This window comes from Magallana gigas, chromosome 8, assembly GCF_963853765.1.
Source record: "Magallana gigas chromosome 8, xbMagGiga1.1, whole genome shotgun sequence".
In the NCBI taxonomy this organism is placed as follows: domain Eukaryota; kingdom Metazoa; phylum Mollusca; class Bivalvia; order Ostreida; family Ostreidae; genus Magallana; species Magallana gigas.
The window spans coordinates 34,938,050-35,068,331 of NC_088860.1; the positions used below are offsets into that span (position 1 = coordinate 34,938,050).

The 130,282-nt window shown below is 33.2% G+C and overlaps 9 protein-coding genes across 16 annotated transcripts; 6 read left to right on the forward strand and 3 right to left on the reverse strand.

The window, feature by feature from the left end:
- Window positions 1-2,914: 2,914 nt before the first annotated feature.
- LOC105344743 (tumor necrosis factor ligand superfamily member 11) lies at window positions 2,915-8,581 on the reverse strand. 6 transcript variants are annotated; one of them, XM_066069410.1, is made up of 6 exons: window positions 8,463-8,581; window positions 6,550-6,782; window positions 4,715-5,224; window positions 4,505-4,537; window positions 4,247-4,354; window positions 2,915-4,044 (listed from the first exon to the last, which is right to left on the reverse strand). In XM_066069410.1, exons 3-6 carry the CDS (start codon window positions 5,199-5,201, stop codon window positions 3,635-3,637), a joined length of 1,038 nt encoding a protein of 345 aa, XP_065925482.1. In that variant the 5' UTR covers window positions 5,202-5,224; window positions 6,550-6,782; window positions 8,463-8,581; the 3' UTR covers window positions 2,915-3,634. The 6 variants fall into 6 exon arrangements, with proteins under 6 accessions (XP_065925482.1, XP_065925485.1, XP_011450915.3 ...); XM_066069413.1 differs by lacking the exon at window positions 6,550-6,782 and having other exon boundaries at window positions 8,463-8,573; XM_011452613.4 differs by lacking the exon at window positions 8,463-8,581 and having other exon boundaries at window positions 4,505-4,541; window positions 4,719-5,224; window positions 6,550-6,881.
- Window positions 8,582-10,256: 1,675 nt separating this feature from the next.
- On the forward strand, window positions 10,257-15,058 carry LOC105344742 (H/ACA ribonucleoprotein complex subunit 1). Its single transcript, XM_066068999.1, has 7 exons — window positions 10,257-10,403; window positions 11,656-12,062; window positions 12,279-12,440; window positions 12,712-12,950; window positions 13,192-13,246; window positions 13,730-13,792; window positions 14,331-15,058. The coding sequence occupies exons 1-7, from the start codon at window positions 10,370-10,372 to the stop codon at window positions 14,427-14,429; spliced, it is 1,059 nt and encodes a 352-aa protein (XP_065925071.1). The 5' UTR covers window positions 10,257-10,369; the 3' UTR covers window positions 14,430-15,058.
- Window positions 15,059-17,417: 2,359 nt separating this feature from the next.
- On the reverse strand, window positions 17,418-25,915 carry LOC105344745 (very long-chain specific acyl-CoA dehydrogenase, mitochondrial). Its single transcript, XM_066069822.1, has 19 exons — window positions 25,753-25,915; window positions 25,392-25,458; window positions 24,909-24,981; window positions 24,733-24,797; window positions 24,437-24,545; window positions 23,960-24,054; window positions 23,715-23,846; window positions 23,313-23,426; window positions 22,931-23,016; window positions 22,687-22,781; window positions 22,400-22,503; window positions 21,873-22,064; window positions 21,555-21,617; window positions 21,333-21,434; window positions 20,989-21,086; window positions 19,818-19,884; window positions 19,621-19,693; window positions 19,140-19,288; window positions 17,418-18,833 (listed from the first exon to the last, which is right to left on the reverse strand). Exons 1-19 carry the CDS (start codon window positions 25,812-25,814, stop codon window positions 18,693-18,695), a joined length of 1,887 nt encoding a protein of 628 aa, XP_065925894.1. The 5' UTR covers window positions 25,815-25,915; the 3' UTR covers window positions 17,418-18,692.
- A 107-nt stretch (window positions 25,916-26,022) lies between these two features.
- On the forward strand, window positions 26,023-30,006 carry LOC105344744 (mediator of RNA polymerase II transcription subunit 11). Its single transcript, XM_011452616.3, has 3 exons — window positions 26,023-26,249; window positions 26,957-27,097; window positions 27,965-30,006. The coding sequence occupies exons 1-3, from the start codon at window positions 26,156-26,158 to the stop codon at window positions 28,138-28,140; spliced, it is 411 nt and encodes a 136-aa protein (XP_011450918.3). The 5' UTR covers window positions 26,023-26,155; the 3' UTR covers window positions 28,141-30,006.
- A 1,644-nt stretch (window positions 30,007-31,650) lies between these two features.
- Window positions 31,651-49,992, reverse strand: LOC105342925 (long-chain-fatty-acid--CoA ligase 4). Its single transcript, XM_011450049.4, has 18 exons — window positions 49,898-49,992; window positions 46,324-46,451; window positions 44,855-44,992; window positions 44,415-44,630; window positions 40,150-40,327; window positions 39,669-39,775; window positions 38,971-39,112; window positions 37,281-37,361; window positions 36,544-36,613; window positions 36,162-36,220; window positions 35,840-35,904; window positions 35,566-35,637; window positions 35,163-35,302; window positions 34,207-34,379; window positions 33,836-33,910; window positions 33,231-33,419; window positions 32,560-32,832; window positions 31,651-32,105 (listed from the first exon to the last, which is right to left on the reverse strand). The coding sequence occupies exons 3-18, from the start codon at window positions 44,987-44,989 to the stop codon at window positions 31,951-31,953; spliced, it is 2,130 nt and encodes a 709-aa protein (XP_011448351.1). The 5' UTR covers window positions 44,990-44,992; window positions 46,324-46,451; window positions 49,898-49,992; the 3' UTR covers window positions 31,651-31,950.
- Window positions 49,993-56,179: 6,187 nt separating this feature from the next.
- On the forward strand, window positions 56,180-65,686 carry LOC105326134 (sulfotransferase 1E1). The gene is made up of 5 exons (XM_011440434.4): window positions 56,180-56,456; window positions 61,608-61,919; window positions 62,345-62,448; window positions 64,495-64,690; window positions 65,180-65,686. Exons 1-5 carry the CDS (start codon window positions 56,291-56,293, stop codon window positions 65,287-65,289), a joined length of 888 nt encoding a protein of 295 aa, XP_011438736.3. The 5' UTR covers window positions 56,180-56,290; the 3' UTR covers window positions 65,290-65,686.
- Window positions 65,687-76,504: 10,818 nt separating this feature from the next.
- On the forward strand, window positions 76,505-85,087 carry LOC136269496 (sulfotransferase 1E1-like). Its single transcript, XM_011426000.4, has 5 exons — window positions 76,505-76,743; window positions 80,793-81,104; window positions 81,648-81,751; window positions 83,762-83,957; window positions 84,449-85,087. The coding sequence occupies exons 1-5, from the start codon at window positions 76,542-76,544 to the stop codon at window positions 84,556-84,558; spliced, it is 924 nt and encodes a 307-aa protein (XP_011424302.3). The 5' UTR covers window positions 76,505-76,541; the 3' UTR covers window positions 84,559-85,087.
- A 20,083-nt stretch (window positions 85,088-105,170) lies between these two features.
- Window positions 105,171-114,549, forward strand: LOC136269639 (sulfotransferase 1E1-like). 3 transcript variants are annotated; one of them, XM_066069234.1, is made up of 7 exons: window positions 105,171-105,637; window positions 105,751-105,826; window positions 106,680-106,960; window positions 111,376-111,690; window positions 112,108-112,211; window positions 112,600-112,795; window positions 113,650-114,549. In XM_066069234.1, the coding sequence occupies exons 3-7, from the start codon at window positions 106,798-106,800 to the stop codon at window positions 113,664-113,666; spliced, it is 795 nt and encodes a 264-aa protein (XP_065925306.1). In that variant the 5' UTR covers window positions 105,171-105,637; window positions 105,751-105,826; window positions 106,680-106,797; the 3' UTR covers window positions 113,667-114,549. The 3 variants fall into 3 exon arrangements, with proteins under 3 accessions (XP_065925306.1, XP_065925304.1, XP_065925305.1); XM_066069232.1 differs by having other exon boundaries at window positions 105,180-105,637; window positions 113,273-114,549; XM_066069233.1 differs by lacking the exons at window positions 105,171-105,637; window positions 105,751-105,826 and adding an exon at window positions 106,455-106,572 and having other exon boundaries at window positions 113,273-114,549.
- Window positions 114,550-124,108: 9,559 nt separating this feature from the next.
- Window positions 124,109-128,204, forward strand: LOC136270985 (sulfotransferase 1C4-like). The gene is made up of 4 exons (XM_066070035.1): window positions 124,109-124,368; window positions 125,884-126,134; window positions 127,443-127,638; window positions 127,913-128,204. Exons 1-4 carry the CDS (start codon window positions 124,206-124,208, stop codon window positions 128,020-128,022), a joined length of 720 nt encoding a protein of 239 aa, XP_065926107.1. The 5' UTR covers window positions 124,109-124,205; the 3' UTR covers window positions 128,023-128,204.
- Window positions 128,205-130,282: the final 2,078 nt, after the last annotated feature.

Below are 130,282 nucleotides of genomic sequence, written 5' to 3' on the forward strand. Positions count from 1 at the left end.
ATCTTTGTTTTGAATACATCTTCTTTTTATTTTATTTTTTTAATTTTAATAAAGTTTCTGGTTGTGAATCTGACCATTAAACTCAAATCTAGAAACGTGTTTGTTTCGTAAACCATGGTGCAAAAACCGTTCATTTAATTGATAAGATTTATTTGTATATATCATAATAAAGTAAGATCTGCTGCGTCAATTCTATAAGTTTTTTTTTAAGTAATTATCTTGTAGACGTTTTTTTTAAAAGAGGCAATTTTCGTGTTCATGTTTAGTTAGTCACTTCATAAAATTTTATAACATGGTTTTTTCTGATATTAAAACTTTTAAGATTTAATCACCAGTTTAGTTTAAATAAGAATCTCTTCCTTGTTTCAAATGTCTTGTATTTTATTCCTTATTCCGCGAATTCTTGGAAGATTATTCTCTTCCCGTTTGCAATCTTTTAACTTTTTTTTAAACCCATGGTGTCACGTACCCTTTCCAATCCTCTGATTTTAATCATTATATCTGACACTGTATTCTTTGTAGAAAAAGGAAGGAAGGTGGAACTGTCTTAACAGGAATTTTTATCGAATATTTTTCGGGGTAGTTTTATCCAAATTTAACTGAAGAATACAGTACCTATTGCACTTTGTGTTTGTAAGATATCTTGATGAAAAATATCGGGCCTATCTTCATACCTAAAAAAAAGATACTGAAAAAGGAAAGCTTACTAATAGTATCTTTATTGAAAAAAAAAATGCTAAAACCTTTAAGAATAATAATGTATATATCGTAACGGTTGTAATCGTTTGACAAACGAATAACATTTCTATAATTATTTATAAGAATAAACACCTTTTCTTTATTTTAAATTTTAATTAAATTTATATATTAAATAATATATTTTGCCTTTTATTATTTTATTTCATTTTACCTATCATTATTTTTTTAAAATTTCTTTTTGTGCCCACATACAAATTGTTTCATAATATTTTCGTTCCAATGACTTGTACAACTTTAAAAAAAAACCCCACTTTTTAAAAAAAAAATTAAATGAATGCGTTTAGGTATATTTTAGAATTGTTTGTATATATATTATGATAAAAAATTTATCGCCAGTTATTCTAATCGAACAATTTAACATTGCATTTTAAACGTGGGTGTCAATACAAAAAAAAAATCAAACAATCATCATGTAATTGTCAATGATGTAAGCATTCAGGTCCCAAAATATTCCTCTGAATTCCGATGCCATCACTGACCAGTCATTAGAACTTGATCGGAGCCAAAATTTCCAAAAATAAGTTTTCAGCTGTCAACGTACAATTTTGGCAGTTGTGAAGAGATGTAAACAGATAAAATTTCATGTCATTGTTTTTATGTAACAATGGCTAATTTGATTATAAACTTTGACGACCGAAAAATCAAAGCATTGTCATTTATATTTAAGAATACAGTAATCTGGGATTCTAAAAAAAATTCTATTGTCAATATCTTAATTAATTTTGATATTTGTCATTTATTCTTCACGTACATTAGGTTCGGTCAAATGTACATATTTATCGTTACAAATTTACGACTTTTTTTTTTGGGGGGGGGGGGTGGAGTTGGGGGGGGGGGGGGGGATAAACACATGAAATCATAATAAAGTTGCAAGTTGACGCCGTTCGTGCAGAGTTAGTGTGCACTAAATGACAACAGGCAGGTATTGTTTTAGCATACACAGTTCAAGGCTAGTATTCTATTTATTGCAATTATCTTAAGAATAAAATGCAAGATCACTGTGTTTACAATTACCCGTACTACTGATCTAAATCTGTGTATGTCAGTCACGTGATATGGGGGGATTCTGTCGGGGTCTCCCTGTGTCATTGCATAGTTTATCCCCGCAGGGAAATTTAATACAGATTCTTTTCTGACTCAAAACTAAGTTAATGTGAAAGGTGTCTCGTGTATTGTGTCAGTTGTCATGCTCTCAGGCGTCAGAAACCAAACAAAGGGAGGACGTTTTATAATTATGTAATAATCTTGTTTCAACAGATAAAAACGGGGTTCCTTTTTTTCTTTTTTGAGTCAGATATAAATATACTGATATTTGAGATAGAGGTATACAAAAAAGGTGTTTTTGAGAAAACTATTTATTTTTCTGTTTCACTTTTAATGGAATTGAGCTAGCAATAGGAAGCGTAGCTATAGAACTTTTATTTGTAAAAATATATTTAAAATACATATAAAATTGAAATTCATCGTCTGTATTTGCGTGCCTGTTCCGTTTACTTATGTCGCCTGTTTTCACATTAATTGTTGACGGGGGAGGGCGGTTCTCATTAAAAGTTTAATTTTGAATTAGAATTAACTGAGCGGGTAAAGATTGCTTTGGCGTGTGTGACGTTAAATAGTGAAAATTAATGACTTTCACTTAAAATAATGACGCTCTCTAGAAGAAGGTATTTTTCATTTTTCATTTTATAGATTAAATTTAAACACTAGTGTTACATTTCCGGTGGAAACAAATTATAATAAGATATCTTTTCTTTGGGTAAATCGTGATTTCCTGTATTATTTCGAGATTTCCAAAAAATATATAATCAGGATCTAATTTGATCACAGTTCTCGAATAGTTATCAATATATAGAAACAATTCTTGAAAATCTTAGCAGCTGCCCTTTCATTCTTAAAATAAGGATACAGAATATACGAAGAAAATGTGCTTATATATCCTACATTAATTAAGCTCAATTTTCCTGGTCCGCTATATTTACAATTTGTAATGATGTACACCTACAAGTAAATATGTACATGTAGTTGAATTTTTAAACAAATCGAAAATAAAACAAGGAAGAGAAAATGACGTCATTTTAATTGATTACTGACGAAAAGAACATCCAATTCCTCGTAAACTGGATTCATGAAATTTATGATAAACTGAACAAAGTCGTAGGTTATCTTTATTTATTTTGAGCATTCACATGTTGATATGAATAGATGCAAATGCACAGAACTCATAACATGCTCTTCTATTATTACAGATAAATAAAAAATGAATGTCAACATAGACAAAAGTAAAAGTGCGCAATTTTTGTAAACAGTTTGTGTCACCGGAATTCGAATGATAATTATTATAAACATATCTATATATTTCATATATTTTATCACAACTATAGATAACTTAATATAATCACCGCATGTCATAACACCCCACGACTGACCTGGGAAGCATTCACAATACATGGCTAGGGGCGTCAGTGAATTTTGATAAAGCCATGCGATACACGCATGATAACAACAAAATATAGAAACACAAAAGGGTAAATACATGTCAATGTGTCAAATAAAAACAAAAACAGTTCACTGGTACTCATTCATATATCACTTTCTATGGACGGCCAAAGTGCATGTTTTGTATATAAACGTATACACATTACGATTGTTTGGGTGGGAGAGGGAGGGTGTAAAACAGAGACCCCACACAGTCTGTGTATTAATGCCGCTCAGCTTGCCCAATATTGTCCGTTGCAACAACATCGGCAAACACAAATTTCCCCATCAACTTCAATATCGTATAACTTTGGGGATCATCGCTTGGTTTTTCTAGGGAATACCATGTTTAGGGAAAGTGAAAGGTCTGCCAACATTATGGCAACAACAGAACATTCTATCATCCTAATTTGAACATACCGAAAAATGTCGCTTTGGGATCTTGAGAAACTTGACTGATATTTGAAACTTTAACGTAAATCTCGTCACCAACATTTAATCGAAATACGCCGCCTGTAAAGCTCGTGTAATCGTCGTACTCTTTATTACGCTCCCAGCATTGTGTCCTTACGCTCTTGAGAAGTAGTTCCTCTCCGCCGTTAGGGTAAATCACATTGTATCGGTAAACGTAGTGATATAGCGTTGTAGCACCGGGACTATTTCCGCCGAAGTACAGCGACAGGAAGTAGACCTGGCTGTATAGATAATAGAGCCCCGAGTTGTTGACACGGACCCGATCGTTCCTCAGCTGGACACCTCGTATGTGAGCTACTGGGTCCACAGTCAACCAATTGCGAACTGCCGCTTGACCTGATTTTTAAAAATAATACTTTTTTTCAAATTTCTAAATCTTCATTTTATTTAAAGAATTACATATTTTTTCGTTTATGAACTTTATACAGGAATTTAGGCTTTAATATGGTTGAAAAAGTTTTATGAATTTAAAAAAAAATCAATTTAATATATTGATAATGTAAAATTAATGTTTAATTCATGAGTTTGCATGTTATACCTGAAACTGGGGTCTGAGGTCCAATTAGAAGGTGCGCTGCAACCTCTCCGTGCGACTTCTGTGTCGAGTTGTTCTCTGCTTGAAGTCTTTCTTGTCCTTGAATCATAGCTAAGAACGAACAAACGAAACCTTTTAGGATTCATTTTTATACAAAAACTTACTATGCGAAATACATATACAAATAAGAGTTGTCTTCAGAAATGTCTATTATTATTCTTAAGTGCGAACCAAATTGATAATGTCGTGAAATACAATTACCTTTTGCGCAGGATACATTCTTTTTCTTTTCTACTATCTGTAAAAAATATTAATTGAATCCATTGATAAAAAATCAATAAGAAATATTGAAAGCATTTGTTTATCGCAATTTTTTTACAAGCAGTATTTCTTGTCTATTCAAAGAAAATGTTCCATGGCAAAGTCTTTTGAAAATATATAAAACCACAACGTTTTAATCGCAAAGAAAACCTACCAAACCCAAGATGGCGGACGTTTGGTTGGGGGAGTTTCCGCAGCAGACCTCCACTCCGTTGACCTTTTTCTTACTTAGCTTGGTCAGGTGTTCATTGTCCTCTGGAAACGGTCCAAACTTCAGATCGGCGCAGGGGACACAGAGTCTCCCCGAGACCCCGCCATGGCCCTCTATCTCGTCATCAAGTTTGTTCCTGAGGTCGGAGATCAGAAGGAACAGAGAAATGACGGCTGCGGACAGGGCGATGCAGACGACCAAAAGTAATAATGTCACTGTTCTGTATAACGTTGACGGGGAACTGTAACTTCCCGTGGAAAGATAACTCTTGTCGGAACTGGTGGAATCGGGGCTCCGGGGCCTTTTGAAGGAACTCTCGCTCCCGGAAGTGGCCAGCGTGAAGTGTATATCCGGGCATTCGCTTGGGCAGGGTGATGGAGGCACGAGGGCACTGACAGAGCTACAGCTGCATTGTTTGGTGTTCATCCTTCAATGTTTCTTATCACTGTCTAAAATTAATTAAACTTAATTAATATTAATAGGTTTTTAACATTTTTACCAATGTATAACTATTCTCACGGTATATATTCCTTGTGTTGAAGTATACCCGTATACTCTGACGCTATGATGAGTTCGCTCTGGAAAACCTTTACTTTAAAGTTTAAAAGTCTACAATAGATTTTTTTGTTAAGTTTTGATTTGATAAACTATATATGCACAGATCCAAACATACATAGCGTTACCAATCAAGGAATAAATTCTTATTTTTAAAAAGTGTGAGTCAGTGAGAAACCTTATATCCTCTTTAATCATTTACTTCTCATTCGCAAAGAATTATGGGAATGTAAGCGTTTATTGGTTGATCCGGGATATACCTGGGTGCCCTTTAGCACGACCCACCACATTATGTGCAGATCATATGTTGCTGACAACAAATACACGATCAAAAATTATTTTTATCAGTTCAGATAACCCCAACGCGAAATAGGAAATGCCACAAATCATTTCCTATGTCGTAAACCATGACCTGGTTTTACTGAGAGGCAACACGGCATCTTAGTTCAAATGTTAAATTTAAAATTACAGATGTAGAATTTATAATATTAATCAAATCTGAAATTATGAATAATCTTTTTTTTTATTTTAATTTTAGTATACTTAATTCACACAAAAAGAAATATAAATTCTTCATACTTTAATGAGTAGATCCTTAATTCATCTAGCTATATTCATTTTTGTATTTAGAACGTACATATAGGTAATGAAGATATGATAATTCATCATAAAGCGTGCAATGAGGTTAAGATCTTTTTTTCATATTGGAGGCAAAGTTGAAAAATCTCTTAACAAACATACATGTACAAAAGGGTACAAGGGGCATTTATTAAAAAAAAAAACTAGTGGGTGAATTGCTTATATCTGTCAGTTGTCTTGACATACTAAAATACGAAAACCATGCGCATTCACACAAAAGAAATTGCAAAGATCTACTGAAAAACATAAAAAAAATCAATAGTTCATGTCTTAAAGTATATCATCCTATTAGTAAATAAAATACACGCAATTAATTTGGTCGTCTAATTAGCTACTAGTAGTCCAAGTACTTCATTTTCACGCATAAAATGGAACAAAATTTAAATATAACATAATTCAGTGACAAAGCAGGTCATTTATCACTGAACAAAGGCTTTATAATATGCAGTACTTGAAGCAGCCCAAAGCTAAAGAAAGGCAACCGGTATTATAAGAAATGCTTTAAAACGACACATGCAAAAAATGAAGGATTCGATCATGAATATCGACAAAATTTAGCAGCACACAATCAAATACCTACCACCTGATTTGTTTGTAAACAAAATCTCCACTGTTAAAATCTGTATAGTTTTTATCTCTATATATCCCGAAACTGGCCCAGTAACCTCTAGCGATTGGTGGAGACCAAAAGACAGCGGGGCAGCGATGCTACGGGCCCATACCCCTGGTCTAATTATAGGGGGGACAGAAAAAATTAACAAATATCCATCAGATCACATCATCTTCTAGGTCACTGCACCGTTTGTTTAATCGCTAGAAAAGAGAAAAGAGGGACTGGTGTGTTAAAAATAAATCGCGAATTACTTCTAATGAAATAGACACAGTATGTACAACACCTCACGATGGTTTGAACAATGGAAACCGCGTGTAGCGACAGAGGGGCTAAGTAGTCATTGAATCATTTCATCGGAAGTTCTTATTGTGGTAAAGCTCAACTTATTTTTTTAAAGGATTTTTTTTGTAACAAGGTGCAAATTATACCTATATACTTTTTGATAAGGTATGAAAAGAGGCGTGTTTTGTTTATTGTGCAGTATGAAAGTGAAGTTTTTTTGTAAATTGGGGGTAGAGTTTGCTTTACAGACAGAAGTTAGATAGATAAGAGGGTCAATGATCGGAAAACAGGTGCTCCGAGTGAATTGAAGAAACAAAATCCCCTGTGTCAAGCTCACTTACAGGAAATGTCTAGAGCTTTTGGTGATTCATGAAATGCACATCCATTTTTTTTCCCTTTTTTTATTTCCTATGCAGATCAAATTTGATTTTAAAAAAATTAAGAATTCATTCTGGGGTGGGGGTAGGGAGGGGGGGGGGGTAAGGTGAGTGGGCAGGGGTGGATTTGAAAATTTCTTTCTAGTTTACAAACATATAGAGTGTTACAGCATTCATTGAAGTAACTTTTGCTAATTCGGTCAGATTTTTTTTCACACAGTGAGAAATCACGTGCTTAACGAATTTCATATTTTCTGTCAGTTCTGACAGACTTCATATTTTATGATAAATTCTCCGACAATGATAATAGACTTATCAGTCCCCGTAGTCTGTAGTATGTTTCTATATCATACATATAAACAACTGCTGGGAAAATATATTCGCGTTTTCAAAACTCACATCATAATCAGAGAGTTCTACCTACAGAAGATGACCTGACCTATGTGAACGCGTTTTTAATTTCCGCTAATAATTTATAATTTGTAATACATTTTTTTTTATTTTTGGTCTTGAAATTCTTATTGATGCTGCGTCAAAATATCGGTCGCGCATATTTATTTCCATCTTGAGTAGTAAATATAATTAAGTGGTTATTTACGTATTTGTATAGCCCATCAAAATTTTAAAATGTCCAAAGAGCAACACTTCTCTCTCTCTCTCTCTCTCTCTCTCTCTCTCTCTCTCTCTCTCTCTCTCTCTCTCTCTCATCAAAGCTAGACAAAATCATTGTTTTCGTTAAGAATAAACTGTCAATAACTTCAATTGAACACGACAAGTGGAAACACTGCAGTAAATAAATTGGTGATAAGGCTTTAGGAAATACACGATTCAATTCACCCTTGTCTTGGATTTTCGTTGTCAAGAAATACGTTTCTTTGTTCAAATGATAAACTCTCCCCACATATGAAAAAAGCATTACTTCTGAATTTTTTTTTCGGTTGCCAAAGTGACCTAGTTCAGAGTACGACGGAAAAAGACTTTTATTTAACATCATTATGTCATTTATAGAGATAAATACTCTCCTCGTTTCCATTCCAGATTATAATCGACGAGATGTCATTTCTTCAAACGGGCCTTCAGGGGAATTGCTCTCTCTCTCTCTCTCTCTCTCTCTCTCTCTCTCTCTCTCTCTCTCTCTCTCATATAAAACTTAAATGTATTTTTAATGCAAGCACGCCCACGTGTAATATAGACAAAAAGAGAAAACAAATACGAACTTACCGATGAGGAATTTTGATGTGCCATATCTGCATGTAATGCTTTGATCTTTTTGTGGGTATAAAGAAAAAGGTTCCATTCGCATATATCTGCAGATTATTTTTATTTATGCCATTGCCCCACTGTAAATATGTAAGTAGCTCAGAACTATATATCCTGTAGATTTTATTAATGTAAATCGGTTTTCAAGTATCAAAAGTGAAGTTGTCTTGAACAAAACAGGAAGTGTTGAATAAGGTAGCCCGGTCGAGGCTGGAGATCTGGGTGTGGTGGCCTTTTAGTACTTCCGCTTAGAGCAATGGTTGCATGCTGCCTTATTACAGAGCATCAGTTTTGATATGGATATATGCATCCAGACAATTTATTTGGTTAAAATCAATAATTAGCCTAGATTTTTTATTGATTTTGATTGGGAAAATATTGAGGCTAAAATTTCCATGATCAGCTAAAAACAAACTTCATTGTCTATAAAACTAATGAAATCTTTTCTACAACTTTGTCTTCAAAATTGAACCAAAAAAATGGCCACACTATTATTGTACAAGCATCCTTAAACATCCTTCCAATATCGAAAATATTCTGCTTCCAAAAAAAAACAAAAAAAAACAAAAAACAAAAAAAAAACCAAACAAACTTTGTTCAAAACAAAAAAAAAACAAAAAAAACAAACAAACTTTGTTCAAAACGTGATGGGATGGCGGGGGGGGGGGGGGGGGACGCCTTACCAAACCGGTTGCAATTCGTATGGTTTAACCATGCAAGTTGAATAAGAGCAGGAAATGTTATTCCTGCAATTGTAGTTTAGTCTTATTAATTTTGTTATTGATAATTTTGATAACTTTGATAACAATCCACTACAATAATTTACAATCTATACAAACATATTAAGTTTGAACCATGATCTACTGAACAATTAAGAATAAAACTTAATTACGACTAATCAACATGTTTTACGTTTCAAGAACTTTGATAAAATCTCAGAAAAAATTTGCACGTCTTTTTTTAATTTCGATTTGCTTGAATGATAACTTAATTGTCTTTGCTCTGTTTTTATTGGTCAAATCGTAATAAAATAACAATGCAGATGCATCTCGAAAACAAGCTCATTTTCTTTTTTCCCGAACACAAACTCATTTTGATTTAGCAATATTTGCTTAGAAAAATATTTGTTAATCTTACTGAAGTTATGTACATATCTATTCACGGTTTATTTTGATATAATAAAAAGTTTCATTTGCTGCAAATTTTAAACAAACTTTAATTTTTGCATTGAATTATGGAACATTAAACAGTTAAAGACTCTTTTCTTTTTTTCAAATAAATATACGACTACATGAATATAGATGTATGCAGTATTTTTTTTTACACTTTGTAGGCTGACGCGTATGGTGAGGAGCAATTCATAATTTTTTTTTATGAAAAATCTAATTTACTTCATGTTGTATTAGATGCAATAAAATGCTTTTGATATCATTGATTTGTATAAACTGCCACACTTGTTTGGACTGTTTATATTGTTTGGTGCGTCTTTTGAAAAGTAAGGAGAGCATTTGTATTGATCAAGAGATGCGACATATGGCTTATCTAACTCCGGCTGTTCATTGATTTATAATTTCATGCCACGTGAGAAATCTACAATAATTATATTTAAAAAACGAATAAGTAAATAAAAAGGGTATTTTATTTCTTCTAATAGCAACAAACTTAAAATAGGATACTAGTCAACGCAAACTTACAATTGTAAAAATTGTAATTTACACAATTCGCCAGCTTTATTTAATCGGGATCGACATTGGATACACAACAAAAGCGCCATCTTGCGAGAGGTTAAAAACAAACTGAACGCGGTCCTCTCGCAATTTCACTCGTCGGAATAAACCTCTCTGAAAACATTTGCTCCTTGAGTGAAAATGGAAGCAGTAGAAAAAATAGATATGTCACTTGGTAAGGTTTGCTGTGTGAAATTTTAAACGTTTAAAAACTCAAATATGAGACAAGACGTTGCAGGTTCGTCGAGAGGGGTCGTCTTAAAGTTTTAAAACAGTTTGTTTTTTTCACGCCAAATTACAAGTTATTAGAAAATAAAGATGTCACATATTTAATAATAAACAAGTGTATTGCCAGAAATTGCTGTAGATACTCGTGACTTTTTCAGATTTTCTTGCAAATTATGCAGCTGATATATCCTGACTACACCATATTATAGTTGTCATATTATAGTTATCATCCCTGTCAATGGCTGATATTTCGGTTGTAATTTGATATAGGCCTTTTTGTTTGTTTTTTGATATGCTTTATGGTATTCATTCACTGCTCGTTATTTTATATATCCATTTGGCAAAACTCGGAAATATTGTCTCTAAGTTATAAAAATGTTCCAATAGAGTTTTTATGGTTTTCAAGCATATACATGTAGACATTATAAAAAGTAAATTTTGAAATTTTTCAAAGGAGAGCGTTCTTATAGATATATTATTAATGGGAATGTTTTAAAGAATAACTTCATGAACCTGTCTGTTTCCTTGCTCTTTTGTCACTGGTCATCACTTGGCTTTTTCAGCAGTTCTCCTGTCGTATTTGTTTTGGGTTGCAGGTTGCACGCTTGACTTCTGCTGAAGACATTACATCAATCTAAGTTCTGCATCAAAAATTGTCTCTAGAATATTGTAAATTTAGTTTTTGAAATATTATCAGTCCATTTATTTTGAGAATTTGGTAAAACTATTCTCTACCTACAAACCTTTAAAGGCTAGCTGTTACTAGTGTATAACTTGTTTGTTGGGTTTTTTTTTCATGTTTCGTACAAATAAACAGGACTAGTCTTTAAAAATTCAACTGTCTGTCATAGTTTTAATTTACCAGAGTATTTTTTAAAAGTATGACTAATGTATGTTTTTTCTTATCTTTCTTTGATTGTATGTCATCACAATGATCACATCATCCTTTCTAAATGACTATGCTCCCATTATATGTGAAACCTTTCTATTAGTTTTGAAACTGGCCTTCTGAAGTGATGCATCACATAATAATAAACATTATTTCCTTCTAAAAAAAATTTTTTTCTACTGTAACTTGAGAAACCAATGCTCATGGAAAATTCACATAGCCCATTGTTTTCATAGAATATTTCATACTAATTAACATTTTGTGTCTAGATGTGCCCTTTTATCAGGAAATGTTTGGTTTTTCTTTACAGATGACATTATCAAGCTAAATAAGAAACAAGGCAGGGGAGGATCGAACAGGGGAGGGAGGGGTGGAAACCGAGGAGGAAGAGGTCAAGGACAAAGAGGTCAGGGAAGGAGGGGTCAAGGTCAAAGAGGAGGAAGAGGACAAGGGCAAGGAGGTAGAGGAGGATTTTCCAACAGAGGAGGAGCAAGAAGGGGAAATGTCAACAGAGGAGGCACAGGGAGAGGGAGAGGACAGGGGTCAGGAAGAGGAGGTGGGGGCATGAGGGGGTCCCGTGGAGGAAACTCAGTAGTTGATAGAGTCAAAGGAAAGGGTCCAAACAAGTACAAACAGCTGAGGACCAACCTCATGAGGAAGAAACAGTCCCGGGGAGGAATAGGAGTTAGTCCCCTAAACAGAGTCAATTCTAACCAGGTATATTGTGGGTTGTGATTGTATTCATGTCTTTTTATGGAAAGAACTGAATTGTTTTATTTTTTTTTAACCTTTACCAAATTCTACAAAACAATCTAAATTCAAACAAGATTGTGAAAATTACGAATAGGATTTATGTCGACAAAAACTGTTATATAATGTATTTGGTACTTAGAAATTATAGAATTAATTTGGGGAACATTTTTTGTTTTACAGAACAGAGGTGCTTCAAATCTTGGACAGAACAGAGGAGCTTCAAATTTGGGACAGATAAAATCCCAGGCATTAAGTGCTCTTAGACAGGCTAAGCTTACTCTAGCCAAAATCTCTGCTCGAGAAAAAAGAGATAACATTGTTAACCAGAGGAGAGGTATTCAGGTAAGATGAAGTAAAATATAGTTCAGTTTAAAAGTGAGGTTGTGTGACTATCTGAAAAAAAGGACGTAGCTCTCACCTGAAATTGTTAGATTTTTTTTTTTTGGTGAAATTAAATAACTTGTAAACTGGCAATGAGGATCAAAATTTTTTAGAAAAGATAAAACAAGTAAAAAATTGGTAGTTTCAAAATATCTATTGCAAAGATCTTGTAATTCTAATAGCTAATACCCTGTATTTGTTTCCGCTAAATTTATCTATATCGTACTTTCAGATGGATAGCCAGAATCCCAGAAGAGGACGAGGAGGAGGCAGAGGGGGGCGTGGCCGGGGAATGGGTAGAGGCGGGGGCCAGGGTGGAGGGGGTAACAGACAGCGCGGGGGTAATCTACAAGGTGGCAGACGGGGGTGGAGGCAGCCCAGACAGCAGTCCTCAGTGGACAACAGCGGCATCATCACAGTCAGTGTGGAGAACTCACGGCAGCAAACCAATAACTCACGGCAGCAAAATAGGTGAATTGAATTGAATGTACATTATATTTCATTGACATTTGGTGGGAGAATTACACTGGAGTTCTGTGGCTTTGATTGTTCTCTCCTAAGATAAAATCCAAAAGAAGTGTTCAAATGCAAATGTAAACAGGTAGTTAAAAATACTGGCTTGTTTTTTTTGTGTGTGTGTTATTGATACCTTCAGTAGCAGTACATGTACCATAATGCCTTTTCTTAGTTTTATTTTTCGTTTTCCTTTCAGGCCCAGAATTAACAGAAACAACCTTGGTGCACAAAATGTCAGAGAAGAAATGCTTGTAAGTTATTTGTAATTAAATATATTAGTGTTTGGATTCTGTGATATTAATTAAGGCAGTTGCAACATATTTCTTAGTAAAAATGACAGTTACCGGTACATGTTACACATACTTTGGAATCATTAGAATTCATGGTGGCTCAATTTTTGTGGTATTCATGAGGAAGCCCTCCCTCATGAATTTACATCCTCGTCAAAAACTAATTTTGAAAGGTTAATTTTCTTATTGAAACTGAAAACTGACGTATCCAGGAATTAACATCCCTTCATATAAGCAAAAAAACCACAATCCACGAAAATTGGTCCCCATGAATTTAAATGTCTCCACAGTACTATACATATATAGTGTTAAAGATAGAATAGGAATGGTGGCAAATGATTTCATCGGAAACTGGGTAGCGAAATTCATCCACAAATAACTTAATTATTTAATGACTTAATCTATTTTAAAAAATGCTTGATTATAGTTTTCTATTTTTGTCAGAACCTAAAACCTTCAGCAAGACAGAGGTACAGGATGAACAAAGAAATATTTTCCAGAAATACAGTAAGACAATATAATTCAAGTACGCTACAAAACAATGCAAAATACAGTGATTGAAATTATACTATTTCATAATTGAACCATGGGGTAATAATATACAATTATTGCTGTTTTTTTGAGGTCAATATGATGATTTAGGTACCTGAGAAATACAAGAGCCTTCAGCTTGGTGAATATTGTACTTCGAGGGTAGCTAAATCATCGTATTGATCGAAAAAAACTGCAAAAATTGTTTTATATGATTTAGCGACAAATTGATACAGACACATCAAATTAAGTGTTATCAAGCAAATATTTTAGTTTGAAACTGACTTGAACATATAGAGAAATGTGGTATTTTATTTGACAATCTAGTTTTCGTCTAGTGTAGAGAAAATCAAATGTTTTATTGACCTCCTAGGTCAGGTGCTGGTGAATAAAACGTTTGATTTTTTTCTAGATTGTTTGATATCAGCCAGTCAAAATGCTAGGAATTAATCAATCTCATTATAATGTCTTTTGGCATGGAATTTAAAGTTTCATACATGGTCTTGTTTTGTAGACTGATATTAGTCTCAGCGACCGCTTTGCCTCAGAATTCAGTGCAGAATCCAGTGCAGAATCCAGTGGAGTCGGAGATGGAAGAAGAATTTTCCTCTAGATAAGCAGTGTTCGTGTAGATAGCCAGTAGGCTGAATATCAAACAACATCTCATGTACCTTCTGTTTACAAGTGGGTCTGTCAGTAATGCAATATTGCAATAAGACAAGTGGTGATAACTCACCTTGTGACAAGGTGCTTTATAAACAACTCCTGTCATTTAGTTGAAGGTTGTTTTTTCTCATGCTTCACTTATAATACATGGATCTTTAATTTTAATTTTTTTTTTAAAAATATTTTTGAGTCATGACACACATTAATTCATTTTTAAAATAAACACCATTTATCCATTACAAGTCACTGCTATTTAATATGACACTATTGAACTTAAGTAAAATTGTGATAATATTATTATTATGCCTATGGTTATTTTAAAATATCAGTTTAAAAATGATGCAGCTAATGGGAATTTTTATTTGTGTGATTGTCTTAATTGCACACTTGTGCTGTGTGTGTTTAAGCTTTGTCAAAGTTCAAAAGGTGATTGTATCATTTTCACTTTGTGTTTATATGTGTGTCACTGTACATAGAAATATTATCTGTTTTTGTTTTATAATCGACAATTCATGAATTTTTATTTTAAAAATCTTGAAAGCTCAAGAATTCAATTCAGTTTTAGTGTCAGTAACTACAAATTATAAGGATTTAAGAGGATAAACTCTGTTTTATTAGTAGATTGACTAGAGCTTTAATCTTACACAAGTCCTTAGTTAATTTTATTTGTTTGGTTTCTGTTTTTATTAATAAAGCCATGTACAGATACATGTGAGTCGTAACACCTTGTATTTTTTTCTTTATTATATATTTGTTTTATTCTATGTTTTTATATTTTATTCTGTTAAAAAAAGTTACATGGATGCTTGAAAAAAAATGTGTGCCTTTACATATCTATGTCTCAAACATTGTGAGATATGTCACATTTTTTAGTTACTTAACTTGTTTATCAAAATATGGAAAAAACATCTTTGAATTAACACTGACTGGTTTTAATTTTCAAGTTAAAAGATTCCTACAGAAATGTTCATGTATTTGAGGAGAAAAAGGTCACAAGGAACAAAAACTTCAATAAACCAACTTTAATTCGTGTGAGAGAGAGAAAGGTTTGCGAGAGCCTCATTGGGAATATTACTTGGTGTTTTTAAAGTCAGCATTTAAACTACGATTAATTCAAATGTAGATTGAATGGTGAAAGTTGATTTCTTTATTATTTTGAACAGAATCCAATAGTTTTATGTTTAGTTGTGACATTTGAAATGATATATGTACATGTATGTAGTTTGGATGGCTTGTGGAAATATATTTGTAGAGTTCGGTATTAACTAAAGGGTGTTTTTATTTTGTGAAGAGAAAGTGATTTTTTTTTTTTAAATCTTTAAGAATCTGAGGGTATGTATGTGAAGTATGTTTTGTTGAATTGTTCATTAACAGGGGACAATTCAAGTAAGTGACCCCAGTTACTGATTTCATTTGTCCTCCCATAATACATTTTGTTTAAGTACATGTATATCAACTTAAAACATACTTTTTATATAAATTGTTTAAAAAATTAAATCGATTGAAGTTCGTTAATAAAATGAAATTATTTAAATGCAAATGAAATTGTTTTTTTTTATAATGAGCCACTGTGAACACATTCAAAATACTTTTCTATGTTTGGCCATGTATACACATGGGTATGAGTACCAGTATATAGTGTCAATTATGATAATCAGCTCTCATTCTGTCCGGCAGGCTTAAGACGGCTGGATGGTCAACAAAATAACCATCACATATACCGAAAACTTTAACATGATTTGTTTATCTATAAACTACTGTAAATTCCTTATATTATGCGAGTACTTATTTCCGGGATCCCACTGTTTTGTTTCAAATTGCGAGAGTATAAAATCGCGAACATGGAACTTCTCTCCTTATCATAATTTTCAACTCTCAGAAAATAATGGCGAAATTTTTAAATCCGCGAAGAATGCTTCTCGCGATTTTATGCGGATATTAATTCCTCGCGTTTAATTAGGAATCTACAGTAATGTTTCGTAAAGAAAAAATCCATATATTTTACCTTTTAAATTTATGTATGTTCCTATAATTGATATACATGTTTTACATAAAAACTAAATCCCCCAAACTTACAAATACTTAAAAATGGAAAGAAATAACAAATGTCCCATATTGTAATATGTGTTTGAACAAGTGGACTATTTGAAATTTGGATGCCATAATAAAAATAAGATTATGAGTGAAGCATACATGTAGGATAGCTGCATGCAATACTTAAAATTATATATACATCATTACGTGTTACTTGTGTTTTGCCCTAAAACATTAACAGAAACTTGTTGAGGAATAGTTTCAAGTTGATGAAGATAAAAGAATGTGTAGGTCATCTGAGGAACTTGAATATACCAGTCTAAAAAAAAAAGGTTTTGATTGGTAGATGTACCAATGGTTAAAGAGGATTCCATTTAGCATCTGCATGGAGTAAAGTCTTCATATGCAATCAAATATATTGCCACTGCCATGATTGCAAGAATACATATAAGTACATTATACTTACTCATATTTGTTATTTCAAGATTTCCCCAAAAAATTGAAAAAAAAATCAATGTTAACATATTTAACCCTCAAAAGTCCTAAATATCTTGCAAGAAACTCTTTCCAGTTTGAGATGGAGGTTTAACTGTTCAGTATAATACCGGTGCTATACATGTAGTTCGCTTTGAAACCTGGGTTTTTTTAATCCTTGCTATTACATATGATACTTGTACATTGTGGTACTACACCTCTCTTCTCCTTTTGCTTATATACATATACATACCGGTACATGTACCTTTAGATGGCCTCATATTCACTGCTGCTAACACAAAATATGCCATGGCCTTCTAAAAATTAAACTTAAAAACATTTGAATTTTCGATCCATGGTTTAATTAACTTGAAAAAATGATCCCTTTACTAGTGGTGAATAGTACACAAAACACAACAAAGCAATATTATGCTAGAAAAAAATTTATTCACAAGTCAGCTTGAATTTGTGTGTACACATCAACAGAACGGCTAGGAACATAACCTCCCAAATAACCTTGTGAGGAATTTCTTGTAATTAGCGACTTGCATTCAGAGATAGTGTACACATATTGAAAAACAAAATACAAAAAATGATTTGTTGGTGAATCATTGGAAAAGTTGTACCACAAAAAATAAGAACAGTTACACAGTTAGGTGCTCTATATTACAATTTGCATTGCTGGGCATTGCATATACTGAACAGAGTCTGTTGACAGAAGGACTTGCACACACAGGTCTTATACAGGAGATTCATTCATAAACTATTAAATAAAACCAAGATTAAACATTTTCCAATGTTTTTCCAACATACATGTATGATGAATTTATAAATACACCTAGAATGGCAAGCAATGTGTTTCAGCTACATAACGGTATAAGATAAATAACCCAAATTTTAATCAATTTTCTTTTAACTGGATCTTTTGATGATAGTGGGCTACAATGATGAAATATTAATTTGCCTACATTTATCTGGTATGTATTTATATTTTCAATTGACAACTGCTAACTATGTACATATCCACTGCACCGAAGTACCAGGAAAAAGTTTACCATCAAAATCATTTTTTTTTGTTGAAAAACATAATGAAATTAACATATATAGGTTCCTATGTACACTGAAACTAAGAAAGAACAAAATATCTCATTTGTCTCCAGCAAATGATATAATTCTTATCACAGATGAACTTTATGATCCATTTGTACATCATGTTCCAACAAGTCAAGGATTACAAAGCCTCAAACAAGCCATTTAGTCAATTAAACATGATTAAAAGAAACCGAAAATTATTATCTGAGGTAATATGTATCAATCACAACTTCTCTCATGAATTCAAGGATGATGTAAAATGGGTGCTGTACAGTGAACATTGTTACAGAACATTAGGAAGATTGGTTCTTAAGCTGACAATTACCCAGGTACATGTACTTGTAACCCCTCAAAAAAAACCCCCACTGGAATTGATCGAGTGTTCATGCTTTTAAGAGTAAAACATGTAGAACATAACTTTGTACAAAATTTTGGTATATGTATATTTTTCTTTCTTCTTGGTTTTACTATCACATACAAATAATTGTAAACAAATGAAAACAAAAATGATATATCATCACAGCAAGAACGTTTCTTTGTTTTTGTTGAAGTACAGTGTAATATAAACTTTTATGACTGATTTGTTCTAATTGTCCTCCAATGCCCTCCCTTAGAATCCAAGTGGATGCCTCTGAAGGAGACCTCCATTAGCAACAACGTCTTTGGAGATTTTCTCCAGCCCTGAGAAGTTTTCTTTTTCTCCCTTTGTAGCATGACACGCCAGGAGGTTGGCATCGATTCTGTCTTTGGCCTGTAGACATACAATGTAATAGAGAAAATAGCATAAAGACTGAATAAAAATTATTTTCAAAGTATTTTGTGTGGTGTTTCTTGGTATGTTCACAGATATATTACCTTTATTATTATGTACACGAAGAATACACATGTTCATCTAAGGTTACTGGATTAAAGACCAACAGTACATGATAGCATGATTGAGAAATTGAGGTATCAATAAATAGATGAAGCTTCATTGACTTGTATAAAAGTTCCCATACATGTATCTATCAGAATTAAAGATCAATATTTTTTAAATTATTCAAAAGCAGTATCATACCTCATTACAGAAGACTTTGGTAATGATAGCTTCATGGTCTGCTGAGCTATGACCTTCCTTGAGTGACCTTGAAGCCCTGGACAGAACTGACACCATGCCGTAGATATCAATGGCCGAATCGGCCACTCTCTTCAGGAGAAATTGTTCGTCTGAAATTAAAAAAAATAAATTGATAAACAAGGTTAATGAAGCTCTCATTTTACACAAAGTAAAAACATGTACATGTAAATTGATTTCAAATTAGAATTCAAATTTTAAGGATTCCCAAGTTTCTTTGTGACCATTATCAATTATACATTTACAAAATACATTAATTTATATGTTCATTTTAGAGTCAAAATTTGTTTTCTCTAATTTCAATCTCACTTTTATGCATCTAGGTATTCAAGACACCAATCTTTGAGATAACAAAGTTAAACTGTACACGTGCAATGCATATGTCAAATACTTTCGAATTTTCACATAATTGAATAAATCTTACTGGTGATTTTTTTGCCATGGGTCATCAGAAGTTGTTCCACTACTGAACCAAAGTCACCAATAGCAGCAAAAGTCTGAAATACATAAAATATAAAATATGTAATCATATAAATGTCATTACACCTAACCATGCATATCATCTATTATGCAAAACTCCATTTTGCAAGCAGTAAAATCTTAAAACCTAACTAAAGTTACCTGTTCTGCAGAGTTCATAAGCGAGGGGTGAATATGAGCTTTAGCACCATTGTCATCTGCTTTTGACCTAAAATATAATGATAATTGTCTTAAGGGTGTTGTTTACTCAGGGTTTGAGTTCTCGAATTCGGATTGTTATAAAGTTCAATGTCATGAGTAAAATTTGTTCTAAACACAAAAAGTATCTGTGAAATGAATTGTTACTGACATAACATTCAATATTTCTACTATATTATGGGATTATGCCAAAACAAAAATAGACTTTTAGCCAAACAGAGGAAATTCGGACTAAATTTTGCAGATTTTGTTTTCTGCTTAAACATTTTTGGAAGTACTCTAATATTAAAAGTTAAGATTTTATATTTTAGTCTATATAATTTTGCATATTTTGTGGTAGTTTTACCTCATTTATTCATTATGATAACCGTATGGCATGAATTAAAAAAATATTGAAATATGCTTAAAAACAAGAAAAGACACCATATCTTAAAATTTTGATCATTGACCTCATATAAATTATATGCCAACAGAATAAGGTCAATTCAAGTAGTTTAATACTATAAATGTTTTTGTATTATCATCATTCAATTTTTTGTAAAATTGGATCAAAAATGGGTAGGAATTTGAAAAGTGATAGAGGAAATTCGGACTGGAATATTTATAAAAATTGTGAAGGAAAACTTACTGCTTTGTATGTATTTAGTGTCACTGCCATTCATAAATTGTATTTCATTTTCAAAAGTGTTGAGCAATTTGTATTATTTTTACAATTTAGAAAATCTAAATCATAGTGTAAAATTTTGAGTGATTTTCCTTAAATTTTCCAAAAATATACAATGCCCATTAACTCCAAAAGTAGGTCATTGACCTACTTTTTTGAAAATGAAAAATAACACTACAATAAAAGGTCTATAACACACAATAGTTGGTTTTTCATTATCATCAGTGGAATTTTTTTTCATTCTGAGTAAACGTCATCCTTAAGATGAAGATTACTAACTTTAACACATACATGTGTATGGAACACGGTTAATATAAATTATATGTACATGTAGCAAGTGAACTTCAGGTAGTCCTAAACAATCCCATAATTTGAGGGTTAAAATTCTTCAATCACAAGAAAGGTACATGTAATTGCTGTATTTTAGCAAAAGAGAATTTTGATTCTTACTTCAATACTTTCTTGCTGCCATATTCCAGGAACATTCCAATGTTACCCAGGGGGTTTGACATGGCCTTCTTCAGCTCTTTGAGGTAGTTTCCTGCATACTACAAATAAATACATGCATTGTCATATCATATGCTCATGTACATTGTACTTGGTAAATTATTGATCTTAATCAGAAAATGTTAATCTTTTTTTTTTTTAAATTAAAAACATTTTTCCTCATAACATTTTTAACGGTCTATACTTACAAAATTTTACAATCATATCAATTATCTTAGATATATTTCCAATGGATAGGGCAAATCTAATGCACATTTTGAACATCATATATACAGACATTAATTTACCTGACTTCCAGTAAGGGCAATAAAGAGTCTCAGAATATCGTTTGTTCCTTCAAAAATTCTGAAAATTCTTAAATCTCTCATCACTCGCTCCAGACTAGTATCCTAAAAAAATAAATTAAGGCAATATAAAGGAAAATACTGGAATATTCTCAATCAATCCTGAATCTTGATCTTAAGGAAATTTACAAACATCCTCAATATATCTCAATGAACTGTACTTACCTTCATGTATCCCATGCCACCCAGAATTTGGATTGCCTCATCAGCACAAAACCAAGCAGCTTCCTAGTATAAAACAGAAGCCTATTACATACACTCTATAAACATTATAAAATAAAGAACTGCTTTGAAACATTTCTGAGTTTCACAATATTCATGTATACTGGTGTGATGAATCATTTTTTATCAGTTTTTCCTGCATGAATTCAACAATTTTCTATGATTAAATCACACAAAACACTTTATAAATGTTTCATTTTGTTTTTAATCATTCTTATTGCATGGCTTTAACAATTATGAGTGATTAAATCAAATGCTTACAGAGCCGTAGATTTTGCTGATGGCCGCCTCTATCTGGAACTCTGTGGAGCCCTGGTCCATGTTAGCAGACAGCATGTAGGCCATGGACTCGGTCACGTACTGCATCATGACCATGCGGCCAATCTTCTCCTGGATGGCGCCGTAGTTACTGATCAGGTCTCCAAACTGCTTCCTCTGTGAGGCGTGGTCAATCTAGGAGGATATGGTCATGACACATATAGAGTCAAGAATCATATACATGATATTATACATCATATAATGTTCATAAATGTATTATTAAAGGTAGATATAAACTTCATACTGTATAATGAAGGAAATGATGGAGGTAAAATCATGACTTAAAAAAGTTAGGAATTGCGCAGAGAGAGAGAGAGAGAGAGAGAGAGAGAGAGAGAGAGAGAGAGAGAGAGAGAGAGAGAGAGAGAGAGAGAACACCAGTTGAATACCCACACAACACCATTGCAGTCTATAAGATCAGTGCTCTTAAAATTATCATATTATCAAACATATGATTAATATGTACTTACAGCTTTTTTGATACAATATGACATGGTTCCTGATAAAGCAGCGGCCATGCCAAATCTTCCATTGTTCAGAATGTTCATAGCCACCTTAAATCCTCCTCCAACTCCTGAAAATAAAACATCACCATCAATGTAAGGGGCACAACTCTCACATATACATGTGCATTTATACATGTGCACACTTTCAAAATAGTTTAAATATACTATTACATTTAACTCTCAAACAAATGTTTATACATGTGTATGGCTTTCAAAATTCCAAAAAATTATAGATTTATTTAGCTCTTTACCTCCAAGAAGATTTTCAACAGGAACCTTGCAATCTTCAAAATATACTTCTGCTGTATTGGAGGCTTTAATCCCCATCTTTTTTTCTGGTGGACCACTATATTGAAAAAAACCATTTTAAACATATTTTTAACAATTGATTTTTTATTCTAAAAATTCTCATAAGACTAATTTAAATGAGGTTGGAAAATCAAAAAATCATATGCATATACTACAAAAGAGATTGAGAACATAGAAAATACTTACTTGGAAACACCGCCAAAAGATCTCTCAACAATAAAGGCAGATACTTTTTCCTTCATTTCACCAGTTTTCTCATCTTTGACTGGTGTCTAAAATACCACATTCTAATTTTCTTAATCTTAACTACTAAGTTCTTACATATGCACACAATACATGAATGTATACAAGACTCAAAAGGACAAAAGAGGTTACATCTGTGCTACTTTAAGTTTCATATTCTCACTTATCAATTACAGTTGAACAAGTTAACTTTGGCATGTTCAGCTAAGTGGATGCTCAAGAGTGCTTTCCAAAAATTTCAATCCCTTTAACACAAACATTGGCACCCACTCTGCTGAACAAGTCTAATTTCATATCACCAAGGGTAATAACTCTGTTTACAAACCTTGGCGAACACGGTGAAGATTTCTGCCAGTCCTCCATTACTGATCCAGATCTTGCTACCATTGAGGATATAATGCTTGCCATCAGGGGACAGAACTGCTTTGGTTTTGATAGACTATCAAAAAAATGAAACATTTGTTTTTACATGTACATGTATAATCAAATAAGCTATCTCTGGGACGTCGTATCCCCACTGAAAGAAAATAGAGGAAGGTGGAAGACCGGAAATGTCAGTTTATAAATAGTTTTCTTTAGCAACATCTAGTCTTTTTATTGTGTTCTATTAAAAAGATGTATATAAATTTGAAATGTATCTAATTTTTGTGGAAGGGGAGACAATAAACATAAGACAGAAATGGCTCAAAATGAAAGACTTATTTTAAAATGAGAAATGATCGCTTACGCTGGCATCTGATCCACTGCTGGGCTCGGTCAGACAGAATGCCGCAATGTTTTTACCACAAGCCAAGTCAGGCAGGTATTTGTCCTTCTGCTCTTTTGTTCCAAACAGCAGGATTCCTTTGAACCCAATGGACTGTTACAAATCAAGTAAGGAAAGGTTATTTGTAGCAAGTTGTATGTAGTACATACATTGTAAATATATCTATTAATAACTGTTGCTTTGGTGTATGAACAAATGATTATTACCTGGTGGGCTCCTAAGGTAATGCCGACCCCAAGGTCATGTGATCCCACTATTTCTACCAAACGTGCATACTGAGTGTTGGTTAATCCAAGACCACCTTCAAAGAGCAGAATCATTTGTACCAAATAAAATCTATACTGACTAACACAGAATGCAACAAAAAAGAGAAAAGACATACCAGTAAACAGAAAGTTTTATTAATTAAGAATAAAAGAGCTACCAGGTATTTCCACACAACAAGAGTTCAGATCTGTCTATTGACCAAAACATCTCATCTGATATCAGTGAGGTTTTAGTGCTCAAGGGCTTACAATTCTTAAGTCCAAAAACCTACGACTACATATCAAATGTTATATCACCATTATATGATGTAAGACTACTTGGTATTGTGAGAAACTTAAAAAGTAATTTTATTTTTCAGATCACTTCAAAGTTATTAACATGGGCTTTTTGTCAAAATTTTAAGATAGATGGTTTACCATTATCCACCGGAACCTGGAGACCAAAGGCCCCTAACTCCTTCAGTCCCTCCATGACATGGTCCTCTACTTTCTCCAGGCTGTCATTCTTCAGGGGGTCATTTATTTCCTGATAAAAGAGATAAAACATTTTTAAAGGATGCTGATTTCAGAATCATTGTTTAAAGGACACTTGAATGTAAAATATGGCATGAATTATAATGTAATAATCCAGGAGAAAAATTACAGCACATGCATTTATTACAAGCATTAAGATCTGTAAATGTAATGATGAGCTAAAAATTAATGTATCTAACCTCGAAGAACTTGGCTGTTGGATCTACAAGCATCTTGAGGGTGTCCTTTTGTTCATCATTTAATACTGGAAATCAGAATGAAATGATATTGACAGTTTTATCTCTCATTTTTTTTTTTTATGTTTATCAATGCATTTGACTATTTTTATTGAGAAATATTTCTAATTCTAGATTACCTTCAGGGAAAGGAAACACTTGATCTGTTTTAACAATGCCTCTGAAGATGTTCATGGCAAAAGACTTTGACTCCTATAAAAGCAAATATGAAATCTATGAGATTCATGACATGAAAATATGAATGAATTATGGTAACAAAATTATGATTTATACACTGAAAGTTGAAGACAAGTCTGTTGATAACAAAGACCAATCAATAAAATGTCATTGTTATATGCATTTTATTTATTTAAAATTTGTATCCGACTTCTAAATTGAAAATTATTTCAGTAAGAGATAAAATCACAAGGGAGCAACAAACTTCCGTATGTTAAAAAATTGTCATAAGGCTAATAGTTATATTATTATGTATAATTTGTATCACAACTTTCCAAAAATAATAGTGAGATTTTAAAGTTTGCAAAAGATGCTTCTCATGATTTCAGTTCAAGATTTGTGACATCAGACAATGATTAGAGAGTGTGCAATTCAGAAATGGCTACCTGAGTCTTGGCTGTTGTTGGCTTGGCATCATCTGTCTTTTTCTGGGCTGTTGCCGAGCTTGCACATCTTAACAAATATTGAAATACAATTTACAAAAAAAATAAAATAAAATTTATTATCATTTAATTTATGTTCACATTGGCCATCAATTAAAAATTGAAAATTATTTGGTATGATTCAAAATACAGAATAATAAAAATAGTAAGACCTATTTTTACTATTAAAGTTCTCTTATAGTAAACAAGCAAAAAGTCCAAAGTCCACACACTGACAAAAGGACTATAAATGTCAAATACAACAAATTAGCAAAATGTATAATGAAAGTGTGCAATTTGTTGCGAAAAATATGTGAAAAATTACCTCAGGTTCCCTAGAACTGATCTTCTACCAAGAGAAGTTAACAATGCTGAAGTTCGAAGCATTTTTCTCTCAAATCACACTCTGCGTTTCAGCAGTCCAGGTTCACCAAAACTGTGTTTACGAAAGAGGTCGTTTGACATCCGGTTTATACAACAATGGATGCGCATGCGCTAAAGTTTATTCAATAATCTTTTTTCTCGTTCGATTTTATTTCTTAGGACATATTTTTAGTAAATGCAAGCTAGGTATAAGCTTATCTCACTCAGTACTCTCTGCTCCGCCAATATTGAGAATTTAACATCCTTTCCATTTACATCGGGTTCAGAAAGCATTCGGATTAACTTTCTTTGCTTTCCCTTATGAAAGAGGAAAATAACCGAGGATATTCCGAATGACCTAAAAAATGGCTGGAAGTTCAGCGGCATCGTCCACTGTTGATCGACTGAAACAACTAGAGACAGTTGAAAGTGATGTGATAAGTGCCATTCAAAGTGCAGGTAAAGATAGATGATATTCATTTGGTTTCTATGTGTCACGGACATGGCCGTTTGAACAATTCAATATTAGGTAAAAACCATATTGCATAGGAAATTCGAAATACATGTATGTACTGACAGTAAAAAAAAAAAATTTTTATGGCTCACCTTAGCCAAGGGCTTGAGTAAGCTTTTCTGAAAATTCCGTTTTCTTTTGTTTTTGTCATCTTAGACTTGTTACACGTGTAGTTCATCTCTTAAAATATTCAATGCCACTGGGCCATCCTCTACGAAGTTTGACTCAAAGCATCCTTTGCCCTATATGAATGGGATCCAGTTTTTCAAACTGAACTTTTTTCAAAGTTCAAAGTTTTTTACAGTTTTTCAAACTCATCTATAAAGGATGATCATTTAAAATTATTAAAGATTTGATTAAATTATCTTTAAAAAAAAGCTTCTCTAAAACCATTTTGCTAGAAAAAGGTGGAACCGAATATTTGGAAGCATCTAAATGTAGCTTCTGCAAAAACTGAAATAACTAAGGGGGCTTGATGTTAAACATGAACATATATAAAGAATTAGAAGGAAATTGTTTTCAAGATATTTTGTTATTTGATACCATAAAACTGATTTGATCAGCTATGACTAATGTTGCTCCAGTGAGCAATATGGCCCATGAGCCTCTTACTTATATTTTAGATGTTGTACATTTGTTTATTTTTCTGTAGGATCTGCTCTTCAAGAATTATCCAAAGATAAACCAGTGATGAAAAATGTTGAATCCCACACCACAACATTCATTAAAACACTAGTAGAAGTTGAGAAAAAATTAACAGGACATATCAACTACTTAACTCAAGTTTCTACAGGTATAAAGTTTAAACTACTGTTTGTATGCATGCATGTAATCCAGTGTATATAGTATACACACATGAAAACATTGAAAATGAACTCTTTAAAAAAGAAGAAATGAAAGAAAAACAAAAGAAAAATTATAATGACATCTTGTAAGTACCTTTAATGAAAGAAAGTCCCTATCTAAATGATTACTAATTAGATTCTGCTTATTTAAAATCAATTTTTTGAAGAAAAAAAACTTTGCTTTTTGTAATATGAAATACATGTACATTTATAGTGAAGTGGGTTAATAATGGGACCTTAGCTTTTTGTTGGAACTACTTGTAGAATACAGGGATTTCATTTTTTTTTTTTAAATTTTGAAGTAAGGAGGTGAGCTACCCATTGAAGAGTTTTTTTTGTTGGAATTAGTTATTACTCGTGCATGGATCTAGTGGGTAGGGGGAGGGGGGAGGAGGTTGGTTCTGGACCTCCTCTGGAAAATTCAAATTTTTCAAATTCACATCGTAAAATTCCTGACCCCCCCCCCCCCCCCCCATTCCTGTTACTGATTTCATTAATATTTTTGTGGATTTTGTGACAATCAAAATTTCAATGATACGTAAATTCATGCTCATTGCACCTATCAATTCATTACGTTATAAGAAATTGGACTTCGTTGGACATTAAACTTTCGTGGATCAACTCAACAACGAAATCAAGAAAAATTGGTGCATAACAAATATAGATGAAACCAAAGTATTTCCAATATTTTATTTTCCCATTTATGAAATTTTAATTTTTGCTAGTTCTCATCATTGAAACAATGTAAAATTGCTCATTTTTGGAAGCTGTGGGAATAACTTCACAACATTGCACTGAAATTTTTCTCTCAATAGGACAACCACATGAAGGGTCCTCATACGCCCCACAGAAAGATCTTCTATTGGCCTACCACCGTGTTGACCACATCCGAAGTCGACTGAGCGACTTGGAACGATTGACAGCTGAGCCTGTGGCTCATCGACAACAACTGACCCAGTCAGATCTATTGCAGATGAGTGAGCAACACTGAACAGAACGGAATGGAACTACGACCTGTTCATTGTGAGGGTTAAAGCCCGTTGCAACTCTTGTAAAGGAGTGGGCAGTGGCGAGGATCTCACTTAATGTGTTTCCATGTGGCAGCTACTTGTATGTGTACAAGGGAATATCCTTCATTGATCTTAAATGTGGAGTGCTTGCCTTGATGTGCTGTATGTATTATGTGAATGTTGACTGATGGACAAACTGTCTAAAAGTTTAAGAAACAGTTGTAAAATAAAAAAATTATTTATTCACTGTATTCATTCCGAAAGTTAACATCCAGTTATAGTGTGTCTCTCAATTTTGTTTATCACAAGTGCTTACAACATGTACAACATGCAAAACTCAAAAAATGAATTTTATTTAAGATATTTTCTGTATATGTATACATTTGAATATTAGAATTTTGTTTCATTATGAAAATCAGATACATTCAAATTTATGGAAGTTTGGATGTTGTTCATATTTCACGTGCTTGATCTCAGTCATGTAGTAAACTGATATCAATGTGCAACTGGTATGGTACACAATTAAAAATGAAGATGTAAATAATTGAATGAATGGGTTTTTTTTCTTTAATCTGTAACAAATATGTCTAATTGATGTTTTAAAGAAACTGAATAAAAACGTAGAAAAGCAAAAACAATTTAAATTTTTTTTGACAGTTTTTGAGAGCAATGATTTATTGTGGCCCCCTCATGAAATGAAGATGACTTTGGTAATCACTCAGCAATAACAATGACATTTGTATGTTAACATACCTATGTATCTGTATGTAATATGTGTCTTCAATACCACTGTGATGTGGTACATGTATCTCAAATCACTTTCATCACTACCCTTATATTTTAAACAAAAGACGGTGACCATAGTAGGAGGGGACACTTCCAGGTGGTTAGATTTTGTATTCGCTTAGTTTGTATGTTTAGTGAGTTTGCCAATGTTTAAGCAGTCAGTGAGTGTTCCTTTTCAAACAATGACTTTAAACAAGAGACCCTTTTGTCTCGCATCACTCACATGAGCAACAATATTCATCTGACAGAAGTATATTGCTAAAGAGCTTTTATATACATAAATAGAACAATCCCGTTGTCAGCCGAGCTCGTTGCTGAGAGACAAAAGCTGACCCACATAAAAAATGTCTTTATAAAGTCAACTACTGCCACATTAAATTTATTGCCATGTTGAAGAAGGGAAGTACTATTTCAGTTGAAAAGTAAGGGAAATTAGAGTTTTAATATTCTCATTTAGAAAAGAATATGGTACTCTGGAATCTCTCTAACATTTCAGTCAAAAAGTACCGGTAATGAAAATTTGAGATCTAATATTCTCACCAAAAAACGAATATGGTACTCTGGAATGTATGTGGATATCCTCTAAATGCTCATTCTTATGATTTTTGTTTCTGATAAAAGCATTACAATAAATTGTTTTATTAATTTTAATATGGTGTAGGTAAATGAAAACAAGGCATTTAAGCAATCTGTATTTATTCCATCAGACAGAATGTTGCAAATCACTTGACATATATATAAATGATATACATCATAAAACTGCAATAACAACACTACAAAATATACACCATATTGTCCCCATTTAGTGCCCTTAACTGTAAGAGAATTTCTTTAAAAATGAGTATGCATGGTACATGTAAAGTCAAGAGTTGGAATTTTTATTTTATTCCTCATTTAAATGCCGAAAATTAATCAGAAATAAAAATCCAATTTGAAAACTTTCCATTGATTTGTAACAAAATGTATTTCTGAACCTCATTTTGTTTAAAAAAAATGATAAGGAGCGATGAGTTGTAGATTCTCAGATGCTTAAAGGGGCAATGGGGCTTAACAGAGATGAATTTTTTTTGCATGTTTTTCTGGGTTAGCATTTTTAATTTGCGTCATTCTTTTTTGCCATTTAAAATGTTTTTTATTGGAAACAATGCAGAACATTATTTTTGCATATTCAAGAATTTGCTATTTAAAAGAGATTCTGAATAAAAGCAAAAATTGGAAAATCGCGAAAATTACCAGATATACTGCATATTATCAAATTTCTGGGAATAGTTAATTACGATAGCTTTGAATTGATATTTTGAAATGGTGTATATATATACTTGAGATTTATACATCTTTAATCTAACTTGTATTTTTTAAATATTAATTCTCAATATACATTAATGTATACTTTACTATAATAAAATGTTTTTCAATTTTGAAGACAATTTTTTTGCACTGTCAGTTAATAATGCTTAAATCTATCCATGCAATTATATGCTAAAATATATACAAGTACCATACATGAATTAGTCTTCTTTCTAATACAGTATAAACAGCATACTTGTACTAAGTTGAAAATTTCATCATTCCAGTGAGCAGATTTTATAACTTCTTTCTCCAGTTTAATATACATTTGAATTAAGTAAATGACAATTTACACAGAAAACAACTGCATTTCCAATAGGAAAATGGCACAATTATATTAAAATTAAAATTAACAATTAATTAAAACTTATCAAAAACAGAAATTGTATTATGTACAAAAGTCATGGCACTTAGCTTCAACATTTATAACACAAAACTGACAAAAGAATATTAGTGCTATTGCCTTTAATTAAATAATTCTCTAATTTATTCAGTCTTATCACAACAGGATAGTTTAATATGGCCACTTCACAACTAAGATGGAGTGATGCAAAGATTTGAATTTACTGCCAATTATACAGTACATCGATATCTGACTGATTAATATTATATATTATAAATTCCAGTATACCCAGTATATAAAAGAATGAATCTTTTTAGTCTTAATTCAAAAATTTAAATGACTCAAAATCAAATATCTCAATTTGTAATATATTACATAAAAAATATACACTGTAACAGAAAATTCATTTCAACTATCATGTAATAAAGACACTTTTCAAAAGACTTCAACACATTTTGAATTGTAACATAAAATCATATTTTTATCAATCAATATCATGGATAACCAGATAAATCCCAGATTTAAAAGTTATTGAACTTGGCCAAGGAGCAGATTGTATACATTGGGAATTCCTTCATGCTGTCTTGTTATGTTAAAGGGACCTTCAATCCACCAAGTGAGAAAAACTTTGAATGCAAGCCCAAATTTCTATATTTCTTAGTGATTTGGATTTCTAGCATGCTTTCGGCTTAAAAATGATAGAAAAAAGGTTTAATTTTTTTTTTTTGGGGGGGGGGGGGGGTTCACTTTTAAAGATTCATAAAAACAAATTTAAAGTTCACACAGTATCTGGGATTTCTATCACCATGTTGTGATATACATAAAAAGGATGTCGAGGACCCTTTTGTTATTAAACAGTTTAGAGAATATAAAAATGCACCCTGTTCTAGAGAAATTTAAGACAATTTAATTGTTCTAGGCAAGAGAGATCTATTAAGTATATACATATGTTGATTAAAACTGGCTTGGTACTGGAAATGTAAAAGTCAATACTGGTATAAGACTTTAAAAAGCACCTGCATACACAAATATTTAACATCAAATAACATATATAGGTTGGCAGAGGCATGTAGACATTTGATATCCTTACATATTCCTTGTTTTATGGAAGTACTTCATTCCACGATCACACCCATTGTGTATCAAATAGCGAGAATATAACATCGCTCAAACTCAACTTTTGTTTTAATTTCACATATTTCACAAATAGCAAGATTTTAAAATCTACAAGGAATGCTTCTCAGTTTTATGATGTAATTGTAATATTCCTTGCGTTTAATTAGAAATCCACAGTGTTTAGGGGTGTTCACTTGATTTACTTCTTGTACATTTCTTCAATGTCTTTCTTATAATGCTCAACAAAGTTTTTCCGTTTGACTTTGAATGAGTCTGTGACTAGTCCAGACTCGGGCATCCATGGTTCAGGGCATATCTTGATTTTCCTGGGCAGAGAGAATCTCTCCAAGTCTCCTGTAATATAGAGAGGCTTATACAGTCAGGTATATTAAAAAGAAATAGCTGTGACATACATTTTTAAGGTACTGGTACACACATGAATGACTTTCAAAAATCTCCATTGAAAATTTCTTTGTTTTTTTCGGGTGCATATTATACAGTCATGTGAAAGGTGATTTTTTCAGCAACACCCAACTTTTGGACTTTTTTGTTGTTGCCTAAATCAATTGAAGGCTAAGGTTGTGGTGACCTTGGCCTTGACCTATGACCTTGTAACTAACTGTTCTCTATCTTGCCATAAGCAATATGCGTATCATTTATGATCATTCCGCCTAAAATAGTATCATCTGAATCTTCAAGTTGTTGACCGACATAGATTCAGATGGATAGAGGCACTTTTTTATACCAAAATATATTCTTCTAACTTCCATCATATGTTTATCACGAGATATGACCCATCAATTCTCACCCTTTATTCCACTTTCTGTCAGCTTTTTGAGGACTTCACTTTCCACTTTCTTGTCTTTACACAAGTCCTCAAGCTCTCCACTGACCCCGAGGCTCTCTGCTAGGTCTTCCAAGTGTTTGGTGCTGGGGACTATAAACACGACTGTGAATTCGTGGTTACTGTCGGCATGGATGTAGATCTGCTCCACGATGGGCACCATCTTTAGAACAGTTTCCACCTGGCCGACAGCCACATACTCTCCACCCTGGAGTTTCACAAGGTCTTTCTTTCGATCTGTATGATGGAGCATAAAATAAAACATTAAATACTGTAGATTAGCAAATAATCACGATGGTTTTAATTCCACTATATTCGCGATTTAATATTTTCCCACGAAATTAAACCCATCGTGAATTCTATCATTAGTTCTCAAAAACGTTTCAATGTTTATATTCTGATCAATTGATTTTCAAGCAGCGTGAAATTAAAACCATCGCGATTGGTACTTTATTAGAAATCGTGAAATTTTAACACCGTGGAATTAATACGACTGAAGTATGTAATTACTGATGCCTGATGACATTATCTTGTGAGACTCTTTAACCCCCACTTGCCCAAACTTAATGAAATATTACCAGTAGGTTTTTAGTTGACATTAATCATTGATCTCACCCCTAACTCCAGATACCTACCAATAACTCTCAAACAACCGTCTGGATCAATCTGTCCGATGTCTCCGGAGCAGAAGTACCAGGTTCCATCAATGTCCGTAAAGTCTTCCTTGGTCTTCTCCGGCATTTTGTGGTAGCCTTGTACAATGTTACCGCCTCCCAACAGTATTTCTCCACGTGGGCAAGGCTTGTCCTTTGAGGTGTAGTTTCCTAGTATCATAATAAGTCATAAAAAGAGTATGAGAAGTGAGATTTTAACTGTGAATACTACATGTACCACTGGATGTTTAGAAAGGACTCTTCAATCAAGAGAAAAGACTTTTAACAAGGGGGCATACATATAAATTTTTACCTAAAGCCAAATTCACTGTAACAAAAATGGTTGTGAATTATCATCAAGTGCCTTTTATCCATTCTACCAAAGTTATAAATATGATTAAAAAAAAAAGGAAAATTTTCAAAAAAGTTTTAATAATCAGACCTATTGTACATCTATGTATTACTTAATACTGAAGCTTGGAAAATTTGTAATGGTGTACACTGATACTTCATTAATTTCATGACAATTAATAGCAACTGTTGTTAATTGACCTAAAAGATACAATTATTGACCAACAAAAACATACCTTCTGGCCAATCTCGGAGACGAAGCTCGTTGCAGATCAAAGGTGCTCCTACTCTACCAGTGGACAAGTCATCAACTTATTAAAGATACAAAAACAACCCTGTATATCAGCTAAATACAGCAAAACTTTAAAAGCTTTCACCTAAATTAATGTTATAACAGGGGAGGTCTATAAAACTGGAGAGCACTTTTATTAGTAAAATAATAATTGATTATTCCCCTTTAATGAAAATATCAATTGATTATTCCCTTTTTTCAATGGCAATAAAATTAATGGCAGCTATTAACACAATGCAGCAATGCCTGAGAAATTAACTGAAACAATTTTTTTTTTGGCGTTAGTGTTATGTGTAAATACCAGACTGTGCATACCTTCTTGAATAGTCCCTGCCCCACAGGTTTCAGTCAGGCCGTACCCCTGCAGAACTGGGCAGCGGAAGCAGATGTTCATGAAGCGCTGGGTCTTCTCCGACAGGGGGGCTCCCCCGCTCAGCATCATCCTGACCCTCCCTCCCAGCACCAGGGACACCTTGGAGAAGATGTATCTGTGAGGGAAAAATAATATCATCAAACTTCGATGTTAGTTACTGAAATCTGATTGGTTTAGATGCAGTTTATAATCCGCATTGGGTAACACTATATAAATAGTGCCTGATTGGGAGGGTAACAGTTGAAATTGACACCCCGAGAAAACCATGGTTTTCGAGGGGTGTCAATTTCAACTGTTACCCTCCCAAACAGGCACTACTTATTTTATTATACTGAATGTCTTATTTAATAATATTCTCGTTGAGTTCTTGCTTGGATAGACCCTCGAATTCCCCGCTTCCTCTTTTTTTTCAATCAGGAAGGTGCGCAATAGATTGACAGACCTCTTAATAGTACGTTTAGTGTTAACAGAGTCTTTCTCATCCAACAATTTAGCAATTTGGGCTCTTCCACATTTGCGAACATGTTTTTCCGTCGTTTGTTTCCTTTAATCAATCATACTCAGGCGCACGCTTTAATAACTCTTTATTTGTTCGCATTACTTCAAACGCATAACTGACCCCTTTAGGAATGACGTGAATTCTACGGCAAACCGTACGCGCATAATTTACACGCATGTAACATTTTTTTGTGTTACCCGTTGCCAAGTGCGTTGCTATCGCTGAGGGTGATAGAAGGGTTTATCAACTGCGTCTAAGCCAATCAGATTTCAGTATTTAACATGAAAGTATAATAAAACGAATTGTAACATGCGCATAAGTTATGCGTGTACGGTTCACCATAGAATTCGCGTCAAAAAATCTGAAAGCAGTAAAGTTCTCAGAGGCATGATGACTTACTTGTCCAGTAGAGGAGTAGTGTAGCCATTCTCTATCCTCTTCTTCTTGTAATCATACGCCCACTCAAACAGAGCTCGGCTGAAGGAACCTCCCATGTTGACTTTCTCCCACACTCCCTTGTACAGTCTGTCCATTATCATCTGAAATTTGTTGTAATTTTAATATAAAGAAATGACATACCGGTACATCTTCTCTTCCGTATTTTATTTCAGATTACTTATGTTGCTCCATATATTGATAATACTCCTTTCATAAATAGAGACAACAGTTGTCAAATTACATGTCAAGGCAAAAAAAGTAACAAATCAATAACTGTCTATTTTTATTAAAGTTATATAATTTTGTTCCTTTAACCATAAAACAGATATTGATAACTTTTATTACTGTGGGAAGACTTTCTTACCGGAACAGCTGCCATGAGAGTAGGCTTCAGTACAGAAAGGTCGCCCTTACTTCCTTTCTTGATTTTGCTGGACTACAATGTTGAAGCAAGAATTCATCATACAAATATTACCAGTAACCAGCAAAATTTTGTACATCAATCAAAACGAAACAAGACAAGAAAATAAGGAAATAATACTTTCATTGGATAAAAACCGGGTACCAGTATATAAAATTACTAAAAGTTGTACATATTTGTGTTGCCATAAGTACTGTCAGACACTTTCAAACCTTACGTTATCTGTTAAAGTCAGAGGAGAAGAGTAACCGATGCACGTTCCGTGGGCCAAACAGCTGATTTCTACAGCAGAGACAAAAATACCCTTGTCATTTACTAAAGAACTGCGTTTCATTGTACTTACGTGGTGGTGAGTTTCATAATTTTCTCCATGCCATGTTAATTAGTACATATAAAAATTCAATAAAGTCAACTCTAAGTTGAAGTACATCACTTTATATACAAACCATTTCCTACAGAATTGCAAAAAATGTTGCAGATAAAGCTTACTTCTTATTTTTTAATTAAATAAAAATTTTAAAATCTTAATCATTTTTTACCTGCCCCAAGTTCAAGGACATGGGCTAAGGGAAGATAACCCACATATACATCTTTTGGACTAAATAAAAAAGAAAACGAAAAGAAATGAGAGCATTGTAATGCCTTGCAAATACTAAGTCAAAACCAACTTTTTTTTTTCATAAAAATACAGTATACAGGGAAATATTCACTCCCGTTTGAATTTTGCCCCTTTTGCTCTTTTCTGCTAGTGAATTGGCAAATTCCAATTCTCAAGCTATTTTTCTTTTAACATAATTGTATCTGGTCGAATTCAAGACAGAACAAAACAGTTAGCACCTACGTAAAAGGCAAAATAACATGGGGCAAAAATAACCCTACATACAGTTTCCTTCCTTTTATTACAATAAGCTCTATACCTACCCCAGATTTTGAATCTTCTGACACTGGCCAGCCATTCCAGACATCAGATTCTTGTGTGTAATCAGCACACCTGGAATTAATTTGAATCTTCATGAAAACACATACTGTAGAAGCACATATTTTCGTTGGGTCAAAATTTCGTTGTTTTTTAACCAAATAAAATTCGATGGCATTTAATTTCGTCACATCATAATATCTTTGTATTCATTATTACTTTGGTTAAAAATTTGTCATGGATTTAATTTCGTTGATTTCTACTGCCAACGAAAATAACGAAATTAAATCCTCGACAAATATTTCTGCTTCTACAGTAGCTATTTTCACAAAGCAACTGAGGGTGAAAACATCACTCCTCATTTTGCTTTAGAGGAGATACAAATCTCACCACCCTTGGCAAGTGATGGTGATCCAACTATATGTACATGCACAGTCAAACTTGGGTATCTTACACATTATTATATAATATGCCATGGATATGCCAAGTGAGTTGGATCCAAACATTTATTACAATATACATTGGTTTTATATACAAGTAAAAGTCAATGTACATTTTTGAAACATTTCATTAACATTGAGTATATTTACCGGTGTATGTAAAGTGTAAGAGTGAAAAATAGTATTTATTTAACTCGATCTTAGTAGGAAAAACCAGTATTCAAAAAATTAATATATTTATCAATTTAAATATATATATTAGAGATTTTTGTTACCAAAAAAAAAAAAAAAAATGTGTTCACCTTTTGGGACCCCAGTAGACCCACTGGTATACATTATCACAGCGAGATCGTCAGGGGATGGTTTGGCCACAGGAGTGCGTACTGTTCAAAGATCAAATATGATAAGTAAATGACATCGACAGCAAATGGTTTTGACAATTAACAAACATTAAAGTTTTTTCTTTAAAGAAATGCATGATTGTATCTTATTGTATCATGGTACAGTAAAACTCGGTTATAGCGAAGTCCTAGGGACCAATGGATTTACTTCGTTATATCCATAATTCATTATATCCATATAACGAATTCATAATAATAACTATCATAGTGAATTCACTATATACATGTTTCTTTGACTGGACTATAATTATGTTAATAGAGGCTTAAAATGAAAATACATTACTTTGGTACCTTTGATAATCGGATTATGAATTGAAAAATATTTAGGAAATTAAATTTGATCAAATTATAAGTTAAATGGTAGTGCAATCTTTTTTAACTGTTAAATTCGTTATAAAAGTGTTACATTTCGTTATTATTTACTTCTACAGGACTCAAAATGAGTTCGCTATATCCGTAAATTCGTTATATCTGAATTCGTTATAACCGTAAAATTTTGCTAAGATTTGTTAAGAATTTTACCAGGGATTCAAAAACACTTCGCTATATTCGAGAATTTGCTATATCCATGTTCGTACTAAACGAGTTTTACTGTATCAATATATATTAATGCCAAAAATATTATTTCTGATATTATTCACAGAAGATAAAATATGATAAAGTAACTGCTGACAGCAATGATTTTGAAAGTGAATATTAAAGTTTTTCCTTTTAAGAAATCCATGTATCTTGTTGCATCATTACATGAATATCAATCTAGTAATCCCCCCAAAAATTAATATTTAGTTTCTCTGGCAAAGCCACATCAAGTTGCATTTTTTCATTTTGATGCCATATTGAAAAAACAAAAATTTCCAACATCAATAAAAAATTAAGTAACCAACGAATATTTGATTTGCAATGATTTAAAATAGCTGCCTCCAACAGTATGTTTGTCTGTTAAAATTTAAGATATAATATCTGGATGGAGACCTTCCAGAGACATATTATAGCCATTTAGAATTCATTACAGGATAGAAGTTTACCCTTTTATGACCTCGATCATTATGGCTGTACATTTTGTTTGTTTGTAATTTGACCTTACGAATTATGTGAATTTCTGACTAAAATATTATATTTCAAAACTGGGATATTGATGATAATAAAGGTACATCATAATTTCTTAATGTGTCATATCAAAATAATATTGTTTCCTAACTTGAACTTGACTACTGTAAAATTCCTAATAGAAGGTGGGCTGTTAATATTCGAGTAAAATCATGAGAAGCAACCCTCGTATATTTTAAAATCTTGCATCTATTTTTCTGACAATTGAATCCAGGAATTAACTACTTCATAAAATAATGACTGTACAGAACTATAATCAAATATACTGGTACGTATATAACCACACATTTTATTATAATCATAAATCCTGTTCATTATTAAAAAAAAGGTTTAAATTTGCTTATACTGAGTCACTGAGTTAATTAATCAGTGTTTATATAAAGACAGCTTCCTAAAAAACCACAGCTTTGCTCTTAAAATAGATTATTAAATCAATAAAGCCACAACACATCCTGTTAGATATAAATATTGTTCATCCTCTTACAGTTATCTATCTGTGCGCCTATGACCTCTACATCCTCCATCGACCTCAGCTGTACTGACTCCGGGTAATCAGACTTCTTGGGGGATTTCCCATCTCCAATGTATATTAGATGAGTGACTTTTGGCATTTTCCCCATTATATCCTACAATTTCGAGAATTTTTCAAAAAAAGGAGAATTTTAATGATTATAATAAAATACTGGGAATACGAAAAAATTGACTTCTCAATTCAACTTTGGTGAACAGGAAACAAAACAAACTTATTTCCAAAGTAAGCATGCAGTCATGGCAGTATAAACAATCACGTTCATTAATTTGCAATGTTCCCCAATTTACTGAGAGCAATTTACCAATTCATATTCCCGTAATCAGATGTGTAAAATTTTGCAATTCCTGGTCACAAATTAAGCATTCAAAGGAGAGGGGTATGTTATTTTTCCCGAAGTAAAGAAAATTAAGGAATAATAAAATCTTTTATTGATAATGCAGTACAACTGCTCCTCCTTATAAAACCTTAGACAGTGTAATATATCTTATGTAAAATTATTATTGCATTTGGTACATTGAGTAAATAATATTTTACGGGATGAAAATGTTTACTTTAAATTTTGAAAGGAATTGATGAGAGTCACTTCTAATTCTGCTTCTGATAAGAATCTTTTATCGAACATGATAAAGAAATATGATATCAATGCTTACTTTGAATTTTGAAATGAGTTGAGTGCTGACTATGATGTGGGTCACTTCTGATTCGTTGACACCATGTACAACCGCTTCTTTACCCAGAGTGGCATACAGAGTAACAACTGTAAAAAATGCAAATGTTATCATGTGGCTTATGAATGTAGTAAGTGTAATATGAAATGTAATGACTGCACACAACCTATAATTATTGTAAAATACGCTTCCTCAAACCCAATGAAAAAATTATGATTATTCATATACACTTAGCTAGAAACATTTTACAAATGTTTCAATTATATTATGTTTACTGCAAATCAGAGAAAGCATATCATAAAGTGCAATTTACAGTACAATGAATTTCCTTAATATTCCTTACAATTATATCTTTAAAATTTTTGGACGATTTTAAATTATTTGACTTAGTTCCAGCAAAAACATAAAAGAAAACAGTTTTTGTTCATCCATCTGTCAATAGATAAATTCTATGAAGGCTGACCTGGGAAGTTGAATTTGAAGCAGGCTTGTGCCGCTATCATCCACTCAGCCTTGGTCTCGCAGTAAATCAAGATGGTCTTCTTTGGCTTCTGACCCAGAGCCATCAGCCCACTCCCAAAGTGAGTGACCCTAGTGAACACGTCCTCATAAGTGGTCCATCTGTATTCGCCCATAATCACCTACAAGTTACGGGGGGAAAAAAAAGTCTGATAACAGCAAGTCCAAAATCAATGTCCATACAGCTTTTTCAATTTATTCATAATATCAGAGTGTTTTATATAATGAAAATGTTTCTAAAAAAAGTAAATTTTTTTCCCCGTTGATATTGCCCATTGTATCATTTCTTCATTCAGACTTGTATGTACAACTGTAACTAATATGTTTTCTTGATCAGTTTAGCTAGTACATTTAAATAAGAAGAATTGAATGATACATTTAAAAAGAATGTTAAGAAAATACATTGCATGCATGTTTACATGATAAAGAAAAAAAATTGCTAAAATATTCAACTGTTTATGAATACCTAGATAAGCAAAGCATTCGATTTCAAAAAACTTAAGAAAATTATGACAATACCACTTGTACCATTCTTGTAAGTCACTGTGGAAAAAAATGGTATCAGAGGTAGTGAGTAAGTAGGTAATTGGTACTGTAGAGGAATACAGATACTAAGAACTGGCTAACATACATTCTTAAACTGACCGCTACTCATTTGTTTCATTTAATGTTACTGGGTAATAAAGTTCCTCTGAGTCAAAAATAAGATAAAACATAGGTAATCATAGATTACTAAGCTCACCGAGACGGAGCATCACCCTTATGGGACATCACCTTCATAAGACCACCTTTATCATTTTATATGAAAATCATACTTCATGATCTTGGATATTCATGGATTCTGTTTTGACAAAATATCGTATATCATCTGATAATTTTTTTTATGATAATCATATGTTCATATGTTAATAAATACAATGATATAAAATTAAATATTGCATCATGTCATATTTATATTATATAATATCATATAATACAATAAAATACCGTAATAAACAATAATGAGATATGATATTGTAACGTATGATATGACATTGAATTGTGTTATACCTCATTGTATTTGATCACATAATACAATATCATAAACTATAACACAATATAGTAATATATTACAATATCATATTACATAATACATCATAACATTGAAACATGATATTATATTGTATAATATAGCATGATATTGTATTGTATGACACTGAAACATATTTGATACATAATATTATATTATATCATATAATACAATATAATTTGATTCCAACATTGTATCTTATCAAATGATACAAAATTATGTGATAAAGTAAAATATTATAAAATACATTATTATATTATACATATTGTATCATATGATACAATAATACATATAACAATATCATATAATACAATTTCATGTGATATTATATAAATAGTGCCTGTTTGGGAGGGTAACAGTTGAAATTGACACCCCGAGAAAACCATTGTCAACCGACGCGAAGCGGAGGTTGACAATGGTTTTCGAGGGGTGTCAATTTCAACTGTTATCCTCCCAAACAGGCACTATTTATTTTGTTATACTGAATGTCTTTTTCAAAATTTTTAAGAAAATTTTACTGCTTTTATATAGGAATAACGTGAATTCTACAGCGAACCGTACGCGCATAATTTTCGCGCATGTAACATTTTTTAATGTTACCCGTTGCCAAGTGCGTTGCTAACGCTGAGGGTAATAGTAAATATTATTAACTGCGTCTTAACCAATCAGATTTCAGTATTTAACATGAAAGTATAACAAGATAATATATCATATAAACCAATATCATATCATACAATATCATATGATACGATATTATATAATATTACAATATCATATATACAATTTCATGTGATATAATTTATTTTCTATATTACAGAAACCAATATCATATGATACAATATTGTATGATACAATATTATAGAATATACAATATTGTATCATTGGATACAATTTAATATTTTGCAATATCTTATGTAATTGTATCATGTGATAAAATAATAAATTAAAAATACAATATAATATTATACAATATTGTATCATAATATACAATACTATACATAACAATATCATGATACAATATCATAATTATCATATAATATCAAAAAATTTGATACAATATCATATCGTATCGTGTAACTTTTTATAATATAACATATGATATCATATTGTATCATATCAAACAATATTGTTTCATATCATACAATACTATATCATAGGAATCATGATATATCATTTATCAAAAAACACATCTATCTATCGAGCAGGTTTGAGTGTGGTAGATTTCTTTAGCATCCTTGATAATGGAGATCAGGCTCTGCATCTGATGCAACCTCTGCGTTTAATTTATAATAAAGTTAAATCAGCTATGCAAGCTATCATCTATAAAACATGTGACCTGTTCCAAAAAACTAAACCTCATCCATCATCCAAAACCTATGGCTCAGATTCAGCATTCAAGCCCATCAGGTGCATTGGTATCATAAGACGCATCATCCATGCAAGTTTTGTGCAGTTTGGACCAGTAATAACTAAGATATCATCATCAGAGGGCACTAGCAATTAAAACCTTAACTTCCTCCAGCATCCGCAACCTATGGCTCAGATTCAGCATCCATGGCTGTCAGGTGCATCTGTATCATAAGACACACCATCCATTCAAGTTTGGTGAAGTTAGGACCTTTAATAACTAAGATTTATTTTTTAGCAACCTTGATAATGGAGATCAAGCTCTGCATCTGAAGCTACCTCTGCGAATCATTCATATTACACTTAAATCAACTATGCAAGTTTGAAATAGTACTACATGTATCAACTATTAAACATGTGACCTGTTCCAAAAAAACTTTATATCCAGCATCCGAAACCTATGGCTCAGACTCAGCGTTCAAGCCTGTCAGGTGCATCATTATCATAAGAAGCACCATCCATGGAAGTCTGGTGAAGTAAGGACAAGTAATAAGCAAGATATCATCATCAGAGGGCACCTGTTTCAAAAACTTTATTTAACCAGCTCTTAAAACCTTAACCTCCTCCAGCATCCGAAACCTATGGCTCAGATTCAGCATTCAAGCTTGTCAGGTGCATCAGTATAGTAAGACGCACCATCCATACAAGTTTGATGAAGTTAGAACCAGGAGTAGCTAAGATATAATCATTAGATGGCACCTGCTCAAAAAACTTTAACCAGCTCTAAAAACCTTAACCTCCTCCAGCATCCAAAACCTATGGCTCAGATTCAGCATTTAAGCTTGTCAGGTGCATCAGTATCATAAGACGCACCATCCATACAAGTTTGGTGAAGTTAGGACCAGTAGTAACTAAGATATAATCATCAGAGGGCACCTGCAACAAAAACTTTTACCAGCTCTAAAAACATTAACCTCTTCCAGCATCCCAAACCTATTGCTCAGATTCAGCATTCAACCTTGTCAGGTGCATGAGTATCATAAGACGCATCATCCATACAAGTTTGGTGAAGTTTAGAACCAGTAGTTACTTAGATATTGCTATCAATGGGCACCTGCAACAAAAACTTTAACCTGCTCCAAAAACCTTAACCTCCTCCAGCATCCGAAACCTATAGCTCAAATTCACCACTCAAGCCTGTCTGGTGCATCAGTATCATAAGACACACCATCCATACAAGTTTGGTGAAGTACGGACCAGCAGTAACTAAAATATTGCTATCAAAGGGCACCTGCAACAAAAACTTTAACCTGGTCCAACAACCTTAACCTCCTCCAGCATCTGAAATTTAGGACCCAGATTCAGCATCCAAGTCTTTCAAGTCCATAAGTAAGTCCAGATGCATCATCCATGCAAGTTTGGTGAAGATAGGACAAGTAATAGATTAGATACAGGACCTGCAACAAAAACCTTAACCAGGTCCGGACGCCGACGCAACCGCAGATGCCAGGGGTATAGCATAAGCTCCCCTTGACTTCGTCTCGGTGAGCTAAAAAGTTCTCACAGATAATAATTTAAAAGGTCCTTACAAAAAATAAAGGTCCTCACCCCAACAATCAAATAAGGTCCTAGCTCACAAATATAATGAATATGGTCCTTACTAAAGATTATAAAGGACCTCACAGAAAATAATGAAGGTCCCCACAAATGATTATCATTATTAAGGTTCTCCCTTAATAAATGTTTTCGCTAAAGATATCAAAGGTCCTTAAAAACCCAATAAAGGTCCTCACCTTCTTGAATATTTTGCCATTGGATTGCATCTCATCCTCCTCGCTAAGGAGGTCCCTGGTCCCCAGACACCTGTAGGAGCCATAGAGCTGCACTGCTCGCTTCAGGAGGTCATCTACGGTAGTGCAATCCTCAAACAGGGTGGTGGCCAGCTTTCCTGTTCCACCCACCTCCACCGCCCGGTATGGACCTGCGGGGTCGCCCGATATGGACTTACTCTAAGGGAAAAAGTGCGAACAGTTACTGTGGAATGTATAACATTTGGCTTTGATATACACTAAGTGCTTTTGGCGAAACGGAGTTCTACTTAGTCCAGTCCAACAAAAAGTGTAATACATTTCAACTTAAAATTTCATTTAAAAAAATATCAGAAAATAGAAAACAATAGCACTTGGATCTCCGTCACAACAAATATACCAAGAGGAATAAATGACAGACAAACCTTTATCCGCTGGGATCTCTCCATCTTTTTGTAGGGCTTACATAGGAAGTAATATGGTACGAACACAATGAGTTCATACACACATCCTATTACATCTATCACGCCAATTATCGTCTTCTCAAAAAGATTGGCCATGGTCTACACACAGAAAACAAGGAACATTTAGAAATATGGAAATTAATGTACCGGTACATCTTAGTACATCTCATGTACCTTGCACACTATATATATACGTAATCCGTAATGCAGGCATTCTAAATGAGTATTGCGACATTAAAGGAAGTCTGCTATATATTTTATGAAAATAAAAATTCATCTACAAAATTATCCTACAAGGTGCAAGGTGACACTAAAGTAGAATCCATTTTTCTAATCATTCCATTGAAATCAAAGATAACATGGCATTCTGCCAGTATCCTGCTTTTCTTGTATATATATTACATCTAGGGCCTTAGACAGAAATCGGAAAGAAGAATTATCTGATTCCTGGTATTTTTTTTTCGCCATAATCGTTCTTTTATTGTCATAATCATTTATTCAGAATGTCTATATATAGCCCTTTCTAGTTTCTCCTCCCCCCTTCCCCCCAAACACACGCATAATCCATCAAGGACGAACTTAACAAAGTCAAAAATAAAACTCTTGAGAGTCAACTAATAAAGACATTATGGAATGTGGCAGGATATCGGATCCGAGTAGCTGGATTTGTGGTCAAATGTGCGAGTGCAATAAGGTCATTCACACCAATGTAAATACAGGTGCATACAAAAATGTGTCACTGTTGAGTTCAACACTACAAAACAGATAATTTAAGATTGGCCCTTGCCAATTTTACAGAAAATGAAAGCAAAATATCACTCTGAAAAGACACTTAATCTTATCTAAATAAACACTTGAGTGAAAGTCTGAGTATTTTTTTCCTGACTTTCTGTTTTTTTTATAACAGGAAATTCTTTTTACATGATGAGATATTATGAGCTAGTGCTGTATCTTAAATACTTAACTATATGCTTGTTTATACATGGATATGGATCACGACAATCAATCTTTCTTATATAAATATGTATCACTCTGCAGTTGAAGCTAAACTTTGATAAATAATCACCTGTTCTGTTGAAAAGTTGAACACATATTTAGAAAAGACACAATTAGTTTTATTGTGATAGGTTTGCATAGGATAACTGTAATGACAATAATATTCAAAGCAGTTGGTGAAAATTGTGAAAACTTGTGTTTAATAAGCAAACGTAGGAGATTCATTTCAAGTGTTTCTAATTAACCTATATATCATAAAACACATTGCAAACCAGTATCTACCTTTGATCAAAACCTCAAGTGTACCCAGTACTTATATGTACAACAATACATTCTCAATGCTTGAAAAAAGGAAATCTGAAACCAGGGTCTTGACATACATGTACAAGTACATATTAGCAGAGTATCTAAGTTTGGTACCAATCAATACATACCGATACGTAATTGGTCCTATGATATGCAAAATACCAATGTAGATCCTTATCCTTTTGGGTAGTAAGTTAAATCCTCTCTATAGGTGCATATTGTTGATGTCTAGTCGAGCAGTCAATACTTCTGTTTCCTTAAGAAAATAAGAGCGCAAATTCAAAAATCGGCTATCCTTAATATAAAGCTATAAATAAATGTGAAAATTGTCTTTGATATTTTGACACTCTTATGAACATCAGCGTGCACGGTAACAGGTAAATCCAGCTATGTGTTACCTGTGAGGCCAGGTAAAAAGACAGAATTACCTCACACAGGTATAACAACCTTATCAGTTAATGACAGGTATCAATGTAAAATTGAGGGTAAATATACCAAATCTGTTGATATGACCATCACAGATATGCCGATGTCTTGAGAATGGGTCAGTAATGATTACACATACATGTACATTATTTGCAGAGCACTAATTGCGTACACATTAAGAGTACATTGTAACTTGACCTATAGAATAAAATGTTCCTCTCATCAAAGTATTTCCCTAAGGCATGATATGTTGGATGGAAAGAATGAGATCAATTGCTCCAATAAAACCTAAATTTTATTTCTAATGTGAAGTCCATTCATAAAAGTTTTCAATTTAAAGGTAGGATTAAGTGCACAATGTATCAGCTAAAAACAATTTTGGAATCTTATTAAAATAAAATTTCATAAATTATAATTACCGGTATAAATGAAAATGCACAAAAACAGTATTTATATATATGATGATTCAGTCAGAATAGAAAAATGACGTGTTATGAAGGAAAAAAGAAAGATAACTCTTAAATCGCTATAAAACCTGCTTAAGTTTTTGTGCGCTGTAAATGGCATTTTTTTTTTACAAGTATGGAACTGTAGCCTCCAGGTCGTCCATCCGTATTTTTTCGGACCAGGAGCAACAGACCTACAGCTATTGCTATGCATACATGTATGTAGCACTTATTGTTCTTATTTCCTGTGACTTTTGTTATACCACTAAGATTATCTATTATCTACATCCTAAAAATTACATCATAATTGTGCAATTATTTCAGACAATACATTTATAATGTAATATATATTACAAGTACTGGGTAATAATTTTCACTGTTTGTAGGCTATGCCTATTTCCCAATCCATTTTAAAATTTAAAAAAAAATATTAAAGTGAATCACACAATACCCTTAAATTCCTCAAAACACTCTCTTCGAAAATTTTTAGAGGGGGTGTATTGATCAGTGACAATATCTCGCAGATTTTAAAATCTCCCCATTATTTTCTGAGAGTTGGGAACCATAATAATTTCAAATATATGCTTTGTGTTCGCTATTTTATATTTTCGCGATTTGATACAAAACAGCGTAATCGCGGAATTAAGTACTCGCGTAATATAAGGAATAGGCCAGCAGACCATTGTTAAAACAGCTGCTGGATTATCATCAGATGAGTTATCTCTTAACATTACATATACTGTATTGTCCACATAATTCTAAAATTGATCACCAGTATCTAAATTGGCTTTACACAGAAAAATCACCCTACATCTAATCCTGTAAAGATTAAAGAATAAACAATATCTGTACAAAGCTGAAGTCTTGAGGTTCTACTGTAACAGATGACGACATCTAATCTTATTTTTAAATCACAAACCCCACTCATTTAATAGTAGCATGCATTTGAGCATACTACATGTATCTTCTAATCTCATATTTCATCAGACCATCTTACATTTATAATTGCTTTACGTAACATTTGAGCAGCTATGCTCTCAGCAATTAAGCCTCAGACACATGTAAGCAGGCATTTTCTGTAAATCATGGATTTTCCTTCCCTCTTGAATACTTAATCACTTATTTTTTCTCTCTAAAATCTGATACTGATATGTGTAGGGTAAGGATGGTCACATTACTTGGTGCTTTTACTCCTATTTGTTGGTCAAACACATGCTTGGTATACATGTATTATATACCGGTACCTATTTTATCTACCATATCAAAGTTTGTATATCTCTGATAATGTTTCTATGAGGAAAAAGTGAATTATGTTTACAGTAAACATAATTCACTTTTTCCTCATGCTATAGTACCTTCCAAGGTAGTAAACATTTTACTACCTTGGAAGGTACTATTGCATATGTGTACATCATTAATATACATTCTTTATATAACAAGTTCCACTAAAAAGTCTTAACTTTGGCGCTCGATATGTCAAAATTGAAATGCATCCATGAACCTGAGAGTAATGAATGTGCTTCGGTTAAAAAAAAAAATTGGTTCTTATATTCAAAATATCTCATCTCTTTCTTTGCAATCTACTTCTGGGCAAATGAAAAAGTTACAGCCTGTGAAAATAACGATCAAGGTCTTGTCAGTACCATGATAACCTTGAAAAAAGAAATCAATATTGTGTTGAGACAGACACACATTGATTATGCAAAACTCTGCATGCATTATTTTGATTCTAACCTTTTTTAAAAGCCAAAGTACAAAAATCAATGCAAAAAATTCTTTAAAAAAACAATAATCTATAAAACAATGACTTCGTAGCCATCTCTGTGAGTAATTTGGAAGAGAAGGGAAGAAGCACTGTCAAAAATAAAGGATGTTATTAAAAGAGAAAAGGTTGATTGCTTAATGGCAGTCGAAGTGCATAGGTATACAATAGACACTGGTACGGCACTGTACCCTAAATACACTGATCGATCAATAAGTACTCAGTATCCAGTCATCACATTTGTGAGTTAGCGGTACTCAAATAAAGTTTATAAAAATGATGATGTCTATTTACTAATTTTCGGGGCTACTAATTTTTCATTAGGGCAAATCAGAACTTAAATTCACTTGTCCAAAGAGCAAGTGGATTTAAAAATTAATGTCTTATTCCTATTTCGGCAATCTTCGGTTGTAATTATATACCTCTTTCTACTTTTCATCGGCTATTTTGGGTTGTTCAATGAATTGTCCTGGTATGACATCAAATGCTTACGTCAACGTAAACTTAGTAAACAAACAGCTGATGTAGAAAAAAGTTGATAAGTTATATAAACTGTATTAAACACAGCTAGAGCAATTTGTTGACGATGATCATTCATCTGACACAGTATCTTTTTGATGACTCCCTGTTTGGTATACAGTGCCCTCAGATTAATTTAGGACACGATATAAATCTTCCATGTTATGAACTAAATTTAATTTAGGTAAATACATGTATATTGCATTCATATAAAAGAATACGTCCTCCCTACCTTAACATTTAACGCTTTAATGAAAAATTCAGAGATATGTGGGTTTACCATACACTTAGTCTAATACAGGCCTTTGACCCCCAAATCATGAAATGGGAGTAATAGGGCCTACCTCCAGCTCCAAACAGAGGGCACTGCCCACACTATTCATGGTAAACTGGAAAATATAGGATTTCTTAGCAATATAGATGGCAGATTTACTAATGAAGTGAATCTGCAATTTCCCAGTACCCTTTCATACATTTTGCTTTAGATAAACTAAAAATAACTGAAATATGCACGAGAGCCACAATTAATCATTTTTAAGTGTCATTTACCTCAAGCTATCCAGCCAACCTGCGTAGAAGAGTGAATCGGATATGAAAGGCACCACATAAATTTAAAATAGTATTTGTGTGCATTTTTGTTCCGGGTGATGTTCGCAAGGTAATTTATTTTGAAAAAAAGCTTATCTAATAAAAATTGATACGGAAAAATTGCTTATTACATTCTTAGGAACGACCATATAACAGTTAGCAAGCTTATATTGGCCCAGCGTTGGCCCGATGTTATCATTTATGTGGGCCCAATGTCGGAAAATAACATCGGCCCAATGTAATTTTGCTCATCGGCGCAACATTGCACCAACACACTGGCGTGACGTTGGCCCATTGTCAGTAGATTGACAGTTTTAATGTTGGCCCAATGTTGGGGCAACAATTTAATCCAACCAATATTTCCCAAACTTTGTCCTTATAAAACAATCTCACAAAGATTAACAGTAAGTCTAAACTTTATTGTTTTCTCACAGAAATATAATCAATATTCAAATTTTCAAATGCTTTTTTTATAGTCGATCTTTATACTTCCACATCCCTTCAATCTTCTTCATTTGTTTTCCTTACTCCTATATTCACCCCCTTTCCCAATCAGATGAATAACGAATCACAATAAATGCGTTTGGTCACTATCTTTAATAGTTCAGTTCCAGTTTAGTTCTCTAGTTCTGACCTCGTTGATAACTTCAAAAGCCCGTTTTCGCAAAATGCTGCTGTAAATTAAAAAAATAATCATATAAAATGGAAAAAATAAATTGATATAAATAGAAATGCATTTACATTATCAAAATAATAATGCAGAAAAAATCCTCAATATATAACAATTTTTAAAAAATGTAATACATTATTGTGTTTCATTAAATTTAGTTTTCAATCCAACAATAAATTTGCTTGCGGGAAGGGGGCCTATTTTACTGTGCACATTTTCAATATGTGTATCAGAATTTTTTTTTCAATATCACTGCTTTTTTACTGTGAATAAGTCAATTTGAATTTTCCGGGGAGGAGGCCAGGGGCGCGGGGAGGGGGCACGCGGGGGGGGGGGGGGTGTTCTGGATATATCCGACCTTCTTTAGATCCGTGCAAGACCCACAGCTTCTGATCTAATATTATCAGCATATCATGCCGATGATTTATCATACAAACATGCGACAGAAGTATTTAATAAAGCTGCATTGAGGACAATTATATCATTTTGCCCTGACATATTCTGATCATCTCACATCAATGATAAAAAATTGTGCCTTTCATTCCTACCCTAAATATTGAATATTATCATAATATTAAAAGTTACCTTAGATGTTCCTTAACTTGAGCCGATAAACTGCATGATTCTTACTTCTATTCATCTTCACAAATAATATAGGAGACAGCCATGTCACCGAGTTTGAACATCAGCAGGAGGATGTCTGTACAAGAAAATTGCCTTTAATTTGCTTTCAAATTTTCATTTAAAAGTATTGAGAACATTATTGTATAATAATCACCCATATATAATAAAAATATGTAAAAGAACACATGCATAAGGACAAGCAGACGAAATCATGAGAAGACGCTTAATTTTCTCTTTCGTGAATCAAATAATGTGTTTTGTTTATTTTTTAAGGTTAAACTTTCAACTTTTTATGTTTATAAAGTTGTATTTTGTTTGCTGATAATAAAACAGACACAACTTTACACTTTGTTAACAGTGTATTTTGGAAATTCCCGTTCTATAAATAGTGTTAGATCAGAACAGTTGAGAAAAGTAGATCCGGGAAAAATTTTATTGATGCAGGTATCAAAGAAATTTTTCGACCAATCAGAAGCGCGGATATCTCATCAAACGAATAAATATTAAGGACGTTGGATCCTGCGATCAAAAGTCTTAGTTTTTTTCTAAAGTATTTTATAAAAATCTTCACAAATTGCTTAACCAAAATTCAAAACTAAATTTGGGGTCTATATGCTTCATTTGGCGCTACGGTGCACTTGATATGACCTTTCTGCACTCAAGTGCAGATTGCACATAAATCGCTTTTCCCCTCTATATTTTATTATCGGAATGAACCATGGCATCAAATACATACTATTTAAAATGAATAAGATTAAAATTATCATAAAGAAAAATGTTACAATTTCTTCACCTTATAGATATTTTGACCTTTTTGCACGCTATTTTTGATCCATTACCAATTCAACATGTAATGAAATTCTCTAAAAGTCTCAAACTTTTTCTCAAATTATGATAAACTTGTCAGAAAAATCTTAACATTTCAGAAAATAAAACAAAAACTCTGAGTCTATTATGTAAAATTTGAGATATGACATGAAATAAGCCAAAATTGGGATTCATTTTTTCTTGACTTTTATGAAATATAAGTTAAATTTGCCAATATGTGTCGATAAAAATATTGAAAAATTGTAAAATTATGTTTTTCGTAACAAAATGAAGATACCCTTATGCACAAACTATCTGGAAAGTTTGTTTGCACCGAAAGTAAGGAAGCTAAAGTGACGGTACTCTAAAACTAATGAGTTATGAAAAATGTTCATTTTCTCCTTAAAAACCTCCCGCCACAAAATATAGTCCCATACTAAACTCTGTAAATATGTAATTTTTCCTTCACTATTTTATTTAAGATAGTTTAATTGGCATTATAAAATTTGAATTTATGAGTGGAATCAATATATGATGCATAATTTCTAGAATAGGGGTGACCCAAAATGGCTACCCAAAAACAGAGGATCGAACCTCTTTAAATGCTTGGCGGTTTATAAAGCGTAAACTGCCCCAAACCATTTTATATCGTATAAAACAAATATATATTGAATTCATTCCTTAATCAAATAATTTTTTAATCAATCAGAAGAAAGCGCGTTACAACCAGAATTTAAGGTAGCTCGCGGGTTTACCTGCTTGTGAGAAAACCTACCTTGAAAATTTGTCCACGTGATCCATAGGTTTCATAGTTTTATTTCTGAAATTTATTTAAGATTTGTCTGTGCGGTAATAATGTTATCGTGTTTCAAATACAGTGTCATTAATAAAATCAAGCAACGCTATTTCAATGAAATATATAGTAAAATGCACATTTTAACCGAGAAACGCATTACAAAACTATGCTCCAAACTTTTAAACGATTCAGACGAAATTAATCATACTCTACACAAAAACAGAGGAGATAATTATGAATCAATTCATTAAAAAAAATCAGTATGTGTTCTCGGCCAATTTTTGGCAAAAAAACTTTAAAGATTTAAAAGATTTCTCAAAACCTTATATTTTCATTACGACGTTAGCCTGACGTCATCATTTCCTTACTTCTTAGAACACCAAAATTGAAATGCATTTATTGACAAGACTAGCTGTTTAACACATTTTAGAACATGTTAATGCTTATTAGCCATTATTGTGAATGTTATTTAAAAATGCAATTAATGTAAGGCTGTAAAGATACAGAAAATTGCTATTTTTGTTTTTATGAAACTCTGAGTCAATCAATGCAAAAATAAAATGCCAGGCAACTACTGACATTATAAGTAAGTAATCGAATAAAACAGGTATCTCAAGCCAAACGAAATTTAAGAATTTAATCGGTAGTACAGATTACGGAAGTTATAATTGTAAAAAAAAAAGCGAAGTTAATGCATACATTCTATTTTAAAACATGACTTTAAATGGAAGAGTTCTAACGCACACTCATTCTTTATCTTAATAGAACAAAATGTGAAAATGTATGTGACATCTTTAAATTTTCAGCACTTGATATCATAAATCTTTGTATAAACAGTCATAAACCGCATATAAGCTTTTTAAAATATTTTCTTTTATACTTCTAAATATCTCATTTGTCATTTTAAAATAAAATTATGAGTTTACTATGACGGTCAACTCTTTACGTCGATTCCTATAGGCCGAGTACAGAACGAGTACGCACGCTTTCGCGCAGCGTTTCATTTGTATTGTGACGTCATCTTTTTGGTTGGTTGACGCCATGGCGTGATAGTTTCAACTGCAGATATTCAGCGAAAATTGTTGAAAATATCTCGTTTGATGCGTAAAAATAATGTTATATTGTGGAATAAACATTAATGTCTCGAAGTATAAGCTATATTTGGGCTCGGGTCGAAAACGAGAAGAGGGTTCAGCAAGCCTAGCCCTCTGTCACGTTTTCTTAACCCGCCTAAATATAGCTTAATTCATATATTTCAAGACAGTAACCATGTATTTTATATTAATGACCCTTAATATATGATGTTATATATTTTTTTATTACTTGAATATGTCTGAATGTTTTAATAATACTATATAGATCACCTTTTCCGCCTTTGTCAAATAAATAATAGCCATTATCTGACGAATCTGGGAAATAGGGCATACAAAAATCAACTTTGAAAAGACCCCTGGAACAAACCAGGAGGTAAAAGGTTTTTTTTATTTGACCATTTGATGCCTTTTAGCAATAACTTTAATAAGTAGAACAGAAAAAGAAATCCCTAGGGCAGAAGTTTTGAAAAAATGTAAAAAATATGAAAAATTGATACATTTCAAGCAAAATCCCATAGGGTCCTATGTTAAAGATTAACAAACTTTGAGATGACCCCCTAAACAAACGGTGTGGTAAATGTCTTATTTTTTAATCTTAAAATAATAATTATATCAGTAGAAATTCATGTAAAAAGTTTCATCCAAAAATCTAGGGCAGAACAAATTAGACCCAGCCTCGTTAAATGAACAATTTCATGACGTCACAATGATCATGACACGCGCTTGTCGCTTGGCTTATTATCATAAAATCTCGGTAATTTTAACAGTTCTGGAATGATTCGTCGTTTTCAAACGTAAATATAAGTAAAAAAAAAAGCAATATTAAAAAGTTCGCCAGGATACGAAATTGGTTGGTACGTTAACAAATCTTTAAATAATATGAAATTTATATTTATTTCTGAAATAAATAAATCATAAATCATAAATCTTGTATCACAGCGCCGAAACACTAAAATAGTCTCAAGGCAAGTGATTTGAGGTGCGTGGCTGATGAGAGCCGTCCGATATTTTGGCTATTAAAGTATCAGTTTTGAATTTCGCCGCTAGATCTAAACCCGCCAACTTTTAACTTTAAATATTGTCATGTGATTTTGATGATGTCATTACGAAGTTTGTATACCACATAATATAAATATGTTTGTACATGACGTAATGAAAAAAAAGTACATCGCGTAAATATATGTAAAGACGGAACCACATCACATAATTAGAAAAGCACATGCCATAATGATGAATGCGCATGCCATAATGATTACTGCACACGTAATGCAAAATGTACATCACATATTATTATACGTTTATGTTAAATACTGAAATCTAATTGGTTTAGACGCAGTTAATAATCCGTTCTATTACCCTAAGCGTTAGAAACACACTTAGCAACGAGTATCACTATATAAAAAGTGCCTGTTTGGGAGGGTAACAGTTGCAATATATACCCCGAGAAAACCATTGTCAACCGACGCGAAGCAGAGGTTGACAATGGTTTTCGATGGGTGTCGGTTTCAACTGTTACCCTCCCAAACAGGCACTATTTCTTTTATTATACTGAATGTCTTAATTTTAGTGAGATTTTTGGGGAAATGACGTGAATTCTACGGCGAATCGTACGCGCATGATTTAAGCGCATGTAACAAATCATTGTGTTACCGTTGTCAAGTGTGTTGCTTACGCTGAGGGTAATAGAACTCCGTCTTAACCAATAAACAGTATATAACATGAAAGTATAATAAAACGAATTGTTACATGCACTTAAATTATGCGCGTATGGTTCGCCGTAGAATTCATGTCACTTGATTCTTTATAAAAGCAATAAAGTTTTCTTTAAAATTAAGACATTCAGTATAATTAAATAAATAAATAGTGCCTGTTTAGAAGGGTATCAGTTGAAATTGACACCCCTCGAAAACCGTTGTCAACCTCCGTTTCGCGTCGGTTAACAATGGTTTTCGAGGGTGTCAATTTCAACCCTAGCTCCCAAACCTGCACTATTTATACGATCCGTAAACTATAGTTAACAACCGATACACCTAGTTTATCGACTGTGAAACTATGTTTAGCTAATTTTTGTGAATTTGGCGTGCCATATATATGATGCCAAATGCACATCACATAATGATATTACCTTATGCACATGCGATACTAATGAATGCACATCACATTATTGAAGGAGTACACCGCATAATGATAAAAGCACATTTTACAATGATACAAGGACACCAATGAACGATAAAGCACGTTACACAATAACGAAAGCACAAAACGAAAGTAGCTTCCATGATAAGACCATCCAGGCCTCAATTATAACAACTGGCGTGCTAAAAACATATTTTTATATATGCGGTGTTTGCTGTTACGTTAAGATGGCGGACCTCGATATTCTCAAGAGGGACTATCCAGTTTATGAAGGAATTGGTTTACCAAAGATGGCAACATTTTTTGAGGAGAATGTTGAAAAAACGATACAAAATATCCAAGGCTTGAAGCTTGGTCCTGATGCAGTTATTCTGGCCACGTTTCCTCGATCGGGTAATTAATTAAGTCATATTTAGGTCGTCCATCGGAATTTTTTCTGACCGGGAGCTACAGAACTGCAGCTAATTTCGCTTGCAAAAAGCAAATATGAAAGAAATGTTTTTTGATAAGTTATTTTTAATTATTGCATTAGAACAGTTATCATAACTTTTTCAGTTCTTGTTACGATTTCTCTAAGGTACGTTTTCTCTTGGAGAAAATGCACCGGAGTTCATGGGTACGTTTTCTCCGTGTTACGTTTTCTTTAGAGTACAGTTTCTTCTGATACCTCTTTTCACGACATCTAGCGTTACTTAAAGGACAGGTGACACAATCACAAAAACATTGACCAACAAGTTGAATTGTGAGTGGGACACAATTTCTGCAAAATTTTCCTTACTACTCCCATCTGCTTCACAGCTATTGCTGAATTACTGAGCTGATAAGATGCGTGACCCCAATATGCATATCTGAAGCCTCTGAGATCGGAAACCTTCGGTGCGACGTAATAGCCGACACACTGTCCATTCACTGTATCTTTCACCCATAGGGATTTTTAACTTGCTCTTATCTAAAATCTGAAGTCATTAACTTTTGCTCATTGCTATTAAAAGTTTAAGACCAAGTACATAAACAGAGCTATTCTAAGCTTAGAAACCCCATTTCTGTTTCCTCAGCAATTACATGTATGAATAGGAGTAAAAATTGTGACCTGTTCTATTAACTTTTCATTAATCTATGTGCTTCATGTTGGAAAAAAATATGTCAGATGATGGATTTTTAAAAGATAAAAATCATCGAAAACATGGAATCATTGTTTCTAAAGAAAGGATTTTGTTTTGTCAACACATAGTAAGTGATAATGTATAGAGACTTTTCATAACCAGTAATTTCACCAGATCTTAAACCCTAAGTAAACCCTAATTAAGTTAATTGGACTTAATAAAGGATTTTTTTATTTAAGAACTATTACCAGAAATCCTGGTACCTGTAAGCGAATATGTTTGTAAATTTCTTTAGTTCCACAAAATCAGGAGTCTACCTTAATCTCAATACTTATAACCCAAACTACCACTTTTCATAATCAGTAAAGACCGAAACAGTAGTTTTTTAACATAGTATTCAGGTTTTAAAAACGTGTTAATCTCAGACTCCTTGAATTTTATCCAAATGTAATTTGATCTTTCTTTTAATAGTTTATGAAGATCATTTTTTGGTAGTACTTCTGAGTTGTGTATAATTTATTCTCTATTGATCAAACCCAATAAAATAAAAAGCCCAAAAAGGAGCTGTTATGCACACTGATGACTTCTTATATATTGACATTAGATTCAGATGGACAATGAATTATATATTTTTTTACAGCAACACCAGTTGATTCAAATAGTACACAAAAAAGGATTTATATGTGATATACCGGGTAATAAAAATCTAACTCATCGTGCTCCCAGTTGAGTTTTTTTTTTAAGAAAAAAAATATTTAGATTAATATCAACTTATTTGGATCTGCAAGATTGGATAAGTATGCATATTCAAACAATATATTTCAAACTTTACTGAATACTGACAATCTGAACAACTGATTGCCTGTCTGGCTGACAGGATGATAATCTGCTATAAATGATTATCAATCACAGAATCTTCAGATTCATTTTAATTTAATAACTTTTTTCCAATTTCTATTACCACTATCTTATGTACACAAAATTTCTCAAAAACTCCATTACACAATAATACAACATGTAATCTTGGACATTCTATAATCTTACTCCTTTGTTTTCAGGAGAGGGTTCATACACTAAGATTTTCAATAAAATATGCTTTTAATAAATTCACTCTAATCTGATAGTGCTTTATTTCGAAATCATTATTTGCAACACAAATACACTATCTTGTACATGTAAATAAATCCTCGTCCATTGCTCTGTTTACTATGTAGCCGATAGCTGACTATGTCATCTTTGACGAATAACGCACAGGGGTTTCTTATCTCATTAAAGATCGGCAAAACTCGGAGATCTGTTGCAGCTGGGATTTTCAGCACACTTAATTGAGCTGTGTGTTCTTATCTGATGCTAGTCAAATGGAAAAAATGTTATAAACCGATTTATATTTATGAAAGAAAATGTTTTTAGAAGAAAATGATTTTGTGTCACCTGTCCTTTAAAGGACAGGTGACACAATCACAAAAACATTGACCAACAAGTTGAATTGTGAGTGGGACACAATTTCTGCAAAATTTTCCTTACTACTCCCATCTGCTTCACAGCTATTGCTGAATTACTGAGCTGATAAGATGCGTGACCCCAATATGCATATCTGAAGCCTCTGAGATCGGAAACCTTCGGTGCGACGTAATAGCCGACACACTGTCCATTCACTGTATCTTTCACCCATAGGGATTTTTAACTTGCTCTTATCTAAAATCTGAAGTCATTAACTTTTGCTCATTGCTATTAAAAGTTTAAGACCAAGTACATAAACAGAGCTATTCTAAGCTTAGAAACCCCATTTCTGTTTCCTCAGCAATTACATGTATGAATAGGAGTAAAAATTGTGACCTGTTCTATTAACTTTTCATTAATCTATGTGCTTCATGTTGGAAAAAAATATGTCAGATGATGGATTTTTAAAAGATAAAAATCATCGAAAACATGGAATCATTGTTTCTAAAGAAAGGATTTTGTTTTGTCAACACATAGTAAGTGATAATGTATAGAGACTTTTCATAACCAGTAATTTCACCAGATCTTAAACCCTAAGTAAACCCTAATTAAGTTAATTGGACTTAATAAAGGATTTTTTTATTTAAGAACTATTACCAGAAATCCTGGTACCTGTAAGCGAATATGTTTGTAAATTTCTTTAGTTCCACAAAATCAGGAGTCTACCTTAATCTCAATACTTATAACCCAAACTACCACTTTTCATAATCAGTAAAGACCGAAACAGTAGTTTTTTAACATAGTATTCAGGTTTTAAAAACGTGTTAATCTCAGACTCCTTGAATTTTATCCAAATGTAATTTGATCTTTCTTTTAATAGTTTATGAAGATCATTTTTTGGTAGTACTTCTGAGTTGTGTATAATTTATTCTCTATTGATCAAACCCAATAAAATAAAAAGCCCAAAAAGGAGCTGTTATGCACACTGATGACTTCTTATATATTGACATTAGATTCAGATGGACAATGAATTATATATTTTTTTACAGCAACACCAATTGATTCAAATAGTACACAAAAAAGGATTTATATGTGATATACCGGGTAATAAAAATCTAACTCATCGTGCTCCCAGTTGAGTTTTTTTTTTAAGAAAAAAAATATTTAGATTAATATCAACTTATTTGGATCTGCAAGATTGGATAAGTATGCATATTCAAACAATATATTTCAAACTTTACTGAATACTGACAATCTGAACAACTGATTGCCTGTCTGGCTGACAGGATGATAATCTGCTATAAATGATTATCAATCACAGAATCTTCAGATTCATTTTAATTTAATAACTTTTTTCCAATTTCTATTACCACTATCTTATGTACACAAAATTTCTCAAAAACTCCATTACACAATAATACAACATGTAATCTTGGACATTCTATAATCTTACTCCTTTGTTTTCAGGAGAGGGTTCATACACTAAGATTTTCAATAAAATATGCTTTTAATAAATTCACTCTAATCTGATAGTGCTTTATTTCGAAATCATTATTTGCAACACAAATACACTATCTTGTACATGTAAATAAATCCTCGTCCATTGCTCTGTTTACTATGTAGCCGATAGCTGACTATGTCATCTTTGACGAATAACGCACAGGGGTTTCTTATCTCATTAAAGATCGGCAAAACTCGGAGATCTGTTGCAGCTGGGATTTTCAGCACACTTAATTGAGCTGTGTGTTCTTATCTGATGCTAGTCAAATGGAAAAAATGTTATAAACCGATTTATATTTATGAAAGAAAATGTTTTTAGAAGAAAATGATTTTGTGTCACCTGTCCTTTAAGTGAATGGTTTTGCATCGGTAATTGCTTGTTTTGCATCGGTGTCTGTCGATTTTTCATACCATTCTGTTTATTTTGTTTTAAGCATGCTCCGAGACTGTGTGGTATTTTACAATGTTTTTAAAGAATAGTTGTTTGTTTTGCATTAACGTCTTTTTTTTTAACCCTTTCCGCTGCCCATAGGGAACAACATAGACTTAAAATGCATGGCCACTACCATTGAACCTATTAAAGGTTGTGTAGATAGCCTGAGGCACCTTCATAAAAGTCAATAGTACGCCGACGATATTTGTCACTGATTTATGCAGTTGTCCGTCATTGCAGCTATTATTATGCAACATGACGATAACATGAACTTATCTTGTTGTGTACCTCATCATAAAATGTAGATTTCAATTCAAACACTAGTCATTCACATTGACGTAATAAAACTTATCTATTACTTTTGTTTTAACAAATATTAGGATTAAAGTTGGACTCTCGCGATTTAAATTCAAAGAAATTTGATACAAAAAAGCTGGATCATGGAAATTAAGTACTCGCGTTAAATAAAGACTTTATTAATAGTCATGGGATGGACATTGATTTATACATTACTCGATCTGTACTAGAAGAAGTAATAGATTCTAAGGAAATTTTGTTTTATCCCCTCCCTCGGAAAGTGCAAAATAAGTCCCGTCGACATAACGCCTGAATATGTTTTGAAAAATTATAAAACTTCTTACGATGCATACATTTAGGATCCATGCACAAATTTTAAATTTAAGTTGACTGTTAACTTGTTGCCAATTAGAAGTACACCTTCAACGAAACCAAGTTCCAAAGAACATGTGATAAACCATCTTCGCTAGCCAAGTATTTACGATCCACTCTATTCCTAAATCCTTGTCTATTGAAGATGGTGAAAAGCGGATAATTAACGAAAATTGGTTGCGTCGAATTTTAATGTATTCAAAGTACATTTACACTCAAACACATTCAAACAACTCCGATTCTACATCAAGTGAATATTATTTAATCATATAAACAGTTGATATTATATTAACATATGTAAAAGATTTTGTCGTGTTACTGAGTACTTGCAGTCAGAATAAAAGATATGATCTGAGTAGTAATTATAGTCATTTAATTTCAACACTTTACACATTGTAGGAACACACTGGGTGTACGAAATTGTTCACATGCTGCTTAATAAAAAGGCAGAGTATGCTACAAAGTCCAGAGAGGCTGTTTACTTGGAAGGTTTGTCAGACCTTGGTCCTCTGCAGTCTTATAATCAGGTCGTCAGCACACACCTTCCATTCCAGTGGCTACCAAAACAGCACTTGGAGACTGGTGGCAAAATTATTCATGTCATTAGGAACCCGAAAGATGTTGCAGTTTCCTTGTATAAATTCTTGGATTCTTGCAATGCCATACAGAAACCATTTGAAGAGTTCTTATTTGGATATTTTTTAAAAGAAAGTGAGTTGGATATACACCAATCGTTTGAAGGACCTGGGTTCTATATATCATTATATTGCAATAATTGCCCTTTGATGTAAATGAAAATGAATCCTACAATTTATGGCAATACGGATGATTTTACAAACAGGAAGACCAAGAGGAAGTAAACAAAAAAGTTTATACATAAAAAATCAAACAAACAATAATTGTTATATCGCAGTTCTTAATCGTCTTTAATATTTTCCTGAGCAATGTTAAAAATAGATAAACGACTGAGTTTTTACCCCTTTATGCAATGTGATTGTATTTAATATATACTTGTAGACTTGCATTCATAGATTTATGAATCCCCTCTTTAAAATATGTCCGTTTCTTTCTTTCTTTATTTCTTTTTCTTTCATTCCTTCTTTCCTCATATTATGTGTTTCATTTCTTTTATTAAGAGGCGATGTATGGCGGCTGGTTCGATTACAACAAGGCGTTCATCAGAGAGTCGGAAGCGCGAAAAGACCAAATCATCATGTTGCAATACGAAAAGCTGCAAAGAGTAAGCAATAATATGGAAAATACTAGTAGTACGGTTAATTAGAAAAAAAATGTTTATTCATAAAGCAAACATTTATTTCATAGTAGTGAAAAGATGTAGGAGTAAACATATACATGGATAGACAAATTGCCAACTGTTCAATCTAAAATTTCCTACCTTTAATTGACAATTATTTAGAAAACCAAAGTGGCAGATGTTATCAAAGATTATTTTTTAAAATTCTAAATGCTTAGAATTCTCTAATTCTAATGTTGAACTAATTTGAAAGGGTCATGGTCACGATTTTGGCGAACTTCTATTTGTCTGTTTTTATTAATTACAACTAGACTATGACCCGTGCGTGCACAGGTTGACATTGCATACGATATCGGACATTTACGAAATAGATACATCGACACGCCGTATTGTTGATATTTACATAACCATGCTTTAAGCCTACAATAATGCTATTGATTTTACTACACTCTGCTTAGTTAGAATAATCTAACTGTGTCTCGAGAAAGGCCTATACCACAGTTATAATGCCTCCCATATACCATTAATGTAGCCAAAAATTGCAGAATCGCTCCGAAACGATTTTGGAGAAAATTAATGAAGCTACATTGAAAATACTAATAAATCAAATTGTCCATTATAAACCATTTTGAGTCTGTAAATACCTTTCATCTAAAAATTTAATTCATATTAATGAAGAATTCAACACTTTCTCCAGCAACGTTTTTCACGCGCTTCGAGTTGACATTCGTTTAGGGGTTTTTGATATTAAATGCACTGAGTTAGAGTCATCTCCCGTATTTCCTTTGATGAACAGAATATATATATGACAAATTTTCAATGAAAATTTACACGTATTTGTAATATCGTTTCTGAGTTTATCCATGCAAATGTGATATTGTGGAAACAAAAACTAAAGAGCCTCCCGTGATTTAGCGTAAATGTATGCGCATGCGCAAGATTGTAAAATCCGAAAAATCCATATGATTTCCGGATTTTTAAAAGAAATTTTCGTTGATTATTAATTAGCGAAGCTTGATTGAGAAAAAATAAAAACAAATTGGTAATCTTCAAGTGCCAATAATGTTTAAAGTATATAAAACAAATGACAGTACTCTTCTGATTTCTCGGTATTAAAGCCCAAAAATTCGAGTCTATTATTTTAATATAGTAGTATAGATGCTTTATGAATGCAGTTCTAATGATAAAATGAAATTTGAGTCAGTCGCATATTATAAGCAAGATACAAGACTCACAATTCTTTGTCATGTTAACAAAGTTCCTGCACTGTTTTTGTATACATAGGTCAATATACCAAATAAAAAACCTTTTTTAAGCTGATTTTTCTATTTTCTTTTCTTTTTAAGCACAAATAAATCGTTCCTAATGTTTAACACATTCATTTTAGTCTTAAACTGTAATTTTAACTTTAACATTCAAAATGTAATATAAAGCTTCATGTACATAGCAAAAATTTGTAAGCTCTGTAACTCGCTTATAATTCAACGATTGACTCTCAAATTTTGGTTGATTATTTTTATTTATTTTGGTTCATTTTAATAATTACAAATTACTCACTAAAGCATTGTAAACATTAAAAAAAGGAAAAATAATTTTGATCCAAAATGGTGACCATGCCTCTATAAATTTCCGTTGGGTACAGCTGAAGTATATAAAGCTTGTTCAAGGCTTTGCTATGTTAAGAATACTCGTGTAATGTTCTTGTAAACAACTAAGTTGCGGTAAAGATAAATGTAAACAAAATAATGAGTTCTATTTAATGAATACATCTTAAATATCAAATGCAATAAAATGAATTAAAAATAAAGAATGATTTAATTGAAACATTTATCATACGTGTACCCAATGTAAACAAAAAGTATGTCACTACTCTTATTAACATTACATGTACAAAGATTTCTGAGCTCTGTATATACTTTACAACTTAGCTGTTGACATATAAATATGGCTATTCTAAACATTGTAGACAATAATTATCGCAAATAAAAAAAAATACACATTTTGAGCTCATATGAACACCATTTTTAACAGAATACAAAAGAGGAACTCAGAAGATTGGCCGAATTCTTAAACATAAAAGATGCGGATCCATTGCTGCAAGACATAGCAGAAAAGTGTAGCTTTAACAGCCTTAAAACCGCTGAAGAAACATCGCGAAATGATGATACCATGTCGGATATAATGAAATCCATAAATCTGAAGAACAATCCCACCGTATATAGAAAAGGTGAGAAAGAAAACCGTATATCTAGGGGTTTTTCGCGTGTCAGACACTTTGCAAAATTGCAGTTTATATGTGACTTTAATTTGCATGTCAGTTTCACGATTTTAAAACTTTCTTAATTTTTACCGGATACAGTTTCTGCATATTGTATTTTAAGAATGCTAAAATGATTTCAAAACAGCGAAAATTAGATATTTGAAAATAATAACCAGATATATGATATATTTTCATGCATTCATAAGAATGTACAAATGTATCTTTTTAAACATAATTATTGGTTTTTAGTTTATTGGTAAATTTAATATGACAATGACAATGTGCAATATTTTAACTAATTCTTCTGAGAAAAAAAAAACGAAGTCATCAGCTCATAAATGTTTACATCAAAAACCAAGATTCCCGTATGTGAAAATATATTTTTATCTCTATTTCAATTAATTTTTACACAATTAAATCAACCAAGCACTGAAAACTGACAAATTTAATTTTCAGGTAAAATTGGAGACTGGAAGAATCATTTCACAGTAGCAATGAGCGAAACATTTGACAAGACATACGCAGATAACATGAGAAATGTAGCATTGGATATCGATTTTGTCTAGTGTTAAATTTAAAAAACGGAACACATAACATTCGTTCTATATTTTCATATCTATGCATTATAACCTCCAATGTTTTGGCTATATTTGTCCATACTTAGTTATTAGTCTATATCTGTAATATTACGCATTGGGATATCACACACTGTTTACAACTCAACAGTGTATGATAAAAAAGACAATTAGAATTCTATATCAACATCGAAGTTCGAGGCTTTACTAGAAATTAATAATTAAGTAACATCGGTAAAAGGGACGGCAACGTATTGAATTTCACCCTCATACATTGGAACTCTTGTTTCTGGTTGATCAACGTCACACAATAAATTGGATCCAAAGTATTAATCAGCGGTATAGAACCCATGTTATCTACAAAAATAAACATTTGAAAGAACGTACATCAAGCGTGTTTTAAATCATTTTTTTTTTTACTGTTTTGCTACTTAAAGTCTGCCCCAAATATAAAATGAAATATTTATGCAGCACATTTGGCATATTTCAAAAAATAAAAATACACAAGTGAGAGAATTGCAATCGAAATTGATATATCCAAGTTATTTTAAATGACATATTGTCAATTTTCACTGGAACGAAAGAAGATTTCTTACGGAGAAAGCGATCCCGTGTCGATATGGGGCATTCGGCAGATTATTTTTACTGTTTGTGCACACATTGCGCATTGCACTACTTTATTTACTATACAATGGTAACTTCATGTAAATCTTTAGATACATGTAGATTACTATAAATATTATTCGATTGCGTTTGCCTTAAAAGTAAAACATCTATACAGTTACATAACAAATGAATCAAATCACGATTTTCTTTACATGTGGAAGAATATTTTTCTGGATTGCTGCAAAACAGTACCAATGGTTTTACTGATTGTTTATATTTCACCTCAAATAATTGAAATTACAGTAAATACAGAATGATCGAAGCACAGTTAATGAGTAATGCCAGTGCTGATATGAAACCCACTCTAGATTTACCTACTCTGAATTGAAACCTTCACCCTCCCCCAAAACAATTTCAGTGCACCACTGTGCTCTCCTATAAAACGTAAATGGATTCAGAAAATTAAATCAGTGGTTAAGAATACTGTAAACGTATTATATTTGGTTGTGTATTCTATTTAGCGTTTTTGGCGGAAAACGGCGTCCGCTAAATCAAGTACATCGCCAAATGTAAAATATTTAAGTAGATAAAAAGTTACGTTTAGAAATGCGCTAAATCAAATCTACGGTAACCTGTCCAAAAATCATATTGCGCCAAATATCGTACACGCTAAATATAATTCGTTAACAGTACTATCTCTGTGTTTTATGATGCCTACAGCGTTAGCTCGCCTATCCTTTAAAGGGGCATGGTCACGATTTTGGTCAAATTCTATTCTTATGCTTTTATTATTCACAATGCTTTAGAAATGCATTTCTAATGATCAAATAAAATTTGTCAGTCATTCGTAGAATTACAAGCAAGATACCGGGCTCACAATTCGTTGTCATGTAAACAAGGCTCGTGACCTGCTTTTGAATACATAGGTTCAATATGCCAGTAAAAAAATTCCAGCTTATTTGTTTATCTTTTTATTTATTTTAAGCAGAAATTAACAGTCCTTAACGTTTAAAACATTCGTTTTAGGTTTAAAACTGAAATTTTTTACTTCAACGTTCAAAATGTAAACAAACGCTTTGTTTGCATAGCAAAGAATTTCAAGCCCTGTAACTCGCTTATAAATCAACAAATGACAATCAAATTTTGGTTGCCTATGAAAAATGCCTTTCTGAAGCATTCGTTGTTAATATTAAAATCGGAAAAATAATTTTTGACCAAAGTCGTGAATATGCTCCTTTAAAAGATAAACTTTTTATGGGAAATGTTGACATCTTTTCTGTATTTGGTAGAATACCTAGCACGATTTATCAACTTTAATCTTGGTTGCAATGCAAAATTATCCCCGTAGACTTTTTATTCTAAACCATGTAATCAAAACTAATAAGCTTAGATCACGTTTTAAAAGAGTTTTTTTCTTCAAACTATTGAATGAGTATCGTTTAAAAATGAGGTATTTACAAATAACATTCAGCATAATTATGTCTTCTTGTTGACAATATTTTCACTTATGCTCTTTATTACGGAATAATAAATAGATAATCCATAGATGACTGTGCTTTTTGTGTAATAACTTATTAACTGTCCTCCCAACGGTCAATTTCCAAAACAAAATTTTAATGACTTGTCAATATTGAAAGTATAATGACATTTTGAAATAATTTGAAAAATTAGTCATATTATGAGATTGAATCAAACCAAAGAAAATTGCCATGCACTCAAGTGATATAAGTGTAGACTCATTTTCATTTCTGGGCATTCTGTTTGCAAAAATATTGTTGGCAAATTAAGTTCGATGACGCGGGCTGGAGGTTCTCTAATGGAACGTCATCGCATACTGGGTTTTGCTCTGCACATCAAAAGACATTGACAGAACTGTGTGATTTAAAAGTCATATTGAGAACATAATTTCTTTAATTTAATATATTGTCATTTAAAAAATCAGTTGACTAAAACTGATTTTTGACCTTGCAAAGAGGGAGTGCGACTTTCAAATCAGCGATAAAGTATATTTCAAATGAATGCATCAATCTGTTAATAAAAGAAACATGCCAACGCATCACAAACTAACAGGACATGCACGTAAAAAAAAATACAAATGCCGTAAATAAAACAACCCAATACATTTACATACCCTTCACCGGTTGTGAAATCCAGTTTTGCAATCAGGTTAAAAAAAACGAACTACATGTCTATATCTGCGTGCTTGGGAAAAGTAGTAACATATGCCTATAGCTGGATCAGTGATAAGTCGTGTACAGATTAAGATAAAGATGGAGGATATAGATGTTTATTCCTTTGAATGTCCTGTTTAAGAAGGAGTTAGTTTACCCAAATTGGTGAAACTTTTTGAAAATTCTGGAAAAGTGATACAAAATATCGAAGACTTTGACACTCTGTCTGGATGCAGTGATACTGGCTTCGTACCCTAAGGCAGGTAATTCTTACTTTAGTCCAGTCTTATTCAAAAGCAATTAATCAGCAATTATTTATTTAATATTGAATACTATAAAACAAATCTTAAGATGAAATCACATCTTCAAAAACCAAGGATTGGTCACGTGATCAAATCTCATATGGCCCAAAGGGCTTTAAAATAGATTTGATCACGTATAAACCCGTATTTATATTTAAAAATGACAATAACAAACCGTGAACCATCTCAAAAATCCAAAAAAAAAACCAACGAAATACAAACTCAAAGCAGAGCAACACGGACCTCCAAATAGATAGAGGTAGGCCCAGGTGCCTAGGAGGAGTGAGCATCCTCTGCTGACCGGTCACACACCTGCCGTGTCGTAATCGGGAAAAAAATCGGAAAAGTTCATAGACAATTAGGTGATTAATTATGGTCTAACAATTAGTATGAAAACCGTCAGTCAGCATGCGACCCAGTGGAAGATTGTATTTGCTTACAAGGTCGTTGTATCGACCATAAAACTTCCAAAAGGATGACTTCAAGCGAGACTGTTGATAGTCCTGTTTTATCAACTTGAAAAACAATTAATTTTTTTTTACAATTAGTAGAAATTTTAAAAAATCCAGATTTTCAACGTCCACTCAGAAAATAACGGTGGGGATAAATGCGGAACATCACTACTTCTATCAAAGTAATCCGGTCGGCCATTACTTTTTAAAGTTGAAAACACAGTGATTAAAGACGGACTTGTCGAGAATTTCTGAAGACATGGTGGTGCTGACTGAAGAATTACATGAAGCGTCGAAGGATGGCATTTCTGTCGAATTCCCTTCGACTTCTTCTCGTGGAACAACAGAGAGAGATGCAGATGGAGCACGTGTTGTGGCGATTGATATTGCAGGTGAGCTGCACAAAAGGTTGGCGAATTTGCGATTGTTGTTTTGACTAGGGTTTGTTACATTCGAAAAACATGAACTTACTGAGCGTTTTTGTTCGTCTGACAGATGAAGATTGTATGTCTCAAGAGAGGCCTCACAACGGTGGCCACTTATAAACATTATTTGACGTGATTCGAACCCCTGATCATTCATGGCTGTTGCGCGCAGACAATGAGGTGTGTAGTTTTTCATGCATTTGGATGCAAATGTCAGACATAGAGCCACTGAATAATCTCTTTGCTAAAGGTTTTGATGTGTACCAGAGATCTGCAATGCATCTTTGAAACGAGATTTAATTGAACAAACTAAGAGCACTGTTCTCTGTCTTAGAGAGTAGAAGAAAAAGCAAATTTACTAAACAGATCTTACTCTCATCAACCTCATAGATTCTCTTTCCAGATGGAGCTTTCTTTTATCGAATACCCCCTGGAAGTTTTTCTGTTGTATTTCGTGGCAAAGAGTTACATACTGGCGATTTTTCTCGCCCTTTTGAAAAAGAAACGAGTCTGTTCGTAGTTGATGGTGAAACTCTAACCCACGAGTAACAAGATGTATAGACGAGTAATATCACACACATTGTCGAAGAACAATTGGATTATAAGGAGCGGAATGGAAGTAAGTAGTAATTTGTTTAAGGTCTTCAGAATGAGTGACAGATTTGTGGTTGGTAACTTGATGCACCAGTTTTCATTATTGCTTTGAGCATTCAGTCCAATGTAAGGTCCAATGTATGGTTCGCTGATTTGAATTCCTTGTCCCAAACAATATCCATGGACCTTCTTATGTCTTGGAGGGCCCGATCGATTGCGGAACGGATAGATTTCAAAGAATTTAATGGTAATTTGTACATCTGTCAGTTTTTCTGATCTTTTGGAAGTTGATATGGGTTGGCTTCGCAATAAAATCATACACCATATCATGAATTATACTATTAGATGCACGTTAACAAACTATTTTCTGTTATATTACGTAAACAATCAATGGATATATGTTTATAGTAAAACAATTCGTCACGACTCGATACAGTATGTAGTGATTCGTAAATAAACAACGCATTGATAAGGCATTATGAATGATCATAAACACTAGAGGTAGGTAGCAAATATTGTAAATACTTACACCGTGGCGAACCAAAGTAGTGTGACATTGCTAACAGCGTCTGACTAGCGTGTTGTAACGGGAAAAAGTGATGCAAAAATCGTGCACACCTCTTAATAAAGAAGAGTTCTAACCTTTCTAATAAATTGTACATGAACTGATTTGTACAAAAACGATATTTATAAAACAAGTAACAACACACTCCCCGCCTGATATCTGTAAGATATCACTATTACACATATTGAAAATAAAAATCAAATCAAATCAGATTGAACAATACATGAATGGAGTTTGCCTCATGACAATGAAATAAATGATAGAAAAGTACCACATGTACTAACTGTGAGACTCACAAAACAAAATTCCTACACAGCTAACAGTGTAATCACTACACAAATTGGTCTGACTAGAATAAAAAACAGGTTTGTCGTTTCTTAAAACTTTATCTGAATTTTCCAAACTAAAGCATCATCACTCTGAAATGTTTTCTGCACAACTGACATGGGCCAACGGTTTCTTGTACTGTCCTCTTTCACCAACACGACGTCGCCTTCCTGGATGTTCGTCTCTTCACTCTTCCATTTCCTGTGCGGCTGAAGTAAGTGGAGGTAGTCAGATTCCCACTTCTTCCAGAACTGGTTCGCGAGACCTTCCACACGTTTCCACTCCGATCTTAGCATGTCTTTTACACTGATGTCACCAAACTCGGGGCAGTCGAAATCAGAAGAATGTTTCTGTGTCAACAGTGCGTTGGGTGTTAGCACAAACGGATTATCAGGGTCGGATGACACAGTCGTCAATGGTCGGGAGTTGATGATCGTGGTTATCTGCCATTAAGGTGCAGAGAACGTCATGAGTAACATTCCGGTTACTTGGTTCCATTAGCATGGCGTCTAGGATCCTTCGTACGAGCCCAATCATCCTTTCCCAAGCGCCTACAAAGTGTGATGAATGTGGGGGATTGAATATCCACTTTGTCCCAGAATCGTATAAGAACTTCTTCAATGTGTCGTCTTCAACGCTGACGGTATCAATTTTCAGGTCGTCTGTTGCTCCAATGAAATTGGTACCTCTGTCCGACCGAAATATCTTTAACTTTCCCTCATATACTGGTATATCGGCGCGCTGCATTGATGAATGCTGACGAATTAACGAATCAACTACCTCTATGTGAATCGCTATCGTCACTAAACATGTAAATAAAACACCCCATCGATGGAGGATGCACTCCCTCCTCGTGTTTTTCTAGTGACGACCTGACAGGGGCAAAAGACGTCAACATCGACGTTGGTAAATGAAGGTGCAGGTTCAATCCGGTCAGCTGGGAGGTCAGCCATTTTCTGTGTCGCAATATTTCCTCTCAGCTTGTCGGGTATGGATACATCTTGGAGATCGGACAGCATCCTTTTCCATGTCTGCCATTTCTGTCCTTCGATATCGATGAGTGGCTCGTCCCATCCGGTGCTTCCGACTGTCAGCTGGCCTAGTATCAGCTTCCCTTCTATCGTCACCGGTGCGGCAAATCCTAAGGGATCGTAGATACTGTTTATCACGGATAATACTCCACGACGAGTCAGGGGTTTCTCTTCGCTGGAGATCTGGTAGGTAAATCTATTAAGGTTCATGTTCCAGTAGGGTCCAAAGCTCCTTTGTACAGGTAAGTCAGCTGATAATTCTAGGCTCTTCAGTTCCTTTGACAGATCGTCTGGATCTAATTCTCATACGACATTCTTGCTGTTTGAAGCAATCTTATGCAGACGTAAATTACCATGAACAGCTAAGGCATGTTGAATTCGTTTCATCAGGTCTACTGCTTGTTTTTCGGTGGGTACAGATATCAAACCGTCGTCTACATAGAAGTGTTTCAGAGCAAAGTCTGTGATATCTGGTCCAAAGGAATTTTTAGCGTCTAATGCAGTTCTGTGTAGACCGTACGTGGCTATGAAGGGCGACGGCTTATTTCCAAACACGTGGACCCTCATTTTATGCTCTATCAGGTCTTCATTGAAGTCATTGTTTCGGAACCAGAAGAAGCGCAAGTAGTTTCTATGATCGGGTCTAACATAGAAACAATGAGACATTTGCTGTATGTCGGCTGTTATGGCCACTGGATCCTTTCGGAATCTAATGAGCACTCCGAGCAGACTGTTGTTCAAATCTGGGCCAGACATCAAGACATCGTTCAAAGAGAGTCCACGAAAGGTAGCCGAAGAGTCGAACACTCATCTTATCTGGTCTGGCTTGCGAGGGTGATATACGCCGAAGACAGGTAGATACCATACTTCTTCCCCCTCGCCAACAGGTGGCGCTACCTCGACATGCGTATGATCAAAGAGTTTCTGCATGAAATCGATAAAATGTTTCTGTTTTACAGGATCCCTCTTAATACTAAGATCGAATCTGCTGACTCTGTCCAAAGCCATGGAACGGTTATTTAGTAAACGTGGGCGCTGGCTCTTTAACGGTAGTGGGGCCTCCCAGTTACCGTCTGAGTTCTTTCTGAAGTTTCTTTCCATTTCCTCTAGAAGGATTCTATCTTCTGTAGATAATCCTGGCTTATTGTCGTCAGGAGTAAGTAAAAATGTCTTATCAATATCCAGAAGTTGCTTGGTAAAACTATTTGGCATAGGGAAATCTTTAATCACGAGTTGGTTTTCGCAAGGTTGTATTAAGGATGGTTGTCCATTGGATAATACAAAAGACTTGTATACATTGACGTCACTACTTTGATGCTGAAATCCAAGGCACACGTCACTAACCACAGTTCATCCTAACGGGGATCGAAGTCCAATCGGTGCATCGGAATGGCTTGTTTTCTGATCAAGAATGCGGTGTACATCAGTACGTTTCTGCCGATGAGCAACAAGATTTGTCACTGGTCATCGAAGCGGTCAAGCTCAATGTCACTAAGATGTGGATGATATCTCGTGACATCCGGCGATGGAATATCTTGGCTGTTGTTTGGTATATTGTCACATTCAATGAGAATAGGTAAGTCTATGCGCACATGGCGACCGCAGGATTCCATCACAAATCCTGAGAGTTTTTCCATTGCATGAGTTCATGATGTATTCATCAGGTGGTGAACAAATCTTGAACATGCCGAATAACGAACTTCTGGCAAGAGATCGATTGCTTTGGTCATCGAGAATTATGTACATTTTCACTAGGGTCCTTGGATTTTTGCTATGATGCACAAACACATGTAAGATTTTGGCATACGACTTCCCGTAGGTAATATTTCCGCAGATCTCGGTGCATGAGGACTCTACCACAAGTGCATCGGATGTAGTTCTGTAGGTGTTTCTCCCTCAATGAGGAGTTCTCTCCCTGCCATGAACTTTAGAGGGGGTGTCTCCATGCATAACTGTCACATGCTTGTCACTATCACAAATGGTACACCTAATCTTTTCCTTACAATGTCTGCTTTTATGCATGAAGTCACAACACTTTAAGCACAACCCCTTTTCTCTGAGAAGAGCCTTCCGGGCCTCTAATGGTTTAGTCTGGTATGCGCGGCACTCACTTAGACGATGGCTTGTTCCGTGAATGGCACATACTGTGTTGTCCCTCGAATCTAAGGAAATTTCTGTCCTTGCAGTGGAAATTTGAGTCTTAACAGCTAAGGGAGACTAGCGAATGAACTTCTGCGGTGTGCTCATAGTTTCGGTGAAGGAGAAACTTGGGTCATTCCTGACGCGACTCATTTCCCTTTCAAAGTCAACAAAAAACTTGGAACGGTGGAAAGCACTGCTTGGTCTCTTTGCAGTTGTAGGCTCTTGAGATCCACTTTTCCCCATGTTGTGAGGTAGCTTTTCTATGATTGGATTTATTCCAACTGAAGAGTCGAAATATGCTAGAAGTGGCTCGTATGCTGCCTGTTCCTTTAAACTTAGAATTTCTGTAAGTAAATCAGCAAGTTCAAAATGTTTCTGTGTATCCTTGATATTTCGGGTGCAACATATCTTTGGTCCAACCTCTCCCATAGGAGACGCAGAACGTTCAACGGGTTGTCTGCATTGACAGCCCGGATACTCAAGGCATATGAGCTGGATTCTGGCCTTAGCCACTTTACCAAAATGTCAAGTTGCTCAAAAACAGAAACTTGTAAGTCAGTGAGGACATTTTTGAAACTTGATTTCCACACGAAATAGGATTCTGGTTTATCACAAAATTGATAGTCTAGACATTAACAGTTCTCTCACTAAGAGGAATTTGGAAATATCAGGAAATATTGGAATGTTTGGGCGCCTGACAGGTGGTATCTCTGCGTAGGTTGTAGCTGGTGTTTGCGGGGGTAGATCTGGTTCAAGAAGGTCACAATACGTTTCTACTGGGTTATTGGTCAGAATTGAACGGTGCCAGTCGTTCATCTCATGGGTAGCATGAGATACTGGCCGTGGTTCGGATTGTAGTCTGTGTGTAGCGTTTTGTGGAACAACGGATGCGTCTGGGAACATTGTTTAACTTTGTCCTTCCAAATGCACAATGTTCACATATTCACTAGTCCTCTCATGAGGGTCTTCCTCTGGTACACGAATATCATCATTAATGTTATCAAATTCACTTAAGTCACCTCCAACAGATTCCTGTTCATACACTCTAGCTTCTGCATCCAGTGCAGCTGCTGTTTTCTTGGGTTTCAGTAGATCTATATCTGCGTTGTAATCGGATCTCCTTTTCACTGCTGAGGCTCTAATAGTTACTTTGGCACGCTTCATTTATTCGTGAACTTGGTAAAAAGCTACAATAAAACAAATGGTAATAAGTACATAATCAACACATATATGACACAAAATTACACATTTTCACAACTTCCTTACGACAGTATTAGGGTTCTGAGCAGATCATGCATTCAGCCCATATTATGTAGAAAACTAGTATATATTGCAAGCATACATATATTTGACCTATTTATGACGCTACTGATGGACCGTAGATGAAGGTATTAATATAAATACACTATATCTTGAATTATACTATTAGATGCACGTTAACAAACTAATTTTTGTTATTTTACAAAAACAATCAATGGACAGGATATATGTTTATAGTAAAACAATTCGTCACGACTCGATACAGTATGTAGTGATTCGTAAATAAACAACACATCGATAAGGCATTATGAATGATCATAAAAACTAGATGTAGGTAGCAAATATTGTAAATACTTACACCGTGGCGAACCAAAGAAGTGTGACATTGCTAACAGCGTCTGACTAGCGTGTTGTAGCGGGAAAAAGTGATGCAAAAATCGTGCACACCTCCTGATACAGAGGTGGGTGGCAGGGGATAGTTTTTTTGGTCGAGGAAATGTGAGGCAGATAGTGCTCATATATAGTGTGAAATAATTTTTCATTGGATTTTTAAATTTGCTAAAATTGGTTTGCATGCAGGAGACACATGGTCCCGACTCTTGAGAATTTTTAAACATTTCAGAATAAAACAAGTAAACCTTACATATAGCACTCTATAGAAGGGCCAGGGACGGTCTCAAAATTTTCAGAAAAATTGCCTTTTTTCACATTTTCACGGGTTCAGCACCACGCTCCAATCCCGAGCAACTGCCATAAACTACCATAGGATTGGTAGCTTAAAGTATACCTATACAAATAATCACCAATTGATGGGGGGTCAATCACTTTCTTTTCCAGTGACATTTCGTGTTCTTAACCCACCCTACTTTTCAAGCACAAAACCAAAAGTGAAAATTTTGGCCATAGTTTTGCAATTTCATTCCATATCTGATGAAAAGTGCTACCAGTATTAAAGTGTCATATATCAATGAAATTGACATTAGCTCCTCTATCCACAAAACAAATGCAATAAATATTCTAGCAATTTATTCCCCTCAAATAATCAGCCAAACCGCAGGTTCTACCTTTATTTCAAAATTTTGACCGGGTCTTTCGTTCCAAACTATCCCCTGCCACCAGAAGAGGTCTTACCTTTCTAATAACTCGTACATGAACTGATTCGTACAAAAAAGATATTTATAAAACAAATAACAACAAACACATGCCACAAAAATGAATGCACATCACATTAATGAATGTACATCGCATTATAATAAAATCACATCACATAATGATACACGTTACACAATGATGAAAGCACATAACGAATTATGTAGGTCCAGGCCTCCATAATATATGTAGGTCCAGGCCTCCATAATAACAACTGGCATGCTTAATACATATATATATATATATGAGCTGTTTGCGATGGCGGTCTTCAATATTCTCAAGATGGACTATCCAGTTTATGAAGGAGTTGGTTTACCAAAGATGGCAACATTTCTCGAGAACCCTGGAAAAACGATACAAAATATCCAAGACTTAAAGCTCGGTCCGGATGCAGTTATTCTGGCTACGTTTCCTCGATCGGGTAATTTAATCATATTTAACTTTAGCTGATGGTCTGTAGCCCCCGGTCAGAAAAAAACTCGGATGGGCCTCAGGTCATCCACCAGAATTGTTTCAGACCGGGCGCTTTAGAACTGCAGCTAGTTTCACTTGCAAATAGCAAATATGAAACAAATATTTTGAAATAAGTTATTTTATTGAATTAGAACAGTTATTATAATTTTTTCAGTTCTTGTTACGATTTCTCCAAAGGTACGTTTTCTCTTGGAGAAAATGCACCCGAATTCATGGGTACGTTTTCTCCGTGTTACGTTCTCTCCAGGGTACGATTTCTCCTGATATCTAGCGTTACTTTAGTGAATGGTTTTGCATCGGTAATTTCTTGTTTTGCATCGGTGTCTGTTGATTTAGCAAACAATTCTGTTTATTTTGTTTTAAACTGGTCTGTGTGGTTTTTTACCATGTTTTAAAAAAATTAGTTGTTCGTTTTGCATTAACGTCGTTTATGCGTTTAGCCTTTCCGCCGCCAAAAGAGACCAATGTAGTCTTAAAATGGCCACGACCATTGAACCTCTTAAAGTATGACCTGCATGTGTATGTAGATACATGAGGGACCTTCATAAAAGTCTGAGGTCAATAGTTCGCCGCCTTATTTGTCACTGGTTTACGCAGCTGTCCGTTTTTGAAGCTATTATCATGCGATATGACGATAACATGGACTTATCTTGTTGTGTACATAGGGAGATAACATGAAATGTAGAATTCTGTTTAAACACAAGTTATTTACATCAATTTATAAAATCTCACTATTATTCATGTTTTAATCAAAATAAGGATAAAAGTTGAACTTTCTTGATTTAAATTCTAAGCAATTGATACAAAATAGCGGATCACAAAAATTAAATATTCGCGTAAAAAATAGTCATGGGATGGACATCATTTTATACATTACTCAATCTGTACTAGAAGAAGTAATATATTCTGAGGAAAGTTTGTTTTATCCCCTCCCTCGGAAAATGCAACATATGTTCCATCGGCATAACGCCTGAATATTTTTATAAAATAATCTTATTTTTCTTAACATTATTTACAACATATAAAAATATCTTATCTATCAAATTTTAATAGAACACAGGTGATAATAATGATAGTATTAGCACTGACAAAAATGATCATAGTACATGTACTGGTTATAATAGATGATACAGATATTTTTTATTATCTTAAGTTACATTTTAAGGTACATGTATATTGCTAAGAAAAGGATAATAATAATACGAAAGTTTATCATTCATGATTTTTAAATTTTTTCATCTCATATATGTAAATCCAAATTAACAATTTTTAAGAATTTCAACAAAACATGTAGATATAAGCTGTCTATAGGGATCAACTCTTCTTCGTTACAGTTCATTACATACCATATAGACAGCGCTACTGGAGGACTTGTCTACTCTTAGTATATATTTTATCTGTAAATCATACATGTATATGATATATGTATATATAATAATGATAAACAATATAATTAGAGTAATATACTGTTCATTTGTCGTTCGTTGTCCTATCACAATCATGTCCATGTTTGGTCGGGTTTATCCTTTTAGGCTTCGAGCGTCATAATCGGATTCGGAATCGGAAGAGTCCCATCCGGAGTAGGGAATCGGAGTCTGACTGCACACGCATTTCCTTCGGCATTTTCAATCTGTTGCGTTGTTTAGAGCTCTCCTTCGGTTGTTGAGTTTGTTTAGGTCGGCTCTATTGCTCACTTTTTTTCCTGTTTTTTTTGCAATTTTAGAAATGATTTTGCCTAGCAAATTTTTCCCCGTCCACGCAGCTTGTATGGTATTTTCATTTCCAACCCTGTCAAGCCCAGAACCCCATGTATCGCTGTATGTAGATTCAACGAAAATAGCATGTTTGTAAGTAAAGCGCAATTTCTCACGAAATCTTTCAGCTTGCACACATTTGTTTGCAACAACTTCCGTCATTACTTTTTCGCACGTGTCCTTCCACTGCTTCTTTGTTTTGACTTTGTCGCCGATCCGTTTAGCTGACAGCGCATCTGTGGCGCTCTGTGTTTGAGCAGTCGCATTTTGGTTACCACATCTCATTACTTTGGCGAATTGGAACACATGTTCCGCTGACTTAGGTGTAGCACTATAAAGGGTCATCTCACATTGAAAAAAATTAGAAAAGACGTTATCTTCCCCGTTAAAGGCAATGGTGTTTTGTTGAACCTCGTAGGAATTGCAACTGAAATCTCCCAGGGTATGACCTGATTTTTTACATACATTTTGATTCACTTTTACAGTTTTTTCTTGCAAGGTCAGTAGCTCAGCAATTTGTGCAAAAGCAGATGTTTTACAACCTTAGGTTGCCCGTAGTGAAAGATTAAGCAACTGAGTCCTCCACAATAGTTGACCCTAGGCAAAGATTTGCCGATAGTTAGCGGCTCTTTGTAGAGAAAACAGTTTCGATTCAGAACACTTGTCATTATGTTGCTGATTGGATGCCGTATTTTTCATAAAGTATTTTGCTCTTAGCAACACACCCAAGCTTGTCTAGCAGCTCATATGCAATGGAGTCATCAACCGAAAGCGACTATCCACATATGCGGATCTTTCGTCGTTTCGTTTGGTTTGGCGTGTAGTTTCCAGACGAGTATGGATTTGCATCAAAGAATGAAATTGAAACACTATTTAATTCAAGTACATTGGAAAGTCGTTTTTCTCTACTGCTTCTATCCTTGAGATAGAAACGCCAAAGGTTACGACCTTGCTGCAAACAATCTGGTCAAAATCTGTAACTCTGCCGTTATCATTACACTGAAAGTCTGAGTCTTTCAAGTATAACGGTTTGATTCTTCGGGAGTCCGTGTAACTAGTTTGTCAGGCCATGACGGAGATTTAAATCAACGCTTGCTGTTACTGATAATTACTCACCAATTATTTACACAAGTTTAAGGTATGATATACAATGGCTATTCCACAGATAATAAATCTAACCACCAAAATGAAGAAAAGACATACATACACAGTCATGAACACATCCTCTCCATGTACAAAGAAAAGAAATGTTCAAGAAAACAAAAAAAAAAAAAACCGGCAAAATTGTCAAAAGACAACGGAGCTAAGTAAGACACGTCTTACCAGCTCAGTGTCACGTGACTCAAAATCGCCTGAATGTGTTTTGAAAAATTGAATACTTACGTTGTATATATTGAAATAGTTCATCACCACAGTGAAGCTAAATAAGCGTTGTAGTCAAAGAACTCTAAAACTGGATTACTGCACGTCAATGTTTCAACATCAATTCAATCATCGGGGAAAACTATATAGAGTATCAAAAGAGGACCACAGGCCACATCGTTCACCTAAACAACAGTTTTTGTATCATTCCAGTTGAAAATTAAGAATAGAACTCTTTAAATATATTGTTAAACTTTATATTCAAAGATATTTTTAGTAACATATCAAACGAAACTTAATAATTTTGTTATTATTATTGTGGAATCATTAGAAGTTATGGAAGCTCAAGTTTCGTGGTATTCATTAGTAGCCCTCCTCAACAAATCGACATCCTTGTTGATTTGTTGATAAAGAGTTAGTTAGGAACTGAAAACCTACGCATCAATGAAAACACATCCCCACGTATAAGCAGGAAACGAATTTAGAACCCATGCACAAATTTTAGTTGACTGTCAACTTATTGCCAATTAGATGTACACCGTCAACGAAACCACGTTCCAAAGAACATGTGATAAACCATCTTCGCTAACCAAGTATTTACGATCTACTCTATTCCTAAACCCTTGTCTATCGAAGATGGGGAAAACCGGACAATTAACGAAAATTGGTTCCGTCGAATTTTAATGTATCCAAATAACATTTACACTTAAACACATTCAAATAACTCCGATTCTACATGAAGTGAATATTATGAAATCATGTCCACAGTTGATATTATACTGTCATGTGTAAAAGATTTTATCAGGTAACTTACAGTCAGAATAAAAGATATGACCTGAGTAGTAATATTAATTTAGTTTCAAAACTTTTCACATTGTAGGAACACACTGGGTGTACGAAATTGTTCATATGTTGCATAATAAAGAGGCGAATTATGCTACAAAGTCCAGAGAGGCTGTTTTCTTGGAAGGTTTGTCAGACCTTGGTCCTCTGCAGTCTTATAATCAGGTCGTCAGCACACACCTTCCATTCCAGTGGATACCAAAACAGCACTTGGAGACAGGTGGCAAAATCATACATGTCATAAGGAACCCGAAAGATGTTGCTGTTTCCTTGTATAAATTCTTGGTCTCTTGCAATTCCATAGAGGAAACATTTGAAGAGTTCTTATTTGGATATTTTTTAAAAGAAGGTGAGTTGGATATACACCAATCGTTTGAATGACCTGGGTTCTAAATATAATTACATTGCAATAATTGCACTTAGATGTAAATGAAAACGAATCTTACAATTTATGGCATAAGGGGTGATTAAACAAACAGGAAGATCAAGCGGAATCAACATTAAATTAACATTAAAATTCAAACGAACAATTATTCTTTTATCGCAGTTCTTAACCGTCTTCAATATTTTCCTGAGAAATGTTAAAAATGAAATAAACGATTTTGTTTTTAACCCTTAATGGGATGTGATGCTATTGAATATATATTTTTAGAAAAATATTTAAACCTACACGCATTTATGAGTCCTCCCCTTTAAAGATTTTCATAATAAATTTAGTTGGTATGGGTTTAAATTATTCAAATTAACTTTGAGAATAATTGGATTATCTTAAGACTTTCTAGACTTTTCTTTCTTTCTTTCTTTCTTTCTTCTTTCTTTCTTTCTTTTTTTCTTTCTTTCTTTCTTTCTTTCTTTCTCTCTTAATACAATGTGTTTCATTTCTTTTATTAAGAGGTGATGTATGGCGGCTGGTTCGATTACAACAAGGCGTTCATCAGAGAGTCGGAAGCGCGAAAAGACCAAATCATCATGTTGCAATACGAAAAGCTGCAAAGAGTAAGCAGTAAAATCGAAAATACGTAGTCTAGTAGTACAATAAAACTCGGTTATAGTAAAGTCCTAAGGACCAATGGATTAACTTTTTTATATCCGTAATGCGTTATATCCGTATAATGAATTCGTAATAATAACTATAGCGAATTCACTATGTACATGGTTTCTTTTACATCTAAAATGCTTACACTTCTTTAATTCTAATGTTTAACTAAATTTTAGTGATCATGATTTTGGCGAACTTGTATTTATCTGTTTTTATTAATTACAATGCTTATGAATGCAGTTTTAATGATAAAATGAAATTTGAAATTCAGTCGTATGACATAAGCAAGATATAGGATTCACAATTCTTTGTCATGTAAACAAGGCTCGTGCCCTGTTTTTGTTCATATAAGTTCAATATACCAGTAAAAAATCTTTTTCAAGCCGATTAGTCTATCTTCTTATTCTTTTCAAGCATAATTATATTTCTAACGTTAAACATATTCATTTTATGTCTAAAACTGGAATTTTTACTTCAACATTCAAAATGTAATATAAAGCTTTTGAATTGTAAGCTCTGTAACTTGCTAATAACGCAACGAATGACACTCAAATTTTGGTTGCCTATTACATATGACTTACTAAAGCATTGTGAACATTAAAATCGGAAAAATAATTTTTGACCAAAATCATGACCAGGCCCCTTAAAACTTCAGTTGGATTACAGCTGAGATATAAAGAGCTTGTACAAGGCTTTGCTTTGCTTAGAATGCTCGTGTTATGTTCGTGTTAACAAATAAGCTGTTTAGATTAATAATGTAAACAAAACAATGAGTATTATTTAATGAATTCATCATAAATTATAAATACAATAAAATGTAATAGAAAAAAGATTGATTTAATTGAAACATTTACCATACGTGTAACCAATGTAAACAAAAAGTAAGTCACTACGAGTGTCAATCCAAAAATATGAAGACATTGTGGCTGTCTATCATATTTTTCATGAAAGTCATTCTTGACAGATTAATCTGTGCACAAACACTTATGTTATTGATATGCGAAGTTTTAGTCCATTTGATGAAACGGTATTTTTGTTACCCCTTTTTTAAAAACAACATGTTTTGTCACCACAGCGCACGGTAACGTTCAGAATATCTTATTTGAACACATTTGTTCGAGAATCTTAAGTTAGTTTTTCAAAGTTTTCATTTTCTAACCGTGTTTCTCTTAGTTTACAGTAAGGATAACACTGAACGTCGGTTGACGTTACTTCTTTTTTTACTGAATATTTACAGATATTCTACTCTTTTTCGGACTGTTTTATATTCAAAATACAATGACCACTACCCCAACAAAATTTATTACAGTTAAACACAAACTTGCAAATAATTGTTGACTTATTTTTTGCACCATTGAGCATTTTCACAGCTTGTATCGGCTTTTTCCTGAGTTAAATCCATTTTGTTTGTACTTCTCGTTGCGCCGTGACGTCCGGCGACGTCGATGTTTTTAGTCAATTCTAAAGAGGACTATCTGTCTTTAGTTACTAATATCTGTTAGACAAAACAATATATCCCCTCATTATTTGATTTTTCATTATTGGTTTTAAGCCGAATTTATAGAGATATTACTTTCAACATTATATGGATTATTGTTGACATAACACAAATTTTGACCGTGCGCCGTGACCTCATTTTTGCAGGATTATATTCTAGATAATTCTTAGAAATAAAGGAATCTATTAACTTTTCTTCTTGCAAACTGTTTGAAACTATTGCTATATTATGTCTACAAAATTTAGTAATGATATGACGTTAAGTAACATAGCTATGACAAAAGTCTTCGTATTTTTTGATTGACCCTCGTATACTATAGTCTTACATGTACAAATATTTCTGAGCTCTATATCTAATTTACAACTTAACTGTTGACATATAAATGTGGCTAATCTAAACATTATAGACAATAATTATCGTAAATTAAAATTTGAACATTTTGAGCTCAAATGAACAACATTTTTAACAGAATACAAAAGAGGAACTCAAAAGATTGGCCAAATTCTTAAACGTAAAAGATGCAGAACCATTGCTGGAAGACATAGCAGAGAAGTGTAGCTTTGACAGCCTTAAAAGCGCTGAAAAAACATCGCAAAATGATGATACAATGTCGGATATTATGAAATCCATTCATCGGAAGAACAATCCAACCGTATATAGAAAAGGTAAAAAAGAAAACCGTATATCTAGTGTTTTTTGGCGTGTCAGAAACTTTGCAAAAATGCAGTTAATATGTGACTTTAATTTGCATGTTTTTTACGCTTTTAAAAATTGCTTAATTTTTACCAGATAAAGTTTCATCATATTATATTTTTACAATGCCAAAGGGATTTCAAAAACAGCGAGAATTAGATATTCAAAAAAAAATGACCAGATATACGATATATTTTTAATGCATTCATAAGAATGTACATATGTATCTATTTATATATAAGTATTGTTTTCTAGTTTGTTGGTCAATGTTACATGACAGAGTGCAATTTCTTAACTAGTTTTTCTGGGAAAAAAATCAAAGGCATCAGCTAAAAACCCACGATTTCCGTATGAATACTGAACCTAAATAACCAAATATGAAAGTATATTGTTATCTCTATTTCAATTATTTTTTACACAATTAAAGCAACCAAATAATGAAAACTAACCAAATTAATTTCAGGTAAAATTGGAGACTGGAAGAATCATTTCACAGTAGCAATGAGCGAAACGTTTGACAAGGCATACGCAGATAACATGAGAAATGTCGCATTGGATATCGATTTTGTCTAGTGTTAAATTAAAAAAGGGAGTACATAACATTCGTATTATATATACATATTTATGCATTATAACCTCTTAAGTTTTGGCTAGATTTGTTTATAGTTAGTTATTAGTCTATCCCTGTAATTTACCTGTAATGGTATTACACACACTGTTTAGAGCTCAACAGTGTATGATACAAAAGACGATTAAAATCAAATTATACACTTCTATATCAACATTGAACTTTGAGTATTTATTTTAACTTAGGAATTAAGTGACATCGGTTAAAGGGGCGGTCATGTATAGAATTTCACCCTTATAGATTAGAAATCTTGTTTGTGGCTGATCAACGTTACACAATTGATTACTATTAGATTCAAGGTATTAATCAGTGGTAAAGAACCCACGACCTCTACAAAAATGAATATTTGATAGAGTGTACACAAATCATGTTTAAAATCATTTTTAACTGTTTTAATACTTATAGCCTGTTCGAAATATATTAGATATTTATGCTGCACATTTTGACGATTTTTAAAAATTAAAATACAAATTCGTGTGAGAGAAGTGCAATTGAAATCGATGAACAGGAAAATATCTAAGATATTTCTGTTGACATATTGTCAGCTTTCACAGATTTTACCAGATCCTTTAAGTTTTATGCCAAAATTATAGGTTTCATAGTTCTTTTTGAAAGATTTCAGGCAGGGAGGTGGTCGTCATTACAAATTTATAATTTTTCTACTCCAGAATGAAACCTTATTAATTAAATGCATATATGAGACTCCTCGACAAGTTTGTGTATGGGTTATATGCTACTCAGGTGACCGTTAAGGCCAATTGTCCTCTTTTTAATTTACACAAAGCTGTCACTGCAGGGTTAACAAAGTAGTGCGATTCGTAATGTGTGCGCAAATAGTAGAATTCACCGAATGCCTGATACTATACATGAAAACTTCATTCATCGATAGATCATAATAATTTTAGAAGTATGAACCCTTTAAATTCTGAGATAAATTCAGGTCAGGGCTAAACATACATATATACGTAATACAACGTACACATTTAGTTGTTAAAAGAAGAGGGCTAGAGTCGGTGGAATCCCTGATAATCTTAAGGCTTTCACATTTTCGTTGGAAACACATGCAAATGGTCCACGTATTGTAGTCCTTTGTTAAAGGACAGTAACTTGTTTTCATATTAATGGATAAACGTAAATTGAGCTCAGAGGTATTCATGATTATCAAAATATCAAGCAAAAAGTGATGGAAGCAAAAACTCGTGACAGAGTATAGTAGGCTTTACAATAGTTGCAGCATGTTGCTATACTCAGACAATATTCTAACAAACAGTATTTTACAAAATCCACCGGGCCTCATATCTATTATTGTACTGACTAACATCAAGTGCAATATACATGTGGGCCTATGGTAGAGTGCACAGTTAATCGCATTAGAACATTATCTTCTTCATTATTTACTTTATATTGTCATAAGAAAAGAGTTGACCGAAACTCTTTGACCTTGCCAAGAGGAATGTACGATCTTTATTGGCCTTGCTTCCATGTAGCAATAAACTATATGAATGCATTAATCTGTTCATAAAAGGAAAATGCCAAAGCATCACAAAACAACAGGACATGCACCTTCCAGGGACATGGTCACAATTTTGGTTAAAAAATATTTTTCCGATTTTAATGTTAACAATGCTTCAGTAAAGCCTTTTCAATAGGCAACCAAAATTTGAATGTCATTCGATGAGTTACAAGTTACAGCGCTTACACTTCTTTGCTATGTAAACAAGGCATTTGTTTATATTCTGAATGTTGAAGTGAAAATTCAAGTTTTTGACCTATGATAAATGTGTTAAACGTTAGGAACTGTTCATTTATGCTTATTATTAATAAGGAGATATACATGTCAGCTTGGTATATTGAACATATGTTAACAAAGACAGGGCACGAGCCTTGTTTACATGACAAAGAATTGTGAGCTGTTTATTTATGCTTATTATAAATAAGGAGATATACATATCAGCTTGGTATATTGAACATATGTTAACAAAGACAGGGCACGAGCCTTGTTTACATGACAAAGAATTGTGAGCCCTGTGTCTTGCTTATAACTCACCGACTGACTCTAAAAATTTTATTTGATCATTAGAAATGCAGTTCTAAAGCATTGTAAATAATATTAATAATAATAATTTGACCAAAATCGTCACCATCCCCCTTTAACTAACGAAATAGAAATGCCGCCACTAAAACAATCTAATATATACCCTACACCTGCGGTAAAGTCCGGTTTTGCAATCAGGTCAGATCAAACGAACTACATGTATATATCTGTGTGCTGAGATTAATGATGGAAAAAATAGTAAAATATGCCTACATCTTATTAATTAATAAGACGTGTTGAGGTTAAGATAAAGATGGAGGATACCGATGTTTATTACTTGGACTGCCAGGTTATGAAAGAATTGGTTTACCCTATTGGCGACACTTTTTGAAAATTCTGGAAATGTGATACAAAATATACAAGACTTGAAGCTCGGTCCAATTGTTACCAATTTTCCTATGCGGTTCAAAATAATGTATCCATGTTTCATCACCACTAACAATTTTTGATAAACGTCGTTTATCGTAATTTTCGTAGATTTGAGGTGCTCCAAGACGTTGCTTATCCTTGAGGTCTGTTTGGACGTGTTTTGAATAAGTGACCCACCTTTAAACTTGTTTCAATGACTTACACTTGTTTTCATCATCACACAGATTTTTGAAAATTTCTTTGGAGTCTCCTACGGCCAACGCGGTTTGCGTATTTACCGCGAGTCCTCGTGGTGTGAAATTGATCGCGGTTTAGCACAGGTAACTCAGGTAAAACTGCGCATCTTCGCGGTACAGCTTCTCACCTTGTCCACACCGTCGCGGTACTGTGAAACCAGTCCCAGGTGAAAACTGTTCTTGTTTTTAGCGCAAGTTACCTCCCCCAATTTCTTCTCATACATGTACGGGAAATATAATTGAGGGAATTAATGAATATTAATTCATATTCCTTTATTTTATAAATGGAGTTGATTCTTACAATTTATTATTATTATTTTTAAAAAGTGGGAGAAATAAAAGGAACGTGTAAATATGCTAATACAAAATTTTGTATACTATTTTGTATACCCGATAGCGTCACATACAAATTAATTTTGGCACATTCGTCGCTGACAATTCTTGGCTATCAATTAATACGATTAATTATATAATAACAATTTCATCAAAATATCTTATTTGGCCTTGAGAAAGGGGATACTAATTAGAGTTTCATTTACAATCTTTCATAATTAATTCTTACCTATAAAACATACCTTACACCTGGTCATTTCTTTTAAATACGTTTAAAGAATTCGTTTAATGAATAACAAAGTACCTGTAGATATAAAATGTTTTAAAGTGCACTCGCTTATTGCAGCTGCGTGCCGAGTTCAATCCGCGTGATCGACATTGGTTGAATAGATATGCTGGTTGCCCACTTGGACACGTTGGTTTTCTCCGGGCACTTTGGCTTTCTCCCACATCGATGACCCCCCCCCCCCGCGCGCTGACATCCGTGCCAACGAAAGATATTAATATAAGTTGTATAACTTGTTTATCAATCGTTTTAAAATAAAAAAAAAAGGTTCAATCAGTTTAAGAAAATGCTAATCTTAAAATCGTGTGTATTTAAAAACTGACTTTCCTATCCGATCTAGCAAAAGTATGATGTTAAGTGGGTCGCCCAATATTTATGTTGGTTGTTCAAAGCCCGGGATTTAAGAATATGAATATTCATTTATTCTGGAGTATCTATCACACGTTAAAATTTCGCAGTATAAGTTCACCAACAGAGAAAGGTGAATTGCGTAACATTACGTATAAAGTATGTGTATACAAAATTTGGGTGGTTGCCGTCGGGGTGGGTGACCTGCAGCAAAATAGAAGTATATAGTCTGTTCTTACAAACAGCGAAACTTTCTTGGTATAATAATTTAATTTCAAACAAATGAACATTTGTTTTTCAATTTAAATTCAAAGAAAATATTCTGTGTATTCATAACACATTGTTTACAAAATACATCCATAAAATTACCTTTTAATGATATACTTTACAATCGATTGAAATACAATTAACAAACTGACTATAACCAGAGTTAATCAGGAATGGAGATAGTAATTGAGAAAACAGCTAAGTAAATTTTATATACACATCTTGTATTTGTAATTTTTAAAATGGTACAAATGTGATTGTTTGAATAAATGTAAATTTTGAATCATTATATGAATCATATGAACATACGGTGTGTGTTTTTGTGAATAAGTTAAAAAAAATTCTTTACGCGATATGTAGTATATTATTGATTCCTTTAGCAATGTTAAAATTAAGAAAGTTTTATTTTACAAATTTCTTAGACTCTTATATATATTTTGATTTTGGAGAGAGAGAGAGAGAGAGAGAGAGAGAGAGAGAGAGAGAGAGAGAGAGAGAGAGATGTCTCAACATTCCATAAGATCTCTCAAGGCACGTGGTCGGGCCACGGGTGCTGTCACAGACAGGAAGTGTTATGTAATAGTTATACACACCCGTAAACAAATGGATAGCTTTTGTATTAATTGTGTTGTAGTTGTGATTTTCTATATACCTGTCTGATTCATGCATTATTTTCTCTTCATGCAGTAAAGATAGAAAGCGAGTATAATCATGGACCTTTATATATACGTCCCTGGTATGATATATATTTCTGAAAACGCCCGTTACGGAAACATTTGCTCTTATAAGCATTTCAATTAGAATGCCGTAATGGCTACATGTACCACATGAACTTTAGCAGTTAACATAAAATATTAGTAATTTGAAATGAGAGAGAGAGAGAGAGAGAGAGAGAGAGAGAGAGAGAGAGAGAAGGGAGAGAGGGGTCTCAACATTCGATAAGATTTCTCACGGCACGTGGTCAGAGCATGGTTGCTGTCACAGACAGGAAGTATTATGTAATAGTTACACACCAGTAAACACAGGGATGACTGATTTTCAATGTACCTGTTTGAATTACATGTATGCATTATTTTGTTTTCGAATATAGGCAGTCTACCTAAAACGCGTACGATATTTATTGTCGCCTTCATATATATAATAACGCGTTATTTCATGCCATATACCAAAATCCTTTAATATCTAACTTTTTCTGAAAACGGCTACATGCATAAATACATCACATGTAACTTTTGATGGCTCGAACTTCGATCGCTCGAAATGAGTCTCCGGCCCAAATTTTCTCCCAATATTACTATGCAAATCTACTCTCTTGATCTCTCAAAACCCTTGATCCCTCGAAGTCAAACTGCAGTCGCGTTATCCATTATCTATTGTTTTTTTACTCTTGATATCCCAAAGTGGTGACACTTGTCCTGCAAGGTGATAATTGTTCAATGACTGACCATACCGTTGTCTAAACTATTATAAACACCGACCGTCTTAAGATAATTTACATAAACGTACATAAAATCTTATTTATTTAAAACGAGAGAGAGAGAGAGAGAGAGAGAGAGAGAGAGAGAGAGGAGTATTTAATGAGTTAAATAAGAGTAAGATTGAGGGGAAAACATACAAGTTAAGTTGATGACTACGGTAGCGACCTTATAATAGAACATCGCGGATATTTGTCTTCTATAAATCTGTAGCATATTTTCAACTAATCATATGCAAAAAATAATATTTTAAAATATTACTAATTTTCAAGTACACGTATATGCATAATTTGCGTAATACATTGCTATGTTTGGGACTCTTATACAATAAAACAAAATACATGCAGCAATAGTTTTCTGGAAGTTTGTGTTAAAAACAATTCAAAGAAAATAATGATTTTTTCTTCTAATAATATTCATAAAACAGCGCCTTTTTTCTTCTTCTCGGTTTAATCCATGATACAGATAACACATCTGTTACGGTGTCTTACACCATCGCGGTAAAATTGTGGCCCCGCGATCACCGCGATGACAATACCGCGACGGTGTATCGCGGAAACGATTAAAAAACACCATCACGGTGTCGCGGGAAAATACGGGATCCGCGTTGGCGTTAGTGTATGAACCCTTTAAATTCTGAGATAAAAAGTCAGGGCTATACATACATGTATACGTAATACAACGTACAAATTTAGTGGTTAAAAGAAGAGGGCTAGAGTCGGTGGAATCCCTGATAATCTTAAGGCTTTCACATTTTCGTTGGAAACACATGCAAATGGTCCACGTATTGTAGTCCTTTGTTAAAGGACAGCAACTTGTTTCTCATATTAGTGGATGAACGTAAATTGAGCTCAAAGATATTTATGATTATCAAAATATCAAGCAAAAAGTGATGGAAGCAAAAACTCGTGACAGAGTATAGTAGGCTTTACAATAGTTGCAGAATGTTGCTATACTCAGACAATATTCTAACAAACAGCATTTTACAAAATCCACCGGGCCTCATATCTATTATTGTACTGACTAACATCAAGTGCAATATATATGTGGGCCTATGGTAGAGTGCACAGTTAATCGCATTAGAACATTATTTTCTTCATTATTTACTATATATTGTCATAAGAAAAGAGTTGACCGAAACTCTTTGACCTTGCCAAGAGGAATGTACGATCTTTATTGGCCTTGCTTCCATGTAGCAATAAACTATATGAATGCATTAATCTGTTCATAAAAGGAAAATGCCAAAGCATCAAAACACAACAGGACATGCACCTTCCAGGGACATGGTCACAATTTTGGTCAAAAAATATTTTTCCGATTTTAATGTTAACAATGCTTCAGTAAAGCCTTTTCAATAGGCAACCAAAATTTGAATGTCATTCGATGAGTTACAAGTTACAGCGCTTACACTTCTTTGCTATGTAAACAAGGCATTTGTTTACATTCTGAATGTTGAAGTGAAAATTCAAGTTTTTGACCTATGATAAATGTGTTAAACGTTAGGAACTGTTCATTTATGCTTGATATAAATCAGGAGATATACATATCAGCTTGGTATATTGAACATATGTTAACAAAGACAGGGCACGAGCCTTGTTTACATGACAAAGAATTGTGAGCCCTGTATCTTGCTTATAACTCAACGACTGACTCTAAAAAAATCATTTGATCATTAGAAATGCAGTTCTAAAGCATTGTAAATAATAATTAAAAAAAATAGATGCTGTCATTAGACAGTAATACCCGCACCAAGTGTTTGCCCCTAAATAACACTGTTTTGTACCAGTTTAATTAAAAATGAAGGCAACATGCAAGCTCCGGTAATATATTTAAAAATTATAATTTTCAAAACTGAAGGATGAGATCCCTTCCCATATGATAATACACATGAGCAGCACTTTATGTGCAATTTGGGGTTGAACTGTTTGCATTGAATTTTCAGTTAATCAATAATCTTAACATTTCATGTCATGGAAAGTATAATGGTCTATTTAATTTTTACAAACAAAATTTCAAAATTAAATTATGCCCCCTCCCCGTGGCAGTTGCCGGTTTTAGATTTGCTTCTGTGTGCCTACATGTACATCATCGTGTGCACAGATTTAGAGAAGGGAGTGGGAGTGAGGGGTGCAGACCCCCCCCCCTCCCTCCCCATGAAAATTCATTTTTATCAATTGTAAAATTACCAAAGATACACCTTGGACCCCAATGCTCTTACAGACATGTAAACGCTCTAACCCATTGCGCTTAAATGTTAGGTAACATTATTTAGGGGGTAAATATTTATTTAATATTTAATATACTTTATTGTTTATCTCAATAGGAAGTATACATCACAATATGCAGGTGTCCTGCACCACCTTAAAGCTGTTATTTACATGTACCTAATTAAATAGTGCAAGTGGATTTGAAGAATAGGTCATAAAAATACATGCATGTTACAAATAACTGATCTTTGTCTGAAGTTACGTACACAACACAGGTCTGCAGGCCTCATTAGCGGGTACTAGTTTTACCCAGCTCTTCGATTAGATGGGTTCACGTGTATATATACATGTATGTGTTTTCCATATGCAGAAAAGGATTAGTTAAGATCAGCTAAAGGAATTCATTATTGTGTTTTAATTGGATTATCATTATGATGTTGACCAATATAGGTAAGCATAATACATGTAGTACCAGTAGCACAATATAATGAGATGCTAGCATACATAAGTTCTACTTTCACTTTCTAAATGTGATCTCCCTTTGACAGCATACTGTGTCATCTTCTTTTAATGTTTAAATAAGTTTATCATCGTAACCTATCCTATCGTATTTTTAAAGTTTCTGTCATTTTAATTGCAAAAGTTATTTTTTTCATTTGTCAGACTTGCACTATTGAGTTGACCCCATATTGACCCTGTATAGAGCCTAAACAATTTCGTATTAAATTTGTGTATTACATGTAAATAAGTTTAGACACTTATCATTTTTATATGAGTTATAATAGGAAGGAAGGAGTATTTCTTTCTTAATGTATTATAATGCATCAAATACAATGTAGGTCATGACCTTAAGGGACTGTTCTGACCCCACGAAACAGGATAATACAAAATATTTTCTAATGTCATTATGATGCATCAATTTAAATGGTGTAACGTACATTAATGACCCCCAGGTGATGTCGTTAACCCCCCCCCCCCGCCTTTATGAAATAGGAAATGATGATACACTGTATATTTTGTTAACTTCTGAGATCTGAGTTCCTCATCCCTAAACCTATAATTTATTCTTGCTCTTTGTGTCATTGCGCGTAAAATTGTATATAGATTATGTCCCCTAGGAGACACTCTAACATTCTAGAACTAGAAATAATAAAGTATTTTATCTTATTCATAATGTAGTGCTTGATCCATGTGGGTAATTCCTAGCCTAATAATGACACTGATTAATGTCTAGGAGAATTTACAATTGCCCCAAATAGGCGAATACACATGCATATAAGATTTTGTTAACAAAATTGAATTAAGCAATTTCCGAAATGTTAATGTGCATCAGGAGAGAAAAAGCAATCAAGAAATGATTTAAATCTTTAGAACCAGGTTATATTGGGGGGGGGGGGTGAATGTGCAGTATAAACATTTACCGGTATAATTTGAATCATTTATTGTTTTTAATTTTAACTTGTCAATGAATACTACCGGTAGTTATTGATCCCAAGGTAGAAATACGACCTCTGGTCATATCTCAATAGATCATTTGTCAATTATGCAAGGTGTAATGTAATTTTTTTAAGAATAACATTTTTTACCAGTTTACAAAAGTTTTTAGACACCCAAATTATATTTTGATTTTAATAGATCATTCGACAATTAAGGGGGGGGGGGGAGAGAACAGTTTTTATTTGAGTTTGTTTGGGGGTGGGGGTTCCAAGTCATATATTTGACAATTTTTTAATGTAATTTAAAATAAGACTAAGCCATACTACAGTCATGAACATGAATAGTATAGAACAAAACACAAACTAATACATGTATATATACATAGGACGTATTACAAAACATAGATAATTGATCTAATTATCTGGGTTTTTGAATTGAATCATATATCATGTACATATTATATTATTGTTTCTTTGTTCAAGGCATTTCAGATGGTATGTAGGTCATGATCCCAAGTGCTCTTCCTGAAATTATCAAATATCATAAAAACCATTGAGATCCCCACCTTAATCCAAAGATATTATTCCTCCTTAGTTCATGGCGCATGAGATCATTATGGCATGTAATTAAGTTATGACCCTAAGGGGTCATCCTGACCCCCTTAGAATCACAAATTGTCAATTATCTTTAAATTATTGATGTTTGATGATCCTATCTCTATTTAATCTTTACTATTAAGTCTCCCGAATGAAATTTGGAGACTTATTGTTTTTGTACGGTTCTTAAACATGTATTAATTATTCTTCGTCTTCTTCTTTTTCTTCTTTCCCGCTCTGAACTTGTTTCTCAGAGATGGCTGGACAGAACTGTAAAAAACTCTAGGATATGATAGGCCTGCATATCTTGTTGAGCACCCTGGTTTGATTTTTCTCATTTTGGGTTAGACAACCATTTTTCGGGGGGGGGGGAGGGGGTCAAAAGGGTGTGGGGTCTAACTTTGAACCTTGTAGGAAGAATCGTAGACTCTATTGTAAATGGTAACTTGAAAACGGACCAAGATAATAATATAGGGTTTTCATAATCATATATTGACTGTTATTGGCAATATATAGGGTTTATTAGATCTGACACCTAGGGTCATCCCCACCCCCAGGAATTTGAAATTACCATATATCTCAGAAACTGTTATAATCATGACCCCTTAACCATATATATTCATGTTTCTGATGTCAAGGGGCATCAAATGTTATGTAGGTCATGGGCCCTGTGGGTGGTCCTGACTCCCTCAAACAGCAAGTCCCTTAATATCTTCAAAACAGTTGAGATCCCCACCCTTAAACCATATATATTCTTGTTCCCTGTGTCAAGGGGCATCAAACGGTATATAGGCTATGACCCCCCTCGAACAGGAAGTGCACTAATATCTCGAAAACGGTTGAGATCCCCACCCCTTAACCATATATATTCTTGATTCTTAAAGGGCATCAAAAGGTATGTAGGTAATGGGCCTCAGGGTTAAATTTAATTTTTCAAAACCGTGATGCACATCTATGGAACAGTTCCTATCCTATCCCAGGATATGATGTGTTTTTACATTAAATCATAAAGGGAGTTCTAGGATCTATGGTTTTTTTTTGAAGTGATAAACGTCAATTTTCTGCTACTTTTTGATTCCCTGGATGAAATTTAAATTTTTAAAACCTTATTGCACATCTATAGAACAGTCCCTATCAAATCCCAAGATATGATGTGTCTATCCATTAAATCATAAGAGGAGCTCTTGGATCTATGGTTTTTTTTAGTGATAAAAGTCAATTTTCTGCTACTATTTGACTCCCTGGATGAAATTTTAATTTTTAAAACCTTATTGCACAGCTATAGGACAGCCCCAATAATATTCCAAGAGATGACGTAGCTACTCCATAAAATGTAAGAGGAGTTCTGGGAACCATACTTTTTTTGCAAAAAAAGTCATTTTTTGTTGCCTACTGATCCCCTTCATAAAAAAAAATTCTGGAACCTGATCACACTTCAATATGACACCCCCAATCATATTCTAGAAGATCATTTGGCTAATGCCCCCAAAAAATGACGTTTTTGAAACCATTTTTTTGTGTAAAAAAACGTCATTAAATGACCCCCAGGACAAAATTGAAAATTCCGAAACCTTATTGCGCATCTATAGGATATCCTTAAACATATTCCAAGAGATGATTTGTCTACTGTTGAAAATGTAGGAGGAGTTCGAGGAAGAATGTTTTTTGTGAAAAAATGTCATTTTTTACCAATTATTTGACCCCCAGGACTAACAGAGAATTTTTGAAACCTGTTAACAAAACAACATGATACCCCAAATCAAACTCCAAGAGTTCAGTTTGCTGGTTTATAAGATGTAAGAGCAGTTTAAGAAAGTAAAACGTGACAGACGGACGGACGGACGGACAGACGGACGGACGGACGTAACAGGATAACAACAATATACCCGAACTTTCTTTAGAAAGTGCGGGTATAATAATTTGACCAAAATCGTCACCATCCCCCTTTAACTAACGAAATAGAAATGCCGCCACTAAAACAATCTAATATATACCTTACACCGGCGGTAAAGTCCGGTTTTGCAATCAGGTCAGAACAAACGAACTACATGTATATATCTGTGTGCTGAGGTTAATGATGGAAAAAGTAGTAAAATATGCCTACATCTTATTAATTAATAAGACGTGTTGAGGTTAAGATAAAGATGGAGGATACCGATGTTTATTACTTGGACTGCCAGGTTATGAAAGAATTGGTTTACCCTATTGGCGACACTTTTTGAAAATTCTGGAAATGTGATACAAAATATACAAGACTTGAAGCTCGGTCCAATTGTTACCAATTTTCCTATGCGGTTCAAAATAATGTATCCATGTTTCATCACCACTAACAATTTTTGATTAACGTCGTTCATCGTAATTTTCGTAGATTTGAGGTGCTCCAAGACGTTGCTTATCCTTAAGGTCTGTTTGGACGTTTTTTGAATTGGTAACCCACCTTTAAACTTGTATCAAAGACATACACTTGTTTCCATACACATCACAGAGATTTTTGAAAATTTCTTTGGCGTCTCTTACTGGTCTGACACATGCTATTATGAATTATGAAGCATCTAATTTCAACCTTATTGGATGATAACTTGATCAGTCATATTCTCACACAGTGTCTCGAATTGTGGTTATATACCAGCTTCTCAAAGGAGTATTCGATGACGAAACGTGGTCAAATAAACGGCTATAAATAGAATATGAACCAAATCATTCGTGACATTATTTATTGAACGCCCCTCGTGCTGGTTCATTTCATGGTGGTTTAATTCTTACAAAGAATCAATATTTTTCGTTACCACAAAATGATTTTATCAAAGTAATATTTTTTTATTTCCTTTACCCGTTTACTAAACGTATAGCATTGAAGTTTCTCCTAGCAAAGAAGTCAGTCTTGGTTAATTTATTTTATTACAAAGATAATAATTTTTAAATAAAAGCAAAATAACCGCGTTACTATAATGTTTGCGGAAAATTACTTCATTGGGAACATAGTGAAATAATATTCATTGTCATTACCACGTCTGCGGTTTACACGTTTACACGTTGAAAACGTTTATTAAGTGGCATGATATGACAATCATCAAAACAGGCAATTTTTTATATTTATTATTTTTTCATATGCATACAAACATTTTAATAATATAATTCAAAGCCATTTTTTATTCATCCACTCACACATTCATCCAGATTTGGCAGTGGTTGCTTGTTAAACAAAGGCAAACGGTTAATATTAATAATAAAGAAAGAAGAAACAAAAAATAAAAAAATTACTGAATTGTATCAAATATATGTTTCCATACATGCCAGTTGTTGGTAAACTTTTGCAAACACAGGCAAATTAACTTCAATTTAAAATCAAAATCTCAATGGAGGAAGATTGAAGCGTTTCAAAACTGACATTTGAAGCGCAGTAAAATGAGGTTTTTTCTCTGTGTAGATATATAGAATGTTGACATTTTACGGTAACAAGTCGAAGGTTTAAGTGTGTCAAAATCCACTCATGTTTAAAGGGGTTATCGTAAGTAGGACACAGACAGATTTAAATCAAGGTTAAAATTTCATGCTAATACAAATAAGAGGAGAATGGATATCTATCTTGTGATCTAAATGATTCTCGTCTGGGGGATTTAGTTACACATGCATAAATTGATTTAATTTTCAACAAGGAAACTTAGGGTGCTTTTTGTCAATCTAAACAAGTTCAAGGTATCACATCATTCAGTGTAAACTAATAAATTCATTCAATATCTTTGTCTTTGGCGGTTGGGCAAACCCTTGTAAGTTTAAAAGCCTAAAGTTTATTATATGGCGCGCCAACAATCTTTTATTAAACTTATTAGTTATTAGGTATGTAGATGTACTATTTAAGCATATACTAACTAGTTATAATCCATTAGTCGCCTTTCGTTCAATATGCATGAACATAAAACCCTTCAAAAGTTCAGTATGAAAGTAGGATCATATTTGTAAAAGCCATATCTAAAAATATGTTTAAAGTGTTTTATCATGCACGGTCACGAGTCTTGAACACCGGCTGATGACCGAATTATGTAATACCAACAATTAGTGTCTCATTTAGTACGGAAACAGATACTGTCTCTTTTTTTTTTTTAAAAACTGATTATATATGAGAGCAACTTGGGCTTCTCTAAGGAGTATTTGATGATGAAACGTGGTCAAATAAATGGCCATCAATAGAATATGGACCAAAGCATGCGTGAAAAGAAATTCCAAAGTCACTTGAAACCTGCATTTTATGTTATATTATTGAATTTGTATATTATTGAAATTTCTCTCATCAAAGAAGTCAGTCTTGGCTAATTTTATTTTATTATAAAGAAAATAATTTTTAAAGCAATGCAAAATAACTGCGATGTTATAATGTTATAATGTATAATAAAAATTTATTGCATCGGGAATATAGTGCAATAAAATACACTGTCATGATTACCATGTCTACAGTTCGAAAGATCGGTCAAATACCTAGCGAAATAAAATTTACAATAAATTTTCATAATTGCATGACTGTAGCCCACAGAATTCTACAGGCTAATACTAAGTTTTTATAAGTTTGAACTAATTACAAGTACTTGAATAAGAAAATGATCTGAAACAGATAGATGCACTAAGCCAACACTCATTGCACTTCAAAGCACACCATACTATAATACATTTTGAGAAACACTTTGGCATGTGAGCGAGAAATTCCCGCTGCATCATTCACATATATGTAAACAATCAAAATAGGTTATGAAAGTCAAAAGTTATTGTTCACCTTTCGTTGAATTTACATGTACATAGGATCCTTCAAAGTTCAGAAAGTGGAATCATGTTTGATAAGGTCATATCTAAATCAATTTGTATAAAGTATTTTATGCACGGTCACGAGTCTTGAACACCTACTGAATGACCGATTATGTAATATCCTTAAGACCTAAACCCTCACCAAATGCTTTTAACTCATTCAAATCATCCATGTTTGACATGAAACTATCGGTACAAGAATAAATTAACTTGATCCTCTCTTCACATGTGACTAACTCAAAACCACCAGTAGCTATGATACACAATACATCGCGAAAACAAATACATCCAGTATCACGAAACACAAAATAGCTTACTACTCTGCAGTTACCAGAATGTTCCGACTTACTGAGACAGGTCCAACTCTGGTTATCATTTTTCCAAGGTCCCAAACAACCAGTACACGGCTGATTTTCTACAACACAGAACACACACAAAAGGACAATGGTGCACACAAACTGAAACAACATAAAGAACAATGAACATGAATAACATAGAACAAAAACAAAACGGTAAACAAACAAATTGAACACTGCGGGGTTTTTTTCAGAAAAATTTAACAATTTCTTTTTTTAATACAAAGATTTTGGGGAATCTATCCCACTTCTGACACCAATTTGTCAAAGATTTTCGAGCGGAATTAATTAAAATTTATATTTACTGTAAGACAAAGAATAAGACAATATTTTTACATTGTTTTTACATATTTAATATAGTTTGAATCGATACATATTGAAAGTAGTTGTCCTAGTATGGGAACTGGTAAGGTCCTCCACTGTAGTCTATTGCCACTTGGTCTACACAAGAATGGACTGGTAAGGTCCTCCAATGGACAATGTTCTCTACTGGCCACTTCGTCTACACAGGACTTCACCAATATTCGGTCACCATCGATGAAAGTGGTTTACACAATGGCTGGCAAAAAGGGATCTGCGCCAACATAGTACACAAACACATTAAGTACATGACAAAAGCAACTGTGGCTTTTACACCAATACGCACCATACTTTACTTACAATATACAGGCTATACGGTCATGAATGACACACTTAGCATAGACGCTTATTACACACAAAATACTGATACACAGTCTTAAAGAAGACTTACTATAAAGCATATTAGCTTTTACACTCACAAAATACTAACTCATAATTACTTAAATGCAGTGTTGCATAATACTACTCATGACTACAAAAGGAATATGACCATAATAGTCCGCCATACTTATAATAGATTCAAACACGTGTATCTAAACATATACATTTAAATTCAAACGTAACAAATAAGCATAAAAACGATTGGAATACCATGACTGGGTGTTTTAGAACAGTAATGAACGAAATGACGATAAAATTGACAATTAATAAACCTCACCTCAGAAAAAGCCAGTACCAGGTTCACCTCAGAGTAAGCACACAGCTATTTTAACAACATGCATAGTGACTGGATGGTATGCACGAGAGAAGTATAAGTGCGTCCTTCCCTCTGGACTGCCGCGTCCAAACTGATACTGCACGGACTGGCGGGTTTAAGGCCCAGTGAACTGAGGTTCAATAAGGGTATTTACCAATACGTATGACTAAATCACTAAGGGGCTCAACACGGGATATGTGGTTAAGTTAAAATACGAAACAATATATACAATGATGAATTTTAATGTGACAATACCAACAATATGTCATCTAGTACGAAAGACAGATACTGTCTCATTCTTTTTAAAAACTGAATATATATAATATTTATATTACCCCTACCCACGGGGATCATGATTTGAACAAACTTAAATATACTCTTCCCAAAGATCATAACTTTGATACAAGTTTTAACATTTCTGCTCGTATGGTTTTGAAAAGATTTTTGAAAAATACCGACGAATTTTTAAATAATACAAAATAACCTCCACTTGTAGAGAGCACTAACCTTTATATTAACAACCTTGATTCCTTTTCACCCTAAAATGTTTTTGTCAAGTTTGGTTAAAATTGGCCAAACGGTTTTGGGGAAGAAGATGAAAAAGTTTTTCAATGACGACAACGACAACAACTATCGACAACGGACACATATTGCTCATAGAAGTTCACATGTGCCATCGGCTCAGGTGAACCAAAAACATGTGGGTTTTTTTAAAGTTATACTAGCAAGTCAATTTGTACTCTCTGGCGCCTCAGAACGTTAAAATTGAATCCGTTTAGAACTCACGAGCGCTTCTGTTTATAAAAGTGGTTTTACTCAAATTATGTCATGACGTCCTCTTTCTTCGCAATTTCTAGTTCTAGGCATGGAAATAAAAATTCCAGTAAATGAAAATAATGATCGAGATCTTGTCATACCGTGTTGAGACGGACACATAATGATTATGGGGGAAATTGTTCATTATATTTTTAATTTATACATGTTTGTGTATTTGAATTGTGTTGTAATTACTTATACATATGTTTGATAAAATTATTTCCAAGGTTCTTTATTCAAAAAGACAACGCGAAGTCATTAAAATATGCATGCTTACAGTATTTTACCGGTTAGTAGAGGTTCACCAAGGCCTCCATTTATAAACAATGTTTGCAAAGCCGTCTTATTTCCATACCTTTAAATAAACTTCATTCTCATTGGCTGAGGTAGTCCAATGGGACAGATCGATATATACTGATTTTCTTCTATTTCTAGTAGGTGTATAAAAGGACAGTCTTTCCTATTATTCAGTGAGTTGTCCGGCAGAACACCCCAGCAGGTTCACAGTACCTTTCCCCATCTGCTAAGCACTGTCCCTTTTTGGTGATTTTCCTTTATTCTAACTTAGTAGTATTCCTAAGTATATTTCTAAATCCATTCAAACAGCTTAGTGTTTCTTTAACTGGTTTACGGTAAATAAAAGGTCATTTTTAATTAATTATATTCAATTTGATAGAATAAATCAGAAGAAGATTACTTATTTTTGACAAAGTTTATATTCCTGGAGTATTCATATTTTTCACATCATCATATTTTCTGATAAGTCAAATTTTTTAAGTCTTGTTTTTGAGACATTCAAATTTTTTAGGTCACGTGATTAAACTCAGGTGACGTATTGCTATCCGTTTACAACCGTCGTCGTGCGTCGTCCGTTGTGCGTTAACAATTTTACATTTTTAACTTCTAAAATTACGTCCATCTGTTACCATTTTTTTATGTGAGGCCTCTCTATGATAAGAGGAATCTTATATAAATTGTGAAATTCATGGATCTACCACCCCGGGGCACCACAGGTGGGGCCAAATATAAAAAAAGCAAAATTTTCAAAAATCTTCTTCTCTACTCCCACACATGTAAAAAAAAAAAACTGGTTGCATGGCTATGATGTCCATGAAGCCTTCTACATAAATTGTGAAATTCATGGCCCCTGGGTCAGGGGTTTTGGCTCTGGGTAGGGCCAATATACCCATATAGTAAAAATGTATTGAATCGTAGAAAATCTTCTTCTTTACTCCCACACATGTGGGCAAAAAACTGAATACATGGTTATGATGTCCATTAACTCCTCTACCAAACTTGTGAAACTCATGACCCCGGTGTCAGGGGTTCAGGCTCTAGGGTGGGGCCAATATGGCCATATAGTTAAAATGTATTAAATCTTAGAAAATATTCTACTCCCATATATATTTGTTAAAAAAAGCATGATTATAATATCAATGAAGCCCTCTACTAAAATTGTGAAATTCATGACCCCTGTCTCAGGGGTTCGGGCTCTTTGGATGGGCCATTATGGCCATAATGTAAAAATGTATTAAATCTTAAAAAATCTTCTTTACTCCCACAAATGTGGGCAAAAACCTGAATACATGGTTATGATGTTCACTAACTCCTCTACCAAAATTGTGAAAGTCATGGCCCCTGGGTCAGGGGTTCAGGACATGGGGGGGGGGGGGTATAGTGTTAATGCAAATAATGTTTAAAAATCTCCTTCTCTATTCTCACACATCTGTATGAAAATGACTTAATAATTATGTTTAAATATGTCTTAGAAAGTCCTCTACTAAAACTATAAATTTCATGTCCTCTTGAGTAAGGGTTTTGACTCTAGGGTAGGGCCAAAATAATGCAATGTTTAAAAATTATCTTCTTTACTTTCACACACCTGAGAGGAAAACTGAATTCATGATTTTGAAGACCAGATCTTTAAGTTTTTCACCAAAATTATAGGTTTCATAGTTCTTTTTGAAAGATTTCAGGCAGGGAGGTGGTTGTCATTACAGATTTATAATTTTTCTACTCCAGAATGAAATCTAATTAAATACAAATATGAGACTCGTCGACAAGTTTGTGTATAGGTAATATGCTACTCAGGTGACCGTTAAGGTCTATTGGCCTCTTGTTTCAAAACATCATATTTTTAATTTTGATATTTTCAAATCCCATAGTCATATATTGATGTTTGATAGTATGTGGTTTTAATGTGTTTCGTGACAATTCAGACAACATCGTCCTTTAAATTTCATTTTTGTTGCTCATTTATATATTCATAATAAATTTGGTAAACTTCTTTTCCAGTTAATGTTGTTCTCTCCATCCATAGCACATCCTGAATTAGTTAGTGGGACGATTCGATTAAAGCTAGTGTGCATGATAACCACTGTAGGCGGCCACATCTTTGGGCAGTGCCCAACCTGCAAATCTGGAATATTGGATTTCTCAGCCCAATAAATGGCATAATTTTTAATGAAACGTAATGAAACTGTAATGTCCAGTACTCTCGTTCATAAATATGTTTTGTTTTACTTAATATACTAGAAAGATATGAACTACATTGTACATGTATGTATAAGAGCCAAATTTAAGTCAATTTAGAATAGTTTACGTCGAGCCGACCTGTGTAGATTAATTATTAGGATATGATATGCAATACATAGTTTTACAATCGTTTTTGTAGGTACTCTTATTCTGGACGAGGAATCAAATAAATCAGTGATTTCATCGGCCTTAGGAAGGCGGCTGGGCAGTTTGTTGGGAGCGCTTACTTTATGAGGTTTTAATCTACATGTACGTAGCAGCTTTCTAATGCCATCTTGCATGATCGATATGGTTGGCATCATGGCATGTCTGGATCTGAACTTGGGCCAAGACAAGTGAGGAGTGCTGAGCTGTCCTGACCTCTGTGGCGAAATTGAAATAAAACTGGTTTTCCAGTATTTCTGCCTTTTCCTTTGGGCCTGATCAAAGGAAATGGATTTCATCCCTTTAGATTGTTAAGATGCCACTAATGTCACACATTTGGTCCTTATTCGAGTTAAACAGCTTCTTGTTGCTCCTATCATCAGTCATTATGTTCTCAATGTAGGAATTATAGGCCTGACTTCTGTAGTTTTCGGTAGTACCGCCACCTTTATGCTTTTTGGTCAAATTGAAATTCGAGAAGGCCCTCTGTTCCCGGCGGTCATTTGTTGAAAAATGACTGACTATATCGTTTGGATGTAATCTTGGAATGAGCATGCCTCTAAAGTGTGTTCAGATTTCTTGTTTTGAAGGAAAACCAGAGTTGGTCCACCAGTGAGTCAGTTGTACGGTTGGCTGTGAACTCGTTGAAATGCTGTATAATTCAGGTCTTCTTTAATGTCATCGAGGGTTTCTTGTTTTCACGGATAGATGAGTCGTCTCACTCGTTTTTGGGCAGATGATAGAATCGTTTTCTATAAAATTATGATTATCAATATTTAGATCTACCTAATATGTATTTAAAAGAAAAAAAAGTGGTTTTCAAAGCTCCATTAAAACCTATAGAACTGAAAATTACCGATCCTGTCTCGACAAGATATCGAACGGTCGAAAATTTTTACAAATTAAAAAAAAAATCATGGACTGTACAAAACTATCAGCATGAAGTCAGACTCAAATTCTCTTATGAGAATAAATGGTCATTTCACCGAATTCCATCTATCATACGTATGCACATTTGATAACTTTGTATCTTTTACCTTACACGTTATAGTTATTTCAATTTTTCTTTTAAAAAAGTAAATATAAACAATAAAATGCTATCTTTGATTATTCATTCGGCCTATGATGCCCGAATTTGTATTTTGTTTGCAATGTCGCTGCCTTCATACCTGCATCAACCAACAAACAAAACATTTGGTTTAGATATGATGTAGTACAAATTTGCAATCGTTGAATTCAAAATGTGTTCTGACATCCATCGTGACATCCAAAACATTATTGTTCAAAAAGGAACTTGTATCATGTCAATCATTGGTCATTTGACACTCTATTGTTTAAAATCCAACCAAATTAGCTCGGACTGAATTCGCAGCGTCACTTTCACTATACATGTAGTGGTGCGATGGAAGACGAAATGCACCGTGGCGATTTTCTGCGTTCGATTGTTTTCCCGGCGAACATCAATGACATTTATTTGTCTCTCAAGTCACAGTGGACAACTATACCCTCACGCTCACTCTGTATCATTTACTGTAGGATTTTAAGACACCTGAGAGACAAGAAAATTTATCATAAAAACTTTCTCCTGCACTAAAATATTGAAGTTTTCCGAATTCCGAAAAATACTCGAAACCAGACTGAAGAAGCTGCTGCAAATGGGATTAGGCACAAAGGTACGATTTTTATTGCAAAACCGAATAAAATATTTAAATGTTGGTTTAGATGTATATTTATATAATCTAATACTAATAATATTTCATTAATTAAAATTGCTTTTATTTTAAAGTTCAAGCAGGCGCAGGCAGTTCAACCTGAAAACGAGGATGTGCTTTGAGGAAAGGGTGTCTTCGGAAATTCCACTGGTGAGGCATTGCAGAGTACGGCTGTTACAATGCACTTCGAAAAATTACACACCTTCAAATCAATTTTCAAAATGCGTTAATTTTGGGACCAAGTCAACGCACTTTGAATGTTTTTTCTTTCAAAGTGCATTCATATCGTCAATATAAACGCATTTTGAAAAAAAAAATGCCCAGGGTTAGGTAAAAATATTAGATACTTTTATATACAATGAATGACTGTTTTAACCTTGTTTAGCTCATAAAAAATAACTCATTGCATTCTCAGCGAACTTAATAAACAGTTTCTAGATTAAAATTTAGCGGTCTGTATATGCGGAAGGAAATGAAAATACATGTAATACATATAAATACATGAGAGTTAGCTCTCATTGGTTAATCTTTAAAAAAAAGAAAGAGGTCAATTGCATGTTGATGTAACGTTTTTATGGTCGTAACAAAAGATAATCAAAGTACTGAAGTACTGAGAGGATTTGATTTTATCGATTATCATATATTTTTAAAATCAGTGATATGTGATTTTGCATGGCAAGTAGTATCAGTAATCGAAATATTTCTGAGAAATTGTATGGATCAAGGCAAGATTGAACTTTAGTTTTGTTCAACCAAACGCTCGACTGTCTCCGTTTATCTTCGACATGCAAGAGAGACTCTCTGTTTTGTCGGATATTAATGGAGACAGCCGAGCGTCTGGTTGAACGAGACTCTATCGTATGAATACATACGACTTAAAAAAAAATATCTAAACTGTTCGTACCATTTAGAATCTTACTATTTTCATTGTATTAATAAATAGGTTTTCTTGAAAAACAATGCTTCAGAATACATTGCATCTGAATTTATCGATTATTTTCAGGAGCTAAGTGTTGTCAGCGGTAGTGATTTGTGCTTAGGTCCAAACACTGTTTGACTTTCGGTTTACCCGAGTAAGTGCAAAGGAGAGTTGATTTAAATCAACTCCCAAAAACGATAAGATGGCGGACTTCGATATTCTCAAACTGGACTATCCAGTATATGAAGGAATTGGTTTACCAAAGATGCCAAATTTTTTAGAAAACGCTGGACAAACAATACAAAATATCAAAGACTTAAAGCTCGGTCCAGATGCAGTTATTCTGGCTACGTTTCCTCGATCGGGTAAGTCGTATTTAAAGTGTAATCTTAAATGACATCTTTTATGGTTATATCGAGCTATTAGATAAGGTTCTATTTTCAAGTTATAATTAAATTTTAATGGATGGTTACTATATGTTAAATTGTATATTTATAAAGTGTGCAAATATTTGTCGAGCAAAGTAACTGAATAATTTTGAAATTTATACCTTAGAGCACGACTTGTACACATTTTTGTGTAGATTGATAAATGTTTTATATTAAATGTGCACATAAATCAAAAGTTAGTAACTGGTATAAGCATCTGTTTGTTACTGAAGTTATTCTCATGCAACATGGCAATGACCTATATAGGCATGAACTTCTCGAGTTGTACAGTGTACATGTATATACACTCGAAAAAAAAAATTATAAGTGTTCACCAAATACAGTTGTAACAACGTTATTGTTGACAAAGGATACGCACGATTCTGATACACGAACGATCTTACAGAATTTTCACAATACATGAACGATAACGATAAAAAAAAACGCAAACAAACGATTCTACACCATTTAAAACTCTTGACTGGTCCTCTGTCTCTATCGTACAAAAGAGACACATCGAAGCCAGGGATTCCTGGCTTGATTGACGCGCCCTCTATCGGTGCTGCTTTATACACAGTATGGGAAATAATCTAGTAATTACGCGATCTGCCGAGTCTATAACACCATACTCGGCCGATTTATGTTTCCTGTGTTGATTAAATATGTCAGTCTTAATTAACAAAACCATTTTACACCGCTGTTTCAAGTTTTTTACTCAATTAATGAATGATTTGCTATATAAGGGAACAGGTGATGTCCCAAAAATAGAATATCATTATGTGTGAAAATGTAGAGAATTTTGTGCGTATGAAATGTTTAATAATCCCGTGAAACAAAAATCTGATAAAAAGGAATGTTTGTATTTTATGTGGAAATAAAAGGGACCGTGTTAGATTGATTGAATCTAAAGCAAATAACACTGTGCCGGATAATTATGCCAGTGCCAAGGTGGCAATTTTGCACCCGTCTAAGCTGCATATATCGAAAAATTCAAATATGCCATATGATAGACCATTGCTTAAAGAGTTAACAACCACCTTTGTTATCATTGTATCTCACCTGTCAGATGAGATGTTTACCTTTTAGAAACAAATTCCTATAGGAAAATAATTTTTTTCCCATAGGAAGAACAGTATTCTTATAGGAAATTTGAAATTTCCTATCGGAATACAAGAACTTCCTATAGGAATTTCAATTCCGATAGTATTTGATAAAATCTGATAGGAAAACTTAATATCCTGTAGGAAAACTACATGTTTGAATCAAATGCATACAGGAAATACCATTCTCCTATAGAAAACTATTGTCTTTCATTTGGTATGTATAGATTTTTCCGAAACTGCATCTTAAGCGGGTGCAAAAATGCCACCTTGGCACTGGCATAATTATCCGGCACAGTGTTAAATACTGATATTGTTTTTAAAGAACTTTTTAAAAAGTATGGCGGTATTTGTGTTGAAAGCGGAATACTTTGCAGAAATTGTTTTAAAAAATTAATAAACTTGGAAAAAAAGTGTCGGGAGTTCTACGATTTGTGTCAAAAAACTATATAGCTGTCTATACTAGAGGGAAGAGGCTCGCTTATTCTCCGGCCAATGAACAAAGGAAAATATCAGAAAGGCATTGCCAGTCTACAAAAATTTAAAGTTAGAATTGATATTTTAGATTAGAATTAAGAAAACGTATTGCTTTAATTTATATTACAATATGCTTTGTTAATTAAAAAATCGGCATTTACAGTAGCCATGCACTGTTTTATATTTACTAGTAAACGGTGCGATAGGATTCATACACCAATTAAATTGTTTTAACTCCACAAGGTATATTAACTTCTACCAGAAGTTAAAGAAAATAAGAAAAAAAGATAATGCATACTCTACACGAAATTATTTACATACGAGTTAAATTTTAGACAATGAACATAGGTTTACTCTTCAATTCGTTTATTGACGCATAAGACATGCATAAAAAGGAAAACCAGTCTTAACTATTTATCGAAAATTAACAAAATTTGGTGGAACCACCAATATCTAAACAATACATTCTATAATCTACAACGTTTTATAACGATGGTGGAACCACCAATTTTATTCACTGTTTGTGCAAAGAAACTATTCTATACATTGTTTAAACTATTCTATACATTGTTTATGCAATCTGATTCCCTTATGTAATGATATAATTGTGCGAGAAACAGGTAAATTTGTTATCTTGTTCCAGAGAAGTTTGATTTTACTCATGCCATATTTTCATATTATACGGTATTAGTTGATTGAATTTTATTTATTCTTAATTTTAAAGCATCTAAATATATTTCAGTACTAATAAATGTTTACGCAATGTAATAGAGAGGAATGCCTATCGTATTTTCATTTGAAAGAAAACTTGTATAGGCAATATTGATCGCTTTCATTCAACGTGTCTCTCTTGATTGAGGCTTATATGATCAAAAGTATATGTCAAGATACGATATATGCTTAATATAGATAACCTAATCATGCAAAACTAACTCGATCGATCAAAAGATTAAATGAGATGTTGAATTACTTACTATTTAACGAAGAAAGGGATTCGATATTTTAAAAAAGATTAGCGCTGACATGATACAAGTATGTAAACTTTTGTCAATATTATTCTACAAAAAGTTTTAAATTCACATTTTTGCGTTGGTTTAAAAACTACTCGTCATGGCTTTAGATTAAATCCTGGAATTCCGAAAAAATTTATAAAACAAAAAATGCATAATCACGCACGGTAAAAAACGCAAACCAATTTTCTGATACACGTACGATCCGGCACGCTACACGAACGATCACCCATGGTGCAAGAACTATTTGACTTGTGAACAATACCGTTGTTACCACTGTGTAATGTATTTACTTTATGAAACAACATGTGATGCACATGTGATGTTCTTGTCGTCGGGATGACTGACTCCAACTGTATTTCAAGTACTTAAGAACGATGCATCGACTCCTGGTTCAATTTTTCTCGGAGCTTTAGGGCTATTTTAAGTTGTTGATGGAAATGGCGTTTTAATTAGGGAAAGAAAAATAATATCAAAATAACATTTTCCTCGGATCGCTCTATATTCAAAACATTGTCGAGGACAAAAGAAACAGCAAATTTAAATTGAGTAATATTTGTGCTAGAAACAATGCAGACAACAATTTTTCAATGATCTGTTTTTCAAATGATCGTTCGGCAACGTTAATTGTTATCTTTTTAAACTGTCACCAAATACTTATATCAATCACAAAAAGACAATTATATTATATGTTGTGACGTTTTGTCACGGGTAATTGATTTCAATCGATGTTCTTATTTTATCTATGATATTAATGACAAGACATATCAGTCAAGAAATATTTGAAAATTTTACATTATATCATTGTGTAGTTTTCAAATTATTCTATTTATCAGGGTCAACACTTGGAAGTTCATAACTTAGAACTATAAAATAATGGCATCGCGAAAATAGAGTATTTTGAGTAAATTAAGGAATCTACAGTTATAAATTTTACATAAGGCGATGTATGTATGTATGTATGTATGTATGTATGTATGTATGTATGTATGTATGTATGTATGTATGTATGTATGTATGTATGTATGTATGTATGTATGTATGTATGTATGTATGTATGTATGTATGTATGTATGTATGTATGTGTACAGAAGTAGTTATATATTTTAGGATCCCCCCCCCTCCCCAGGAAAATACAATATTATGATACAACAATTGTCCGATAGACATTATTTATTCCTCAATATGTTTTGAAAAAGTTACTTTACATTGTATATGTATATATATTAAGATAATTTGAGCAACAATTGACATAATTGACATAAATGGACAAGCTTTAAGGAGTCATTAAAGAAATAACAGGAAAATAAAATAAAATATATTCTGCATGAAAAAAATCAGAATTTTTGTCAGGTTTTTTTTTATGTTAAACATTGAGCTTTTTTTATAATTAGATGATTTTCATCGTCACATTGCATATTGAGCACTGCGATTTTCAAAAAGATCTTCAACAATTGTTCATATAAATATAAAACACCTCTGTAAGCAATTCTAGTTTGCTGTCCATTTTTCTCTACCTAGAGTATACAACGTTCCGATAACATGTAAAATACTGACAAATTAGAAAAATTGGTTCTGATAAATGTTATTGATTCCAAACTGAACCAAACAACTTTAAAGTCTACCTCAGATATAAAACAGTCAACTCTAGATTTAATATTCTATTATCTTATCAAAAACATATTTATCATTTAATTCACAGACAGAAAAAAACAAAAGATTTGATCTGGGGATAATCTATAAGATAAAAGTTTTTACATTGTAGGAACACACTGGGTGTACGAAATTGCTCATATGTTGCTTACAAAAAAGGCAGAGTATGCTACAAAGTCCAGAGAGGCTGTTTACTTGGAAGGGTTGCCAGACCTGGGCCCTCTACAGTCTTATAATCATATCGTCAGCACACACCTTCCATTCCAGTGGTTGCCAAAACAGCACTTGGAGACTGGTGGCAAAATCATTCATGTCATAAGGAACCCGAAAGATGTTGCTGTTTCATTGTATAAATTTACGGACTCATGCGACGGTATCCCTGAGAACACATTTGAAGAATTCTTTTTTGAATATTTTTTAAAGAAAAGTGAGTTTAAAATCAGTTGTGTAATGGAAAAAGTTTGAATATTGCAATAACTAGTTTTTAATGTGAATGAAAACGTATCCTACAATTCAAAGCTTAAAACGGGTGATTTTACAAAAGAGAAGATCAAGAAGAGGCTATAGAATACATTTATACATTTAAACATTCTCAAACTATAAATTATTTTTAATATATAATATATCACCTCTTAATTTGATATGATTATATTAAAATGTATGAGGGCCCTTCAATATTAAAAAATCTTCACGCATCCATCAATATAAGAGTTTTTTGTAAGAATTGTGGCATGTAAAATTTAGTTGGTATGTGTCGCTTTATTACATATTTTAATCTTGCTGGATTAGATTTTTTTAAATGTTTGTTTCTTTGCATATAATGTGTCTTCTTTCTTTTGTTAAGAGGTGATGTTTGGCGGTTGGTTTAATTACAACAAGGCGTTCATCAGAGAATCGGAAGTGCGGAAAGACCAAATCATCATGTTGCAATACGAAAAACTGCAAAGAGTAAGTAATAAAACCAAAGGTACAGTTGGTTAGCAAACTGTGTATTAATAAAAGCAAAATTCATTTATTTCACAGTAAAGAAAAATTAGTAACATATAAATGTATAGACATATTTCTAATTGTTCAATCCATTTCAATATATCTATATATGAATAAATATCAAATAATATACTCCTTAGGTAAAATCAAGCACATACATGTATCATACTCTAAAATTCAAATTCATTCCTTTTGAAAATTACAAAGTTAATCATAATGGATCGCATTCATCCAACTTTGCAAATACAAAACAATAAAATGTAAAATTAATTCAATAGAAACATAAAAACTTAAAGATGCAATTCAAAATTTAAGAATTTTAAGTTCAAACGATCACCATTTTAAACAGAATACTATCGGGGAACTCAAACGATTGGCAAAGTTCTTAGACGTAAAAGATGCTGACCAATTGTTTCCAGAAATAGCAGAGAAGTGTGGCTTCGACAATCTTAAAGCAGCTGATGAAAGAGTGCGAAATGATTCCACTATGGCAGAAATCATAAAGTCTATGAATCTCAAGAAAATTCCTACCTTGTATAGAAAAGGTGAGCAGATAATAACGTATCTCCAAAGGGGGGGGGGAGGGGGGATTAGCGTGACATTGTTTTAATTGACGTCCATAATTTTTTGCTATTCAAAATGTTTCTTATATCAATCAATATCGAAAATAATATCTGCGTTTTATTATTTTTTTTTTGTCGTTAGTTTTTTGAATTGCAAAAACATCGTCGCGAAAATAATCAGATACTTAGTATGCTTTTAATGCCTTGATAAGGATGTACATGTATATTTTTATATAGTTATGTAGCATATTACTTTAATATTTAATGTTTTATGAAAATATGCAAAATATCAAATATTTCTTTTTAAGAAAGAGCCTTAACATTTACTGAAAGATATTTAAATTTTGAAAAAGGTTTCCTGTAATGATTAAATAAAAATGTGTATGTAGAACCCAATTTTAATTGAATTTTACGCAAATGAAGCAACTGAAGACTAAAGAAACAACAATTTATTTTCAGGTAAAGTTGGAGATTGGAAAAATTATTTCACAGTAGCAATGAACGAAACATTTGACAAGATATACGCAGATAACATGAAGAATGTTGCAGTTGATATCGATTTTGTCTAGTGTTTAATCCGAAATGAATCATATAACATTTGTATTGTATTAATCGATTATATCTAAAGTATTGGCTAAATATTTATGCATTACCTCTTAAGTGTGTATCTAAAGCTAAGGTAGTTATTAGTTTAATCTTGTAATTTAACACCAGTGTTGATGTATACACTGTTTATAGATCAATAATACAGTAGACAATAGTGATAAGATTTTCTGTTAATATCCAAAAGCTACTCTACACACTCCTAAAATGATTAGAAACCCGTTCTATTCTAGCTGAGCTGGGGAAATAGACATGTGTGCTTTATTAAGACTGAAACGAAATGTGGCGGTAGGGAACAGTGCTCTAAATCAAAAGTTCAAAAGAAAAATACAAAACAGGAGCAGAATACACATGGGTCTCTACAAAAACTTGAGGGAGAATCAGGCACCATGGATAAGCGAGCAACGTCACATCCGCCGTGTGCTCTTTGTGGTAATCGGAAAAGGCTTTGCATGATTCCTAAATTTAGATATAACGCCAAATCATTTCCATTTTGAATTTAAAGGGGCTGGTCACGATTTTGGTCACTTTTATTATTTACAATGCGTTTAGAAGACATTTCTAATGATCCAATAAAATTTGAGAGTCAGTTGTAGAGTTATAAGCAAGATACAGGGCTCACAATTCTTTGTCATGTAAACAAGGCCCGTGCCCTGTTTTTGTATACAATGGTTCAATATTACAGTAAAAAATCTTTCTCTAGCCAATTTGTTAATCTTCTTATTCATTTTAAGCATGAATAAACTGTTTCTAACATAACACATTTGTTTTAGGTCTAAAACTGAAATTTTTACTTCAACATTCAAAATGTAAGCAAATGCTTTGTTTACATAGCAAAGAAGTGTAGGCTCTGTAACTCCCTTATAACCCAACAATAGACACTCAAATTTTTGTTTATTATTGACCTTACTTGAGCATTGTAAACATTAAAATTTGAAAAAAAACCCAATTTTTTATCAAAATTGTGACCATGCCCCTTTAATGATGTACGATAATTAATTTAAAAAAAAAACAATAATACATATCATTTTTAAGCTCACCGAAGTTTTCTTATTCATGTACTGGGAAATTCACTGAAAAATATGTTTATTTTAACAATCTAAAAATAAAAGAACTTCTTGATATCGATGTTTGCACTTAACTTTTCCCGCTACATCATTTTAATGTTCTAATTTGTGCATTTGACAAAAATACCTTAAAGAGAGCTAAATAGTTGCCGCTTTTAAAATGTTATACTCATACTTTAGACAAAAAGGTATGTGAAAAAAATTAGAGAAATGTATTTATCTTTTAGCTTTATCTCCCCCTTAATAAATAGAGTTATGGCAAAATATCATATTTAAAAGTTTAAAGCATATCTGATGGGTAAAAGGTTGACACCAGCTTCCTTTAATACTGTTTAAAATAAAATTATACACTTCAATCACATCAGCGAATTCGAGGCTTTACCAGAACTTAATATTTAGGTGGAATCGATTGAAATATTTGCAATGTATTGTATGTACCATATAGATTTCGCCCTAAAAGCTATTTGTTATATGTGATCAACGTCATACAATTAATTAGATTCAAAGTATTAATCAGCAGTAAAGAACCAATGTCACCACAAAAATAAACATTTGATAGAAGGTACACCATTCGTGTTTTAAATCATGCTTACTCGTTTATCACTGATATGAAATGAATTCAGGAAAAAATGTCAGAAAAAATAGATTGTAATTAAGATATGCTGTTGATTGAATTGGAATTGCCAAGATATACAAGCGAAAAAATGCAAGATTATTTTTTAATCAATATGATATGTTAAATCAATTACAGGTCTCAGCGGATCTCAAGTATTGGCTTTCCAAACATTCAACTTCCGAAAACATCGATTAGGTTAAATCCATATTTAACTTTATCTACATATCCAAATTCTAAAAATAAAAATTCCAACAATAAATATACAAGAAAGGAAACAAGAGCACAAATTCGAGCCCATTTAATTGCAGCCCTTTTAAAATTGTATATATTATCAATTCTTATTTTATTTTTAAAATAAAATTAGCATTTTTCTCGACGTAAGATATAATAATTGAAGTATATCGACAACGTTTTATGTACTAACAATTGTTACTTCAATACTTACGTCTACCATCATCTAACACAGATAGGCAACTCCGCCATTAGCGTGGTTTGTTGTTGGAAAATATTACGGGACCAACCAAACATTGAGAACTACATATAAGTAAACTGAGATAATAATCTTAAACAAAAAATATATTGTTTTCACGAAAAATGGCATAGGTTTTAGACATTTTGAAACAAAAAATTGAAAAATAAGTTAAATATATAGAAAATATATTGACCCGCTATAAAACATCGGCAAACTCTCGGATGATGGGTAGCCAACTGCCTCCGTAAACTCCTCTTTTTATGTTGTTTACTAGATATGAACTCACAAAAATATAATATTTTGAATGTTTTGGTAATAGGTTTTAGCTGTTTATGTTTTGATATAATTGTTTATTAGAAAGACACACTGATTTAAACTGGAAATACTTGACAATAGGGACCGCAAGTTACCAATCAGTTGCCAATCTCTGTTATTTATGTCTCTGCTTCTATTCGATATATCCCTGTAAACTTGTTCTAAAAGATACCACAGTCTGCGTCATTTGTTTCATATTTGGATATTTTACTGGAAAGGGACATTGATTGTATCCTTAAAACAAAACTTTACGATAATCGTGATGACTTAAATTTTTCAAAAGTCAACTTTCCTTGTTTATGTAACAATATACTTCTACACCTGAATATGGAGTTTTTGTCTCTCAATTAATAAATCAATAAATCAATAAATCAATACACAAGGACATGCTCTTTGCATTAACAGTTTCTAAGGCAAGACAGGCTACTGACCACCAAGTTGATAAAACAGGATACATGTACAACAACCTTCTCAAGAAAAACAATCGTCCACTGAATGACGTTTTTCATACTTATTATTAGACCATAATTAATCACTTAATTGTATACGGATCTTTTCGTTTTCCCGATTACACCAAAGAGCACATGTCGTGTAGGACCGGTCAGCAAGGGATGCCCACTCTTCCATGGCACCTGGTCCTACATCCAATTTTTTTAGAGATCCGTGTTTGTTCTGCTCTTGTTTTGTATTTTTCTCTTGGACTTTTGATTTTGTATATATTTGTTTTTGTATTTGTCAGAACTCTATATTTAAAAGGAAACAGTATATTTTTCTTGGAATTTTTTTAAGAAACGACCACTGAACACTAATAAAAAAAATTAAACGATAATATTTTATATATTTCTAGACTGTAGTATGTCAAAATATATAAAGTAACTAGATACGATCTCGTTACGAGTAGATCTTCCGTTCAATTTTTACGATTAAATATCAATGAATTTCAGAATTCCTCCTCAACCACTCCCTTTCAGATAATGTATACAATTGTCATTATCCTTTAAATTGCTTAACAAAGAGTTTTGCTTTTTCACATACAGCACATTACAAATTTAAGATTTTAGTTTCCTAAAATCCCTAATTACGTCATCAATGGGTTTGGAAATGAGTTTTACAAACTGATATTGTTATGATCAACTTTGTTTCTAAAATGCATTAAAAAAACTTGATCGTTTTTAAGGTATGTGCAATAGACTTTACGAGTGTCTTGACCTTTAATTTAAGGGGCCAGCCATTATTTCTTGAGTTCATTTGAAAGGTCTTACATATAATAACATTGTTTGTTCTTACACCTATCTAAAATTGTTGATCATTTTTGAGATACAAATGATTGAATATTTTAGGGGCCAGCCCTCTGGATCCTTAATGGGCACAGGCATTGGTGTTTTTATTAATGGAATCGTTTACAATGCTTAACAAAATATGTCTCCTTCTCTAGATATATTGCGTCCAAGTTTATGTACTTTGGTCCCTAAAAATCCCTAATTACGTAATAAATGGGCGTGGCAATGATTTTACCTGCTAAATATTGTAACGATCAACAACTTTGCTTTTTTAATGCATTACAAAATCTTTATCGTTTTAAAGTTATTTGTAAAAGAGTTTACGAGTGTCTTGGCCCCTAATTAAAGGAGCCAGTCCCTATTTCTTAATTTTGTTGGAAGGAACTTTTGATTCTCTACCTCTTTTATAATATATGTCTTTACAAAATATCAACTCATAAAAAGATACAGATCAAAACGTATGAAAATTTTGATTCGAAATTCGTACCCAATTTCCGAGCCTAGGCGAGCTCAGAGAAATGGCGCCAGTGGCACCAAAAAACTACATTCTGCACACCTTCGAACTATAGTCTACCTATCCTGAAAATTTCATATTCATATCTCTAATAGTCTTTGGGTTTATTTCTGCACAAAATTGGTCGTGAAAACTTACAAAATCGGCCGTAAATCGGAACCGGAAGTGACGATCTCAAAATTTCAAAAAAATTCTAGATTTATGACCTCTGTGTTGCAACCACTATTGAAATTTATCTCAATAGTGGTTTTATTTCAAAAGTGGTTGCAACACCTCTGGCAATCATCTGTGAAAAAATGGTAGATATCGGCCGAAAAGTTTTCGAGATATCGCGTGCACAAAATTTGTGGAAAAGAAAATAAGAAGAAGAAGAAGAAGAAGAAGAAACAGTACGAAAACAATAAGGTCCGTTGGAAACGGAAGACTTTAAATAAGGCAATAAAAGTTTGAATTATAACAACTGAGGATTCTATTACGAAAGCCTATAGTTACCTATGCTTGTTGTGTTATAACTCATTCACTGTCTTACCTTTTAATGTCTTATCAATATTGAAAGTATAATCATGACCTCTTCGTCATGCAATGCATGCGCGTAAGTGGGTTCTGAAGTTATTTATTTATTCATAACACAACTCGTATGAATCATCAAAAAATGATTTTATTGGTATTATTAACATCTTTCTTACGATTTCTCAACGATTTATACAACCAATTTCTTACTTGTTATTGAAAGTCTAAAAAATTATTTTGTTAAAAAGCCATTCTGATTGCACAAGTACTTTGAAGTTGACATTAAAAGGAAGCTGTAATTTTAGATAGACACCATCTATGTAGCTTTTGGAGACCAGGTCTTCCAACAATCAGTAGGAATTTCCATGGGCACAAATTGTGCTCCTCGTTTGGCTGACTTATTTTTATATTCATAAGAAACAGAAACTATTCAAAAGCTTGTGCAAGAAAATAATAAAACACTCACTGTGACCATATCCTGACATTTAAATATTTTAATCATGTTTTATTCATTAACAACAGTTACTTTCACTCTAATATTAAATTTGTATATCCCAGTAAACTTGAAATGAAAAGATACCGCATATTGTGAGACATTAAGATATTTAAGACGTTAGCGGTAACCTAACAAAAAAAACCTATAAAATCAACAGAATGATTTTCATCTTTTCTTTCATCATCAATTTCCCTTACTTACGAAGCAATACAATATCATCACCTGCTTATGGGGTTTATGTCTCTCAGCATATTCGTTATGCAAGAGCATGCTCTACATGTGAACAATTTCTTAAACGAGGTAAACTGCTATTTAACAAGTTGTTGAAACAAGAATATCAAGAATTCAAGAATCTCGATTAAAATCATCTTTACGGAAGTTCTATGGTCGATATAATGACCTTGTCAGCAAGTACAATGTTTTATTAAGACACATGCTGACTGACATTTTTCATAATTGTTAAACGATTCTTTATACATCCGACTGACTATGGTTTCTCCCATTTCTATGATATTGAATATAAGCACACGGCGGGTGCGACCGATCGGCAGGGGATGCTAACTCCTCCTAGGCACATGATCCCACCTCCTGTGTTTGCTCAAGGTTTTTATTTTGACCACCACTAACAAACCAAGTCATCAACGTTTTATATTTTCCCTATTATGACATTTACCTCGATCATAACATGTCTAATTGTGACGATGAGCCAGGCGGGTGCAATCGGCCAACAGGGAATGCTTACTCTTCCTCGGCGCCTGATCCCACCTCTATCTTTTTAGAGGTTCGTGTTGCTCTGCTTTATTACATGTATATTTATGAATATTCAATGTGTTTACGTTGTTTTAAAATGATATAAATTTTTATAATCATAATGTCTATAAAAAGTTTGATAGTTTTGCAAAAATTGAATAGCAAAACTTTCATTTTTATTTATATATTATTAAATTATTTCACAGAACCAAATTTATTCAACCTTTTGTCAGAACATTTCATGCATTAAACTTAATCAGAAAATTTCAACGAATGTTCCTGAAACAAAAAAAAAAAGAAATTGATTTAAAAGTGGAATTTGAGACTGGAAGAACTAATTAAAAGTAGCCATGAGTGAAACATTTGACAAGATTAATGCAGACAAAATGAAAAAATATTGAATTTGAAATCGAGTTTGACTGATGTTAAATTCATAAGCAGATTATTTGCATCCATAACGTTAAAAACACACAATCGCTTATCATATCAATAATAAAAAATCATTTATGAATTATATAAACTGTTGTAATGCTTTAATATAGAGATTTAAACAATTATTTTATTTTCATTATAATTGTTATGTACAAATTAATTCTATGAAGTAAAGATATGTTTAATATTGATCGATTGCGAATCCGTTTATATATTTTACCACCCCATAACAACAGAAAACTTTTTGGAAATTACTCCATGAGGCAAAAAAGTAAAACCTGGATATTTAGTACATCAGGCTGAACTTTTTTACATCATCATTGTTTTTCAGATTCTCACAAGTCTACAAGAAAAGGCCCATGGGCCACATCGCTTACCTGACGAACAATAGGTATGATAAAATCAGCTTAATGGAGTCATAATACAAACTATTTGGACAATGTACAATGATACATAGATCCTGTATAAATAAATATCCCACTGGATATTCTTATGTTTATAATCATTAGTCCCTTTTCTAAAAGGATGATTTTATAGTCATATCACATGTTGAGTATTGCAGTTCTCAAAAAGATCCTGAACAATTGTTTATATATGGGATATAAACCTACATCAAACTCTGAACCTTCTGTGAGGCCGAAGAATTGTCATGGGGCCAAAGTCTTAACAATTATAAATAATTCTGAGAAGAAGATTTTTAAAGACTTACTCTACATATTCCTATGTAAAACTTTGATCCCCCCCCCATTGTGGCCCCACTCTACTCCAGGAGGTGTCATTATTTTCACAATTTTGAAAATACATTACCTTAGGGCGCTTCCACACAAATTTCTGCTTTTCTGGCTGATTAGTTTCTGAGAAGAAGATTTTTAAAGATTGACTCTATAAATTCCTATGTAAAACTTCGACACTCCCCCCCCCCCCCCATTGTGGCCCCACCCTACCCTAGGGATCATGATTTACACAACTGTGAATCTACACCACCTGGGGAAGCTTCCACACGAATTTCAGCTTTCCTGGCTGATTAGTGTTTTAGTAAAAGATTTTTAAAGATTTACTCTATATATTCCTATGTAAAACTTTGATCCCCCATTGTGGCCCCACCCTATCCCCTGGGGATCAAGATTTTCACATCTTAGAATCAACAATACATGAGGATGCTCCCACACAAGTTTCAGCTTTCCTTGCTGATTAGTTTATGACAAGAAGATTTTTAAAGATTTACCTCATATAATCCTATGTTAAACTTTGACCCCCCATTGTGGCCCCAACTTACCCCAAAGGGTCATGATTTTCACAACTTTGAATATACACTACCTGATGATGCTTTTTCACAAATTTCAGCTTTCCTGGCTGTTTAGTTTCTAAGAAGATGATTTTTAAAGATTTTCTCTATATAGTCCTATGTAAAACTTCGACACCCCCATTGGGGCCTACCTGAGGATTCTTCCACACAAGTTTCAGCTTTCCTGACTGATTTGTTTCTGAGAAGAAGATTTTCAAATATTTACCCTATATATTTCTGTGGTAGAGTCAAGTATATGGCATTCCTACTAGCTCTAGCTAGTGGGTAAGCCTTTTAGCTCGATCGGTAGAGTGCTGGACTGCCGTGCCAGAGGACCCGGGTTCAAACCCCAGCAGAGGCAATAAGTGAATCTCTTACATTTGGCGCCCACGTTGGGACCTGGGTCTTCTCTGGCGGGTGAAAGAGATTGTCTCTAGTACTTCGCCCCATAGGTGCTGGCACTCCAGGAGAGTCGGGACGCCCCTTTCCTTAGAGGGGGACAAGTGGCAGAGTAAAGTATATGGCATTCTTACTAGCTCTAGCTAGTGGGTTAACCCTTTAGCTCGATCGGTAGAGTGCTGGACTGGCGTGCCAGAAGACCCGGGTTCAAACCCCAGCAGAGGCAATAAGTGTCTCTGTTACATTTCTATGCAAAACATTGACCCCCCATTGTGGCCCCATCCTTTCCCCAGGGATCATGATTTTCACAACTTTGATTCTACACTACCTGAGGATGCTTCCACACAAGTTTCAGCTTTCCTGGCTGATTAGTTTTTTAGAAGAAGATTTTTTGAGATTTACCATATATATTCTTTTGTAAAACTTTGACCCCCCGATTGTGACCCCACCCTACCCCCATGGCTTATGATTTTCATAATTTTGAATGTACCATATCTTAGGATGCTTCTACACAATTTTCAGCCTTCCTGGTCCATGAGTTAATGAGAAGAAGATTTCTATAGATTTACTCTATATATTCATATGTAAAACGTCGACCCCCCCCCCATTGTGGCCCCACCCTACCCCTGGGGATCATGATTTACACAACTTTGATTCTACCTTACCTGAGGATGCTTCCACACAAGTTTCAGCTTTCCCAGCCTAATGGTTTTTTAGAAGATTTTCTATATTTTCTCAAAATTTTTCAATAATTTCTAATTACCTCCCTTTGAAAAAGGGCATGGTCCTTAATTTTCACAACTTTGAATACCCTTTGCCTAAGAATGATTTGTGCCAAGTTTGGTTGAATTTAGCCCAGTAGTTCTTGAGAAGATGTTGCAAAATGTGAAAAGTTTACAGACAGACAGACGGACAGACAGACGACAGACTAAATGTGATCAGAAAAGCTCACTTGATCTTGCAGCTCAGGTGAGCTAAAACGAAATCAATATGTATAAATATTTAATTATTCATGCGTAGACAAAGCGTTCAACAATATCTAATTGTGATTTGGTTGTCGACTGCTAAATGAAATTTTCTTTAAAATATTTTATACATTGATAATCACGGTAATAACAACTTTACACAATGGTGAAAGCCAATATGGATTGATTTACCCTTTTTTCTAAATGATATATATATATATATATATATATATATATATATATATATATATATATATATATATATATATATATATATATAGAGAGAGAGAGAGAGAGAGAGAGAGAGAGAGAGAGAGAGAGAGAGAGAGAGAGAGAGAGAGAGAGAGAGAGAGAGAGAGAGAGAGAGAGAGAGAGAGAGAGAGAGAGATTCATGTATAAGTTAAGAAGTTAACTTACCTGACGCAAAAACTTTTTATGATCTGTAGTTGTTTGACGATCGTCTATCTCTTTTTCCTCTTAAGCAAAACTGGGCCAAATTTAACTTAACATGGGATAGAATATCCTTATGGATAGGGAAAAATGTTTACAATAAAGAAAAATAGGATATTTTTTTAGGTGAAGTTTATGACTAGAATGCATGAAATTCCTTAATCTGCTTTTTAACAAACACCGCACCAGATAAGTCCAAAACTCAATCCAAAACATCTACATATATGTATGGTGTAGATGCTATGTTGTTTAAAGTTTGACTCCTGGGACAATACTTGCGCAACGGAGGGGTACAAAGTGCAATTAAGGATTACAAAAACTAAAATCTTCTGGTAAGAAATGGTATGATTTGATGAATTTCTGTGTTAGAATCCTGATATATGAAACATTTTAAAATTATTCCAATTGAAATCCACTGACGAATAATGGAGCCCCAAAAGGGATACAAAATTCAACATTGAAATATATAGGAAAAATAGCCTCTCTAATCGCAATGCTACATTGTTTCATACTACTATGCAACCGCTTTAAATGTATACGAATATATTGAATATGTTTGGTCAAAGTCTAACTTAAAGATAAAATCATCATCTGAATACCGTGGAATCATTACAATTCGTGGTGGCTCAATTTTTGTGGTATTTGTGGGTAGCCCTCCCCCACTAATTTTAATCCTCAACGAATACAATTAAAGAAAGAGATATGGGACAGTAACCGTTCCACGAAATTAATCCCCAAGAATGACAAAAAAATTAACAGTCCACGAAAATTGGCCCCCGTGAATTAAAATGATTCCACAATTAAACGTTGACGTTATAGAGCCAAACTAATGATCTTAAGTCTCATCTAAAACAAACAACCTATTGAGCTACTCAGATATTCAAAATTTACTCGAAAATTGTCGCTTTCCTATGAAATTATCTTTTTTTTTTTTTAAAAAAGATACCTGTTTTAAGTTTAGTCGTTATACCATGAATGAATCCAAAGAAATGATAAAATATCCAAACGATTTAATTCTGCCTTTGCATCCATTAGAACTCACAATACATATCTGCATATACTTTAAATGTTGACATAACACAATAAAGGACATGTATCTAAGGAAATACGAAACAAATTTGTTCCCCTACACGTCTCCGTATTTATATGAATAAGTAGGGAAAAAAAAATTATTTCAGACAAACTCGCCACGTCAAAATTAGTGTTGTGTTATATACAGCATTGCGTAAAATAGAAAAATGGATGGCGTAGATGTTTACGACCTGGAATATCCAACTTATGAAGGAGTCAGGTTAGCCAAAGTTGAACCACTTCTTAGAGATGCTGGAAAAGTGATAAATGATATTCAAGATTTAAAGCTTGGTCCGGAAGCAGTTATTCTGGCTACGTTTCCTAGATCAGGTAAGCCAAATTTAATAATATGTCCATTCTACTCTAAGGTGGCTGGATTGTCGATATATTAACCTTCCGATCGGCCTAGAATTTTAAGATATGATTTGTTCAGCTATTAATTATTTTTAAAACGAAAGAAATCTACCTAATAAACCCTTTAAATTTGGGTAATTTTTATATGTTTATATATAGTTTTTGTTCTAAAGGAGATATTTTAAATTATACATATACTGATAAACATCTGAAGTGTTAGGAAGGCTTAATGGTCGTGGCCATTTTTAGACTGTTATACCGATAAACATCTGAAGTGTTAGGAAGGCTTTATGGTCGTGGCCATTTTTAGACTGTCTAGACAACAAGCAATTGTGATATGGGATAGTATTTCATGTACGTTTCATGTGTTATGAAATCCAAGTGATGTCATATAATTTTAAAACATATGCAACATATTGATATAAAGTAGCAACTCTTGAAGCGTGTTAGGCTTCAATAATCAAGTAATGTATATTAAAATTGTATTAAATTGATCGAATTTTGTCGTGGTGTTCAAATCCAATTAAGACCGAAGAGCTTGATGATAGATTTAATTACTCCGACAATATCTGATTATTACATAATACTTAGAGATGATTTCTAAGAACATATATTTACAATGTATATATTTTCAACAAACGTTCGATTTAATATTAAAATGGTCATTAATAAAATAAACTATACATTAAAAAATCGAGTTCGTAGTGTTATCACAGACAAAGGCAGTGTAAATGTAAATATTTTTCAATGCACATTACAGAACCGCTGACGGTACTAAAAAAATTAATTTCAAATTACACAATACATTTCAACATACACATATAAAGTCACCTTAACTCAAAGTCTGGGTTTTTTTTACCAAAAAAAAAAATTGAGTCCATATTTATTTAACAATGAAAAAAATCAATATCATACTAGTATTTTTTCAAATTAAAACTTTAAAAAAATTTTATTTGGGAAAATTATATGTTACACAAATGTGGATTTGTATCCGGAACAGCAGATATTTGGTTAATTTTTTTATCTTCTGCTTTAAAAACTGTGCTAATATATATTACAAAAAATTCGGGTGTTTTGCAATTTTCAGTTTTAAGAAACTTAAAACATATGCCTTCCTTTTCATTCTTTTTCTTCTTTATCTTAACTTTGTCCGGGTCGGACTTTAAGACTTCAAACTTGATATGATACTGAGAAGGAAACCACGTCTCTTAAATGTTTAGATAATAAATATAATATTTTATTTAAAATATTTAACTTGTCCTATTTTTTATCTCAAGGTCAATTGTTTAATGAAAATATTGTCTGGACCATTTATAAAAAAAAGTTGTTGGGTCACTAATCTACTTCTCTTCCAATTCAAAGAAGTTAAAGCACTTGAAATTGAGTACAACATTTTCATTTATTAATATAGATTGTGATAAATTTATAACAAATATATTTCAAAAGGCTTTTTTAAAAAGCCCAATTAGATTCAAAGCTTTAACATTGTAGGAACACACTGGGTGTACGAAATTACTCATATGTTGCTTACGGGGAATGCAAACTACAATACAGTTTCTAGAGAGGCCACTTTCTTGGAAGGGTTGCCAGACCTTGGCCCTCTACAGTTTTATAATCATATCGTCAGCACACACCTTCAATTCAAGTGGCTACCAAAACAGCACGTAGAGAGAGGTGGCAAAATCATATACGTCATACGAAATCCTAAAGATGTTGCGGTTTCGTTCTTTGAAGTGTTGCGCTCGAGAAGAAACATTTGAATATTTTTTATCTGAATTTTTTTTGGGGAAAAGTGAGTATTTATCAATCAATCGTTTTAACGACTCTCTCTCTTTCTTTCTCTCTCTCTCTCTCTCTCTCTCTCTCTCTCTCTCTCTCTCTCTCTCTCTCTCTCTCTCTCTCTCTCTCTCTCTCTCTCTCTATGAGCGCAGAATAGTTCTGACTTTACAATATAATATCGTAGTGCTATTTGCTATATGATGAGAAAAATCTACAGGAAATGCCACGATCGATTATTATTTAAATAATCTTGATTGAAACCAAGATAAAATGAGTCAATTCTTTGGATGCTTTCCTATCATCTTAAGAATTAATTTAAGTATTTCTTTAACCTTGAGGGGAAAATAGGAATAAAATGTATTGAGAAGGAAATAAGTACAATTTTTACAGTTTTTTATGTGCTATAATCTTATCAAAGAACAAACTCTTTTTATAAGAATTTAGAAGATTCTGATTAAAAAAAAACACGTTTAAAGAAGAATTTATTCATGAGTTTAAAAGTTTTTCATCACCATAAACTTTTTAACATATACTTGATTGCTACGTATTCAAAACTAGAGCCATTAACCCAGGGTGATTAAGGAATGTTATCACGCAACTAAAGAAGTAACTAGTTATATCCAGAAAGCTTTTAACGACGGATCATTGTTGAATGCGAATTCGGGACTTTGTCATCATATAATATGGTTTTCTTGATATTTAGGGGCAATTTATGGGGGTTGGTTTCAATACAACCAAGCTTTCATTAGAGAGGCAAAGGCACGAAAAGACCAAATCATCATGTTGCAATACGAAACATTGAAAAACGTAAGTGTGTTACTGTTGGCAAGAACAGAATTTTACGTTCTTTTTATTCTAAATTCTAAGGAAAAATTAGATATTAATATGTTTTTAGAATTTCCGTCCTAATTGATTTGATTTAAAAGATATTAATAACTTTGCATTGTTTGATATTCACAAAGCTTAATTTTGTAACTCTGTTGCTTAGCTAAAATTTGAACTCCAGTCAAATATGATTGAAAATCACAAAATTTAGAAGCAAACCAATGTATAATATGCAAATTTAAATTCAGCAAAAAAACAAACAACAGCAACAAAACATTAGCTTTGTTCACATGACAACTTACAGAGCTTTGTGTTTTACCGCTGACATTTAAATCTTAGTTAAGCAGGTAAAAGCTAAAAGTAAAAACATAGAAAATGTGAAGAATTTTGTCATGTTTTACTCAAATGTACACATACATACATATTGAAAAGAACATTTCAAATAGAACACACTAAAGGAACTAAAACGATTAGCGGAGTTCTTAGAAGTGAAAATAGCTGACCCATTATTGAAAGAAATAGCAGAGAAGTGTCAATTTGACAACTTAAAGACAGCTGATAAAAGCGTGCGAAATGATGAAGCATTGTCCAAGATCATGCGAGCTGTGAGTCTTAATGAACATCCTACCATTTATAGGAAAGGTAACTAAGAATACTTTAATAAATGTGTAAGGTTAGTTTGAAAATTTATTCTACAGCTTACTTATTTGTTCAATTTCAAATATATAAAACCTTTATAATAGTTTTGCTTTATTTAACCAATCAAAAGATTATTCAATATTCATCATTAGATATATGAAACATTTTTGGAAAAAATTACCATTGGTTTAAATACAAAAATCAAAATATGAAATTTATTACTTTAAAACACTGTCAATATTGAAGGAATGATACATTAAAAGGAATTTTATTTTAGGTGAAATTGGAGACTGGAAAAATTATTTCACAGTAGCGATGAGTGAAGCATTTGACAAAGCAAATGCAGACAATATGGACGATATTGGATTGGAATTCGAATTTGAGTAGAGTACAAATCAGAAATTGATATATGTATCATATTTATGCATTATCATTCAACTCTTAGTGAACAAGATTTATCTAAATATCTATTGTTTATATTCAATGAAATAAAAAAAAATATTTTGCTTGGAATTGTGTCATAAACCGATGGTTTTTATTACACAAGAAAATAAAGACTATTTAGGCCATTTACATTTCAAGAATTGATGTCCTCCAACGGCTATAAAAAATATTTAAGATTCCAGGGTTTTTTTTCTAAAATAGAATTTCATTCTCTCTTCTAAGAATATCTATATATTAAAGGTACCTCTTTTTATGAAAAAAAAAAAGCGTTCAACAATATCTAATTGTGATTTGGTTGTCGACTGCTAAATGAAAATTTTCTTTAAAATATTTTATACATTGATAATCACGGTAATAACAACTTTACACAATGGTGAGAGCCAATATGGATTGATTTACCCTTTTTTCTAAATTATATATATATATATATATATAGAGAGAGAGAGAGAGAGAGAGAGAGAGAGAGAGAGAGAGAGAGAGAGAGAGAGAGAGAGAGAGAGAGAGAGAGAGAGAGAGTTAAGAAGTTAACTTACCTGACGCAAAAACTTTTTATGATCTGTAGTTGTCCGACGATCGTCCATCTGTCAGCTCGTAAAAAAACTCTCTCTCTTTCCTCTTTAGCAAAACTGGGCCAAATTCAACTTAACATGGGATAAAATATTCTTATCGATAGGGAAAAATGTTTACAATAAAGAAAAAAAAAGAAGATTTTTTTAGGTGAAGTTTATGACTAGAGTGCATAAAATTCCTTAATCTGCTTTTTAACAAACACCGCACCAGATAAGTCCAAAAATCAATCCAAACCATCTACATATATGTATAGTGTAGATGATATGTTGTTTAAAGTTTGACTCCTGGGACAATACTTGCGCAACGGAGGAGTACAACGCGGCTATGTTAAGGCTGCCCGATTAATTTCACAGCGATATGTAGAAAGTCACTTGTCTGTACTTCATAAGATATGACGTCATAGTTAACTTTGACGTCACGATCTGCATTCCTTTCGATCGTTCTTAGGGAATGTATCGTAACGTAATAAGTGATATTCATTGTGCATAATAAAACCGTTTCATTCCTTTACATAGACACTGTTGTAAATACTAGTGATACTAAATTCAATATCACCGATATGGAGTATAAAAAAATCAACAGTTTTAAAGCTTCGTAATAGGTAAATTACTATTCATAAACTTATGGTTTTGAGACTCCCCCTGCTACGTGTAATCTAATGAATGGTGATATGTATGTGCATATAAAAAACGGCTTGGCACATAAAAACAATCTTAGTATATTTTACGTGAAATCGGGAGAGAAAATAAGAGGGAAACCTACCGATTGACCCGATTTTGTGTAAATCGAGCCTAAAAGGTAAAAATGTGCCTAAATTCGATGGCGGTGCGAAATGTTTTGACAATATTTCAAATAAACGAAATATTTATATGAACCCCCAGCAAGAACTGCAAAATACATTACTTATCGAAGGATTTGTCATAAAAATATTTTTGATTAAATGTCAGTATTCACTTGTGGCGATGCGATTTTTATAGATTATTTACCGTGTTAGAATACACCCGTCACGTGCTTAAGAAAAATATATGACGTCACAAAAATACATCAAATATAGTGTTGGATGACACTGTTAACTTATGTAATAAAAGTTTAAAGAAACTCACTCGGTTAAAGCATTTTTCGATAATTAAAATAGTATCATTTTTCGATATATATTTAGCTTCGGACAGCCTTAACATAGCCGCGAAAGTGCAATTAAGGATTACAAAAACTAAAATCCTCTGGTATGAAATGCTCTGCTTTGATGGATTTCTGTGTTAGAACCCTGATATATGAAACATTTTAAAATTACTCCAATTAAAATCCCCTGACCAATAATGGAGCTCCAAAAGGGGTACAAAATTCAACATTGAAATATATAGGAAATATAGCCTCTCTAATCGCAATGCTACATTGCCTCATACTACTATGCAACCGCTTTAAATGTATACGAATATATTGAATAGGTTTGGTCAAAGTCTAACTTAAAGATAAAATCATCATCTGAATACCGTGGAATCATTACAATTCGTGGTGGCTCAATTTTCGTGGTATTTGTGGGTAGCCCTCCCCCACTAATTTTAATCCTCAACGAATACAATTAAAGAAAGAGATATGGGACAGTAACCGTTCCATAAAATTAATCCCTAAGAAT

What these genes read in the sequence shown, in the direction of transcription:
- LOC105344743 (XM_066069410.1), bottom strand. Translation starts at nt 5,201, where the DNA reads ATGAACACCAAACAATGCAGCTGTAGCTCTGTCAGTGCCCTCGTGCCT. An exon ending in CGCCATCTTGGGTTTGGTAG is followed by an intron (nt 4,538 to 4,714) that starts GTTTTCTTTGCG and finishes TTTTACAGATAG; the next exon opens with TAGAAAAGAAAAAGAATGTA. An exon ending in GAATGTATCCTGCGCAAAAG is followed by an intron (nt 4,355 to 4,504) that starts GTAATTGTATTT and finishes GTTCGTTCTTAG; the next exon opens with CTATGATTCAAGGACAAGAA.
- LOC105344742 (XM_066068999.1), top strand. Translation starts at nt 10,370, where the DNA reads ATGGAAGCAGTAGAAAAAATAGATATGTCACTTG. An exon ending in ACAGAGTCAATTCTAACCAG is followed by an intron (nt 12,063 to 12,278) that starts GTATATTGTGGG and finishes TTTGTTTTACAG; the next exon opens with AACAGAGGTGCTTCAAATCT. An exon ending in ATGTCAGAGAAGAAATGCTT is followed by an intron (nt 13,247 to 13,729) that starts GTAAGTTATTTG and finishes TATTTTTGTCAG; the next exon opens with AACCTAAAACCTTCAGCAAG.
- LOC105344745 (XM_066069822.1), bottom strand. Translation starts at nt 25,814, where the DNA reads ATGCTTCGAACTTCAGCATTGTTAACTTCTCTTGGTAGAAGATCAGTT. An exon ending in AGTGTTTCCTTTCCCTGAAG is followed by an intron (nt 24,798 to 24,908) that starts GTAATCTAGAAT and finishes TCTGATTTCCAG; the next exon opens with TATTAAATGATGAACAAAAG. An exon ending in CATATTGTATCAAAAAAGCT is followed by an intron (nt 22,065 to 22,399) that starts GTAAGTACATAT and finishes ATATCCTCCTAG; the next exon opens with ATTGACCACGCCTCACAGAG.
- LOC105344744 (XM_011452616.3), top strand. Translation starts at nt 26,156, where the DNA reads ATGGCTGGAAGTTCAGCGGCATCGTCCACTGTTGATCGACTGAAACAA. An exon ending in AAGTGCCATTCAAAGTGCAG is followed by an intron (nt 26,250 to 26,956) that starts GTAAAGATAGAT and finishes ATTTTTCTGTAG; the next exon opens with GATCTGCTCTTCAAGAATTA. An exon ending in CTTAACTCAAGTTTCTACAG is followed by an intron (nt 27,098 to 27,964) that starts GTATAAAGTTTA and finishes TTCTCTCAATAG; the next exon opens with GACAACCACATGAAGGGTCC.
- LOC105342925 (XM_011450049.4), bottom strand. Translation starts at nt 44,989, where the DNA reads ATGGCCAATCTTTTTGAGAAGACGATAATTGGCGTGATAGATGTAATA. An exon ending in AGGCGCACAGATAGATAACT is followed by an intron (nt 37,362 to 38,970) that starts GTAAGAGGATGA and finishes ATCTTTGAACAG; the next exon opens with TACGCACTCCTGTGGCCAAA. An exon ending in TCTCCGAGATTGGCCAGAAG is followed by an intron (nt 33,420 to 33,835) that starts GTATGTTTTTGT and finishes TTATGATACTAG; the next exon opens with GAAACTACACCTCAAAGGAC.
- LOC105326134 (XM_011440434.4), top strand. Translation starts at nt 56,291, where the DNA reads ATGGCGGACCTCGATATTCTCAAGAGGGACTATCCAGTTTATGAAGGA. An exon ending in GGCCACGTTTCCTCGATCGG is followed by an intron (nt 56,457 to 61,607) that starts GTAATTAATTAA and finishes TACACATTGTAG; the next exon opens with GAACACACTGGGTGTACGAA. An exon ending in TCCCACCGTATATAGAAAAG is followed by an intron (nt 64,691 to 65,179) that starts GTGAGAAAGAAA and finishes TTTAATTTTCAG; the next exon opens with GTAAAATTGGAGACTGGAAG.
- LOC136269496 (XM_011426000.4), top strand. Translation starts at nt 76,542, where the DNA reads ATGCTTAATACATATATATATATATATGAGCTGTTTGCGATGGCGGTC. An exon ending in TGGATATTTTTTAAAAGAAG is followed by an intron (nt 81,105 to 81,647) that starts GTGAGTTGGATA and finishes TCTTTTATTAAG; the next exon opens with AGGTGATGTATGGCGGCTGG. An exon ending in TCCAACCGTATATAGAAAAG is followed by an intron (nt 83,958 to 84,448) that starts GTAAAAAAGAAA and finishes AATTAATTTCAG; the next exon opens with GTAAAATTGGAGACTGGAAG.
- LOC136269639 (XM_066069232.1), top strand. Translation starts at nt 106,798, where the DNA reads ATGGCGGACTTCGATATTCTCAAACTGGACTATCCAGTATATGAAGGA. An exon ending in TGAATATTTTTTAAAGAAAA is followed by an intron (nt 111,691 to 112,107) that starts GTGAGTTTAAAA and finishes TCTTTTGTTAAG; the next exon opens with AGGTGATGTTTGGCGGTTGG. An exon ending in AATACGAAAAACTGCAAAGA is followed by an intron (nt 112,212 to 112,599) that starts GTAAGTAATAAA and finishes CATTTTAAACAG; the next exon opens with AATACTATCGGGGAACTCAA.
- LOC136270985 (XM_066070035.1), top strand. Translation starts at nt 124,206, where the DNA reads ATGGATGGCGTAGATGTTTACGACCTGGAATATCCAACTTATGAAGGA. An exon ending in CGTTCTTTGAAGTGTTGCGC is followed by an intron (nt 126,135 to 127,442) that starts TCGAGAAGAAAC and finishes CATTTCAAATAG; the next exon opens with AACACACTAAAGGAACTAAA. An exon ending in TCCTACCATTTATAGGAAAG is followed by an intron (nt 127,639 to 127,912) that starts GTAACTAAGAAT and finishes ATTTTATTTTAG; the next exon opens with GTGAAATTGGAGACTGGAAA.